Source organism: Natator depressus, chromosome 1 (assembly GCF_965152275.1).
Source record: "Natator depressus isolate rNatDep1 chromosome 1, rNatDep2.hap1, whole genome shotgun sequence".
NCBI classification, from domain to species: domain Eukaryota; kingdom Metazoa; phylum Chordata; order Testudines; family Cheloniidae; genus Natator; species Natator depressus.
Genome location: NC_134234.1, coordinates 236,984,700 through 237,128,311, shown reverse-complemented (window position 1 = coordinate 237,128,311; position 143,612 = coordinate 236,984,700). Strand labels below are relative to the sequence as shown.

The window sequence follows — 143,612 nt, the reverse complement described above, 5'->3', positions numbered from 1 at the left end:
GTTTCAGTTTCGGCAAGTTTCTAGGTCTCAAAATTCCATCACAGCTGGCACTAGTTGGTACCCATTTCTGCTGCAGCAACAGGAGCAGCTACCCAACATACTATTAGGCCTGGTCTACACTTAAAATATAGGTTGACCTAGCTACAGTGCTCAGGGGTGTAAAAAAAAAAAAAAAAAAGCCACACCCCTGTGCACCCTGACTATGCCAACCTAACCCTCAGTGTAGACACAGCTAGGTTGACAGAAGAATGCTTCCATCAATCTAACAGTTGCTCGGGGAGGTGGATTTCCTAGAGTGATAGACAGACCCCATCCGTCACTGTAGACTGCATCTACACTACAGGGTTATGCCAGCATCGCTACAGTGCCATATCTATATTATGCTAGTTTCCATAGTGTAGACATGGCCTTAGTCTGCTAGCTTAGTGGGTATTAACTGTTAACTAACAATATTGCCAGGGGATGTTCCTTTTGACCTCTTACATGGCATGTGCATAAACAAAGTAGTAAACCAAATGCTCTTGCTTAATAAGAGTTGCAAGGGCGAAGTTTATCTTTCACATTGGCAAAGACTAAGAAAATTATTTTCTAGTTTCTAAAATATACTACCAAAGAAATATGTAAAAACATGCAATTAAAACTTAAGATAGATGACATTTCCTCTAAGGGCTTATGTAGTTGCCAGTGTGAACTTTCTACTATCTTCCCATTAATAATTTTCTTTATTTTATTCTCCTTTTTTGAGCCCATGTAGAAGAATCTATGGGTGGGACTTAAGCACCTATTAAACCTAAGAATTCCCAAGTAATCCAGGAATTCTTGTCTCCACGGGGCTCCAGCACCTGGCTGGGGTATCCCTCCCTTATGGGACATCAGTATTTATAGTTGTATAAAGTCCTTTGGGTACAAGCTTCCCACAGAGTTTCCTCCTCAGTAACAACTACCACAAAGCTTTTAGAAAGAAAACAGGAAAAGAAAGCAACACACCTCTGTTAATAGCTGCCCAACTAGGAAGATGTGGATTGCGGGAGCCAATCTGATGTTACATCCTTGCTAATAGCAGACTGGTCAGGAGTGCTTGAGGAACCCAGGGATGAACACAGTGTTCCTCTTCAAATAGCTGCCCTGTCATGGGGTGCATTACTCACCAGCAGGCTGGTACCTCCTCCTGGCCACTCTGGAGATTAGCTGGAGGCCACCGCCCCCATCCATGGCTTGCACATCATCACTCTGTCTCTGCATCTGGCAGTGGCCCCTCTTGCAGCCTCAGGAACCGCAGCATCCTCTTTTGTGACTTGACCCTCCAGCTGTGTCACCATCTGGGTTCCTCCCTTTTAGGGGTTATGGTCTCAATCTACCCACTACTCCAGGTCCCAACCCAGGGACCTTACAGATAGCAGCCTCTTGCTGCGACTTTTTAATTTCTCCCAATGCTGTTATGTTTCCCTGGGCCACTTCCCCATGGCCCCAGCATCTTCTTCGCCCTAACCTCAGGATATCCAACTACCCAGCCCCAGCAGCCAATTAGGAGCTCCTTCTTGCTCCCCCATCCTGTGGAGTAGTTGCTCTGTCCAATATGCACTAGAGACACAGTCCTCACTCCTTGAACTCCCAGCAGCAGCTTAACTTGCTTTGCTTTTCTCTGCTCTGCCCTAAAGCTCCTTTTATGTGAGCTTGCTGGGCCCTGATTGGTTGTTCCTGCAACTCCTCCCTGATTGGCTGCACTCATGCAGTCTCTCTGGACCACTCAGAGGACTCACCTCCACTGCTTGCTGCTGAGGTTAACCCTTCCTAGTCTAGTGTGGGGCAGACACCCCATCACATGCTCCATCGAGAGAGTTTTTGGAACCCTGCAGCTCTTCTGTGCGGTCTTATTTTCCTTGCTTTAACCCTTTCATTTAACCACCTCTTGTCCTTGTATTCCAGCCTCTGTGTCCCGAAAGTTGTTGAACATATTAACAGTGCTGCGTAGAGCACTGGGATCCATGTCAAGCCACTTCTGTTCCAGTCCTTACAAAAAGACGCTCTTGGCTGCTCTCATAGTGTGCCTTGTTGTGGTGAGACTAGACCCAGGTATGTGATTAAGGCTTCTGAATGTTATTTGTTTTCTGTCTTATGGTTATGAACAAGAAACTGGGCATTGCTAGTGGTGGGCTTGGAAGAGGAACATTTATTCAAGCCTCTCTCCTTAGGAGTGACTGTGAGATAGGGTGCAGGAGTGGTGGGTGTGTGGGAGCTCACAGCTACTATATTTCCAGCTTTTTCCACTAAAAGTCACTGAAGGCAGATGTGTAGGACAGCTGGCTGTAAATAAACCTATAGCTACTGCATCCACAGCCTTTCCTAACGAAAGGTACTGTCGGAAACTGTTCTGAAGCACAGGCTATGGGCAGTTCGCAGCTATCCAGTGCCAGACTCTGCCTCTGTCAGAGAAAGATGCTGCAAGGGTGTTGGCTGTGGGAAGTACAAAGTGGTAAGAATGGTTGTGATTGGTGAACTTTAGCAAAGTAATTTAGCTCTAACCTTGACCTTGATCCACTTAAGCTACAAGCCAACCCAAAACTACCCTAAAAAGCACTCATTAGCATTCAGAAAGTGTGTGGATATAGATTTCCTCTTCTGTTTTGTAATGAGTGTCTCTGCTAGTCCTAAGAATCTTCATTACTGAGGCACATGTTAATTACCCCCCTGCAGAGGGGACTTTTGAGTCTTCAGTGTTGTTCTGTCAATCAGCCTTTGCAGGGTGAAGCATAGCTTACTGGGGATGAGAGCAACACCCTCTTCTCTATGCCCTGCAGCTTCTGCTAGGTGAGAGTCTGAGCACTCACCTGGGCAGGTATAAAGAGAAAGCAAAGCTGATGGCTTCCCTTGACCCGAGTGGAGATCAGCTCTTTCTAAGTCTGAGTTTATAAAGAGAAGGGTAGGAAACATTAATGAAATACTTTTGTTTTATTCTGCAGCTGCTCCCACGTCCCTACCCTTCCTTTACAGGCTGGTCCAGCTCTGCCATCAGGCATGGGTGGCTGTATTTTCTCTGCTCTGCAGGCCTCCACTTCAAGACTAAGTGGCTTTACAAAGTGTTACAAGTCTTTTGTCTCTGTTGCTGTGCAAGTGGCAGCTTGTCTTGAGGATTTTAATCAGGCTCTTCAAGGGCTCCTGAGACCAATGTACTAATTAAAATGACCACAGATGGGTCCCGTGCAGTGACATCTTCCTCTCTTGCCAGACTAAGAACCTGGCCTAGTGCTGTCTGGATTTTGAAACTGCCTCCGCTACTTGTCTCCCTGTGCTATGCAGCCCTGCGGCACAGTACTAACCCTGGAGGAATGTGCACGTACAGGGTTTTAGCCGTGCTCCTCTAATCCATGTCTTATTTAGATGCTCCTTAAAGTGGTTGCTTTTGGTGTGGATCCCAAGTGAGAGTCTGTAGCCAATGGCAAAGAACAATGACAGGCATTTTGAGAGATTGCACCATCCTTGCAAATGTTTTTGAAGTTGTCCAAGAAGTGGGAGTGGAATTTCAGAGGGTATGGTTAAGAAAGAACTGAGTACCAAGTCTACACTGAACACTAGGAGCCAAAAAACTGTCCTGCCTTGGGACCCTTTAAATGGCCAGTTTCTGCAGCATGGGATTTAAGCCAAATATGTGGAACACAATAAAATATTGCAGACTGAAATTGGAGCCCATTCTGTTCTGAAGGCCAGAGTTTCTCTTGTGACCCTGATGTGTCTTGGCATAGTCATTCTCACTTTGGATTTAACAATCGTGGCTAAGCAAGCATATCAAGGTGACGGGGTGCATTATAAAGATGGATCTGTCAGCCCATTCTGTCCCCTGTCTGGGTGTACTGCATCCAGCACAAGCAATTATAGACCTTTCTGTCTTTCAGATGATCATTAATATTAAATATTTGACACTGGATAAGTTAGAATAGGGGACAGCAGAAAAATGGAGATAGCGAGAGACAAGAGGCAACAGAGTTGCTCTTATTAATCTTAATATGCTCCATATTTATTAGTCTAACCTGCCCAATTACTTGAATTGTCATGTAGTTTCACTGCATACTTTGTAAGTGTCTCTGTATCTCCCCTTGCTGTACTTTCTATTTACCTATTTAGATTTAGTATACAAATAGACTCCTGGCCACATGCCTAGACATCCCAACAAGTATTTAGAATCATAATCCACAAAGAGTAATCATCCAGCAGCAAAACTGCACTCTTTCACACCAAGAGTAAATTAACAGGCCTCAAAATACATTTCCTCCAAAACCCTCCACCCCAGCACATAGTGTTCTGATGGTCAATAGATCAAAGCTACTTCAGACCAGTGGTTGGGGGAGCGACTTCCAGAGTCAAAGGGCCCTCCTGGAGAACACTGCCAGCAGTGCCTGCCCCCATACCAAGTTGGCTTCAGAGCCCAAGTGCCTCAGCTGATTGTAGCTTTAGCAGTATAAAACAGGGAGAGAAGGTGATTATTCAGGTAGATAAATCCCAGACCACACCCTGAACTCCCCACCTCCCTGATAACCAAGAGGCATCCAGTGCAGATCCTTGTGCAACGTCCTAAATCATCCCCCCACAGCCTTCTGCCTTTGCAGTAACCATACAGTGCGGTGGGGGCTATTTCTAGTCCTTCAAAAATGGCAGCAGCACACAGGTGTCACAACGGCTGGCTGCATGCACTACAATGGTTTGTTAGCGGTTCCTCCTCGTTTAAAAGAGTCCGAGGTTCCATCTTCACTGCAAAACAACACACCTGTTTTTCTGTGGCATAACTAACATGAACTATCCTGCTGTGAAATCCTACTGGAGACAAGGCTCTGTAGTTTTACTGAGAGGTAAACCAGGTAAGGTCAACAATGCAGTGGGCGGTGGTAATATTATTAACTTTGCCTACCTCTCGCTCAGAAGAAAGTACAGAAAGCTTGTCTCCACTAGGATATTACAGCGAGGTAACTATTGTCCATTTATCTTGCTGTGAAAAACATGTGTAGGCAGTTAAGACAAAACCTTGAAGACCTTACACATATAGGGCAGAGCTCCTTGGAGCTTCATGTTATTATTTACATGCATGTGTAATGCACTTATGGCCATCATATCTCCATGAGCTCAGTCACTGGATTCATCATTTCAAAGACTTTCAGCATAAAATAATCATATCAAGACTGTAAGGAGAAAGACTCTGGGCTTGTTCTTACGTTCTTGTCTACATGGTGTGGCAATGGGCCCTATGGGGGTGTGATTTCTAAAATGCGCTCATTTGCACATTAATTGGTCCATGTGTTCCCTCCTGGTATGCACTGAAAGCTCCCTACTGTGCTTTAACATAGTTCTGTTTCAAATAGTACTATGTTAAAGTGTACCAAGGAACTCCTGGTGCACACCAGCATGGTCTACATGCTCTGATAAGTGTGCAAACGAAGTGAACTTTAGAAATCACACCCCTGTAGAGTGCACTGCTGCACAACTTAGACAAGCCCTCTCTGTAACTCTTCTAAGAATGACTAGTTTGTACTTCCCAGTCTCCTATATTGCAGGATCTACCTATGTACATAGCTTTGTGACCTAGTCACTGTAGTATCTGAGTGAGTCAAATGCGCTTACTGATCATATGTAGTCTGTCTTCTGCTAACTAGGTGGTAGTTAACATTTCCTCTGGCTCATTGTTTCAAATTTCTGTTTGTAGCCATGCTTGTGATATTGGGATTGTGGTCTGGGAGGAGCATGCATGGTGATCTTGATTTCTGCTTAGAGGTTGCCTGATAATGTCTTAACTGTTCATTTCCATGGATCTTTTTAATATGTGTGAGTGATGCATAGATTAGCCACCTCAAATTTCTCCTAGTACTTTGTTTTTTAATTAGAATGTTTTTCATTGTGTTTAGCACATAATGAGACAAAGGATGGTGGAAACAGAAAAATAACACTTATGCAATTTTAATGGTTTTATTAATTTAATTTTAAATACTTAATTTTCAGAATAAAAATTACTATTTATGTAGTCCATTATATTGTGATGCTCCGTCTGGCTAGTCACAAAACAGTCTTTCACCACACTGGCATATATTGTTAAAAATATTTACATTTAGTGCATTGACACTTGGCAATTTCCAAATAATTCTTTGGAAATAGGTTTCACTGCAAACAGTGGCCTTGATTCTGCAAACACATGCTTTAATTAGGTGACTAGTACCATTCAGTTCTATGGGACTAACTACCCAATTAAAAAGAAAAGGAGGGCATGTGGCACCTTAGAGACTAACAAATTTATTTGAGCATAAGCTTTTGTGAGCTACAGCTCACTTCATCGGATGCATTCCGATGAAGTGAGCTGTAGCTCACAAAAGCTTATGCTCAAATAAATTTGTTAGTCTCTAAGGTGCCACATGCCCTCCTTTTTTTTTTGCGGATACAGACTAACATGGCTGCTACTCTGATACCCAGTTAAGTCTACTCATGTGCAATAGTGTTTGCAGGGTCACAGCTTGTATTTTCATATAATGGATCAGAGTATTGAATATTTTTTTGCATATCTTCCCAGATGCTTTCAATTAAAGATGCAACATATATTGTTCATATGTTAAACTTTTTAACTTGAAGCAGTATTTATCTATTCATGATTTATGTATGTTTGTATATAATTAAATGGCCAAAAATTTACAGAAACATGCAACAAAGAGTAAAGTATTGAATAATTCTTCATCTGTAGTTACATTATTTTCCCCTATCCCTTACCAGAGTCAAAGAGCTTGTTACCATGAAGGAAGATGCCAGTATACATACCTTCTGTAGATGTGATAATTCTGCCACCAAACCCTTGCTGTAGGGGGGAAGGGTGTTTACACTTTCTGCTGACTGTCTCCAGGAGTTTGAGATGATTCTACTGCTATCTGACCTCCTGTTGTAGGAGGCTGAAGGTTATATTGACACATATTCCCTACAGGGAATTGAAAAATGCCAGGGGAGAAGTACAGCAGCATCAACTGCTTCTAAGTGGAGCCTGTGGAGAGCAGGAGGAAGATGAAGCTTGGTGACTTTTTGTTGTGCACAGGTGATCAAATAATCTACCACTGAGATCTCTTGATACATTTCTCCTTCCCTTCACTGACACATTTCAATCAATAGAATTTACAACATGCTAAATAACTCAATCACCATCATTTCTCTCCAGTTACCTCTGATGTCACGTAGGCCCACATCCTCAAAGGTATTTAGGTACCTAACACTCGCTGAATATCTGGACCTAAGAGCTTGTCTACATTGGTGCTTTACAGTGCTGCAACTTGCTCGCTCAGGGGTGTGAAAGAATACCCCCCCGAGTGCTGCAAGTTTCAGCGCTGTAATGTACCAGTATAGACAGTGCATTAGTAGCTACGCCCTTCATGGAGGTGGGTTTTTTTACAGCGCTGGGAGAGCTCTCTCCCAGTGCTGGGCTGCGACTACACAAGCCATGTTAAAGTGCTGCCATGGCAGCACTTTAACGTTGCCAGTGAAGACGTGCCCTGAGACACAACATGAAAATGACCTCAGCTATTGACATTGCCCTGACTATAATTATAATAATTAGATCTAACAGTTAAAAATGTTGCTTAATTACAAACATTTCTTTATCTGCAGCATATTCACCACTTAATGAGTTTTAACTATATGGAAAGTTTAGTTAAATCGCAGTTAGCTCATGTGATTAACTCAAAAAAATTAATTGGGATTAATTGCACTGTTAAACAGTAGAATAACAATTGAAATGTATTAAATATTTTTGGATGTTTTTCTCTATTTTCAAATATATTGGTTTCTGTTACAACACAGAATACAAAGTGTACAATGCTTACTTTATTATTTTTTATTACAAATATTTGCACTGTAAAAATGATAAAAGAAATAGTATTTTTCAGTTCACTTCATACAAGTACTGTAGTGCAATTTCTTTATCGTGAAAATGCAGCTTACAAATGTAGATTTATTTATTTTTTTGTTACGTAGTTGCACTCAAAAACAAAACAAGGCAAAACTTTAGAGCCTGCAAGTCCACTCAGTCCTACTTCTTGTTCAGCCAATCGCAAAAACAAACAAGTTTGTTTACATTTACGGGAGATAATGCTGCCCACTTCTTATTAACAACGTCCCCAGAAAGTGAGAACAGGCATTCACATGGGACTTTTGTAGCCAGTATTGCAAGGTATTTACGTGCCAGATATGCTAAACATTCGTATGCCCCTTCATGCTTCGGCCACCTTTCCAGAGGACATGCTTTCATGCTGAATGACACTCGTTAAAAAAAAATGCATAAATTAAATTTGTGACTGAACTCCTTGGGGGAGAACTGTATGTCTTCGGCTCTGTTTTACCCATATTCTGCCATATATTTCATGTTACAACAGTCTCAGATGATGACTCAGCACATGTTCATTTTAAGAACACTTTCGCTGCAGATTTGACAAAATGCAAAGAAGGTACCAATGTGAGATTTCTAAAGCTAGCTACAGCACTCGACCCAAGGTTTAAGAATCTGCAGTGCCTTCCAAAATCTGAGAGGGATGAGGTGTGGAGCATGCTTTCAGAAGTCTTAAAAGAGCTACACTCCAATGTGGAAACTACAGAACCCGAACCACCAAAAAAGAAAATCAACCTTCTGCTGGTGGCATCTGACTCAGATTATAAAAATGAACATGTGTTGGTCCGCACTGCTTTTGGTTGTTATCGAGCAGAACCTGTCATCAGCATGGACACATGTCCTCTGAAATGTTGAATGAAGCATGAAGGGACATGTGAATCTTTAGCGCATCTGGCATGTAAATATCTTGCGATGCCGGCTGCAATAGTGCCATGCAAAATGCCTGTTCTCACTTTCAGGTGACATTGTGAACAAGAAGCGGGCAGCATTATCTCCCATAAATGTAAACAAACTTGTTTGTCTGAGCAATTGGCTGAACAAGAAATAGGACTGAGTGGACATGTAGGGTCGAAAGTTTTACATTGTTTTATTTTTGAATGCAGTTATTTTGTACATAATTCTACATTTGCAAATTGCACTTTGGTGATAAAGAGATTGCACTACAGTACTTGTATTAGGTGAATTGAAAAATATTTCTTTTGTTTTTTACAGTGCAAATACTTGTAAAAAATAAATATAAAGTGAGCACTGTATACTTTGTATTGTGTTGTAATTGAAATCAATATATTTGAAAATGTAGAAAATATCCAAAAATATTTAAATAAATGGTATTCTATTATATAACAGCGCAATTAATCGCGATTAATTTTTTTAATTGCGTGATTAATCGCGATTAATTTTTTAAATTGCTTGACAGCCCTAGTAACAAGCCATTTGTTAGCGATAGAAGTGTGAAAAAATTACAGTTTTTAAATGAACCATTTAAAAATAATTATTGCTCAAACTAATAGATTTAAAAATTTTAAAAACTCGTTATTTAATGTCTGGGGAGGATACACTAAATTATTCATACATAACTAAGAGGTTTATTCTCTGCTTTAAGTGTAAATCTCAAAGTAACTTAACTATGGAACCAGAAAGATATCTCCATAATTAAAACAGTATTAAATGGCATGTCTTCCACACAAAGATCCAACACTGCACTAAACCATTCAGATGCAATTACCTCTGAAGTGAAACCACCCCCCCACCTATTTAGTAGTGCACAGTAACAGTACAAGAGTTAAACACAGGAGTGAAAAATACATTAAATTGAAGGGAAACTAAGGGGGAAGTTTATGGGAAGAATATAGTTTCCCAGCTCACAATTTGACCAGAGGCCTGCTTTTTTTTGTAAGTGCTGACCACCCGGATTTCCAGCTGAAGTAAAGAAGAGCTGTGGGTGCTCAGCCCCTCTGACAATCATATCCCAAGATACCAAGGCTACTCTTCTGACAAGTGTCATGAAGTCTTTAAGAGCCTCATTTCTGTGTCTGTTTTTAATGCACTCTTTTCTAGCGCAATCCAAAGGTAACACTTGTAGTTTGCTATGAACGTAGCAGTGGCACAAGCTAAACTAATGCTCGGTGTTCACACCCAGGTGTGACAAAATTTACAAAATTACACAACTCACTTCATGGTTTGATACCTTTGCTTTTCACTTGATAAATTAATAATCACAATTGAGGGCAGTGGAAATAAACCAGAAAAAAAGTTCATGATGAATTTTGTAACATACAGTCTGCAAAGTGTAGATTTTTGTTGGTGCTTAGACTTATCAGCCATTTTCTTAAGTCCTGCAACACAAAAGCCAGAAAATATCTCAGTATCAATGAATCCTTTAAAAACAGAACATGTCTATAGAACAAAGGGTTTTAAGATCCAGTGCAGATGTCAATCAACCTATCTTTCCCTGAAAAAAAAGTAAAAAAAAGGACTGCTTCAATGCTTTTAGCTTCATGACTAAGCTAAGCTTAGTAGCACTGTATGTAAGGGAGCAGTATGACTGCTCAGAGCTCCGGTACGAAACTGTGGAAAAACCTGAGTGGCTCTGGATTAAGTTTAGAAGTGTGTGCAACAAGAGTGATGTAGTGGTGGGAGTCTGCTATAGACCACCGGACCAGGGGGATGAGGTGGATGAGGCTTTCTTCCGGCAACTCACGGAAGCTACTAGATCGCATGCCCTGATTCTCATGGGTGACTTTAATTTTCCTGATATCTGCTGGGAGAGCAATACAGCGGTGCATAGACAATCCAGGAAGTTTTTGGAAAGCGTAGGGGACAATTTCCTGGCGCAAGTGCTAGGGGAGCCAACTAGGGGGGACGCTTTTCTTGACCTGCTGCTCACAAACCGGGTAGAATTAGTGGGGGAAGCAAAAGTGGATGGGAATCTGGGAGGCAGTGACCATGAGTTGGTTGAGTTCAGGATCCTGACGCAGGGAAGAAAGGTAAGCAGCAGGATACGGACCCTGGACTTCAGGAAAGCAGACTTCGACTCCCTCAGGGAACGGATGGCCAGGATCCCCTGGGGGACTAACATGAAGGGGAAGGGAGTCCAGGAGAGCTGGCTGTATTTCAAGGAATCCCTGTTGAGGTTACAGGGACAAACCATCCCGATGAGTCGAAAGAATAGTAAATATGGCAGGCGACCAGCTTGGCTTAATGGTGAAATCCTAGCGGATCTTAAACATAAAAAAGAAGCTTACAAGAAGTGGAAGGTTGGACATATGACCAGGGAAGAGTATAAAAATATTGCTCGGGCATGTAGGAAAGATATCAGGAGGGCCAAATCGCACCTGGAGCTGTAGCTAGCAAGAGATGTCAAGAGTAACAAGAAGGGTTTCTTCAGGTATGTTGGCAACAAGAAGAAAGCCAAGGAAAGTGTGGGCCCCTTACTGAATGAGGGAGGCAACCTAGTGACAGAGGATGTGGAAAAAGCTAATGTACTCAATGCTTTTTTTGCCTCTGTTTTCACTAACAAGGTCAGCCCCCAGACTGCTGCGCTGGGCATCACAGAATGGGGAAGAGATGGCCAGCCCTCTGTGGAGATAGAGTTGGTTAGGGACTATTTAGAAAAGCTGGACGTGCACAAGTCCATGGGGCCGGACGAGTTGCATCCGAGAGTGCTGAAGGAATTGGCGACTGTGATTGCAGAGCCCTTGGCCATTATCTTTGAAAACTCGTGGCGAATGGGGGAAGTCCCGGATGACTGGAAAAAGGCTAATGTAGTGCCAATCTTTAAAAAAGGGAAGAAGGAGGATCCTGGGAACTACAGGCCAGTCAGCCTCACCTCAGTCCCTGGAAAAATCATGGAGCAGGTCCTCAAAGAATCAATCCTGAAGCACTTACATGAGAGGAAAGTGATCAGGAACAGTCAGCATGGATTCACCAAGGGAAGGTCATGCCTGACTAATCTAATCGCCTTTTATGATGAGATTACTGGTTCTGTGGATGAAGGGAAAGCAGTGGATGTATTGTTTCTTGACTTTAGCAAAGCTTTTGACATGGTCTCCCACAGTATTCTTGTCAGCAAGTTAAGGAAGTATGGGCTGGATGAATGCACTATAAGGTGGGTAGAAAGTTGGCTAGATTGTCGGGCTCAACGGGTAGTGATCAATGGCTCCATGTCTAGTTGGCAGCCGGTGTCAAGTGGAGTGCCCCAGGGGTCGGTCCTGGGGCCGGTTTTGTTCAATATCTTCATAAATGATCTGGAGGATGGTGTGGATTGCACTCTCAGCAAATTTGCGGATGATACTAAACTGGGAGGAGTGGTAGATATGCTGGAGGGGAGGGATAGGATACAGAAGGACCTAGACAAATTGGAGGATTGGGCCAAAAGAAATCTGATGAGGTTCAATAAGGACAAGTGCAGGGTCCTGCACTTAGGATGGAAGAATCCAATGCACCGCTACAGACTAGGGACCGAATGGCTAGGCAGCAGTTCTGCGGAAAAGGACCTAGGGGTGACAGTGGACGAGAAGCTGGATATGAGTCAGCAGTGTGCCCTTGTTGCCAAGAAGGCCAATGGCATTTTGGGATGTATAAGTAGGGGCATAGCGAGCAGATCGAGGGACGTGATCGTTCCCCTCTATTCGACACTGGTGAGGCCTCATCTGGAGTACTGTGTCCAGTTTTGGGCCCCACACTACAAGAAGGATGTGGATAAATTGGAGAGAGTCCAGCGAAGGGCAACAAAAATGATTAGGGGTCTAGAGCACATGACTTATGAGGAGAGGCTGAGGGAGCTGGGATTGTTTAGTCTGCAGAAGAGAAGAATGAGGGGGGATTTGATAGCTGCTTTCAACTACCTGAAAGGGGGTTCCAAAGAGGATGGCTCTAGACTGTTCTCAATGGTAGCAGATGACAGAACGAGGAGTAACGGTCTCAAGTTGCAATGGGGGAGGTTTAGATTGGATATTAGGAAAAACTTTTTCACTAAGAGGGTGGTGAAACACTGGAATGCGTTACCTAGGGAGGTGGTAGAATCTCCTTCCTTAGAGGTTTTTAAGGTCAGGCTTGACAAAGCCTTGGCTGGGATGATTTAACTGGGAATTGGTCCTGCTTCGAGCAGGGGGTTGGACTAGATGACCTTCTGGGGTCCCTTCCAACCCTGATATTCTATGATTCTATGATTCATATGATTTAGTCACAGCATTTTTAGTAAAAGTCATGGACAGATCACAGACAATAGACAAAAATTCACAGCCTGTGACCAGTCCATGATTTATACTATAAATACCCTTGGCTAAATCTTGGGGGGGCCACTCCCGGGCAGCTACTACTGCGGGTGGGGACAGTGGCACCAGCTGCTGGGGGCTGCCGGAGCACAGTCTGCTCCAGCCACCCCAGGGGCCACTGCTCGGGCTGTTCCTGGGGCTGTCTGATCAGCTGGCCCTGGAGGCAACTGCTTTGGCAGCCCTCAGGTCAGCCATACTGGCTGCTCCAGAAGTCACGGAAAGTTATGGAATCCATGAGTTCTGCAACCTCCATGACAGACACAGTGCCCTATTCATGACTGATTGGTATTCTAGAGCTCATGATCCTGAGTGCAGAACAGAGATTCTGGGTTTTCCAGGGATATTCAGCAAAAGCATGAAAACACCATTGGCCAGATTTTGATTTGGATTACACTGCTGCAAATCTGAATTACCTCCATTGCCTTTAGTGGAGTTGCTCTGGCTTTACAGTGGTGTGATTGAGATCAGAATCTGGCCCCAGTTGTCTGATGATGATTTTTAAACAAATCAACTCCAGTAAAGTAAGATCACTCCAGAAATAACATTTTAGTTTTCAACATAACTCAGAGAGGTTCTCACTTGATTACAGATTCTGCAGTAAAAGAAAACATCCCTGAAGGCGGGTTTCTTTCCAAATGTTCTAGCAAGGATAAAGTTGTACACGATGGAAAATTGAATATATGTATAGGCTTTACAAATAACTTGGTAATTCATAGGTGCTGAGAAGGAATTCCATACCTTTTGCCTATATCTTCTGTGTCTTTTTTTCAGCCATGCTTCTTGATGTATCAGCTTGACTTTTTGCCACCAACACAACCATTTTAGAGAACAAATCAATCAGGAACCAATTTACAAAAATGACTACTAATTTTGGGTGTCCACTTTGGATACTAAGTGCCTGATTTTCAGCGATACTGAGCACTCACAGCTGCCACTGACTTACTCCATTTGGCATTGTGGATGCTTAATATGTCTGAAAACAAATCCATCTGTTGCTCAAGTTGGGCACCCAACAGATCCAGATGAGTGGACACTTCTTTACTCATTTCAGCTCTGAGGAAGAGAAGCATTTCAATGAATGAAGATGAATTGAAAACACCACTCGAATAGCGCTTGGAGTCAGAATATTATTAAAGATACAGAATAAAGTGAAAATAATAGTATTTTATCTAATAGTTAAAGTTCAATGGTAATCATATTATTTTATGTTTATCTAGTTCCTTTAAAGCACTGTGGGATACATGGACTGTAGATTGGGCCACTCGCCATCAAAAAGGTATAAAGTAGAGAGGGCCGGAGAATGGCAAATCTGTCTTGCAAAAACTTTTGGGGTTTCAAAATTTGTTTTCATTCTTCATTGGAATGAGAACAAAAACCTTTCAAAAGTTTTCATGAAACAGAATTGTGTTGACACGTCCATTTTCATATTGAAAAGGTCAGGTTTCCAGTTCAGGTCTCTCTTTCTCCACTCTGGACCTCAGAATCCTTCCTGATGAAAAAATTGTTGAAATTGATACATTTCCATGAAATGGTTCAGTTTTGATTAAATGACATATTCGGATGAAGTATATTTAGTTGAAAATCTTCCAACCAGCTCTAGTATAAAGGATTCGTTGGAAGGAAATTTTTTGTCAAGAATGAATAGAGGGTACCGGGGTGGGGGGGGATAAGCGTGGGGGATTCCTGGAGGGAGAGAATGGCATTTGGGGTGTATCTGGTTACAGGGGGGTGGTCTTGTGTGTGTGTGTGTGAGGGGGTTAGTGATGCAAATAGGCAAGGGGTGGTGGAAAGTGAGGGTTGCCTTGGGGAGATTGTGACCTCCTCTCGGCACTGTGATGCTGTAGGGCACCAGCTGGTGTGGGATGCATGGCCTGGGCTCCCTCCCACCAAGCTGCTTAGAGTGATACAGCAGTGGAAACATCACTATCCAAAGCTGCTGCTTTTCATCCAAAAGGGAAGGCAGCACCACTAGAGGCACTATGGTAAGGACAAATGCAGCAACTCCCCATTCGAGGCGGGAACAAGGTATTCTGGGAATGTGAGGACATGAGACTGTAGTCTCTCTATTACCTGATCTGCTCTGGAGCTGCATGAGAGGGAGAGGATTGTGGTTGCTTTTTGCTTCAGTGTGTGGAATCTGGGATGGGGGGGCTGAATGGGACCAGAGATTGATGTCTTTGACTGACAGACTATAAGATCTGCAGAGACCTAATAATTCACCTAGTAATTCCTGCACTGAGCCCAATAATTTGCAACTGAACTTGAGTAAATTTTTTAGAAAGACACCCAGCCTTGTTTTAAAGACTTAGAGTGAGGGAGAATGTACTACACCCCTGGCTAAGGTGTTCCAATGTGTAATGACCGTCATTTAACAATTTATGCCTTATTTCCCGTATGACTTTTCCTAGCTTCAGGTTCCAGCAATTTTATCTTGTTACGCTTTTGACAGCTAGATTGAAGATTCCTCTGGTTAGTACCAGATACCTTCTTCCTGTGTAGGTACTCAGAGGCCATGATCAAGTTGCCACTGTAAGGTGTGTCCTACAGTCCTGGAATAATTCTTGCAGCTCTTTACTAAATCCCCTGCAACTCTTCAATAATTGGATCAAATCTGGCATGCACAGGGTTTGGATGCACAGACCCTGTGATGCACAAGGTGGGGGCTTTTTATTCTGCTCCATCTCATAACGGGGAACTGAAATGCTGGATTTGAGAAGCTAACTAACGCTCACACATTCAAAGGGGAAGAAGAGGCAGATATAATTTGGGGAGGGACTACTACTTCCTTTTCCATCCCCCTCTCCGTCCAACACACACACAAACACACACACACACACTCTTAAAAACATGCTGCATTTTTAACTGAGGTGTGAATTTTTTTTTTAACTTAATAAAATTTTTAAAGTACAATGTACCCTCAGTATATCCAGATGACACACGATGAAATGCCTATAATCTAGAAAATGACAATGTTAAGTACTTTTGGATTCTTACAGTGTATGTGTACGTCACTTCTTATTCAATCCATAACTTCAAGCAATACCAAGGTAATAAATACATCCAGATTAAAACTGACAAAATTACATCTGATTAAAGGGAAAAAACGATACTTCTAAATCATATTGTTATTTTTGACAACACAGCGGGAAATCCAGGAGCGTGGTGAAGTAGCGTGCAGAGAAATAGGTCATGGACATATACAGCCTACATTTTCAGAAGGGGCTAGTGACGTTGGGTCCCCAGTAGGAGACACCACCAAAGCCCGAGTCTCAGAAAGGGCTGAATACTCACCCACAGAAAAATCAGGCTCATTAAAGGGTCTCGGTTTGTAACCCCAACAGTAGAGGCATCCAAAATCATTAGCCACTTTTGAAAATTTAGATCGTATTAGAAGATCTGAGCACCCATTCATTGGTGCCCACAGTCCTAGTTATGACATCATACCCCTGCTGATCATCAATGGCTTGTGTCACAGACCCCTGACCTCACTGAGAGGACACTAAGTAAAGGGAGAGACTCTTGCTATTTATCACAGAGAGCACATGGGATTTATAGTGTGTCAAATACAGGCTGGGAAAAACAGTGAGGCAAATTCATCCTGGGTGGAACACCATTACATCAGTGGAATTACAAAGAGGATGAATTTGGTCTTCTGAACTATTTGGTGCCTGCTGTTTATGATTCTGTGTCTTTACTTTAGTAACATCGAATGGTTCTCATAATAGGAGATAAGATAGGAATCTAGAAACGACACAAAACTATGAGAAATGTAAAAGAGGTCATAATTTCAGGAACATAATTAACAAACTATTTTTTTCTGATTATTTTTAACTTAACTCCTCATTTATGTCCTATTCATCCTTCTGATTCTCATCTAAACTAAAATCCCTTTACACAGTGCTGGAAGTATAAAGTAGCCTTAAAGTGGGTGTAAACATAATTTATTTCCACTTTAAGGTCGTTTTACCCTGCCACAGAGGGGTAAAAGGGGTTTAGTATAAATGAGAATCAGGCCCTGTGTGGGTGTGAGAAGGGTAGCAACCCCTCCAAAACAGAAAGAGAAATGGTCAAAAGACCTGATTCAAAGCCTACTGAAATAAATGGAAGCACCCCCATTTCACTCCCACTTCAATAAGCACAATCGAATTAGCCATTATTCCATGGAAATTCTCATGCTTACAATTAGCAATAGCATATTCTGTCCATAGGCCTCCTGAAGAACTATGATGGGAAGAAAACATTCCCAATTAATTCCCTTTCATTTTAGTCCCTACAATTATATTTAAATTCTTTCCTAGTTCAGGGCTTTGCTCTGAATTTCCATCCCCCACCACACACACAGCTTCACCATCTACTTAGATGGATCTAACAACATGTGTGGACTCATGGTAGTGAGTACATATGAAAAACAACAAGGTAGCTGCTACCTTGAAGATAAGACTATACCTCAGTATGGATGAAGCCTAAATCAGACTGTGCTCTAAATGTTTGCAAACTGTATAGGGTCTGGTTTTCTAGTACTGCAGTGTGCATACAGTTAATAAGAACAAATGTGAACCCCAAACTGTTAGACTGGGAATTCAGTATACAAGTTTGGAGTAGGGTCAGGATTTAAATATCCTAGAGATCAGTTTACCATGCCTGGGACTCTGAGGAAGATCCACGCTCTTCATTGTTAAAGGAACAGCAACTTATTTTAAAGCCATTTACTTTGAAACCCCCTGTTTCAAATCTCTTGCTTCTCTTGGCATTTCTCCCTGTGTCAGTCAGAGCATTTCCAAATTGTAGCAAGTGTAGTGAAGAAAATGGTTTCGTGCGGATCTGCTCTGCCTTTGGGATTTATCACAGGGAGCTGATTCAAAAGGTAGAGTTAAGATATTCACTGGAAAGGAACAATATCTGATTAGGGGAAAAGGAGGCAGATCTGCAGCCTTTATGAGGCACAAGTCCTATTATGAAATGAATAACTCTCCAGAACAAGCTTCCCACTGTGTGAGAAGATATAGAAAGAAGGTTGATTACCAGAAAACAGCTCCTGTCTTCATCTGAACTGGGCAGAGGTTTTTCCTTTTTTGATGAATGAGCTGGCATATTCAACTTATTTACAGCACAGTGCTCGTTATAACAGCAGGAGAAGACATGGGCCAGAAACCAGAATGAAATCCAACCTCATCTGATTCTTACACTCACTAAAAACAAATAAAAATCTTATTTGTGTTTAAATAAAAATGGAACATGGCTTCACACCTAGCTTTGGGTTTGGTTCTTGAAAACCTGAGACATGGTCAACAGGGTTTTATAAAATCAAATCCACCCTTAGTTTTGGTATCTTTAACTATCAAGGAGGCTGAGATGGTACTTTAAAACTTTGAGAATACATAGCATGTTTTTGTTTTTGACTCCAGAAACACATTCCAAAGTATAATGGTCAAGATCTCTGTGCTGTGGAGAGGGATGAGAAAAAGAAACTCTTCTTGACGATCATTCAGCACATTTGTAATACACAATTCTTAGGAGAGCATGGTTGTGTTGATCCAGCCGTGTCTGATTCCTGAGCATGACTGAGCCAGGTCAGCATTCAGATAGGAAGGTTCCAAGAAAAATGGAGTCTGTGGAAGACATGCACATCTTTTGGGTATCAAATTGTTGCTTATAGACTACAACTAGATTACTGTACTAATGGGAGAAAACCAGAGTTTCTATTAACTCAGTAGGTAGCCTCACTTCTTTTCAGTTCAGAGGTCTGGGCTCCAGGTCTTGCTGGAATGGATTTCCTAGAAATAAGGATCATCTCTATTCTTTAATTCAATCTTTAATTTAAACACAAATCCTGAGCCCAGAATGTGCCACACTATTTGATGTGCAAGCCTCAGAAGCCTATAGCCAGCCTATCTTGGGGGAAAGATGACAATCTATAAATGGGGGTTGGAGGGTGCAGTATTACTCTTGCACATCATGGGAGCTGCCCTAGGTATATACTGAACATACCATGTATAGTCCTTTGTGAGTTGTCCCTCCATGCTGGAGCCATGAGTATGAAGATAGGAAGACACTTTCCTTGTGAGTAGGTTATTCCATAAGTGACTTCTGCAGGGTCTCAAGCACTTTGCTTTGAAGTAGCTAATAGTGGCCACTGCTAGACAAGAAGCTAAATGATGGTCCACTGGTCTGATCCAGTACGGCAATCCCTGTATTCCTATTCCTGCTACATGAAGAGGAAGGTAATTGAGAAAGAGGTAGCGATACAATTCTATACACCTCAGAATTCTTTGATCTCTATCAGTCTGGGGTCAGACCAGGTTATAGATCTGGAACTGGATTACTATTGATGGGAGACAATCTCCTTCTAGTAATGAACACGAGTGAGATGTCCATACAGATTCTATTAACTCTCTGTAAATAGATTCTGATGCCACTGATAAGGTACTGTTGGTTCAGTTCAGGTAGAACTGCGGGCTCTTAGCAAAATCGTTCTACAGTGGGTTTGCTCCTTCCTCTGATCCCAGAGAGTAATGCTGGGCTCTTAAGTGTGGCTCTGCTCCGAGAGTCACTCTAAAACTGGCAGCATGAGCGTCATGTTCGTTGTTTCATATCAAATTTGCTTAATTTACAAATAAAAAGATGTTTCTCCTAATTGCCAGCCCTGCAAACTCAATATGGAAATCAACAGACAAGCTGAATTCTATCTTTCCAGTGCAGCATTACAAGTAAGAAAAGATTCTTTAGACCAAATTATGCTTTCGCTGATACCCCAGTGAATTTAGTGGAATTGCACAGGTGTGTATAACGGCTTAATTTGAAGGCATGGCGTATAGCTGTCACAGCACAAGAAAACCAGCTTGATTATCAGATCTCAGGCTGAATTTCAGGGCTGGCAGTTAGGAAACCCATCCCAATCATTTCACTTGTAAGATGAGCAAATTTAAACAGACAACAACATGGAGCCGAGGATGACGTTTTTCCGGACTGAATTTCAGAGCAGGGCTGCATTGAGACCCGTTCCAGTCTGTTCAGGGCTTTTATCTTCAAAGAGTGCTTCTCAGCTTATATAATGTAAAGGCAGTTAATGGCTTGTCTTCACTGCAAAGTTAACTTGAGTTATAACTCGAGTGTGGTTGTACTTGTGGCTCAGGTTGGCTAGTCTGTCAGGGAGTATAGGCTAAAGCCTGAGTTAGCACAACTCATCCATGACTGCTCCGCTGTGTGGACCCAGGCTAGCGCCCCTTGAATGCTGCTAGTTTAGTCCTCCGGCTTTTTCCTGTGATTCCCCCCATGTGCCCAAGCAGGACAGAGAAGTTCTACCACAATTCACTGAGAAAGAAATCATACTGCATCACAGCTTGCAGCATTGTAAAGAACCATGCGATATGCCCTCAGAAGTTTCAGTGCCATACGAGTGAGTGGAGCAACAGCGTGGACACAGCAGATTGAGTGTTGTTTGGCAGTGTGACTGCTCTCATTTGAGCTAGTTTAACTCCAGAGGATTAATTCAAGTGTAGATAACACAAGTTCACGCTGCAGTGAAGACATACCCTAAGACTGACTAGGAAGCGCTTGCTAAAATATCTTATGTTTCACTATACCTCATCCAGCAGCAATGCTTACCCAAAGGGGTTTTTGTAATTCATACTCTTTGGTGGTCTATAGAGCAAACTTCGGGGCAAGAGACATTTATTTTGTTAAGCATTTAATTATTTTTGTTTTGTGTTTTAGTTTTATGTAATTATAGTGCTTAGCTGACGTGGCAATAACCACTTTGGAAATTGGTTAAATATATATACGTGCTTGCTCAAAATATGCTTCAATGACACTGACTGCTGCACAGCCATGTCGAAACGTGCAGGGTGCACACCTGCAAGTGTGTGAATATGAGCTCTCAGGAGATTAGTTTCACACGTTAAGGATCTTAAGTGCCAAGGGAATGAAGCTGAGTCAACAACTGCTTGAGCTGGGCACTGATGAAAGCAGGTTTTCCCATCCTCCAGTCCAGTCTCCCAGTTGAGGGCTAACAGCACAGAAGACACCTCACCCCTCTTGAGTTATATATAGTTAGAAAATGCTGCATACTGTGTCAGGTCCCAGCCAAGAATAAAAATAAATGGACCTTGCACGTGCTGTTCATTTGGGATCTGTCATAGCATTTACATGTTTGTGTGCATATGGGTATGCGAATACATGAGGTCATGTATTTGGTGTACACAGGTATGTGTGTGCATGCCTGAAAAGCTCCACGTTTCTTTGTGATTTGCTATTTATGTCCTTGTGTAGCTCTGCAGAAAAATACATTCACCATCCTATTTGTAAATAAGAGTTGGAACTTCTACTACAGGAAGAGAACAGAGGCTAGGCCCCAGTTCCATGGGTCCATGTGCACACCAGTTCCAGTTGGGTATGTGAGGTTGGAGACTCCAAACCAGTCAAGGTTAGAGGTTGAGATTTCTGAATGCAGCTATGACAAGCATATGTGACTATCAGGAGGAAGAAGGGTTGATGTGTATTAATTCTTCTGACCTGTGCTCCGTTCTCCCTACAGCGTGAGTGCATCTCTGTTCATGTTGGCCAGGCTGGAGTTCAGATTGGCAATGCATGCTGGGAACTTTTCTGTCTGGAACATGGCATTCAGCCAGATGGCACCTTCAAGAATCAGTCCAACAAGGTCAACGATGATGACTCCTTTGCCACATTTTTCAGAGAGACAGGCACAGGAAAACATGTGCCACGGGCTATTATGGTAGACTTGGAGCAAACTGTAGTAGGTCAGTATAGAATTAACAATGGAAAATGGAAAAGATTCTACTCTTATGTGGGTCAGGGTTGGGGTCTAGCTGTCTCCAGCATATTGGTGGGGCAGTCCCTTCTTTGCATTTCAGTATGATCCCATAACTGGGATAAAACTAACCTATTTCAGGCTTTTAATGCCAGGCAGTTATAAACACTCATCTCTCAAAGGAAATTAAGTCTACTGATGGGAGAAGGGGAGAACACTGACTACACTTTCCCATAAGTGCCCCACCTTGCTATCAGCTCAGTCAGAAGGTTATCATTGCTAAGTATGGCTAAGTGTACCTCTCCTCATAAGATCCTCTAACTCTGATCTTGTTTGGGATGATATTTTCCTTTGCCATTTGGGCGTTGTTCAGACTGGAGACAAGAGAAGCTGCTGCTGGTGGAAGGTGTTTCCTGAGAATTTCCCATCCCTTTTATCTGCAAGTCTCTTCTCTTGTCTGATGACTTGCCCTCTGGTCAGGTGATTTCATTCCTGGCCAAGCACAAGTCATTCCATAAATTGGCTAACTCTGCTAAGAGAAAGAGACTGGTTTATAAAGCAACATTCACTTCTCCCTTCAGAACTTAGAGAGCATCATCTCTGTGACACACCTTCATTTTTGTACAAACTCAAGGATATTTCTAACACCCTGCTCTCCCATGTCACGGGCCTGCCAACAAACAGCACTGCCAATTAACAACTGTTTGGGGTGTTCAACAAAAATCATCAAAATTGGAGTATGTCCATTCAAGGCTTCTTATGGTTTCTCTTTCTTGGACAGATGAAGTGCGGACTGGCACTTACCGGAAGCTTTTCCATCCAGAACAGCTGATCACTGGAAAGGAGGATGCAGCTAATAACTATGCCCGTGGTCACTATACCATTGGCAAAGACAGAATTGACTTGGCATTAGATCGTATCCGTAAACTGGTAAGTGATAGTACATCAGAAACAAAATTTGGGGTTGGTGGCAGAAGTAGGTGAATAGGACATATATGTCAATTGGAAGCTCCTGTTTTGCTCCCAATAGTGTCATTGGTTCGTAGTAGACACTGATTGTATTGTAGGTCAGATTGGATGGTAGGTCAGTTCCCAGAGGGACGGAAGATTCAGACAGAAGCCTAAAATGTAGGTTCCTGCAGCTTAAATACTTCACATTTGTCACTGTAACAGCAAACTAGTAGTGATACCTACGGAGCCTACACCATTATGTGAGAGGGTGTTACCGAGTCCTTTCCCACGAAAACCTGGTCTGATCTCTGTGCTGTGTTTTGGATACACACGTCCCAGCATCAATCTCAGGATGTGCTCAAAGAAGTCTCAGAGATTTAGACCGATTCCTTTTGTTCTCTGTTTGGCTTTTCAGACCGATGCCTGTTCTGGGCTACAGGGATTCCTGATTTTCCACAGCTTTGGTGGGGGCACTGGCTCTGGCTTCACCTCCTTGTTGATGGAACGCCTCTCCCTGGATTATGGCAAGAAGTCCAAACTGGAGTTTGCCGTCTACCCAGCCCCTCAAGTCTCCACTGCCGTAGTGGAGCCGTACAACTCCATCCTGACCACCCACACCACCCTGGAGCATTCAGACTGCGCCTTCATGGTGGACAACGAGGCCATCTATGACATCTGCCGTCGCAACTTGGACATTGAGCGCCCCACTTACACCAACCTTAACCGTCTCATCAGCCAGATAGTCTCATCAATCACTGCCTCTCTGCGCTTCGACGGTGCCCTCAATGTGGATCTGACAGAGTTTCAGACCAACCTGGTGCCCTACCCTCGCATCCACTTCCCCCTCATGACATATGCACCCATTATCTCCTCCGAGAGAGCCTACCACGAGCAGCTGTCAGTGGCAGAAATCACCAGTTCCTGCTTTGAACCCAACAACCAGATGGTGAAGTGTGATCCACGTCATGGAAAATACATGGCCTGCTGCATGCTGTACCGCGGTGACGTGGTCCCCAAAGATGTCAACGTAGCTATTGCTGCCATCAAGACCAAGAGAACTATCCAGTTTGTGGACTGGTGTCCAACAGGCTTCAAGGTGAGAGGGACAAAGACACACTGGTACTGTATCTTCAGTTAGTCCTCTGGAGAATGGACATGTCCTGTTTACACATGTCCTATTTACATATCCTACTTACACAGCCTCTTAAGCAGTCACGTAGCTGTCAGTCTGGCAAATATCAACTCTATGAGAGTTAAAGTGTTTAGCAGATGGGGAGATTGTTCTCTAGACTAGTATTATATTTTGTTAAAAACGAGAATAAATTATGGTAAATTAAACATTAGGAGCATTTCTCTGTGAAAATTCTTTGTTTTAAAGAGCCTCCAGTTTCACATAATTCTCCACACATTCTATGCTCCCCTTACTGCCTATGTAGCAGCACTGACCGGCTTGATTTCCAGAGCAAAGCTGTCAAAAGCAATAGATGGAAAATTTATCTATTTTTCTCATACATATTAATGGGCTCTAAATTTGAAGATTTGTAGATGGAAAATACTTACTGTATTAGTTCATACGGAATAGCTGTGAGTTCAGTAAGCAACAGCAGCAGTTAAAAAAAGCAAGTAATATGCTGGTGTTCATTAAAAGGAAAAAGATAAAGATGATTGTAATGATGATTACAATGTCTCTGTGCTCCCTGATCTCATGTCCAGTTTTGGTTGCTCTCCCTTGTTTTCTCATGGGTTATCACTGAGAAATGAATAGTCCAAAAAGGGCAACATGGATGACCTTTGCCATTATGGTAATTTAATACTGTGGTTTCAGCCCCCTAACCCCTCTCTTGCCAACAACGTCTTAGGCTACTCCAACTTTTCCACCATGTTTATTTGACTTTTGTTGTCTCTCTGGATCCTTCTTTTCTCCCTCACTTTTTCGTCCATCTTTCTTGTTCTTATTACCAGGTGGGAATCAATTACCAGCCTCCCACAATAACACCCGGAGGAGACCTGGCCCAAGTGGAACGTGCCGTCTGCATGCTAAGCAACACCACAGCCATCGCTGAGGCCTGGGCAAGGCTGGACCACAAGTTTGATCTGATGTATGCCAAGAGGGCATTTGTGCACTGGTATGTTGGTGAAGGCATGGAGGAAGGGGAGTTTGTAGAGGCCCGAGAGGACTTGTCTGCACTGGAGAAGGACTATGACGAAGTGGGAACAAACTCATTTGGAGAAGAAAATGACAGGGAGGAGTTTTGAAATACACGTTGCCCCTTGCTGCACGCAGGATTGTCTTTGTGTCTCTTTATTGCATGTGTCTGCATTTCTGTTTGTTTTATACACACAACAGTTCTCATAGACTGAATATTACGAGGTCTATGTTCCAAGAATGCTCTTTCCTACCCCTCAAATCACAGGACAATGATCATATGAGATATGTCCACCTGCTCCTAAATCATAATTCCTAGGAAGACAACAAACCTTAGATACTATGCCAATGCACCCTGGGAGAAAGTTTCTTTTTGAGCCGAGTCCCACTGTATTATAATATAATATTTACTATATTTTACTAATCTAAGGATTCACTCATGCATCTCCAATATAATTATTTGACAAGTTTTATTTGTAATATTTGCTTTAAAATGCTATATACAGTTGTGGCAGTGAGACTGTGAAAAGATAGAGGATTGCTATTGCAGGAACCAATGTTACTGAGCAGCAATGCTTATCCATAGGTTCAAATTAGTTGGAAGATAAGTCAATAAAGCCTTCCTAGTTTACAATGCTATGAGACCCCTCATACTATTTCCTGCTCTTTCAAACATTTGATGTAGGACTCCTTGTTGTAGCTTTCTGAAAACTTTGTAAATGCCTCGGATAGGGCTTTTGCAAATGACAAAAGGTCTGATTTCTCCTTTATATTAAGTGCCCTTTATACTGTTTTTGTGCTGTAAAGGGCCTTAAAGTCAGATTTATCCTCCCTTTTGGATCCCTTATTACACTAGAGCATATAAAGTAGCCTTAATGTAAAGAAGAATCATGCCCATGATTTTTAAATGTTCACATATTCATTATTATCAATGTTAAAAAAATATGTCTGACACTAGTCTTCATTCATGATCATTTACATGCAAAATAATAAAAGCGGTTTAACCTGATGGAGTCAAAGCAAGATGGCATTTACAAAGGGAAAGCCACACTTCTCTAACCTAAGCGGATTAACTGAAAAAGTTGGATAGTAAATAAACAACTATTAAAACAAATAAATAACGAGTTTTTAAACATGACATTGTCACTTCCCTCACGATCAACGGATAGAAAAGAGAGATGTAGAAAGAGATTAATAGTGAAAGGTTTCAGGATATATTTTTAGAAATCATGCACAAAAACATTAAAAACATTAAGGTTGCAAAGTTGACCACTCCAAAGTTAAGAAATGCCATAATTAAGATGGCCTGTGCTACCTGAATTCATCCCCCCTTGTCCATATGCATTATGATACTGTCTTTAATTACATGATCACATCCTATTTTTCCCACAGGGCCCCTGCCTCATTCAGTGCACAGGATGGACAGTGCTCACTTAATGAGCAGTGTGACAGGGTCAGGCCAGATGGCTACAGGAGAAGGCAGATATATTAGCCCCAGGTTAAGTAGGTCCCTTTTCCTTGGGTAAGGTAACAGGGAAGGTTCCAGAACAATCAGGAACTTTCTGGAAACAATTAAGGCAGACAGGCAGATTAGAACACCTGCAGCCAATCAAGAAGCTGCCAGAATCAATTAAGACAGGCAGGGTAATCAGGGCACGTAGGTTTAAAAAGGAGCTCACTTCAGTTTGTGGTGTGAGTGTGAGGAGCTGGGAGCAAGAGGTGCAAGAAGCTGAGAGTGAGCAGGCGTACTACTAGAAGACTGAGAAGTAGAAGCTTTATCAGACATCAGGAGGAAGGTCCTGTGGTGAGAATAAAGAAGATGTTGGGAGGAGACCATGGGGAAGTAGCCCAGGGAATTGTAGCTGTCATGTAGTTGTTACAGGAGTCGCTGTAGACAGCTGCAATCCACAGGGCCCTGGGCTGGAACCCGGAGTAGAGGGTGGGCCCGGGTTCCCCCCATTCCTCCATTCCCGCAACTCCCTACTTGATACCGGAGGAGTTGACCTGGACTGTGGCTTCCACCAGAGGGGAAGGTTTCTGGCCTGTTCCCCGATCCACTACGTGGATCAGCAGAGACTGCAGGGATTGTTCTTCTTCCTTTTCCCCATGCTGGCCAGTGATGAGGCTAACTGAGTGAATGGCAGATTTGAGCCATGGAAGTGGCCAAACTGAGGGCTGCCGTGAACCTCTGAGGTGAGAAAATCTGCCAATAAGCGCCGGACCCACCAAGGCAGAGGAGGAACTTTGTCACAGCAGCTATTCAATATTTTGTTTTCTCTTAATTTTCTAATGTGTGGTCCCTGGCCTTATTTACTTAACAATATTAAACCCTCTTCTGATGACAGAATCATTCATTTCTTCATGGGCTTTTCTCATGCACTTATCATTGTAGTATCAAAGTGCTTCACACATTAAATTATTTTCACAACAACTGTGTGAGTTGAAAGGATGGCATAATCCCTATTTTACAGATAGGAAACTGAGGCACAGAGTGATTAGGCCAAAAGTTTCCACTAATTTTGGGTGTCCAATTTGAGATGAACAGGACCTGATTCTTCAGAGGACTTATCATTATACAGACCTTTATATGTTCAAAGCACAGCTCCCACTACTTCAGTTGTAGCTCTGAATGCTCAGCACATCTGCAGATCAGACCTCAGGATATCAAGCTGGGCACCCTGAAAATGAGGAACACACAGTTAGTGGCCACCTGTGAAAAGTTTGGTTTAAGTGACTTGCCCAGAGTCACACAGGAACTTTGTGGCAGAGGCAAGGATAGAATCCAATTCTCCAGGGCAACATTCAACTACCTTAACCATGAGACTGTCCTTTCTCTTCCTGCAGTTCCTTGTCTCATTCACTACAGACCTTCCAACTCCTGATACAAATGAGGAAGGGTCCTATAGACAAAGTGTCCTTTACTACACAACCCTGATTCATCCCCAGAGCAGTTCTATCCTTCAGTGCACTGAATGAGGGAGAGGATTTTATGCCCTGGTTGGTAGGTCAAATATAAGCTGGAAAGCTGGATGTGGTCCCCGGGCCACCAGTTGCCCATCCCTGATTCAGGGCTTGTCTCCATTTACCGTGGATTGACGCTGTGGCGATCGATCCACCGGGGATCGATTTAGCAGGTCTAGTGAAGACCCACTAAATTGACTGGTGATCGCTCTCCCACCAATTACGATACTCAACCGGAACGAGAAACATAAGATAAGTTGAAGGGAGAGTTTCTCCCGTCTATCCAGCATGGTGTAGACACTGCAATAAGTCGACCTACGGTACGTTGACTCCAGCTACGTTATTCACGTAGCTGGAGTTGCGTAACTTAGGTCGACTTAACCCCGTAGTGTAGACCTGCCCTTAGATGATTGACCTACAAGAGAATAGCATGCATTTGGACAACAGAGAAGTTTGTCAGCCTTTCATGAGATAAATATGTAGTTTACCAGTGCCCTCATGCTAGCATATAATAATCCTGCAGCCAAAAGTAAAGTGAAAGTTCAGTAGGTTTAGGGGCTATACTGGGCCAAGATCAGGAGGACTTAAAAGGCTGTATATTATACAAGCAAAGTACTTTCAAATTCAGAGCGCTGACACTCCCAAACAGAGAAAAAGGTTTTAGCCGTTGTTTGGGTATGTGGACAAAAATGACACTTTGAGACTGAATTTGGTTTTATTACAGATAGTAAACCACTCAAGATTATATATCCACCAAAATCAAATCCTTTGCCAGAAGTCACAGATGGGAATTAAGGCTGTTGCAATATTGATTCAAAATTTTATCCCAACAGAGTATATGCATCAGTGCAGCTGATGCATTATCAAGGCTATCCCCTCTAGAGCAAATAAAATTTGTAATCCAGCAGCAGAATATGTCTATTTTATAATTTACACTGTTGTTCCCCACATTTTTCCTCCTTAAGGGGTAGAGGCAGCTTCTGAAAGAGATCCAGACATTAGCCACCTTAGACACATTAAGGAGTCATTAAAGTGAACTTGTATAGTGGTGCCCAAAGAGCTTTGCAAACAGACATTGAAAATTAGCACATGAAGAGCTACCAGTGTTGTGTGGATGAAACCACACTGGAGAATGTTGATGGCCAAGTGTAGACACACAAGCAGAACCCACATCTGCTGCATGTCCATCCTGTCAATTATTGGGCCTTTGGCCAAGGCAAAACTTATATCCAGTACACAAATATCATTAATACCCTGTTGCCATGGTGGGCCATTTGTTGGTTCTTGTTGATTATTGTTCACAGTGGCAGGAACAACAAGGAGTCCAGTGGCACCTTAAAGACTAACAGATTTATTTGAGCATAAGCTTTCGTGGGTAAAAACCCCACTTCTTCAGATGCATGGAGTGAAAATTACAGATGCAGACATAAATATACTGACACATAAAGAGAAGGGAGTTACCTCACAAGTGGAGAACCAGTGTTGACAGGGCCAGTTCGATCAGGGCCAATAATAGATGAGGAGGTGTCCATTCCAGTAGAGGCAAAGCTGCTTTTGTAATGAGCGAGTCACTCCCAGTCCCTATTCAAGCCCAAATTAATGGTGTTAAATTTGCAAATGAATTTTAGTTCTGCTGTTTCTCTTTGAAGTCTGTTTCTGAAGTTTTTTTGTTCAAGTATACTATCAAGGTTCCTTCCCCACTCTGAACTCTAGGGTACACATGTGGGGACCTGCATGAAAGACTCCCTAAACTTATTCTTACAAGCTTAGGTTAAAAGCCGCCACCACCAAAGTGTTACACAAAGAACAGGGGAAGCGCCCACTTGGAAACGTCTCCCCCCCAGCACTACACCCCCTTTCCTGGGGAAGGCTTGATAAAAATCCTCACCAATTTGCATAGGTGAACACAGACCCAAACCCTTGGATCTTAAGAACAATGAAAAAGCAATCAGGTTCTTAAAAGAGAATTTTAACTAAAGAAAAAGTAAAAGAATCATCTCTGTAAAATCAGGATGGTAAATACGTTACAGGGTAATCAGATTCAACACACAGAGAATCCCTCTAGGCTAAACCTTAAGTTACAAAAAGACACAAAAACAGGAATATACATTCCATTCAGCACAACTTATTTTATCAGCCATTTAAACAAAACAGAATCTAACTCATATCTAACTAGATTGCTTACTAACTCTTTACAAGAGTTCTGACTTGCATTCCTGCTCTGGTTCCGGCAAAAGCATCACACAGACAGAGAGATATCCTTTGTTTTCCCCCCACTCCAGCTTTGGTCATTTTGGTCAGGTGCCAGCGAGATTATCTTAGCTTCTTAACTCTTTACAGATGAAAGGGTTTTTCCTCTGGCCAGGAGGGATTTAAAGGTGTTTACCCTTCCCGTTATATTTATGACATATACGTTCAAATCTGTTATAGAATGTCCAGGAAGATTGAAGCGTTCTCCTACTGGCTTTTGTATGTTACCATTCCTGATGTCCGATTTGTGTCCATTTATTCTTTTACGTAGGGACTGTCCGGTTTGGCCAATATACATGGCAGAGGGACTTTAAGGTGCCACCGGACTCCTTGTTGGTTTGTGGATACAGACTAACACGGCTACCGCCTGATACTTGTCAGGGGCAGGAAGTGTCCATAGTGAAAAGGCTACAACCATCGCCATTCTTAATAGCCTTGAGAACATAGTGGAAAGATATGGGATATCTAAACTCTTTTTCAGTGATAATGATGCTTAATTTTTGTCCAAGGAATTTTGGTATTTGTTACTGGATAATAGTATTTTGCATGGTGTGACACCTCATTTGTCTCAAGCCAATGGGATGGGTGTCAAAATAGAACACTTTGCAAAGTACTTAGAATAGTGCTTAGAAAAGGATCCAAAAAATGAATACTCACATTTATTGGCATCTCATCATACATCCTATACAATCATTGGGAAAAACCCAGCAGAGCTACCCTTTGTTAGGAGATTCCATACCAAAATACCAGGAGTCTCAATTGGTTTAAACAGAACAGGACTGTATTGAACAAGAAAGAGACCACAAAACAAACAACAGTGGAAATTTTGAGACCAAGAATACATTAATCACAGATGACAAGTGTCATAGTACCTGGTATGTGACTGCAACTGAGAGAGCCAATCTCAGGTCAGACTGTCAGAAAAGAGGGCGGACACCCCAAACTGGTGGTATATTCTGTAATTAGATTTCATCAAACCAGTAATAAACGGGCACTCCTGGACTATGTATTAGTCTAACCATGGAGCCAGAGACAATCCCCTTAAGCTCTCCAGCCCCTTTTTGCCACCCAGACAAACTGGACTTTATGATGAAAGGTTATTAAAACTGAAATCACCACACATTAGGTTCTTCCAACCCCAAAGGATTGATCACTTACACCAGGTCAGTGGATGCTTTGGATCACACACCAAAAACAACACTGATAACCAATTTCTTTAGTAAACTAAAGATTTATTAGCTAAGAAAAAGAAATGAGAGTTATGTATATTACGTGCTTTTAACCTTTCAATAACAGGTGAGTCAAAGTTTGTAAGTCCATAAAGATAGCAGAGATGGGTTTCTGCTTAGTTCTCCATAAATGTCTCAGGACTGCCCAAAATGGCTTTGGGGACCTCTGCTCTGTATCTGGGATGCCCTCTGACAGCATCAAAATAGATCAGAGAGCTAAAGGATCATTTCCAGAATCCAGTATTTTATAGATCCTTCCCACAGAAGATAAGCCTAAAATAGTTTGGCAGGTGTTCCTAGCACAGCATAGGCTCTTGTTTTGTTGACTCAACACAGACAAAGTTTGCAGATCTCCCCTTGTCCTACACAATGACCCATGCTTTGAAGTTAACAACCATCTCATCTAAAGTTCCAAGGCTTCAGTCATGGTTGATGGGCCATCCAATTACAGAGACATACAAAGGGAGGAAGTGTTGCCTTATATATTAAAAATGTATACACTTGGACTGAGGTTGAGATAGAAATAAGAGACAGACTTGTTGAAAGTCTCTGGGTAAGGATAAAAGGGGTAAAAAACAAGGATGATGTCATGGTAAGGGTCTACTACAGACCACCAAACCAGGAAGAGGAGGTGGATGAGGCTTTTTTTAAACAACTAACACAATCATCCAAAGCACAGGATGTGGTGGTGATGAGGGACTTAAACTACCCAGACATCTGTTGGGAAAATAACACAGCAGGACACAGATTATCCAACAAGTTCTTGGAATGTATTGGAGACACTTTTTTATTTCAGAAGGTGGAGAAAGCTACTGGGGGTAGGCTGTTCTCGATTTGATTTTGACAAATAGGGAGGAACTGGTTGAGAATTTGGAAGTGGAACGCAACTTGGGTGAAAGTGATCATGAAATGGTAGAGTTCATGATTCTAAGGAATGGTAGGAGGGAGAACAGCACAATAAAGACACTGGATTTCAAGAAGGCAGACTTTAGCAAACTCAGGAAGCTGGTAGGTAAAATCCCTTGGGAAGCAAGTCTAAGGGGAAAAACAATTGAAGACAGTTGGCAGTTTTTCAGAGAGACATTACTAAGATTACAAGAGCAAACTATCCCACTGCATAGGAAAGATAGGAAGTATGGCAAGAGACCACCCTGGCTTAACCAGGAGATCTTCGATGATCTAAAACTCAAAAAGGAGTCCTACAAAAAGTGGAAACTTGGTCAAATTACAAAGGATGAATATAAACAAATAACACAAGTATGTAGGGACAAAATTAGAAAAGCCAAGGCACACAACGAGATCAAACTAGCTAGGGACATAAAAGGAAACAAGAAAACATTCTACAAATACATTAGAAGAAAGAGAAAGACCAAGGACAGAGTAAGCCCATTACTCAATGAGGAGGAAAAGACAATAACAGAAAATGTGGAAATGGAAGAGGCACTTAATGACTTTTCAGTTTTCACCAAGAAGGTTGGTGGTGACTGGGCGTCTAACATAGTGAATGCCAGTGAAAATGAGGTAGGATCAGGGTCTAAAATAGGGAAAGAACAAGTCAAGAATTACTTAGACAAGTTAGATGTCTTCAAATCACCAGGGCCTGATGAAATGCATCCTAGAATACTCAAGGAACTGACTGAGGAGATATCTGAGCCATTAGCAATTATCTTTGAAAAGTCATGGAAGACAGGAGACATTCCAGAAGACTGGAAAAGGGCAAATATAGTGCCCATCTATAAAAAGGGAAATAAGGACAACCCTGGGAATTACAGACCAGTCAGCTTAACTTCTGTACCCGGAAAGATAATGGAGCAAATAATTAAGCAATCAATTTGCAAACACCTAGAAGATAATAAGGTGATAAATAACAGTCAGCATGGATTTGTCAAGAAGAAATCATGTCAAACCAACCAGATAGCTTGCTTTGACAGGGTAAGAAGCTTTGTGGATCGGCGGGAAAGCGGTAGATATGGTATATTTTGACTTTAGTAAGGCTTTTGATACTGTCTCGCATGACCTTATCATAAACAAACTAGGGAAATACAACCTAGATGGAGCTACTACAAGGTGGGCGTATAACTGGTTGGAAAATCGTTACCAGAAAGTAGTTATCAGTGGTTCACAGTAATGTTGGAAGAGCATAACGAGTGGGGTCCCATAGGGATCGGTTCTGGATCCAGTTCTGTTCAATATCTTCATCAATGATTTAGATAAAGGCATAGAGAGTACACTTATAAAGTTTGCGGATGATACCAACCTGAAAGGGGTTGCAAGTGTTTTGGAGGATAGGATTAAAATTCAAAATGATTTGGACAAATTGGAGAAATGGTCTGAAGTAAATAGGATGAAATTCAATAAGGACAAATGCACAGTACTCCACTTAGGAAGGAACAATCAGTTGCACATATACAAAGTGGGAAATGACTGCCTAGGAAGGAGTACTATGGAAAGGGATCTGGGGGTCATAGTGGATCACAAGCTAAATATGAGTCAACAGTGTAATGCTGTTGCAAAAAAAGCAAACATAATTCTGGGATGTATTAGCAGGAGTGTTGTAAACAAGACATGAGGAGTAATTCTTCCGCTCTACCCTGCGCTGATTAAGCCTCAACTGGAGTATTGTGTCAAGTTCTGGGTGCCACATTTCAGGAAAGATATGGACAAATTGGAGGGATAGCTCAGTGGTTTGAGCATTGGCCTGCTAAACCCAGGGTTGTGAGTTCAATCCTTGAGGGGGCCATTTAGGATCTGGGGCAAAAAAAATTGGGGATTGTGCCTGCTTTGAGCAGGGGGTTGGACTAGATGATCTCCTGAGGTCCCTTCCAACTCTGATAGTCTATGAGTCTAACAGCAACAAAAATATTAAAGGTCTAGAAAACATAACGTATGAGGGAAGATTGAAAAAAGGGGGTTTGTTTAGTCTGGAGAAGAGAAGACTGAGAGGAGACATGATAACAGTTTTCATGTACATAAAAGGTTGTTACAAGGAGGAGGGAGAAAAATTGTTCTTCTTAACCTCTCAGGATAGGACAAGAAGCAATGGGCTTAAATTGCAGCAAGGGAGGTTTAGGTTGGACATCAGGAAAAACTTCCTGTCAAAGTGGTTAAGCACTGGAATAAATTGCCTAGGGAGGTTGTGGAATCTCCGTCATTGGGGATTTTTAAGAGCAGGTAGGACAAACACCTGCAGGGATGGTCTAGAGATAATACTTAATCCTGCCATGAGGGCAGGGGACTGGACTAGATGACCTCTCGAGGTCCCTTCCAGTCCTATGATTCTATAACACATTTAGTTACAGACATCCAGACAATTAGTTTTCCTGAACAATGTGACATCAAGTAAACTCTTATCCCAACACATATTAAGGTTAAGTAAGAACAAAGATAGCAATCACAGGAAATAGGTGAAGACAAAAACATTATCATTTCACTAGCTTTCATGCATTTAAAGCAATTGTAATTACTGGGCACATGCCAAGTACAGGTAATGTGATAAAATCCCCTTTTGTTCTGTTCTAACAAGTGACTTGGTACATTTAACACTTCCTTGAGGGTGTGACCTTAGCTGGCTAGCTGTCAGCGCCACAGCAAGTTAGATCTAGAATTCTTGAGACCAACCAAGTTGCATTGGAACAAGAACACCAGAACTAACTATTCTTTAGCCATTGCACTAAAGCCTTATTGTTTGCTGGAAAAACATGGGAATCAAGTAGCTTTAGAAAAACTGATAGAAAGAAAATCTCATATGGAATTCTTCCTTTGTAAAAACATTTATTGAACCAAAGATATAACTCTCCATAGTCAAACCAGGGGAAGGAGACTTGGACACTTACGTAGAGTTCCAAAACGTAGACTGTATGTACCAGAAACAAAAGGAAATTGATCAAAACAGATATGAAATCCCCTCAAATATCTAAAAAATTATGAGTGGAATTGAAGGAAGATATAGTTAGATGCTGGGTGCCAACACAGGCTCAATAATTTACTAACCGGTATTGGGTGAAGGTAGTCTACTCTTAACCTAAAGTTTAGGAATTATGTATTTAAATGGTTATTGTTTAAATGTCATGTTAAATGTAAACAGTATGGTTCTAAAGAAAGGAGGGAATGTAGAGTCTTCCGATCCTAAGGAGTTAACTGTGTTGTACTGCTTGTAACCTGAGCTCTGACACTGACAGGTGTCCTCTTTCCTATGCTCAGCCTGGAATAGAAACAGCAGACAGTAAAGCAGTAACTGGAAGCAAGACAAGTATCTTTGTATATCTGCCCATCCAGCCACTCCTTTGCTATAAACACTGCAATGAGAAGTGATTTCTCTCTCTGTTTGGGCAGATCAGTTGGACTGTGGCCCTCATGTTGCACGGCACTGCTGATGTTCCAGCTGCCTGCATATCCAGAGAGAAGCAGTAAAAGTAAATCAGAACATGAGAGGAGAGGCAGATGGGAGAAAGGACAGAAGGGAAGCCATAGAAAGGACTGGGCGACAGCTAAGACCACTCTGTGGTATAGCACTCTTAAAAAATGGTAAATGTATGTATTCTCTCCCTCTCTCTTTCTTGCTCTATTTTTCTGTCCCTCTCTTTCCCATTCATTTGTTCTCTCACACTTTTTTGTTCTCAGGCACTGGAGGGTAGGAATGATTCTCACATGCATGTAGCGGTTATTTGTGAGGGAATATTGAATTTGGATTGTAATTGAATACTGTGATGTAGGGTTTGAATTGTTAGAGTGTGTTTGTGTGTGGAATATGGGCTGATTCTGGGTACACTCAGATGTAGTGTATATGTAGGGATTTGTAGTGAAAGAATATGGTTACCGGGAGTAGGGATGGATTTTGTGTGTGTGTGTGTTAGTAAGGAGCTGGTGATGTAATAGCGCAGAGGTGGGAGGATTGTGACCTACTCCCTACCCTGCACTGTGACACTGAAGGATAGCAGCAGGTGTTTGGTGCATGGCCCAGGCCCCTTCCTACCTATCAGCTCAGAGTGATAAAACCGCAGAGAGAGCAGTATCAAAGGCTGTTACCGCTGACTGAGACGGGAAGCAAACACCACTGGCGACAGCATGGTAAGGAGGGGACTGCGGGAACTCCACACTCATCAAGGGAACAGGAGGATTCTGGGGGTGGGAAGAGTCAGGGAGATCTGCCATCTGCCCTATTGTGAAGCTTGATGAGGGGTGGAGGATTCAGATTGCTTTCTGCTTCAGTGTCTGGATTCGAGGTGGGGAGAGTGGGGGTGAGACCAGAGACGGACTTGGTCAGGACTTCCTTGTGCTACATTGGATGGGCAGGGTGAACCTGGCCCCACCCTTGCAATATGGCACCCTTTTTACTGCTGGGTGAGTTCTACATCTGGGCATTTTATTCTGCTCCATCCCTTAAGAGGCAGATTGAAACCCTTAAGCCTTGGAAATTGCCCTAATATTGTGCACCTCCCTCTGTTGTAGAAGGGCAGGTAGAAGAAGAGGAAATCTGAGGATGGATGAACCCTTCCTATTCAATCCATTTTCCTTACAAAAAGCCATGCTGGCAGACTAGGAAGACAAAAAGACTAGGAAATCCAGATAACATGAAAGTGACCATAACAAATAAAATGTTGGCTTCATTCATCTTCTGTGTATATGGACACAAACGCTACTTTTTCCACAATCCATCACTTCAACCATCACAAAGGCAATACAACCAGACTAAAAATACAGAAATTTACACCTGATTAGTCCAGAGAGCTGGCATTTGGACTCTACAGTCTTAAAATATGTGAGCATTCCCACGTCACCGTGGGTCCAAGGCAACTTCAAGGGTGCCCACAGCTCCAGTTATGGCATCAGACCTCTGGTGATCATCAATGGTTTGTGTCACAGAACACTGACCTCACTAAGTAAAGGGGGAGCATGTGAGGTTCAGAATGGGTCAGATACAGACTGGGAAAAACAGACTGAGGCAAATTCAGCTTCAGTGGAACTCCAGTTAAATCAGTGGAAGTACAATGAAGATTTTAATTTGCTTCTGTACCTCTTAACTATTCAGTGGCTTCTGCTTATGATCCTATGTCTTTATTTTAGTAGCATAGGGTGGTTCTCATATTGAACAGTATGAGATTTGTTAGTTGCATATCATTTGTAGAGTCCTCTAAACTCAAAAGAAATCATTTTAGAAATATACTTAACAAAATGCTTATTTTTGTGAGTGTTTTTAATTAACTTAGACCCCCCCACCCAACGACGATTTTCATCCCTCTAGACTTGTAGGTGTTTGAATGTTCCTTTTTAAATGGGAAATAAACAAGGCATTTAATCATTGGGAGTTTCTTGAAAATTCATTAAAATCTCTCAGGGCTTCTTATAAATTCACCTGCAAATCCCACCTCATCTTGCATACCAATCTACATCTGGAAGAGGGTTTTATTTTGGTCCTGAGAATTTTATTATTCTCCACTGGTACAGAGCTATGCTCTGGAGACCACTCCCACCACACATGGATACACACATGTGCAGGCGCCTCATCTACTTAGGTGGACCTAACCTTACAATTGGGCTTGCTGCAGCAAGTACATCTCAGAAATAACAGTACAGATCCAGCTAGAGGATTTAAATCTACCTCAGTACAGTTAAGACCTACACCAGATTGTTCTCCACATGACTGCAAACATGACAGGGTCTGATTTTATCAAAGAACAGTGTGGATAGAAGGCCAGATCCAAAACCTACTGAAGTCAATAAGAGAGTCTTTCCACTGACTTGGGCTTTGTATCAGATCCACAGTTAGTAAGAGCAAATGTGAGCCCCAGACTCTTAGAGAAGAGATCTGAAATATGAGTTGAGAACAGGGTCAGGATTTAAATATCCTATTGGGATCAGTTTACAATGTTAGGGACTCTGAGGAAGTACTATGCTCTTCATTGTTCAAGCTATACTGACCTATTTTAAAGCAGTTTACTTTCAAAAACGCTGGTTTCAAATCTCCTGTTTTTATTGACATTTTTGTCCTTGCATGTTAGAACATTTCCAAACTGTAGCTGGTCTGAGGTAGAACTGGGATTGGTGCAGATCACCTCTGACACCGGGAAGTCATCAGAGCAGGCTGGCTGAGACAAGGAGCTGAGATATTCAAAGGAAAATGGACAGGGTTTCAAATCAGAGGGACTGAAAACTCTGAATAGTGGGGAGGGGAGCGGATCTGTGGTCTCTATCAGGCATAAATTAAGCCATGAAACTACTAAGTCTCTCGGAGCAATCTCCCAGGTGTGTGAGTCTGTGAAGAAATGGAAAGGTTTAGAAGGTTGACTCACCTGTAGCTTCTTGAGAAGAGTGGCTCTGTGGTGGGTTTGCTGCTTTGTCTCAGAAAGGTTCCAGAGGGTTATGCTGGACAGGCTTTTAAATGTGGTTCTGATCTGCAAGTCACTCTGTAATAACCATATCAAGGGCTCAGCATGCTTTTTGTCTCTTTTGATTCAACAACATAATTGCTCAGTTTACAAGGAAAACTGTTTTTCTAACTCATAGCCCTGTAAACTCACACTGGGATCCAACAGACAAGCTAGGGTCTTTCTTTACGGTGCAATATCACCAGTAATTAAAATTCTCCAGGTCAAAATACACCTCCAGTGACACCTAAATATCCCCAGATTATACCTTCAACTACCCCAGTGTCTGTGCAACCCCATCATCTTCAAATAAAACCCTCAGAAACACTTGTGCAACTCCATGGAAGATAACATGGCTGTAAGGTGCTCCTGACAGCAGAATTTGGCCTGGGGAATCTATTACATATGATGGCACTTGTGAAAGATTGTCAGACATGTGGGTGAGTTTATGGCTTGGGGGTGGCATCTCTTATACGTATACTGAACAGATTTTATATGGAGACCACTGAGGTACATTAATCATGTATTCCCACAATGCAATTTTGTGAGTCACTTTTCAGTCTTCCTTTGCACTTCTGGGTTCAACTGAGGGTGATCGTGATGACTTCTGAAATGCAGTTCTCTTCTGAAAAAAATCTTCAGTTGGGTTTCACAGAGGTAACAGAGATCTCAGCTTGTGAAGACTGCTTCACAGATGTCACTGGAGGAATATTTAGCTTGGGGAATCTATTATTTGAGAAGATGTGTTTGAAGGAAAGAACAAAGCTTGACTGGCAGATCACAGGATGAGTTGGCAGGACTGACTGTTAGTAAAAATATCTTTTGACTTGTAAACTGAACAAATTTGACCGGAATCAGTGAGACAACAAAGACAGAGTCATATAATATTATGTTTCCAAAGTTACTTCAGAACAGAACTGCACTTAAAAGTCCTGAATGATCTAGAACTGCTTCCTTTTATTAGAAAGACTGCCTCCCACCTTACCCCATGTCATGGCAATCGAGACTGGCTCAGAAGTGTTGGCTACATGAACTTGTGTTTGCACATATTACATCTAAGGCTGTGAGTTTGTCACAGAGGTCACGGATTCCGTGACTTTCTGGAACCTCCGTGACTTCTGCAGCAGCTGGTGCAGCTGGCTGGGGGCCACCTGTGCAACTCAGGCAGCCCTGGGCCAGCCGCACCGCCCACTGCTGGGGCAGTCTCAGTGGGCCACCGCCCTCCTGCCCCCCCAGCAGCAGCAGGGGTTTGGGTGTGTGTGGGAGGTGGCTCAGGGCTGGGGTGCAAGAGGGGATGAGGGCTTCGGGTGGTGTTTACCTTGGGAGGCCCCCCAAAAGCAGCGACATGTCCACCCCTCAGCTCCTAGCTCCATGTGCTACCTCTGCCTGCAGGCACTGCCCCCCGCAGCTCCCATTGGTCACGGTTCGCGGCCAATGGGAGCCGCAAAGCTGGCACTTATGGGGTGGGAGCAGCGTGAGGAGGTAGGAGCTGAGGGAGGGATATGTTGCTGCTACGGGGGAGCAGCAAGGAGCCGGGTAGGGAGCCTGCCAGCCCCGGCAAACCCCTCCCTCCAGCACCCATGGAGGTCCCGGACCAGCCCCCACAAAAGCATCAGTGGCACACCCCAGGCTATTCCCCCCCTGCAAGATTTAGTCAGGGGTATATAGTACAAGTCATAGACTGGTCACAGGCCATGAATTTTTGTTTACTGCCTGTGACCTATCCATGACTTCTACTAAAAATACCTGTGACTAAAATGTAGCCTTAATTCTATCCAATAGCAGTGCTTTCCCAGATGGACCTTTGAAATACATACTCCTGTGCAGACTACTGGGCAAGAAATATTTGTTTTGTTTAGCATGTAATCACTATTTTTATTTTTTGTTTTACTGTTCTCTAATTAAAGTGTCTGTCTGCTATTGTAATAACTATGTTCATAATTAAATATTTAAGCACGTGTTCTCAATATGATGTGATGATGCCAATTGATAAGCCATATCTAAACATGCAGGGTATAAATCCATGGGTATCTAGGAATGCTCAGGAACATTTGTTTCACATTTGGAGAGTCACAACTCTTTTCTTGATGTCAGTTCTTCTCAGTCTCCAGCCCAGCCTGCCATAAGAGGGTTAAGGGATCAGAAGACACTGCACCCCTCTTGAGTTACATATGGCTGGAAAATGCCACACTGCTGTGTCAGGTCGCAGCTAGGAATAAAAATAAATGGATCTAGCACATGCTCCTCAGCTGGAATTTATCATAGTCTGGACAGGAGCAAGATAGCATGTGGTGTACATGCATGTATTTTTATGTTTGTATGTGTATACATGTACATGAGGGCATGTATCTGGTGTGCACAGGCATAAGTGCATGCCTGCACATTTCCAGTTTTCTTTGTGCTTTGCTGTTTATTTCCTTGCATAGCTCTGCAGCAAAACACTTTCACCTTCGTATTTGTAATCAACATTTGCAACTTTTACTGCAGACAGAGAACAGTGGCTAAGACGCAGTTCCATGGGCCCTTGCATATGCTGCTTCTTGTTGTATATATGGCGTTAGGGAATGCAAACCAACTCAGGTGGAGGTTGATTTCAGAGATCTGAATAACAATGCACCAGGTACTAATAACTGTTAAGAAGGAGGAGAAGAAATGATGTTCTTTGGTTCTCCTGATCTTTCCTCCCTCTCTCTACAGCGTGAGTGCATCTCCATTCATGTTGGCCAGGCTGGAGTTCAGATTGGCAATGCATGCTGGGAACTCTTCTGTCTGGAGCATGGCATTCAGCCAGATGGCACCTTCAAGAATCAGCCCAACAAAGTCAACAACGATGACTCCTTTAACACATTTTTCAGTGAAACAGCCACAGAAAAGCATGTGCCACGGGCTGTCATGGTGGACTTGGAACCGACTGTAGTAGGTCAGTATAGAATTAACACTGGAAAATGGAGAAGCGCCTTCTGTGTGTCAGTGTTGTGTTTCTCTAGTCCCCAGTGTATCATGGGAACAACTCAATCTTTGTATCTTGGTCTAACCACTAGGTTGGGATAAAATTAGTCAACCTAAGACTTTTAGTGTCAGATTCTATTCATGACAGGTTTCAGAGTAACAGCCGTGTTAGTCTGTATTCGCAAAAAGAAAAGGAGTACTTGTGGCACCTTAGAGACTAACCAATTTATTTGAGCATAAGCTTTTTGAGCATATGCTCAAATAAATTGGTTAGTCTCTAAGGTGCCACAAGTACTCCTTTTCTTAGAGACTAACCAATTTATCTGAGCATAAGCTTTCGTGAGCTACAGCTCACTTCATCCGATGAAGTGAGCTGTAGCTCACGAAAGCTTATGCTCAAATAAATTGGTTAGTCTCTAAGGTGCCACAAGTACTCCTTTTCTTTTTGCGAATACAGACTAACACGGCTGTTACTCTGAAACCTGTTAGTCTCTAAGGTGCCACAAGTACTCAGATTCTATTCATGACTCCATTATCTCAGTAAGGAGAAGACACCTACAGGATAGTTAGGGTAGAAACTTCAGCTAGACTAAACTTTGATAATGATGCTGCTATCTTTCAACATCCTGGATCAATAAGGTACCATGCTTAAATAGCTATCCGCTTAGTTTTGCATCTGCTCTTCGTAAAAGAGTGTCTAAGTCTCTGATTTTGTTTGTGATATTTTCCATTGCTGTCTAGGTGTTGCTTTCCCCCTACTCAGATCCAAGACAGGAGAATGAAGGGGTGGGTTTCCTCAGAATTTCCCACCCCTTTTTAGGGGGGAAACCATCATTTTACTCCTGCAAATCTCCCTCTTTTCTGATGGCTTGTCCTCAGAACAGACAGGTGATTTCTTCCCTGGCTGGGTACAACTTCCATGTTTGACTCTGGATTTCATTACTCAGGCTCCTTTATTTGGCAATACAGCAAAGCTATGCTGAGTTGATCAGACTTAAGCATCGGGGGGTGAGTTTAGGGCCTACCACACATCCAAAGTCACAGAGGCCAATGGTTCTCAACCAGGGGTATGCCTATGGGGTACACAAAGGTCTTCTAGGGCATAAGTTAACCCTTCTAAATATTTGCCTAGTTTTACAATAGGCTACATAATGCGCTAGTGAAAATTTCATACAGACAGACTTGTTATACTGCTCTATATACACTATACACTGAAATGTAAGTACAATATTTATACTCCAATTAATTTATTTTATAATTATATGGTAAAAATGAGAAAATAAGCATTTTTCAGTAAGTGTGCTCTGACACTTTTGTATTTTATGTCTGATTTTGTAAGCAAGTAGTTTTTAAGTCAGGTGAAACTTGGGGGTAACGAGACAAATCAGACTCCTGAAAGGGGTACGCTAGTCTAGAAAGGCTGAAAGCCACAGATACAGACAACCTCTTCCTTTACATATTACATTTCATTTGCTATACATCAAATCACACAGTTTTGAATTGGATTGGTTACTCTGCAGGAACCAAATCCTGTAGAGCATGCTCTGTCCTTGTGCTGTTCACCTGGAACCTGATCTTTACTTTCCAAGTTTATCTTGTCCATAGTCCCTAGCATCAAGGTGTTATTGCTTATCTTGGCAAGCAGAGACATCCTGACTCCAGCAAACTGTTTGTCAAGCCCCTATTTACAACTTAACCTTCCATTCACCTTCCCCCTTATGCCCATTAAGAAATGAGCCAAGTTACTTATGTCAAGCCAGACCTACCCTTTCTACCAGTGTCCTGAAACAGAAGAAGACCCAAGTTTGTTTCTAACCCTCAGGTCTTCCTTGCCTCACATCATACAACACAGCCAGTTAGCAACCCTATGAGTGTTCAACAGAACTCATCTACACTGGAGTGTGTCCATTCCAGGCCTCTCATAGTTTTTCTTTCTTGGACAGATGAAGTGCGGGCCGGTGCTTACCGGCAGCTTTTCCATCCAGAACAGCTGATCACTGGAAAGGAGGATGCAGCTAATAACTATGCTCGTGGTCACTACACCGTTGGTAAAGAAAGCATTGATCTGGTGCTTGATCGTATCCGTAAGCTGGTAAGTGCCAGTACTTTTGAAATAGGACTTGAGGTTGTTGTGAAAGAAGGGGAACAGATAGCTCCTTTTGCTCCCGATAGCGTACTTTGTTCAGAGCTGAGACCGTCAGATCCATGGGGATTCCATTGTTGGTCCAAGTGAGAAAAGGGTCTGTAGGTCTCTCAGTCAGACAGATGCTCTTGAAAGGTGGTTCTTGGGATTAAAACCTTTAACTTTATTGTGGTAATAGTAACCCAAGACTGATATATCTTGGTGCGAGAGGAGTTAGTTAAATATCTGTTCACTTTCTGTTTTAGTAAACCTAGATTCTAGAGGTATGAATTTCACCAAGATAAACTCTATAGACAGAGTCTGATTTATACTTCATTGATTGGGCTGTTGAAGGAGAGCATAGGAGAGAGCGTTAACAAGTCTTTTCCTAGGAAGACCTGGTCTGATCTCTGTGCTGTGTTTTGGATACACACGTCCCAGCATCAATCTCAGGATGTGCTCATGGAAGTCTCAGAGATTTAGACTGATTCCTTTTGTTCTCTGTTTGGCTTTTCAGACCGATGCCTGTTCTGGGCTACAGGGATTCCTGATTTTCCACAGCTTTGGTGGGGGCACTGGCTCTGGCTTCACCTCCTTGTTGATGGAACGCCTCTCCCTGGATTATGGCAAGAAGTCCAAACTGGAGTTTGCCATCTACCCAGCCCCTCAAGTCTCCACTGCCGTAGTGGAGCCGTACAACTCCATCCTGACCACCCACACCACCCTGGAGCATTCAGACTGCGCCTTCATGGTGGACAACGAGGCCATCTATGACATCTGCCGTCGCAACTTGGACATTGAGCGCCCCACTTACACCAACCTTAACCGTCTCATCAGCCAGATAGTCTCATCAATCACTGCCTCTCTGCGCTTCGACGGTGCCCTCAATGTGGATCTGACAGAGTTTCAGACCAACCTGGTGCCCTACCCTCGCATCCACTTCCCCCTCATGACATATGCACCCATTATCTCCTCCGAGAGAGCCTACCACGAGCAGCTGTCAGTGGCAGAAATCACCAGTTCCTGCTTTGAACCCAACAACCAGATGGTGAAGTGTGATCCACGTCATGGAAAATACATGGCCTGCTGCATGCTGTATCGCGGTGATGTGGTCCCCAAAGATGTCAACGTAGCTATTGCTGCCATCAAGACCAAGAGAACTATCCAGTTTGTGGACTGGTGTCCAACAGGCTTCAAGGTGAGAGGGACAAAGACACACTGGTACTGTATGTTAAGGGACATTGCCAAGTAGTCCAGCCCAAATTGTGATTTCAATTCTTGAACATTTTCCATTTGTGAGAAAAGGGAATGGTTAGAAGTGTGTGTGTGTATAACCTTCAGTTAGTCCTTTGGAGAATGGACATGTCCTGTTTACACATGTCCTATTTACATATCCTACTTACACAGCCTCTTAAGCAGTCCCATAGCTGGCAGTTTGGAAAAAGTCCAGATGGGGAGACTATCAATGTTTAATTAAAAGCAAAAACTCAGAGATATATAGTACTCATATTTCATTTCCAGATTTTTTTTTGAGAGACTCCAGTTTCACCAGTCATCACACAAGTATTTATGCTCCCCCTGCTGGCTAGACAGCAGCATGGACAGACCTAGTTTCCAGAGCAATGCTGACAACAGCAATAATTAAAAAAAAAATCTATTTTTCTCATACATATTAATGGGCTCTAAATTTGAAGATTTGTAGATGGAAAACACTTACTGTATTAGTTCATGTGGAATAGCTACGGGCTCAGTAAGCAGCAGCAGTTAAGAAAAGCAAGTAAGATGCTGGTTTGCATTAAAAAGGGAGAAAAACCAACACGGATGATTTTAATGAGATTTGGTTGAACGCCTTCATTTGGGGTCCAGTCTCCATTTTTGGTTGCTCTCCCTTGTTCTCATGTGCAATAGCTGAGAATGGGTTAGTCCAGAAAAAGGCAACATGGATGACATTTTCCATTTGGGTAATTTCAATACTGTGGTTTGAGATCCCCATCCGGTGTCGTCTCAACCCATTTATTTTATTTTTGTTGTCTCTCATGATCCCTCTTATCTCTTTCTCCTCCATCTTTAATCTTATTTCCAGGTTGGCATCAATTACCAGCCTCCTACTGTAGTTCCTGGGGGAGACCTGGCCCAGGTACAACGTGCCGTCTGCATGCTAAGCAACACCACAGCCATCGCTGAGGCCTGGGCCAGGCTGGACCACAAGTTTGATCTGATGTATGCCAAGAGGGCATTTGTGCACTGGTATGTTGGTGAAGGCATGGAGGAAGGGGAGTTTGCAGAGGCCCGAGAGGACTTGGCTGCACTGGAGAAGGACTATGAGGAAGTGGGAACTGACTCATTTGAAGAAGAAAATGATGGGGAGGAATTTTAAAATACACCTTGTTATTCAATAGCACCGAATTGTCTCTGTGTCTCTTTACTGCATGTGTCTGCATTCCTGTCTGGTACCTTCTCCATGTGTGTAATATATAGAGAATGAAGATCAGAAGGGCCCTTGAAACACAAGAAAGCTAACATGTTTAGTATGACCACTTAATCCTAATTATGCATGATCCTCACTCAATACAAGGGAGTGTAACAAGCATTAGATTCTCTGCCAGTCCACCTTGAGAGAATTTTCTTTTCCAATCCCAAATGTAATTAGCAATTTAACCCACTGCATACAAGCTAAAGTCACCATAACTGAGCATCTAATTCCAGTTTTACAAGCCTTCATAGGGCCACGGGAAAATAGCATAGACCTCACATTTGACCTACCTCTACCTTTTGCTCCTGGGGATATCAGAGAATAATGTAAGTGGATAACTGAGTCCTCCTTTGCTCTGTGGGACATGCTGTCTCATCAATCTCCACCTGAGGGATTCAAATGGGACGTGTCTGTTCTTTTGTCCTGTGAAACATCCATTTCTGATATGTATGTGGAATTTCCTTAGAAATGTTACAGCAATAGGAAACTTTGTGCATATTTTTAGTAAAAGTTTGTACTTCCTTGTGAAAGCAAGAATCAGTTGTTGCTGGGTACAAAAATCACTAATAAAACTGCAGCAGGCAAAAGGGGATTTTTTTTCCCTTCATGTTTATGTGAAATTGCTGAAAAGAGAAAATTTCCTGGCTGATGTAAAACTTTTCCCACCATCTCTGGTCTGCCCATGGTCCTTGCTCCACATGAAGAGCTCCTTCTCTCCAAGTGAGATCCTTGCTGCAACTAGAAGTCCTCTGTTCTGTTTGTGGCATCCTTGATCTTGTGGAGGATGGTGATATCTGAAAGTGGGTTTGCAACACAGGCATTAAGTGTACACCTAAAGATACTTTACAGTGGTGCATACAGATCACAATTTATCTGATTCACAATATGCCAGGCAGTGCCAGTAATTCCTGCCAAGGAAACCTCCTTTGCATACCTTTGTCTAGAGCAGGGGTGGCCAATGTGTGGCTCTGGAGCCACATGTGGCTCTTCAGAAGTTAATATGCGGCTCCTTGTATAGGCACCAACTCCAGGGCTGGAGATACTGGCACCAACTTTCCAATGTGCCGGGGGGTGCTCACTGCTCAACCCCTGGCTCTGCCACAGGCCTTGCCCCCACTCCAGTGTTTTCCCCAGGACTTGAAATGGGGGGGGGGCATAAAGATCAGGTTGAGCCACTAATGATGATAAAAAAAGAAGTTGAAGTCAAATCTTCATTCATTCGTTGTATGATATTACACTCTGTTCAAATTCTCTATTCTGTCCTGAGCACATGGCAGCCCCATTGCTGGTAGTGCCTCACTCCACTCAACTGTCAGTTTTTACAGATCCCTGTCTTATAAAACACTACACAGAGGTTGAGTAGAATCTAGAAGTTGCTGTTGTAGATTTTTAAGAATCAAGTCTGTGTACTTTTTCAGTTGTCTTAACACACACTTCTTGTCCTCTTCACTTAAGGATTCAATATAAAAGTCTTCATTAGTCAACTTCTGGACTGAAGTCTTTGCTTCTTCCCGTACTTTTTCAATGGATAGCTCTCTGATTGATCCAAATGTAGCTTCTATTGCTGGACAAAGATCTACTACTGTTGTAGCAGATGCCTGGATGGCATTGTTTAATGACCCAAGTGGTTTCAACAGTAGACTTACAAGAGAGAGAATGGCAATAGTCTTCTCTGAACATAGTAGCAAAAGTAATCCACCAGCCTCACTACTTAGATCCATCCCATCTTGGCAGACACTTTCCAAAGCCAGTAATAATGGCTGGAGTAACTTTAAGACAGCAGCCAAGGATCGCTCATGAGAAAGCCAGAAGGTTTTCCCAGGTTGGATTAATTTGAATTTCAGTCCCAGTGTATCTTCTATATTTTCCAAGATATTCAGTCTTTTTGGACTCTTGCTGAAAAAAGAATATAATGAAGACATTAAATTTATAGCTTTTTAAATGTCTTTTGAAGAGTCTGCAGCTCGTAATAGCGCTAGTTGGAGTAGATGGCCTCTGCAGTGTGTATAAGAGAGACTAGCGTTACACTTTTCTTTGAGCAAAGCTTGTGCTCTACCATGTCTTCCAGAGAAGTTTGCAGCTCCATCAAATGCACAAGCAGCCATCTATTTGGGGTCCAGTTGACAAGCATTTAACTCTTCTAAGATGTGGGTTGTCATAGATGCAGCCAATCTGTCTTCTATAACTTGAACATCTAGAAATGCATGTACTGGCCTATCACTGACATCAAGATAATGTACACAATGACTTAATACTTGATGATCATTTGCATTGGTGTATTCATCAGCCATGTATGCAAATTTTTTGAATGTGGTGAGAGAGGTCTTCACTTTTTCAACTGTTGAGTCTTTCACTGTTGTACCACATGCATCTAGCCAGTCAGCTGAGTTTCTTGCAGAAAGATAGTGAGCATTTGCTGGTCTTGTTCGGAACCAGTGTTCAACTTCAGAATGAACAAGTGACAGTGCACTTAACATTGGCCTCCAGTTTGTAGTGTGTGGTATCTCTTGCTTAAATAGAAAGTATGATGCCATGGCCATGTTTGTTCGCATGAACTGTGTTGTGTCTCCAGCATTCTTAACAGCCTCATTAACACTCACTGGTGTTGTCCTTGGTCAGTGGAGACTCAGAGTTCAGAAGTGCTTTCACATGGGTTCATCTCCCAGGTGGGGGGCAAGGCGGCACCTTGCTCGTTTCTCCAGCTGCTCACTGTTCACTATGGCCACTGTTGTTCGTTCACTCCATCGCCCTATGGCCAATGGCCCTGTGCCATCACCTTCTACTGCCACCGTGACCTCTGCAAGTTGGTCTCTTGAAATTCCACCCAGCTCTCAGGGATTTCAGCTGAGCTCTCAGTGGGGGAACCTCGCTGCTAGTGCAGACTGGGCCACAGAAACACTGTCCCACAGCTGGTCTAAGCACTTACACCTGATTATCAGTGATTTCAGCTGTCGTGGTCACTTAACAGAACAAAAGACTATCTATGGAGCCTAATCAGCTCTGTCTTTAAACAGTGGAGAGGGGCAGGTCAAATAGTACTTGTGACTCAGGCAGACCATCAAGCAAAACACCTGTCCCCACCCTCTCTCTCGATGCCCTCAATCAGCAGAGGCTAAGTACAGTTGTGCTGCCCTTTACTCATATAATAAGAAGAACAACATTTCTTTACCCCCTGCATTCAAGTGATTTGTAACCCAACCCCAGCCAAAATCTATCACTTGGGCAACACAGCTCTGTTTGCTGGATACCTAGGTAGGTTAGGTGTGAATGTAAATACAACTGGTCCTGAAGCCTTTCCCCCCAGCCCCCAGCTCATTACTAGCTGTCAGGGAGAGCTCATTTAGACTTTGCTTACAAATCATAATTTGAAATTATTAGGTTGGCCAACATCACCGAAATAAATGCACTGACATGGTCATAAAAACAACCTGTATAAGGAAGCTAGTCTCTGTTCATACTTTTCAAGATACATGTATTTTATGATACACTTTATATGCTTTTAAAGTGTGTATTAATGTTTCAAATTCAATTCAAATTTCCAAACAATCACTAAATTGGCAACACTGCATGTAACTAGTTCACAAAACTGCGGGGAGTGTTGGGGAAATTCAGGGGGGGTAAACACCACCATAGGGGGAATGTAGGGAAATTACTGCCCCACTCCACCCCTTCCTGCCCCCCTCCCCTGAGCCTGCCGTGCCCTCGCTCCTCCCGCCTACCCCCCAGAGCCTCCTGCACGCCATGAAACAGCTGATCGTGAGGTGTGGGGAGGGAGAGGGAGGCGCTGTTGCACATTATGTGTATTTTATCATACATACTTAATTACATAAACAGTAATATACTAAACAACGGTGGTCAGGATTAGCATTTCAGTTAAATAAAACATCCCTCTTCAGGAAACATTTGATCACATGCTTAACTTTAAGCACATGAATGAGAAACACTGAAGTAGATGGGACATAGGCACGTTGCTTGAGTGCTTTCCTGAACAGGGATGGATTTAAGCTTCAATACAGTCCTGAATTGAGGCCTAAAACAGGAATGTAAAATATTATGTTTGAAACACAGCTGAACTCATGTAGCTGTTGCAAATCTTAACTTGTTCCTCCTCTCCTGGCTTTTTGATTTTAATTATTAAACCTTTCCTTTGTATTTATGGAAACATATTGCATTTAATTTCCTAGCTTGGATTTTTGTTTTTTTAAAGAAGGGGGGGAGGGGAAATGAGATAGAGCAAGAAGAGAAGAAATGAAAAAAAAAATTGACAAAAATTCCCTTTGTTAGCCCAAATTTTGGCTCGGTTACTTGGCAAATTGTAAAAAGGTCTAATGGAGAAGCATAAGCTAGTGGCTTTTTACATATATGGAAAAGTGCAAAACGTAGGCAAAAAATCCATGAAAGTGCAATGAGTCTCTAGAAATGTGAAGGTGTAAACGGAGTAAAATCTCCAAAGCATGTGCAGCAGCATAGCACCCCTGCCGAGGCACTGGGGTCAACATTATTAACACTATTTATATAGAGCACAGTTAGGGGCCCAACTGCCATTTATTAGCAACTGAGTTGAGTGCCTAACTCCCTTCACTGCTTCTGAAAAAAATCCCATCCAAGCTAAGGGCCAGATTCTAAACCACTTACTTAGAGGCTATGTCTACACGACACACCACTTTTGATGGCGTGTAGGGGGAAGCATAGCTACACCTGGCTGTGAAAAGCAAGCTATGTCCATACTGTGGTAGGTAGCTACACATGTCAGGGAAAGGCACTAGCAGTTGGGAGGCAGCAGGGAGCTGCCACTGCCTTCCCATGCTGCTGGAGTCTTTTCCTGTGGTGGGGAAAGGCACCAGCAGCTGGGAGGCAGAGGGACACTACATGACTAAAAATAGCACTGTAGACATGGAGGCACAGCTTGGGTGAGTAGAGAGCAATGTAGGGCATGTACTCGGGTATATACACACATCTTTCAGGCGTGTCTGCACTCTGCTCACCTAAGCCAGGCTTTATGTCTACACTATGACAGGTTTCAGAGTAACAGCCGTGTTAGTCTGTATTCGCAAAAAGAAAAGGAGGACTTGTGGCACCTTAGAGACGAACCAATTTATTTGAGCATAAGCTTTCGTGAGCTACAGCTCACTTCATCGGATGCATAAAGTGGAAAATACAGTGAGGATGTTTTTATACACACAGACCATGCAAAAATGGGCGTTTATCACTACAAAAGGTTTTCTTTCCCCCCACCCCACTCTCCTGCTGGTAATAGCTTATCTAAAGTGATCACTCTCCATTACAATGTGTATGATAATCAAGGTGGGCCATTTCCAGCACAAATCCAGGGTTTAACAAGAACGTCTGAGGAATGGGGGGGGGGGGGGGGGGATAAACAAGGGGAAATAGGTTACTTTTTATAATGACTCAACCACTCCCAGTCTCTATTCAAGCCTAAGTTAATTGTATCCAATTTGCAAATTAATTCCAATTCAGCAGTCTCTCGTTGGAGTCTGTTTCTAAAGTTTTTCTGTTGTAATATCGCAACTTTCATGTCTGTAATCACGTGACGAGAGAGATTGAAGTGTTCTCCGACTGGTTTATGAATGTTATAATTCTTGACATCTGATTTGTGTCCATTTATTCTTTTATGTAGAGACTGTCCAGTTTGACCAATGTACATGGCAAAGGGGCATTGCTGGCACATGATGGCATATATCATATTGGTAGATGTGTAGGTGAACGAGCCTCTGATAGTGTGGCTGATGTTATTAGGCCCTGTGATGGTGTCCCCTGAATAGATATGTGGGCACAGTTGGCAACGGGCTTTATTACAAGGATAGGTTCCTGGGTTAGTGGTTCTGTTGTGTGGTATGTGGTTGCTGGTGAGTATTTGCTTCAGGTTGGGGGGCTGTCTGTAGGCAAGGACTGGCCTGTCTCCCAAGATTTGTGAGAGTGATGGGTCGTCCTTCAGGAGAGGTTGTAGATCCTTGATAATGCGTTGGAAGGGTTTTAGTTGGGGGCTGAAGGTGACGGCTAGTGGCGTTCTATTATTTTCTTTGTTAGGCCTGTCCTGTAGTAGGTGACTTCTGGGTACTCTTCTGGCTCTGTCAATCTGTTTCTTCACTTCAGCAGGTGGGTATTGTAGTTGTAAGAATGCTTGATAGAGATCTTGTAGGTGTTTGTCTCTGTCTGAGGGGTTGGAGCAAATGCGGTTGTATCGTAGAGCTTGGCTGTAGACAATGGATTGTGTGGTGTGGGCAGGGTGAAAGCTGGAGGCATGTAGGTAGGAATAGCGGTCAGTAGGTTTCCGGTATAGGGTGGTGTTTATGTGACCATCGCTTATTAGCACTGTAGTGTCCAGGAAGTGGATCTCTTGTGTGGCCTCGTCCAGGCTGAGGTTGATGGTGGGATGGAAACTGTTGAAATCATGGTGGAATTCCTCAAGGGCTTCTTTTCCATGGGTCCAGATGATGAAGATGTCATCAATATAGCGCAAGTAGAGTAGGGGCATTAGGGGACGAGAGCTGAGGAAGCGTTGTTCTAAGTCAGCCATAAAAATGTTGGCATACTGTGGGGCCATGCGGGTACCCATAGCAGTGCCACTGATTTGAAGGTATACACTATCCCTGATAATGTCACGGCTAACCTGGTGGCTGAACTTTGTGACTTTGTCCTCACCCATAACTATTTCACATTTGGGGACAGTGTTCCTGACGGCTTGTAGTCCATCTTTGTGTGGAATGTTGGTGTAGAGGGCTTCTACATCCATAGTGGCCAGGATGGTGTTTTCAGGAAGATCACCGATGGATTGTAGTTTCCTCAGGAAGTCAGTGGTGTCTCGAAGGTAGCTGGGAGTGCTGGTAGCGTAGGGCCTGAGGAGGGAGTCTACATAGCCAGATAATCCTGCTGTCAGGGTGCCAATGCCTGAGATGATGGGGCGCCCAGGATTTCCAGGTTTATGGATCTTGGGTAGTAGATAGAATATCCCAGGTCAGGGTTCCAGGGGTGTGTCTGTGCGGATTTGATCTTGTGCTCTTTCAGGGAGTTTCTTGAGCAGATGGTGTAGTTTCTTTTGGTAACCCTCAGTGGGATCAGAGGGTAATGGCTTGTAGAAAGTGGTGTTGGAGAGCTGCTGGAGATAGAGACTGCTTGAATAGAGACTGGGAGTGGTTGAGTCATTATAAAAAGTAACCTCCCCCCCCCCCATGTTAGGAGGGCTACCCAACTACATACTCTACGTGCCGCCGAAAGAAGTGTGCAGCATAGATGTAGACATAGAGTAGTACCTTATTCCGCAAGAAGAACTAATGATTTCAACAGAACTACTAGTGGATTAAGATACTTTTCAATGTAAAGGTATCAGAATCTGTCCCTGAATGAGGCAAACCCTGACTGAACTAGTCATAGAAGAGAAAGGAGGGGCAAGAGTTAAAACAAATAAAAATGTGCCAAATTACATAGTAAGCTAGTCACATAAGTTCTCATATTTATAAGTAGAAGTGGAGGTAGGTCCAGAGGGGAGTAGTAGACAGCACAAGAAGGATTCTAGCATATTAGCATAGTGGAATATAGCTCCAGGCTATAGAGAACAGCTTGAAAAACAAAGGTACAACACCAAGTTTACCAATTTTGAGGCCTTGTCTACACTACCGGGGTAAGTCGACCTAAGTTACGCTACTCCAGGTACATGAATAACGTAGCTGGAGTTGACGTAACTTACGTTGACTTACTGTGGTGTCCACACCATGCTGCATCAATGGGGAGATGCTCTCCTGTCGATTTGCCTTACTCCTCTTGTTCCGGTGGAGTACTGGAGTCAACTGGAGAGCACTCTTCACCCGCTAAATCGACCCCCACTGCATCGATCACAGCAGCGTCGATCCCCAGTAAGTGTAGACACGGCCTGAGTAATTGCTGCACTTATAAGTCATTTCTAAAAAAATAACAAAATAACATTTTACAGAAATAGAGAGAGAGAGAGAGAGAGAGAGAGAGAAATCCCACAACAGACAAGCCATACAACAGAATATAGGAACTACCATTCCATATCAGACCAATAGTCCATCTAATCTAGGAGCCTGTTTCTGACTGGCCAGTAACAAGTGCTCAAGATCATTGAGCTGGGCTTCCCTGACTCAGCTATAGTTCCCTCAGCTGGGCTCCACTTCTGGCAAGGGCCTGGGGGGTTATCTCCCTGGGATCATGTATGCTACCTTCAATTTAGCTAGCTACCAGTTAACCTTGTTCTACCTTTCTCAGATGATCCACTGGGTTGGGTGCAAGTACAACCCCTGGACTCTCCCGGACTCCTTAGTTGGGCTTTCTCTGGTGGGGTGTGTTTGGTTTCCCTCAGTATGAGCAGCCTGTGGGGTAGCTGTTCCTCTCAAGAAACTGAAAGGGCAGCTCCTGCAGCTGTTCTCCCTTCTGTCAGGCAGAACATCCCTATGGAAAAATCCTATAGAAGCTAATAGGAGACAGGAACCTTATAGCACTGGATCTAAACCACTGCTGGGTACAGAACTCCAGCACAGTTCTAGCCCTAATTTGGAGCCCCAAGAAGAGACAGGAGCTGTCACCTGTGGCTCAAAAGGCATGGCCTTCTGCTCACACCTGGAGGAGCCATTGCTGAAACCTGTGCCCATCTGCTGTTCCTCTGAAGCTCCAGGAAGTTCTCCATTGCCACTGCTGCTGCTTCCACTGAAGGGACTTGGCAGCTAGGCAACTGCATCCCTGCTAACAGAATCCTGTAACAGGAGAAGAATTCTATACACCTCTGTCAGAGGGAATGCAGTTGCCTAGCAGCTGGCTCTCTTCAGTGGAGGCAGCAAAAGTGATGGTGGCAGTGGAGAACTCGTCAATCCCTTTCAAAACCCCATAAATACTTCCATCTTTCTTACGCCTTCACTTAAATACCTATATGAGGATTTACATATATACTAGCTTTTGAAAATTTAGGCCTAAATTACTTGGCCAATGTCACAGAGGAAATCTTTTCTAGGAATAAAATCTATGTCTCCTGTTTCGTAGGTATGTACTGTGCCTAATCCACTACTAGAGCATTTTTTCTTCTACCTATAGTACATAACAAAGAGATTTCCTAATATAGGAAAACAGCCTTGCCCATTATTCATGATTAACATATACATCAAGTATTTTTTTCTCCACATGTCTAATGTGAGCAATTTAAAAGATTATTTCCCACTGAAGTACAAAACAAGCAAAAAAAATAATCTGACTCCTCAGCTGCATTTCCAAGCAGCTTGACACTCTCATTCAGCTGTTGCATCAACACATAGTGTTATGTAGCTGCTATGGCACTGTTACAGATTACACTCCTGTCTCCATACCTTACCCTTCTGTTAGCCGATGGCCAGGGATGTTTGGTGAGGTGCCAGCTATGCCCGTTTATACCATCCGTGACTTTAACCGCTAGGACGCACTGTCCCTTCGCAGCGGGCAGCCCGGGCTAGGCTGACGGATGCCCCAAGGTCCTAACCACCCGTGACTTTAACTGCTAGAGCTCAGAGCTCCTTCGCAGCGGGCAGTCAACACTGACTGACAGGTGCCCCAATGGCAGCACTAAGAGCCTCTCCACACCCGTGACTTTAACTGCTAGAGCTCAGAGCTCCTTCGCAGCGGGCAGTCAGGATTGACTGACAGGTGCCCCAAGAGTTTGCCCCGTGGAGGCGGCACAACTCAACGCTAGGCTCTTAGTACTCTCACCTAATGGCCAGGCTTTATAGCCAAAACGGCTGAGGTTCTTTTAATTGTGTTGGCTGCTTTACAGTAAACCAGAGAAACAAGTCAGGCTTATGCATAAATGGTTACCAAAATTTATTAAACTAGATTCTAATCATGTGGTTACAAAATTGCTAGTGCCTACTTATTTAAGTGTAGAGATGTTACACACACAAACAAGTTACAAAACTGAAGCTACAATCCCAAAGAAAGAAAACAAAGTATAGAGCTCTATTTCAAAATATGTGTACACTAAAGATAGGAGATCAGGTGTGGGTGCTTCTTACCCTCCTTGCATCTCTCGATTCCAGCGGTGCCAAGCCAGGATCGGTCACTCAATTCCGCGGAAAGACGAATAAGGGACAAGGCTTAGGGACCCTCTTAGCTGCAGAAGCCTTGGGAGGCTGTCACTTATCTGACCAGCAGATAGATAGTGAAAAGCACTCAAAAATCATGGTGCTGTAGGTCCCCTACTTATACCTCTGTACTCCTTTATTCTCTTTCTCCTTTCTATGCTAAATTGGGGCTGGTCTGTCGGGGTGACGCCAGCTCTCGCAAGAGTAGTTCACACTTGTAAGGGAGAAACAATAAGTTTCGACTACTGGACACTTCTTTTATCAGGGTAAATATTTTCCCACCTAGGATGTTGGTGTGTGTGCATCATGCTGTTTTAGTAGGGGCTAAGAGCCATGTCTGTCACAGCGCCTCTGCCTGCTGTGAGCCCAATTGTTGTATATGTTCCCAGAGGCACATTGTCGCAGCACACCTGTGCTTCTCACAGCTTCAAAGGCTGTGCTGGAGTGCCCTGGTGTTTTGGCTCCCGTGTGTTTCCAGCAATGCTGGTCTGAGGGGGGGGGCTGGCTGTCTGGCTACACCTACACACTATTGTAATAATCTTTGTACAAAGTATGCCTTGTGAGGTCTCATTTGAAAACTTATAATTTGCGGATCCGTATTGTCTTGGTAACATACATGTGGCAACATTGTATGTGAAGTTATAAGATTCTCCTATATGGTGTTATTAACACACGTTCCAAACCCCACCGACCTGTCCAAACAGAAGCTGGCAAATAACTCTGTCCTAAACAAAGGAATGTGTGTGCTGCTTAATTTGCGTTTAAGTAGTAAACAAAGTCATCAGGCAGGGAAGGAAACAAAGTAACCATCCTTCCACATAGACTCTTTGTCTCGTAGTGCCCAGCAAGAAATGTTTTTCAAGAGAGGAACTGAAACTATAAAAAGGAGGGAAACACCCTGAGGCACCCCCTCCCTCCCCCCGCCTATCACATTCACTGCACCTGAAGCACAAAGGAATAATTTGTTGGACTCCGGGAGAGGGATTCCTGACAGAGAGGGTTTGGTCAGTAGGACTGCTGAAAACATGTAGTGAGAGACTTTGCTTGCATCTGATATAGTTTGTTAAGTATTCGTAAACATCTTATATTTATTTTTCTTGTAACCATTTCTGATTTTTGTGGCTCATTTCTTGTACTCACATAAAATCTCTCTTTGTAGTTAATAAACTTGTTTTATCTAATCCAGTGTGTTTCAATTGAAGTGTCTGAATAACTATTTGAGATAACAAAATGCATATTATTCCCTTCAAGGAATAACAGACTTAAATTATTTTGTACTGTCTAGGAGGGGGCTGGGAAGTAGAGAACATACATTTCTGGGGGAAAAAATCAGGGACTGCGGTTGTGTTGAGGTTACCCTTCAGTATAACCAAGGCTGGTGAGAGCCGGAGTGTAACCCAAGTGCGACTGGCAGGCTGCAGTTACAGACAGACACTCAAAGTTTGACTTGCGTGCTGGAAGTCTGTTTCTGAGTAGCCCAGGGAGAAACTCCTTCAGCAAAGCATTGTAAGGCACCCAAAGTTGCAAGGTAGGTGTGACACAGCTGCTCATCAGTTTGGATTGTACCCTGGTATATCACAAGCACATCCTGCCAGTTTCCAAGTGGGTTTCTATAGCTGAACTTGAACTAGATGGTGTGAATTAACCTTTGAGTTCTCACAAAAGACTACTTGATGGCTTGTCTGCTTCAAATGCTTTCTAAATTATCTAGGGTCATTTTAGTTGCTCTGGTTCTACACATTCTGTCCTCACTGACAGATTCAGAGACTGAGGTGAGCAGTGGAGGATAAAGAAAAATAAAGATGCATTTCCTTGTCTGGAGGTCTTCTTACCTCCACTAGAGTTACCTCCACTGTGGTCTATAATCTCACACCTAAGTAGATATTTTAATAATCATGACACTGGAAAGAGAATTGCCTTGAAATGGAAGGCATTTTCAATACAGATCTTCCAAAAAGATTCTAATCCTAAAACTTCCACAATTTCCATACTATTAGGACATCATCACTTAAACATTCTGGACTGCCTGTGAGTACTATTAGGATACAGCCATAGCGATCTCTCATCCTAAAACATACTTATATGGATACTACATTGCAAAATGTATTGCTAAACTGTAACCACTAATGGGGAATGATTTCACTTTGTAAACGAGTGTAACCCCTTTGGGGTTTAGAGAGAATGGCCCCTTTAAATCTTTTTCTTGAGGGTGGGAGGGGGAGCAGTGAGAGAAAGGAGAAAAACTGCAGGGTGTGTGGCTCTGGAGCTCCAGAGAGAGAAGGGCTGCAGCCCGCAGGCCCTCACAAAGTGAAGCAGCGGAGAACCTGCCTGAAGACTGGGAGGGACGGAGCGGCCGATCGGGACATGCCAGGACGAGCACCGTGCCAGGGAGGAATTGCCCGAGAAGGACAGGCTGGAGCTCGACCCAGTATCACTGCTGCCCAGAGCTGCATGGGGCTGTGAGTACTGGGGCTTGTGACTCTGCATTGGGAATAAGGAGGGAGGCTGCTAGCTAGTTAAGTTGGGAGGTGGTCGCTCTGTGTGGCTTTGCAGAGAGCAGCAGAAGAGGGCCCCGGAGGGGTTTGATGGGGAAAGTTCACTGGTGCCGAAGACAACCACAGGCACCCAAAACTCACCACTGGACTGGAACTTTGCTCAGGACTCCTGCTCAGTATCTGCCCTTTCAGACTGGGCTACCATTGGGCCTGTGGGGCCTTGTGTTGAATGTAACCCTGTTTTACTGCTCCCCCTATATTTCCCCTTGTTTTTCTCCTCTCATCCCTCCATAAATAAATATTTCCCTTTCTTATATCCATTGTACTTTTCCGGTGCGTGTGTGTGTTCACTCTGGGGGCTTTGGAACAGGTGCATTCCTGTGCGCACTCTCTCTTGGCCAGAGCTGCTTGCAGAGCAGACTCCATCTTGGCTACGAGGGCGCTAAAGTTACACGGGCTATCACAATCCTTGCAAAAGTTTCTTTTCCAAAGGGCAGTAAAAGACAGTACGTCATAACACCTCATCTAATGAGTTCCTACTTCAAGATAGTACAGGACTGTTAATTCAGTACCTCCCAGCACTGAAACAGTAGCTCTAGGACTAGCCCACTGAGGTACTTATTAAAGGATTGAACTAGCTGGGGGCGGGGGGAAGGAAAGAGATCTTTTACAGAATTTAACCCCCCCACTCAATTTATGGGTCCTTTCAGACCTTGGTAGAAAGCCTAATCATTTCCCTAATGTGGAGGATAGGTCTGTGACATTCTATACCTTGGGAGAATGTCCTGTAACCCCCATATTCCTAATTGTCATATAATCGTGATCTTACATATAAAGCACGCCTTGTAAGGTAACAGGGGAAAGGTTATGATCTGCTGAAAGTCATTTCTCTATCCATATATGTGTATCATTAATGCATATGAAGTTATGAGACTTGTGTTGTATGGCTGTCATTAAAACATGCTGTAAACTGGGGAATCAGCCAGATATTAGCTCTGCAGAGGCAACAGCAAGGAAAGTAACGAACACCTGGATGGGGTATCAATCAACCCGTCAACAACCATTGTCCAGCAAGGGAGCTACAATGCAATGAAACTTCTGCATGAGGCCACACCAGGGGAATTGATCAGCCTTGCCTGGAGACTCAGAGCTTGTCTACACTTATATTTTATAGCACTCTAACTTGCTGGCTCAGGGGTGTGAAAAATCACCCCATTGAGTGCAGCAAGTTTGAGTGCTTTAAAGTGCTAGTGCAGACAGCTTCTGAGCACTGGGAGTTGTGCTCCCAGCGCTCCGAGCTATTTCTCTCATGGAGGTGGATTACCAGGAGCACTGGGAGAGCTCTCTTAGCACTCACGCATGACCACACTCACACTTCAAAGCACTGCCATGGGAGCACTCCCGCGGCAGCACTTTGAAGTTTCTAGTGTAGACGTAGCCTCAACAATGCCCCCCAACATGCCTGGACTTGTGTTCCCCAAGCACATGGGACTGAGGTTATAAAACAGACACAGTGGCTACATGCAGGGCCTTTTCTCCTTCACCTCCCTATAGTGAAAGCAACAAAGACACTGAGAAGAAGACTGAAGACTCCAACAGAGGAGACTGGCCCAGATTTAAGGGACAAATCTGTATATTAAGGACTGCAATATCCAGTGGGTGAGAAAAACTGCTTAATCTAGATGTTGCCCAGTCTAATAGGGTTGAGAGTTTAGTCTGTGTGCTTATATTCTATTTTTTTTTTGGGGGGGGGGTGGTAAAAACTGACTTTTTGCTTATCATTTAATATCACTTAAAAATCTCTTTTTTGTAGTCAGTAAATCTTTATAAGTGAGTTTGTATGAAGTGTGTGGCAAATCTGCTCAGATTTTGCAAAGGCTGGTGTATATCCACTTTCCATTGATGAAGTGGTGAACCAATTAATAAATCTGCATTGCTTGTCTTGAGCAGTGCAAGATGGTATATTCCCTGAGGTACAGTGCTGGGAATTGGGGGGATTTGGCTCTGGTGCCTCTCTGTGTGATTCATGAGTGGCTCTGGGAGCATTCATGCAATATAGCTGGGTGTGGGGCTCCACACGCAGCTGCGCTGAGTGATAACAGTGCCTGGAGGGGCTTGCTGCTTGTCACTAGCAAAGCACTATGAGACAGCGCATGCTGGAGAGAGCTAAGGGGGCCCAGTGGTCCCACAGTCCCAGGCTGCACCTTGGTGATCCCATCACAAGGTCCACCAATGGCTGTTAGCCAAGATGGTCAGGGACGCAACCCCATGCTCTGGGTGTCCCTAAATTCCAGCTGCAGAAGCTGGGAATGGACAATGGGATGGATCTTCAAAATTGCCCTGTTCTGTTCACTCCCTCTGAAGCATCTGGCCACGGTCATAAGACAGGATACTGGGCTAGATGGACCATTGGTCTGACCCCGTATGGCCATTCTTATTGATTGAAATGTCTGCAGCAACTGCTTCTTTGACAGAATTTGTTGTTGGAAGACTTGCAGTCTTGTTAGAGCAAATCCAGTGAGGGGATGGATTAGCAGGCAGAGGGCAGATGAGGTAAGTCAAAGATCATCAATTTTTTCACTTGCCTGTGCAATGCATTACACGTCTGTCACGTCTCTCAGATAAAAAAGTTAAATCAACCACCAAACAATGCTGATTGAGAAAGCGTGTCTCAAAAGCAGAAGACAGTTTAATGAATGCAGACAAACATCACTGGATGGAGACGTCCCTACCCCTCAAACTGTGGGTGGAGGAGAAGGTTGTGAAAGGATATCCTCAGAGGAGCAGAACTGCCGCACAGGAATCACGCCTTCTCTAGGAAACACCTTTTCCAATCTAAAATGTCAGGGAAATTTATCACAGACACCTTTGACAACACCCTCCTCTCAGTAATCCATCTTCCTGGAGCACGCCACTTTTCAACCCCTAATCTTCTTGGAGCAGCCATCTTTAAAAAAAAAAAAAAAAAAAAAAAAAAAAAGAGCTGGCCAGACAGAAGGATTCCCCGTTCCCCCACAAATGGCAGGCATCCTGTCCCCTTCCCATACCACTGCCTGAGAGTCTGCAGTGCGAGACAGCCCTAGTGGTCCCAGAGTACGGGCGAGACAGGACAGGTGAGGGTCTGTCTCACCCACCTGGTCTCGCCAATTGCCTTGGAGTCTTGTTTTTTTAATAGGTTTCAGAGTAGCAGCCGTGTTAGTCTGTATTCGCAAAAAGAAAAGGAGTACTTGTGGCACCTTAGAGACTAACCAATTTCTTTTTGTTTTTTAATCTAACTGCATTTCAAAGCGGAGGGATTTTCAGTCCCCCATGACTCTGTGCGAGTGCCTCAGCGTAGTTTAGAGGTTCCCTTTTCTGTATCCCCCCCTTTTGGGCTCCTGACTCCTTTCCGTCACCCCCGTACCTGTGCTGGGACTCTCCCCCGACGCAAGGGAGTGCCGTGTGGAACAGTGTTTGCAGCTAGCCTCGGAGCTGACTCGCTGCACCCTGCTAGCTTATGCGTCCTGGCTGAAAAGGGAGGAGCAGCCTCCTCCTGCCCATATAAGACCGTGGCAGCTCTTGAGTTTCACTTTCCATGCTCCTCACCGCGAATCAGTGGGAAATGAAAACTGAACCGAGGGCGGTGCGCAACGCCGCCCCCTGAGGCGGCCGCGGAGAACATCTCCCAGGCAGAGTCGGGGGAGCCGCGTTGAGGTCGGAGCTCTGTCGAGCTCGGGGGGCTGAAGAGACGCCGAAAGCAGACCAGGGGGGCTCTTTCTCCCCGCAGCTGCGGTAAGTACCTCCCTTTTCACTCATCCTTCATATAATCGATGTTGCTGCATGGCAGGACTTTTGTTTCTAGCGGCAATTTCTGGAGAAAAAGCATGGCTCACACGGAGGGTGACCAGATGGCCCGATTTTGGGGGCTTTTTCTTATATAGGCACCTATTACCTCCCATCCCCTGTCCCGATTTTTTACACTGGCTATCTGGTCACCCTACTCACACGGGGTGAAGCCTTCATCTCTAGGTGGTCAGCTCACGTCTAGTCCAGGTCAATAGAAATGGGCATAACTTGGTGGCAGTCTCAGAATAAAGACCAAGCACTTAAAGGATATGGAAACCTAGTTACCATCTCATCGCTGTAAGTGTTCTCTCCGAGTCAGGGCTTAGGCACCCTGGCAAGGGAGCCAGCAAAGTTTGTACTGCGGGTGGCTGTGTGGATGTTAGGAGCAACAACTAGGGATGTTAGGAGCAGCAATCCTGCAGGTTCCATCTCCCCTAAAGTAACTTTATTTAAAAAATAAACTTCAAATACAAACTACCAAACTGATATGTTAAAGCTTTTCAAGGGACACAGAATTATTAAGATCTGAGCGCTATATTTTTGTTTTTACTACAGCACTGGGGTGAATTACTTTGTACTGAGCAGAAAAGTTCTCTTTCAAATTCCTATATCGTTCTGTGACCATTATAAAAGTAGAATTTTCAGCACGCTCTTAATGAAGTTTCACTTGAGCCACAAACATTTTTGCCCTAGCAAACCGGGGTTCCCACTGAACCCAGAAAAGAATCTTTTTGTGGGGAATAGAGGTGGGTCCTCCTCCTTTTCTTTTTTCTTTTTACGAATACAGACTAACACGGCTGTTACTCTGAAAAGAGGTGGGTCAAGGATACTAGGAAAGACATTGAAAAAGTCTGTCACATAGGTGCTGGAATTAGGGATGCTGCAGTTTGGTTCAATGGCTCCCAGCACCCCCCACTATACAAATTGTTTCAGCGCACTTGTCATTCTTCAACGAATCAGATTAGGAGATGTCTCTTATGAAATTAAGAGAATAGCTTATTAAATGCAACCCCCCACAAAACTATATGCAACATTATAGGTTCACTTTCTTTTGAACTAGAGAAAGAAATTTGTAAATAATACAGAAGAACAATAAAACATTCTATATAGTGCAGCATAAACATTAAGTAAACAAACCTCACACAACGATTCAGTGAAGCTGATAATGTTCTCTCTCTTTTACAGATGAGACAGAAAAGTTAAATGACTTGTCCAAGATCACAGCCAATAAGTGACAACTGTGGTTAGAACTTTTGTATTCTGAACTCCTACACCTGAGTTCAGTTCTTAAATCCTGCTGCTTCTCTCACTGGACAATGGCAAATATATTTTTTCCCCTCAAACGCATGGTTATGTTTTGGTGTTGACAGAATTGTCATTTTCATTTAATACGTTTTAAGGTCTATGTAAAAATTAAGATGGATCTGAGAAATCTTGTGCCCTTTATCCATTTATGATTTAGAAAGAAAATAAGTAGCTCACGTTTCAGTGTTGTGACTATCACTTCTTTAAAAAGTTTCTAATTTGACTCAGTTAGGCACAGTTAACGTAGTTACATTTTGAAAGGAGACATTTAGCAACACTTGTGTTAACCATTTCTCCACCTCTTATAAAGCAGAACCAGGATTTCCTGTATTTAGGAAGGTAAAAGGTACTATAGAAATTCTGAGATTTCCTTGTATGAACATTGAAGACAAAATGTGAATATCAGATCACTGGGTATTTAGATGAATATGATTCTCAGGGCTAGGGTGACCAGTTGTCCTGTTTTTAAAGGGACAGTCCCATTTTTTTTTTAAAAGGGATAGTCCCACCCCCTGTCCCGTTTTCTCACAGCTGCTGTCTGGTCACCCTGCTCAGAGCAAATGTAAATTTAACTCACATTTAGTGCAATGTTTGTGAAATATTAACGAGGCATATGTGACTATTAAATTTCCCCTTAAAAATGTAGGCAGATTTATTCGGATGGATGTTGCTAACACATTGTGTACATGAATATGCATACTGTATGAACATCATCAATTGCTAAAAGCCTGGTCAAAATGATCCCTTTGAACCTCAGTTTGAACAGCTATTGAAGCCAGTAAACTATATTGTGATTTGGAAATGAAACTCTACACTGATTCATAGATTCCAAGGCCTGAAGGGACCATTGTGATCATCTAGTCTGATGCCCTGTACAACATAGGCCATAGAACTTGCCCCAAATAATTCCTAGATGATATCTCCTAGAAAAACATCTAATCTTGATTTAAAAATGGTTACTGATGAAGAATCCATTACAACCCTTGGTAAATTGTTTCAGTGGTTAATTACTCTCGCTATTAAAAGTATACGCTTTATTTCCAGCATGAATTTGTCTGGCTTCAGTTTCTAGCCATTGGATTGTGTTCTGCTAATCTCCGATAGATTGAAGAGCCCATTATTTGTTCCACATGTAGGCTATAATCAAGTCATCCCTTAACAGTCTCTTTGTTAAGCTAATAGATTCAAGGAGCTGAATCTATTCACTATAAAACATGTTTTCTAATCCTTTAATCATTCTCGTGGCTCTTTTCTGAACCCTCTCTGACTCCAATTTATAAACTTCCTTCTTGAACTGTGGTCACCAGAACTGGATATAGTACTCAAATAACAGAACGCAAAACAAAGCTTCCCCCCCCACCATTTGAAAGGGTATCTTCTTTCCTTCTGGTCAGGTGCCAACAAGGTTAATTGAACTGATTAACCCCTTACAGGTAAGGGAGGGATTTTAAGCTGTATGTTTATGACAAAGGCGAAAAACCCCCAAGGCCTCTGCCAATCTGCCCTGGAGGAAAATTCCTTCCCGACCCCAAATATGGCGATCAGTTAAACCCTGAGCATGTGGGCAAGACTCACTAGCCAGACACCCAGGAAAGAATTCTCTGTAGTAACTCAGATCCCACCCCATCTAACATCCCATCACAGGCCATTGGGCATATCTACTGCTAATAGTTGAAGATCAATTAATTGCCAAAATTAGGCTATCCCATCTTATCTGCTTCATAAACTTATCAAGCTTAGTCTTGAAGCCAGATATGTCTTTTGCCCCCACTGCTTCCCTTGGAAGGCTGTTCCAGAGCTTCACTCCTCTGATGGTTAGAAAAATGAAGGTGAAGATGACTGAGTTAGCTGCGGAAGCCAGTATTTTAAGTTTCTCATGTTGACTTGGCTGATGTAGGCGATTTTTTTTTTAATTTTCATTTAACTATTTTAGTTAAAAAAACCAAAAACAAACCTGATTTTAAAAAACTTGAATGTTTAACTAAGTTCAAAAATTCATATGCTTGTTTTGTTAAATTATATGTTTGCTGTTGAAGAAAAAAAAAAATCCAGAATACATGACATTGTTATGTTAAATAAAACAATTTATAATGTTTGTCTGGTGATGTTCTCCTCCTAATACAGCATGGCACAAAAATCCTCCAAATAGTAATGATTAGCCTGCTGAATTGGAGATAGTTCACCTCCCAATGACTTCATAAATATTTGCTTCAATTACCTTTGGTAAATGAAATAACCAAACATGCATTCATTTTCTGATATAGCTGTAAAACTAATCTGAAAATTTTTCAGAATAAATCACTTTAAAAATGTATAGTGTGTACCTTCTAAAAATGAAACCTACATCTGAGTTGTAAAGAATATGTATTAAGGTTATAACAACCAACAAGAATACACTTATGTAGAAATCCATGATTAAGTAGAGTCTTCTTGACTAGTGATTTAAATCAATTTGATTTAAATCAAATCCACCCTGATTAGCCATATTAAAATGCATATTGTTTGCTTGTGCTAAGTTTACCAAGCAATCCAGATTGCTCCAGTGACATGTCCTCTTCATTATTTACCAATTTCCCCAATTTGTGTGTCATCTGCAAACTTTCAGTGATTTTTTTTTCTTTCAGGTCATTAATAAAAAAAATGTTAAAATCGCATGAGGCCAAGAACCAATCCCTGGGGATGCCACTAGAAATACACCCACTCAATGAGGATTCCCTGTTTACAGTTACACTGAGGCTCATCAGTTAGCCAGCTTTTTATCCATGTAATGTGTAAATATTAATTTGATATCTTTCTAGTTTTTAAATCAAATATTCAGTACCAAGTAAAATGCCTTGCAGAAGTCTAAGTATGTTATATCAACACTATTGCCTTTATCAACCAAACTTGTAATCTCATCAAAAAAATACACCAAGTTAGTTTGACAGGATCTATTGCCTGTGAATGCATGTTGAATGGCATTCATTATATTACTTACCTTTAATTCTTTACTAAAGAAGTTCTGTATCAGCAGCTCCATTATCTTTTCCTGGATTGATATCAGTGTGACAGGCCTATAATTACATGAGTCATCTTGTTAACCCTTTTTAAATATTGACACAATATTACCTTTCTTCCAGTCTTCTGGAATTTCCCTTGTGTTCCAAGATTGTGAGGAGTGTTTTGAGCCTGATGAGTTATCCCTGAGCCTGAATGTTCTGAGCCTGATGAGTCCTCCACCAGCAAAGATCTAACCAGTGACCCTCAAGACAAATATATAGGCTCTGAATGAAAGGAGCCATCTCAGTCAGCTCAGCATCACTACCTTGTTGGGGATACTCCCAGATGCTAGGTAGTTCAGTCATACTATTCCAGCTCTAGCCTGTACCTGCTTCTTCTCCAGCCATGGCTGGCTGTCCTTACAAATACCTATTAAAAAAAAATCAAAATTAACAGTCCAAGGAACTCATAGGCCAGTTCTTTACAAAGTCTTGGATGCAAGTCATCTGAATCTTTTGATTTAAAAATGTAACTTTAGTAGCTTCTGTTTGTCACCCTCCTGAGATACAAGTGGTATGGAAACATCTATAATGTTGTTTTTTTCCCCCCCAATACAGAACAGAAATATTTATTGAACACTTCTGCCTTTTATGTATTATTGATAATTCTATCATTTCCATCTAATAATGGACCAACACCATTGTCAGGATTGTTTTTGCTCCTAATATACTTTTTAAAAAAATATTTTTATTGTCCTTAACTCTGCTGGCTATAGGTTTCTCTTGGAGGCTCTTTGCTTTCCTTATCAATTTTGTACAATTCCTAGCTTCTGATTTATATTCACTATTATCAGCTTCCCCTTTCTTGCATTTGTTATACATGTATATTTTATAGCGGCCTTCACTTCCCCTCTAAATCAGGTTGTTTTTTTAACCAGTACATGGATTGTGGCTTTTTGGGCATCTAGTAAAGAGTTCTTAAAGCACTTCCCAATTATTATTAATATTTCTGATTAAAATTCTTCCTTCTAGCTGATGTGGCTTAATTGCTTTCAGCTCTGTGAAACTGGCCCTTTTAAAGCACCAAGTATACATACATCACTGGTTTGGACATTATAAATGTGATCAAGTCTTGATCACTTGTTCTCAAGTTAATATTAATTTTTAGTTCTGTGATCAGCTCATCTTTATCAAGACAAGATCTAACATAGAATTGCTCCATGTTGGATACAACACTTTGAGTTAGGAACCTATCGTCCAACTCCATGTCAAACTGCCTTATTAACTCAGTCAGCTTCATGCATTTTTGGCTGTGCTCTGTCAAACACAACTCAAGTACCGAAGATAAAGATTAAGAATGGAAGATGATTGCTATTGTATTGCTAGCACAATGCGTCATTACATAGGTTATATTTCTAATTTTCTCTTATCTTTTGTTCTTCCACATCCCTTTTCCTTCTGCTTTTAATTTTCTTTTTTTGTTCTCTACACTGGTGGTTTATGAATTCTTCAAGTGTCTGTAATGGCCTCACTAATTTTTCCATGGTGTTTAACCCTTAATACATTGTCTGAGCATTCTTTTTTCTCTACTACGTTCTCTCCTCTGTCTAAGGGCATTTATTTTCTTTTCTGATTCTCCCTCTTCAGCTTCTAATGTTCATCTCATTCTCCCCTCTCTTCTCTATCCCTCCCGTCTCTGGCTTCTCTTCCCCTGCCCCTCTTCACTAGTGTCTCTCTCTGGTTTTCACCTCACATTATAAACAATTTTAATCCTTACCATTTTTCTTTCCCCTCCCTTTGTTAATCCCACTTTTCTAGCTCTGTGTCTTAAATCCTTCCTCTGTTAACTTTCTTGCTGTCTCCCTCTTCCTCATTCTTTCAAGCGCTGCCCTTTCCCCATCTTTCTTCTGTCTTCCCCTTACACAACCACGATTCCTCCTTTTTCTCCCTTTCAGCTATGGCCACTTCAGAGTTGTAACAGATTTAAAAATCTTCACCTGCTCTTCCCCCTGAATTGTGATTGGCCTAAAGTTCTCCCCTCTTAGCTGAGGCTGGTATAAAGACTTACATCTCTGGCTATGTGTCCAGTCCTTATGCCTACCCCAGCTAAAGCTCTTTCTCCTAGAGCTTTGAATTAGATATATTCAAAAAGGTATTTAGACACCTAAACACATTTAACAGTGAAGCTAGAGCCCCATGAAGGACCTTAAACGCCCTCTTTCTTGTGAGTGGGTAGGATTTAATGTTAGAGCTCATCTATAGTAATGAAATTTGCAGCAGTATGGTATAGCTATTCACATGCAAGTTTCCCTACTATAGATGAGCCTTAAGATTAAATCCTACTCATTCACAAGAAAGAAGGAGTTTAAGGTCCTTCATGGGGCTCTAGCTTCACTTAGGGCTAGGTTTCAAATAGGCTTGGGTATATAAATATCTTTGAAAATCTGGCCTTTAGCATCTTAGGCCCACTATTGATGGTATTCTCCCAGCCTAGCACTCAGACTCCAGCTATGCAACGAATCGTTTTGCTCCAGCGTTTGGTACTAGCCGGCTCCCATGGCTATGGTATCCTGGCTATTGTTATGTAGTTCTAGATGCCAGTTACTCTGGACACTCTGTTATATTAGTACCTGTTCTTGCCACCTCAGGCTACTGCAGTCAATTTCTGCTATTGGTGCTTTTTAAATTGCTCATTCCTATTAGGTTTAGCATTTTTACATTGTGACTGTTCAGAGATTGATGTTTGAGTTTGGCTATACAGATATGCTACTGGATGAACACTATAGGGCATCACATGGCTTTGCAGCTTTATTGTGGTGATTTTTTGAAAGCTCAGTGTATGCTAAGGGTCCCATTCGTCAAGGTCAGTATTTCCCCAAACTTGGACACTGCTTCTTCAGGGAAAGCCCCTGACAGGACGATTTGTTTACCTGCTGCATCTGCAGGTTCGGCCAATCGCGGCTCCCACTGACCGCAGTTTGCTGTACCCGGCCAATGGGGGCTGCGGGGAGTGGCACAGCCGAGGGACATACTGGCCGCCACTTCCCGCAGCCCCCATTGGGGGGGCACAGCGAACCGCGGCCAGTGGGAACTGCGATTACCTGCTGCATCTGCAGGTGCAGCTAAACAAACCGGCCCAGCCTGCCAGACATGGCCAGCCAGCCAGACTAAATGGATCCTGAACATCTCTCTCGGTTTTCCTTTGGGTCTAAAGAGACTTGGTGCTGATGAAAGATGCCTAGCAGACAGCCCTGCAGACCAGGGTCTTTAATTTAGCCACAAACCAGGTACAGACTGTGCAATGGCAGTGTGCTCTCCACTCATACTGCCCTGCAGATATATTTCTGGGGTTCCAACATGTAATGACATTAATCATGTTTATTTTACTAACATTCTTCATTGTGAAATCTGTTCTGTGTTTGTATAATAAATACAAAGATGAATCTCACTTTGCTGTATTCTGCCCATCTTTCCAGTCTCTCTAGGTCCTTTTGTGTTACTGAAGTCCGTGTGTTGCCTTGTGCTGTTGATGGGCCAGGGAATTGGCTGCCCAGAGAAAAGCAGAAAGTCAGAGCTGGCATTAAACCAGAGCATGAGGAAGGAGGAAGATGGAGAAGAGCACAGAGAGGAAGCTGTGGAGAGAGGTGCCCAGCAGCTAAGAGCTCTCCGTGGTGTGGCAGACTTAAACAATGGTAATTGTTTTTTACTCTCTTCCCCCCCCCCCCCCATCCCCTTTTTCTGTGTCATTCACTCCATGTTGTGTGCTCTCTCTCCCCCCGCCTTATTCTTTTTCCCTTTGCTAAAATTCACACATGGATGATTTGTACAAATCAGATATTAGAATTCACTCATTTGACTCTTCCAAGTGAAAGTTTTGTGCTTTAGGAAAAGGGCTACTTGAGGATCCCAAGTGTTTTCTTCCCTTCAAAACCCTAAACTGGGCAGATTTTCTTTCTAGTTGAGGATGGTTGGCTGTTGGTTGCATCTCCCTCCACAGTACATCCAAGTTGCTCCTGAGTTTGCTGAAGGGTCACTTCTAGGTCATGGACCCTAATTGACAAGTTATATCACTTGACTAGCCTCCCAAAAGCTCTCTTCTGTTTTAAATGCAGATACTGTTTTATCCCGTGCATTTACCCTTTCTCACCCACTATATTCACCTTTCCATTGTGGGCTTTTCTTCACTGCAGTGTGAACTCAAGTTACCAATACTCCAGTTACCTCCTCTCAAGTTGCTTAGCATGAGAGAGCGTGGTCACAGTGGAAAACATTCTGGCTGCACAGCGTTTGGATTAGCAACATGGTAGCTGAGTCCCAGCTGCAATAATAGCTTCAGCAGCAGCACCTGAGTTTTAACCCATGCTCTTTGATGGGCCTGCTAGGTCAAATTTTGAGCGCCACTCCACTCGAGCTAGAGATTTGTATGTGTGGATGGGAGTCCAGTTACAGGCAAGAGCTCAAGGTAATACTGCAGTGAAAACAAATTCTGAGTGTCTCTGCCTCTGGGGTGAGGAGATTACCTTGCTAGGGACAATACATCTCACCTCTATCCATTTTACCCCACTTCCCATGCAAACAGAAGCTTTTGTTTCTCATACACCTCTGAATGAAAATTACTTCTCTTTACCTCCTCCCCTTTAGCTTTGTCTCTTTCCTTGAAACTGTGCAAATTGGTTGAAATACTGGCGATAGATTGTCAGACCTGAACAGGAACCCTGAATCTATTTCCTTGAACTGATGTGACCAGAGAGCAAGTGTGAAAAATCAGGACAGGGGTGGGGGGGTAATAGGCACCTATATAAGAAAAAGCCCCAAATATGGGGACTGTCCCTATACATTTGGGACATCTGGTCACCCTAGGTGTGACAGGGCATTAAAATATGGACCCTAAGCCAGAGCTGAATGTTGTGATTAGGGCCTCGCTCCCTAGAAGTCTGAAGAAACTCCCTCATCCAGACAACCCTCACATTTTTGGGGGAGTGAGTTTCAAAGTCAGACTGACCTAGATCCAGATTTTGTAGCTTGAGCTCATTTTTGGAGACACCCTCCCAACTCTCCCCAGCTGTCAGAGGCAAACCAATGCTAAGATTTTAAAGGGGTGTAAGATAGGGTTGCCAACCCTCCAGGATTGGCCAGGAATTAGAGATTAATTTTTAAAGATTATGTCATGTGATGAAATCTCACGAATATGTCCAACCAAAGTTGGCAATCCTAATAAGAGTAGATTTGACCCTTCCTCCATCCTAGTGAAGATGCTGAGCCTATATGTTAAATAGGCTGAAAGTGCCAAAGGGAAATTTGCCATCATCTTCTCACCACCCCTTACTCTCCTTGCCTCCATGTGAGTTCTAAGCCCCACTTCCTCTTGTTCCTACAGGAGCCATTGGGCTATACAATATGGGACTGAGCTGCTGCCTGAATTCTCTGCTTCAGGTGTTCTTCATGAACACACACTTCACCATGATACTACGAAGGTAAGAGATGCACAGGAGCAGTACCCATTCCCTGAGCTCAGACTGCCAGCGATAAGTCTGTTTTCAAGTGGAATGTCCATCCAAAGGACTAGATTATGAGCAGGTGCCAGGTGCTTCCCAAACAAGAGTGAGCCCTGAATATGCCAAAGGCAGAAGACTAGGGCTCTGCAAAACACAGCCATTTTGATTCACAGGGGTTCATTAGAGACTGAAAATAGGCCATATTTGCACATTAATATAATTTAATCCCAGACTGGGATATTTGAGAGAATATGTATACTGATCTAAGGATTATATTTTTCCATAACTAGGGTGACCAGATAGCAGGTGTAAAAAATCAGGACTGGGGGTGAGGGGTAATAGGTGCCTATATAAGAAAAAGCCCCCAAAATCAGGACTGTCCCTATAAAATCAGGACATCTGGTCACCCTATCCATAACAGCACAGTTTTATTCTAGTTATATCCATGAAGAATAATCCCTGTGCAACAATATAAGCCATTCACTTTACAACTATAAACATTCCACAGCTATAGGCCCAAATTGCACAGCCTTATTCCTGCCTGGCTTAGATGTTTGTTTGGGTGGATGGACAGCATGTAGTGTCCCATTGCTTTGCCCCTTTATTGTGCTGCATTGACTTCAGGGGGTTGCATAGAACAGGGGAGACAGGGCAGATTTTGACCCTGTACCCTTCTGCTGCCCATACTGACAGCTATTTCAATTTGTTTCCAGTTTGTTCAGCTCACTACAGTGCATTTAAGTAGATAGTCTCTGTATATTCCCCACTACCTCCATATTTCCCAGAAGAATGGTACACTCACTGACATGCTGTAGAAGGTGCACAGCCACCAACAGTGCTAACCTGTGGCAGGTCATCTCCCCATTGACAACACAGTCCTGTCCTTCAACACCCCCACACCAGGGGTTTCCAGTCCTCCCCTTTCACACAGGGATTTTGGGGACTGGGCCCTTGAACAGGCAAGATCTTTTCCAGTTGGCTTCTCACCCTCAGTAAATGTTCCTCTTATGGCAAAATCCTCTCAGAATGGGTAGCAGGGCTCAGGCCTGCCTTCTCCACCAGCCTCCAGTCCAGGGCCCAATGGTAGGCAGCTACACTCAGCATCCCAAGGTGCTAAGCAGCCACCCCCAGACCACTTCCTACCCAACTCTCCTTTAGCTTGCAGGAGTAAGTCACTCCAATCCAGTCTCTGACCTGCATTCTCAGTCACCAGCCTCTTCTCTCTGCAGGTTTGCACAGGGCTGTGGAGTCAGGTCCCAGGCAGTGAGCTCCAGGACAGTACTTTCTCCTCCAAACAGCCATTTTCTCCCTTCTACAGCCTACTTCTGAGGCTCCACCACTGTTCCTTTTAAAGCCCTGCCTCCAGCTTGTGCAGGCATTGCAGGTGTGGCTGGGTGGGGCCACCAGAGCTGTTCTTTAACCCCTTACTCTCCAATGTGGGGGGTTTGTATTCCCCATCATACACACCCCGGGGGAAAGAGACAGGGTTGCAGTGCTGCAGAGATGTGGAGAGAGACTAGAACTGGCATAGAGATGTCACTGATATCTGCTTGCTAGGCTTGGTACGAGGAGTGGGAAAATGAGCAGTGGAGGGTAGAGAAGGAATCCTCCCCCCATAGCCACAGGGCAACTCCAGAGCCACTATGGAAGACCCCCAGGCAAAGAGATGGTGGGGGAGGGTCAGACCCATGTTTCAGCTGGTCCCATCCCCGCCCTGGTGTTAAAGTAGAATGAGCCAGAAGGGGGAGCTCTTACTGCATCAAGCAGGGAGGAGTTACCCAGCTAGGGGGAGTTGAAGGGGGGCTGGGTGGGTGTGGAGGGAGCTGCTTACCAGTCCAAGGAGAAGAAGGGGAGCTCCCCTCTGCTTTCAGAAGAGAAAAGGGATGTGTGCTCACTTTTAACCCCTGCTCATTCCCCACCTGCTGCCCAGGGCCGGATTTCCAGTTAGGCACAGTAGACACGGGCCTAGGGGTGCTGGTGTTCTAGGAGTGCCTAAAAGTTAAAAGTGGGTTAAAAGTTAATATATACAGCTCCCGTGCAGGCTCCTGGCATGGGTTGGTGACACTGGCAGAGCCAGAGCGCGGCTGCTGCACTGGGCTGCTGGAGGTACAGAAGGTACCTGGAGACCGCTTGCCGGGGGAAGAGTTACAGTGCCCCCCTTGCGCCTCACCTGGGGTGGGTGGGCTGCGCCTGGCTTGATCTGGGAGCCCCATGCATGGTGGAGGGTCTCGTGCCTTCCTGGGGTGGCTGTGTTTATATTTCTTTTGGTTTCATTTTTTACGGAAAACATAAAGGTCAACTGTAGGCAGGGAGAGCACTGAAGATGCTGTGGCTAGGGGCACATAAGGTGTAAATCCATCCCTCTTGCTGCCACAGAACTGAGTGCCACACAGGGTACACACCCTCCAGGAATCCCCTCAAACCCTTGCGCCATCTTGCACAGAGTAAGTAATTTGAGAGTAGATAACTTGAGCTAATGCTGCAATAAAGAAAAGCCCACAATGGAAGGTCTTAATACCAGAGGGACCATTGTGTGTCGGCCCAGTCTGCAAAATGCTGAGTGCCCTCAACTCCCCTTGAAGTAAGAGAAGGTAAGGGTGCTCAGTGCATCACAGGATTGAGCCCAAACATATCACTAGATGTGCATCTGGGTCTCCAGGGCTGAAATACAACCACAAAACTCCATTGCACTGCTTAGGTTCTGAAATGTGCTCCGGCCAGCCCCCTCCCTTCCTGGTGTCACCTTAATGGTAGTTTGTCCTTTGTTCCTTCACCCCATTCCCCCTCCCCCCGGCACCTATTTCTAACCAAGAGCAGGAACTGAACGTGTTGAAATTTGCTATTTCTACTACCCAATATGAGGCTGATTTTCAGTCATGTTAAGGCTCCTTTCCAAAGCTTTGGCAAAATAACTTCCTGGGCAGGGCACCTTTCCAGCTGGGGGAGAGTTGAAATAAGGGCTTTATACCAGCCCTGTTTGTAGCATGCAGCATGGGCAGGATTTTGGGTGTGTGGGGGCAGAAGGGAGTGGGTGAAGGGCAGGAAGAGGTACGTATGTCTGGAGCCCACTGTGCTACAGCTATTCTTTGTTTCCCAGGGTGACTTAAAGGGGCCTCTGGCCCAGCTATTCTGCCCCAAACTCAGGGATGAAGGAACTTAGAATCAAGGCCTATCTCTTAAAACATGCTACCTGCCCCATTGGTTGAGGTAGTGCAGCTGCCTCCTGCTGGCAAGTCTTCTTTCTTTACTCTTTTATCGTAGGCATATATGTAATGGTTGCCTCTTCAACTGCTGTCTGTGCTGTTTACTCTGCCCCTTTGATTACGATGCCTGGTACTCTGTACCTGTGATGCTTGTTCACTGCTCCTGTTGCGTTTTCTATTCACAGGATCAGAGTCCCGATAGGACATGCAGAACAAAAGGAGAGTATCCCATACCAAATGCTCTTGCTGTTGGAACAGATGCAGCATAGCAAACAGAGAGCCGTGTATCCCCAAGAACTTGTCCGCTGTCTCACTGTGCACAATTTGAAATGTAAGCGGTAACCAACCAGCCCCCGGATGCTGAACCGGGGAAGTCACCAAGCACTAATAAGCTCAGTGTGCCCTCTGACTCCCCTCCTCATGTGTTCTAGGAATGGGAGAAGTGGTGGTGCAGAGTCATGCTGGTTGCAGCAGCCCTCCCACAGGGGAAGGGCAGCTGGGCCTTATTTCCAGATCAGGGGAGAGACCGACAGCCCTGGAGAGTGACCTCACTTTTGGCCAGGGGATGCGATGGCTGCACATATTCTATAGGAGCAGAATGTTTTACTGTAGGTGAAGGGAGGCACTTTGGTTCTAGACAGAGGTGTGAAATCCTTTGGGAGTAGAGGGAGTCAGATTACTGCTTGACGTATTGTGTTATATTGGCATGATCACATCGGGGAAGCTGCACTCACTCTCTCTCTCTCTCTCTCTCTCTCTCTCATTAGAAAGTAAGGCCATGTCTACACTAGCATGTATGTTGGCAAAACTTTTCTCTCTGAGGGGTATGAAAAAAACCACCCCCGGAGTTACAGAATTTTTGTCAGCATCAGTGCTTGAGTGCAGAGCGCTATGCTGATGGGAGACGCTCTCCTGCCAACATAGCTACAGCCACGCATTGAGCTGGTTTTAATATTTTGCCGGGAGAGCTCTCTCCCATCGGCATAATTTGGTTACATAAGTGCTCTTACAGCAGCACAGCTGTATTGGTGCAGCTGTGCTGCTGTAAGCTTGTAAGTGTAGACATGGCCTAAGTGTCAGCTGGAAGAAAGAGCAGGAAGTTAAGTGGATGATTGGACTCATCCCTGAGCTTATAAGACATATCCAACTTTTTAGTTCTGTCATAAATGCTGAGAGAAGACCTGATCAGATCAACCGTCCAGCTGAGCACTTGTCAAAAGCAGATCTATTATTGTACATATGCGATCAGTAGTGATTAGTGGTGTGTGTGTGTGTGTGTGTGTGCGCACACATACATGTGCAAAATGTTGCATATATATTGGACTAACCTTTATCATGTAAAATGCAGAACAAGACACTGTGAAGAGAGCTATAGTAGAGATATACCAGCAAATTCAGACATGGTATAGGCAGGAGGGTAAGCACTTGAGTGTGCCTACTTACATCAGAGCTAAATCTGTCCCTTTGAGATTGAGTTGCCTACATTTAGCCTTCTCTGTTCCAATGTGAGATTTATTTGGCCATCTCTCTTCCAGAGTTCTACAATGTGGCCCACATTCTCTCCTGTCTTTAATATGGAGGAATGGCGCATAGGCACAATAGATCCTAGCCTACAATGCTCTGTCTGGATTGGGATGGACTACTAAATCCTGGGACCTGTAAACTCTATCGGCTGTACCTCCATATTAAAGGCATGGATGGCTGTAATCTGCTCAGTGGTATGCAAATTAAGGAGCAGATCCCTATGCAAGAACGCAGCTTAAGTATCTGCACTGGGCATTGGGCAGACTTGCAGGGAGATTGAAGGCAAAAACACTGTGCCCCAGGCTGTGGAGCCATTCCACAAAGGTAGTTTCAGCTGCCCCTAGTGCACAGGTAGCTTCCATGGAACAGGGCTCTGTGCTGCACAGTATGTGTGCACTCTCTGCCTGATTCCTAAATCCCGCCCCCACTCCAGCTTGAGCAGTGTAGACTGGTTCTGCTCCGTGGAGGAGGGCACAGGATTTTTCCTTAAGTGTGGTTCTCAGGCATCTTCTCAACAGGGCTCTTTAAACAAGCCCTACAGAAAACTATCTTCCATGCATCTAGGTTTGTAAATGTGCCATTTGGGCCCAGTGAGAAATCCAAGTGTAAGATTCCTGCATAGTACTTGACTCCTTGAGCTGGCAGGGAGTGCTGCAGTAGCATTGTGTTCAGCCCCTGGGTTGGAAGGAGGTGCCTCATATTGTTCTGTAATAAGACAGAGAGATTGTTCCAGAGTGACATTGACTGGACTCCAGGGGAAACTCCACCCTTTCCTCATAGGTCAGGCAGATGTTTGGCATGGTATGGGGGGGTTAAGACTGGGGAGGACTGCGGATGAGAAAGTGGATGGAAACCTTAGGTCTCTGAGAGGGGCTCCAAGGAATGAAATGTGCTGTTTGCAATGCTAGCGTTGGTTGTAATGTCTCTGTTTGTCCAGTGTTTGTCCAGTATGACGCTGCTCACCTCTTCCTGAGCCTCTGGAACCTCATTAAGAATCAGATCACAGACCGGGAGCTGGTAAGTGCTCTGATGGAAAAAAGGAATGTGACACCTGCACCCTAGAGATTCCACAGCTTTCCCTGTTCACTAACCGTGGTTCTCTGTGAGCCTCCATGAGTCACCTCCACCTCATCTGGCATCCTGTTACCAAGCAATCCTGCCTCTCACTTCCCAGCCACAAGGAATTGGCAATTTAAGTCTCAATTAAAATGTATCCGTACATCTTTCAGACCTCACCAAGGCTGTAATTCCCTTTGTGGGGGAGACTGCTTGTTAATAAGAAAAAACACGTTCCTTTTGCACAATTGGGTTTGGTTAACTCATGTTTCTTCCTACCTCAAATGTACATAAATATTGTTCAGTATTATCGTTAAACTTCCCCGCTTGCATTAATGTCTGTCAGCTGCCTCTAGTATTCAGTCATGGTTTACATGTTATCTGGATGGTAGTTCCTCCCATCAGAGGCTCCTAAGCTAACAGTAAACAGTAATGCTGACTTTCCTCCACACCAGTAGCAGAGTTTGTTCATGCAAGTTCAATACAAAACTATACATATAAGTGTCTCACAGTTATGCCCCTATTGCTACCGTAGCCTGATTATGTAATCTCCCATGGTGTTTATATCAATGGTTCTCAACCTTTCCAGACTACTGTACCCCTTTCTGGAGTCTGATTTGTCTTGCGTACCCCCAAGTTTTTAAGTGAGGTGAAACTTGGGGGTATGCAAGACAAATCAGACTCCAGAAAGGGGTACAGTAAGACAAGACAAGACCACTTGCTTACAAAATCAGACAAAATACAAAAGTATCACAGCATACTATTACTGAAAAATTGCTTACTGTCTCCTTTTTACCATATAATTATAAAATAAATCAATTGGAATATAAATATTGTACTTACATTTCAGTGTATAGTATATAGAGAAGTATAACCAAGTCATTGTATGAAATGTTAGTTTGTACTGACTTCACTAGTGCTTTTTATGTAGCCTATTGTAAAACTAAGCAAATATCTAGATGATTTGATATACCCCTTGGAAGACCCCTAAGTATCCCCAGGGGTACATGTACCCCTGGTTGAGATCCACTTATTTATATTGTCCTCATTTAGATGCTGTGAGGTACTCTCTGTCTAGGCAGATGAAAGATCTGGTTTCAAGTCCTAAAGAAGTGACGCTGCATTAAGTGTCTAATACAGTCACTGTCACACCTGCAGAGGGAAGAGCATCAGCTGTGTTGTTCATATCCATTTCTTGTTCTTTTCTACTCTTTAGGCTGACAGGTTGACCACGCTGTACACTATCTGGGTGCAGGAGTATCTGGTTTGTCAGAAGTGCTCCTTTGAAACCAGGAGGGACAGCAACATGGTAACCCTCCCACTCCCAATGTTTAATGCCCGTTCTCAGCGACTGAAGACACTGGTACGTTCAGCACTCCAAAATTCCGCACTTAATGGGGAGGAAGAGTCCACTCCGCTGAGGCACAGGCATCCACTTCAGGTGCCTCTCCTCAGAGGGGCTATCGCCAGTGTCTGTGCAAGGGATACTGGTCTTTCAGATGGATGTAAAACTCTGTTTATCCCAGGTGGATTTACAGGCGGAAGATTAAGCTCTTGAGGCTCCTTTCTGAAAAACTGAGGGGAAAATTCTGGTGTCCTGGCTAGGATTCCCCTCTCTTGGTAAAACACCTCCTTTAAAAGCTCTGTGTGCTTATCAGAGCTTAGATATCACAATAATATATGCCTTAGAAATATCTAAGGTAGCTAGATAACATGAGCTATTGCTGAATACAGAAATACTGCATTTACCTACAGAGTCCTGGTACTATTAATGCTGCAGTACTGTGTTTAGTGATGCTCCGATACTGCAGTGACGCGGGGGTCATATAAATGTTTAGCTAGATAGATGCTATGGTGTTCAATGATATTTGGATTCAAAGGGCCTGATTCTTATTTACACTATGGCCCCACTGCACTGCTGTAGCAGTGGACATTTAAGGGATCTTAAAGAGGTTGTAAATTACAGTTACACTTCAACACCTTTTCCCTGAATCAACAGTTCTCCTTATCTCCAACTAGTGCAGTTGTCTCAGGGACCAAAGAAAGAGGGGACACCAGTTGAGATCAATCCAAAGATTTGTTTCTTAAAACAGGAATTATGGTAGGAGTTCTGATCCAGCAGAATCAGAATATGCTTGTGTGTGTGCACAGCCACTTGTGGGCTAGGAGGGCTAGTAGCAGGGCTTGAGTTGTGCCGGAATGCTCCAGAATGCAATTCCAGCATGCCAGAAGGGCGTTCCCGTACTTCTTTTTTAAAGACTCCAACACTGTATAATAGGTAAAGTGGGGATTATGAGCATTTTGCCACTGACTTCAAATGGGAACATGATCAAGCCCTGGGGCGAAGGGGAAGATTTAGAAGGCCAAGATTTTCAAAAGTGACTAGTGATTTTATGCCCCTCAGTTTCTGGGAACCCAACTTGAGAGACCTTAAAGGCACCTGATTTTCAGAGGATGAGTGCTCAGCACTTCCCAAAAATCAGTCCCCTTTGAGGCTTCTCCAACCGGGCCCACAACAATGAAGGCATCCAAAAGCACTAATCATTTTTGAAAATGTAGGCCAAAATGTCCACAAATGTAGTTTCATGCTCTCGGTGTAGGGTTGCACATTCCATTGTGCTTGATCCATAGCCTTTCTAACAGAACACTCCTTAATGTGTTGGTGTCAGTAAGAACAAACAATGTTTTGCTTAAGTTACTCCTTTCCTGTGCTGGAAAAGGAAATGAAATCAGGTTGTTGGGGTTTGAACTAAGCAGAAAACATAACTGGAGCTCTGTCTGGGCCTGTGTAAACTAGGAGACATTGTGTTTTTTAAAAATGGAGTAAGGTAACTTGATGTGGCTAACATGACTTGAAACACCACCTAACACATAGTGTACACACAGTTTAACTCTTTAAAATTGTGTTAGCTTGTAACCTAAGAGGGAGCCTAAACTACAGTACAACAATATGACAAATAGAGGGAAACAGGAGAGGCAAAAATTAAACTTTTAATGTGAAAAAGAAGCAAAGGGGAAAAAAGACTTTAAAACCAGCCAACATGTCTTTTTGGATCTCTTTTGTTCACAATAAAGCCGCAACAAAACCAATTTATTTTCCTTTGCTAGACACTTTGAAATACAATACCTTCTGAAGGTTTGCCTTGAAATTGCAGCCTTTGAAATGAAGCAGAAATAGAAATGTAACTTCTCAGAGGAGTTCTATTTGGCTGCTAGAATCCCTCACTGTGTTTCTAGGAGGATTCCTTGCATTGCTTTTTCCAGCCCGAGCAGCTGACTGACAACAACATGTGTCTCTGTGAACAGTGTGAAAGGAAAACACCAAGTCTGCAGGTAAGTGACTGTTTCCCCTAATTCTGCCTACACATGGAATTGCCATCAGAGTTTGGGTGCTGCCACTGCAGACGTATAGCAGTGCAGTGAGTCTTAATTGGCAAGACAAGCTATATTAATGTTGCCAAAACGAAAGAGAAAGACCTGTCAGGCTGAGTACAACCCACCCAAGGTAGGATAGTACTGCTCAAAGTCTCCTTTTCAGGCCATTGCCCAACAGGGACATTCCCTATTAGCATATCTCTCACCCATCCTGCATTTTGTAGGAAAGCCCCACTATTTTTGCCAGCATCCCACCGTGCAACTCCCATGCCTGCCTGTGCCTGCTGTGATCCCTCTAACAGGTGCTCTCTTCCATCCCCTCCTGTGTCCTTGTGTAATAGGCAGAGGGAGCAGTATAGTACATGGGTAAGGATAGTAGACAGAGTGTGAAGTAATGCACAAAATGGACACCTTAAGGCTGAGCCTCTGAATCACACCAAAGATGGGAAACTTGGTGATCATGGCTCCATTATATGTATGCGTTATCCTGTGAGTGTGTGTGTGTGTTTAGCACCTTCATTCCAGGATCCCCCAAACAACTGTGCTTGTATTTCTGACCTACAGCTCTTCATGCTATTCCAGTTCTAGGAATAAAATGTGAACAAGTGCCTTTTACATATGCCTGAAACTGAACTGTGGTCTTCTAAAGTGACAGGTTGGGGGAATTAATTACCCCTGTACCTGTACCACTAACCACTTTTCACCCTAATTGCACTCACACTGATCTCAGCATCTTCATCCATTCTTGATTCTTTAGTTTTCAGTTCAAGTGTTTATTGCTTTGCAGGGCATGAGGCTAACATGTCTGCCACAGACCCTCACCCTTCACCTAAAGCGCTTCTGCTACAGGAAATCTTCCTGGACTCAGAAGATCAGCTACTCTCTGCCTTTTCCACAAAGCCTTGATTTCAACCAGATCCTGACACAAGAGCAATTTCACCCAGATGCCAAAGAGAAGGTGAGACATTCTCATCTGTTGCACTTGGGGGAAGCAGATTTCCTTCTCTCCTATTCACTCAGCTCTCACAAGAAGAGACTCGCAGGTCAGACAGACATTACCCTCAATGTTCTCCATCTTTCTAATAGAGTCATGCCCTGGGCTTTAGCTGTACCTAATGGTGTTCTACATCCTGTGATTTTAACCCTTTCAGGCACTATGCAACTTTTTGTGCTTAGACTCTGCTAAACCGGCAAACCAAGACTGTTGCTACCAGGGCCATCTACCACGCTAACCTGACTCAAAAACTTATACCTTCCTTCTTCTGAGACCAGGTAGCATGACTGTCCCAGCACTGCCTTGTTTCCAGCTTGCTACAGAAAAGATCAAGGCACACTCCCCTTATGTCTTATTTAATCACAGTGGTGTCTGACAGACAAATCCTGCCTTGGCCTGCATCCCATCTCCCAACTTTCTCAGTATTGAAGCCTCAGTGAGCAGCAGAGCTGGTGTTTCACTGTGTGGGAGGCCAGGGTTTGGGGCATCCACTATCAGCAATCAACACAATGGTGCATGCCATGGAAATGTGTTTAGCAGGGATCCCATCTATGCCACTGCAGGAGGGTTTCATCTCAACAGGACAGGGACACAGCTGGTGGATATGTGTCTATGTGGAGCTGCTGGTCAAACTTCCTGCACCCCTCAAGTCATGAGGGAGCAGTAAGGCCTTGAGGTTGCAGTGCTGGCTGCAGATTGGTTTTGTTGCTGTTCCATACTTTGGTTTGGAAAGGAACTTTTCCCTTCTCCCCTCCACCAAGTCTCCATGAAACTTCCCTGCTCAAAACCGGTTTCTTCGCATTGTGTGGAGGAACCAGGATTTAGCTATAAGAACAACAGGAAAATCTAATCCAATTGGTGATATTTATGAAGCATTTAGCGCCTTGGTATCCAGGCACCTGTTTAGGAGAACTGAATAGTTAGGAAGAATTCCCGTTAAACTGAAGAAAATGATCTTCATCTTCCAGACAGGGCCATCATTGTCCTGTCACTTCACTTGACTGGGGAGGATGTTTCACCTTCTCCTGTAGGAAATGGACTTCTATTAGGGGTGTCTGTCTCTGCTCATCAGCCAGAATTTGGTCTCTGCTGCATTGACAGTATCTCTTTGTGGCTCTTTTTAGGCAGATTGGCAGTATGATCTCTTTGGTGTTGTTGCTCACTCGGGATTAGCAAGCTTTGGTCACTATTGTGCCTACATTCGGAGTCTCACGGAAGGCAGATGGTACTGCTTCAATGATTCCAGTGTCTGTCAGGTGAGAAAACCAGACCCACAACTCTTCTGTCTTCTCTGCTGTGCATTCTTTTGATCTTTAGCTATGCCCACAAAAAAAAAGCACCTCTAACTCAAATTGATGTGTGTGGCTAGACTGGTGCTGAGCTCATTTCTCCATCCCATTCCCTTATGCTACATATGTCTGTGGGTGATTTAATGCCAACCAAGCCACCAGAAGTGTCATGCTTTCCTTACACAAAGAGTAAACAGATACTTTCAGTCTGAGTGACTTTAATTTTAGATTAGGAGAACAAAAAGAGGAAATAACTAAAATGGTCTCCCTGAGAGAGCACACCATGCGTTTCTCTTCTTTTAACAACATGCACTGAACTGAACACAGAATGGCTGCCAGTTTCTGCAGACAGTATAGTCCTTAGGCGTTAAGGTATAGTTCACAGACACAGTCGTCCAGCATTCATATAGTTATTCAATATACCCTTTAGGAAAGTGGTAGATCGAGAGAATGGAGCTGCCTTTCACAGAAGATTATCGGGTACACCCTGCTTACTAGTGGACCTGCAATTATTGGAAGGGGAGGAGTAGAATCTTTCTGGGGAATTGCTGTGCAGTTATCATTATCAATAATTAAATTTGCAGCTGACACCAAGTTGGGGGGTATTGCCAATACAGAGGAGGACTGGAGTATCATTCAAGAAGATTTGGATGGTCTTGGAAACTGGAGTAGTAGAAATGGGATGAAACTTAGTAGTGCAAGCGCAAGGTCATGTACTTAGGGACTAACAATAAGATTTTTTGCTATAAGCTGGGGACATGTCAGTTGGAAGTGACAGAGGAGGAGAAAGACCTGGGTGCACTGGTCATTTTTTGTATGACCACGAGCCACCAATGTGATGCAACGGTGAAAAAGGCTAATGCAGTCCTAGGAAGCATTAGGTGAGGTATTTCCAGTAGAGATAGGGAAGTGTTATTACCAATATATACAAGGCACTGGTGAGACTTCTTTGCACCTGTTCCAGTCTGAATTCATCTTTCTTAAACATGGGAGACCAGAACAGCACACAGTACTACAGATGAACGGCTACTAAGATGATTAGAGGAGTGGAAGACCTGCCTTATGAGAGAGACTTAAGGAGCTTGGCTTGTTTAACCTAATCAAACAAAGGCTTTATAAATACATCAGAGGGATAAACACCAGGGAGGGAGAGGAGTTATTTAAGTTAATAGCTAAGGTTGACACAAGAACAAATGGATACAAATTGTCCATCAACAAGTTCAGGCTTGAAATTAGGTGAAGGTTTCTAATCATCACAGGAATGAAATTCTGGAGCAGCCTCCCAAGGGGAGCAGTGGGGGCAAAAAAACCTAACTGGCTTCAAGACTGAGTTTGATAAGTTTATGGAGGAGATGGTATGATGATACTACCTACAATAGCATGTGGCCCATCTGTCACTGCCAGTAACAGATATAATCAATGGCTGGAGATGGGACACTAGATGGGGAGGGCTCCGAGTTATTACAGAGTATTCTTTCCCAGGTGTCTGGTTGTTGGATCTTGCCCACATGCTCAGGGTCTGACTGATCTCCATATTTGGGGTTAGGAAGGAATTTCCCCCCAGATCAGATTGGCAGAGCCCCTGGGGTTTTTTTCTCCTTCCTCTGCAGCATGGGGCACAGGTCACTGGCTGGTCTGAATTAGAGTAAATGATGGATTCTCTGTAACTTGAAATCTTTAAATCATGATTTGAGGATGTCAGTAACTCAGCCAGCGGTTATGGGCAGTGGTGAGCTGGAGCCGGTTCACACCGGTTCGCCCAAACCGGTTGTTAAATTTTTAAGCAGTTTTAGAACCGGTTGTTAACCCGCTTCCCTGCAGGGGACGCTGAGGCTTTGATGGGCTCTGGCCGGGAAATGATGTAAATCCTCCTCCAGCCACCAGGGGCGCTGCGCTGCGGGAGCCATGTGAGCTGCTGCCTGGCCCTGGGCATGAGCCCTGGCGCTGCTGCTGCTCCCCTGGCCCTGGGGCTCCCAATGCCGCCTGATGGGTCCCCTGCTGCTTTGCTGGGCCTGGGCTGCGTCCAGCTGCTCTCCCCATGAGTACCCACCATCCTGCCTGCAGCCAGCCCCTGCCGCACCCCCTGCCCTGCCTCCAGCCACCCCCCGTCTCCTGCCTCCAGCCAGCCCCCGTCTCCAGCCACCCCCTGCCCTGCCTCCAGCCACCCTCGCACCCCCTGCCTGCAGCCAGCCCCCGTCTCCAGCCACCCCCTGCCCTGCCTGCAGCCAGCCCCAGCCGCACCCCCTGCCCTGCCCGCAGCCGGCCCTTGTCTCCAGCCACCCCCGCACCCCCTGCCTGCAGCCAGCCCCTGCCGCACCCCCTGCCCTGCCCGCAGCCGGCCCTTGTCTCCAGCCACCCCCGCACCCCCTTCCCGCAGCCAGCCCCTGCCGCACACACCCCCTGCCCTTCCCGCAGCCAGCCCCTGTCTCCAGCCACCCCCGCACCCCCTGCCCGCAGCCAGCCCTTGTCTCCAGCCACCCCCGCACCCCCTGCCTGCAGCCAGCCCCTGCTGCACCCCCTGCCCTGCCCGCAGCCAGCCCTTGTCTCCAGCCACCCCCGCACCCTCTGCCCTGCCTCCAGCCACCCCCGCACCCCCTGCCTCCAGCCAGCCCCTGCCGCACCCCCTGCCCTGCCTGCAGCCGGCCCTTGTCTCCAGCCACCCCCGCACCCCCTGCCTGCAGCCAGCCCCTGCTGCACCCCCTGCCCTTCCAGCAGCTGGCCCCTGTCTCGAGCCACCCCCGCACCCCCTGTCCGCAGCCAGCCCCTGCTGCACACACCCCCTGCCCTGCCTGCAGCCAGCCCCTGCTGCACCCCCTGCCTGCAGCCAGCCCCTGGCGCACCCCCCTGCCCTGCCCGCACCAGCCCCTGCCGCACCCCATGCCCTGCCCGCAGCCAGCCCCTGCCGCACGCACCCCCTGCCCTGCCCGCAGCCAGCCCCTGTATCCAGCCAACCCTGCACCCTCTACCCTGTCCGCAGCCAGCCCCTGCCACACCCCTTGCCCAGCCCGCAGCCAGCCCCTGTCTCCAGCCACCCCAACCCCCAGCCAGCCTCTGCTGCACCCCCTGCCCTGCCCGCAGCCAACCCCTGTCTCCAGCCAGCCCTGCACCCCTCTGCCCTGCCTGCAGCCAGCCCCACACCTCCACTCAGACCCTGCCCTGTCTCCAGCCAGCCGCACACCCCCTTGCCTCCAGCCAACCCTGCTCCCTCCTGTCTCCAGCCAGCTCCGCACCCCCTGCCCTGCCCGCAGCCAGCCCTGCATCCCCTTGCCTCCAGCTAGCCCTGCCTCATGCCCCTATCTGCAGCTGGCCCCACGTCCACTGGTGCCCTGCAGTTCCCAGGGCAGTAACTCTGCACACCTGCTTCAATGAGGGGGGCAGGGAGCAGCTGGGACCCACACATGTGCACACCCTAGGGTGACCAGACAGCAAGTGTGGAAAATCAGGACAGGGGGTGGGGGGTAATAGGAGCCTATATAAGAAAAAGACCCCAAAACCAGGACTGTCCCTATAAAATCGGGACATCTGGTCACCCTAGCACACCCTCAGGGAGTGGCGGAGACCCACACGTGAAAGGGACCTCATTTCTCATTCAGGCCTATCTTTTTAAAAAAGAACTTTAGGCAGGGTTAACATACATCCCTATTTTCCCGGACAGGTCAGGCTTTTTGGTTCTTAAATCAGCACCCGGGAGGAATTTTTAAAATTTAAAAATTCCTCCCGGGAAGATACAGACGTATGGTAACCCTGTTGGTACAAAAAATACATACTGGGGCACATCCCTTAAATCAGAACTTTTTATAGGAAACCGGTTGTTAAGATTTTGGCAGCTCATCACTGGTTATGGGTCTATTACAGGAGTGGGAGGGTGAGATTCTGTGACCTCTGACCCTAACTCTGCAGGAGGTCAGTCTAGATGATCACAATGGTCCTGTCTGACCTTAAAGTCTGAGAGTCTATACTGTGTCTAACCACCACTCAAAAGAGTTCTTACCAGTGCTCTCTTGTTTGATTCACTGCAGGTATCGTGGGATGATGTCAAATGTACCTATGGAAATTCACATTTCCACTGGTAAGGGGGTGTATTTTCATTTATCTGATGGTGGTCTGGGGTAAGGAATGGGGTTAGTGGTGGTACAAAAACAATTCCAATTGTGTTTGTCTGGAATAAACCTGGGGGAAGGAGACAACTTCTCACATGGCCATGGTAATTCACTATTACCTGGCTGTAGCAATACTGTACAGTCACAAGTGTGTGAGCAAAAGCGATCTTTCATTGTTCAACCCCCATTGCTTCCCAGTCTCTAGAGAGAGCGAGGTGCTAAACACTTGAGGGTGTTATAGTCAGGGTCTCTCTCGCTCCTCCCTCTGCACTGATAAATCATAAGAGAGTGAAAGGTAGAAAGAATCCATGCTGCCAATATAGCACCTTTACTCAGTCACAATTACAGTGCTATCTGGAGTCCAAAAGGAAGGATGAGGTCACCTGACCCTGTGGTAGGACAACTGAAAAAAAGCTAACTTTGGGGAGCGTGTCTAACTACAGCCTGCCTCATGCATACATTTGTTTTGCTCTTTTCTTCTGCTAGGGGTGAAACTGCCTATCTCCTGGTGTACATGAGAAAGAATCCCCAGTAGCCTCATCCAGGCCTGCTTCAGGTACTTGGGGGCTCTACGCAGGCCCCATCCTATTTATGGAATCTGACAGCCCTGCTCCAAGAAGAACATCTACAAATCCATCAGTACGGCAGAGTGGGAGACCTGAACTCAGCTCAGCGGCGACACATCACTGCGTATAGTGTGTGTATGGGGAAATGGGAAGGTTCTGTGGGGGCACGAGACCACCCCCGTGCTGCCTCTGCCTCCACCTCCTGGAACTTGATATGTATGTAGACAACAGAGAAGAGCAACCACCTTCCTCCTCCTGCTCTCTGCCCAGTGCTGCCCACAGAACTTGCAGGCATCCCTCCCTGCCTGAACAATCCTCAATCAATTTAGTAAGTCTTCAAATAAAGACCAACAAAAGGAGCAACGCAGTTGGGATGCACAGTCCCCCATGCGCCATCAGGGTGGGTGGTGTCACGGTGGGATGGTGGTTAGGGCTGGATCACCTCACTTAACAAGAAGTTGGAGAATTATTGGTCACTTTGTTGGGGGTGGGAGAAATAATGACACCCCCAAATCGCCTTCCCATTGATATGCACCTTGGAGGCTGCTGCTGCTTCAGTGCACCCCCAGCAGCAGCAAGCTGCTGTTGCGGATGCATTGAAGCAGCAGCAAGGTCTGCTCCCTCTTTCCCACTCTCCACTGGGGTTCTCGGGCTGGAGGGAGCTCCATCTTAGCTGCCTGGTGCTGAGCACCACATCACCACCATGTTGCAGCTCCTCTTCCTGATCTCGAAGATGCCCCTGACTCACCTCAGTGGGTGGTCTGCAAAGCAGGCAGCGGGAAGCACTGGGTCTCCAGCAGCAGGGAAGGAGAAGCAGTCCCATGTAGCGGGGCAGGTGTGTGTGGGTGGGAAGGGGAGAGCTCAGCCAGATGCCCTGATGCATCCTCCCTTTCCACACTGCACAGACACACAGCCAGGGGGAGCTACTGCCTCTTGCTGCTGGGTGTCCCAGTGAGAGAGGGTCCAAGAAATATGGGGGGGCTGTGTGCTGCCCCCCCCCCCAAAGCGTTGCCTCTGCCCGCCCCCACCAATTGCCATTGTCTTTTTCTGGTGGCTGCTGCACAGAAATTGTCATTCTCACTCATGCCTGCTGCTGCCCATCACTGTGCTCTGCAGACTGCCTCTCAACCACGCTTCCTCCTGCCTTCTAGGCTGCACAAGAGGGAGTGGGTCTATGAAGAAAATGAAAATCATCTTAATCAGCAGAAAAAAATCTTTATACTATGCCACATATTCATGACCTCCTTGTGCCCTTGGTTCAGCTTGCACATTGGCTCCAATGTCAGCGTCATGCAGTTAGAGGGAGGGCTTGGGAATTAGGAAGGAAGCGGATTGGACATCAGTGACAAGTAAAAATCAGAAGTACACATATTTATAAAGTCTCATCATCAGGTACACGAGCTTTCACATTTTATCGGTAGAGAAAGATATAATTATTGATTAGGACCACATTTTAAAGTGCTCGTGTGCAGCTAGTCCTGGGAATGAGACAGTGACATTGGGCAGTGCTGCAGAGACTGCTTTCTGTACCTAGACTAGATCATCCTGGAATATCTGCACTGGCGTTCACGTCATATCTGATAAGAATAAGTGTAGTGCTGACTGAATAGCGACACAAGCTGTGTGTGTTCTGTCTTTATTGTTATCATGATGAAATTCCCAAGATCATGCCCATAAGTCATAGATTTTTTTTTCTTATGTAGATTTTAAGTGGGCTTTCAGGACGGGGAAAGGGGAGGTGAAAGAGCGAGAGTGTAACTGAGAGACTGATTATAGTTAATTAGCAGGTAATTACACCATTGTATGGGCAATCTATTTTATTCTGTTCTACTGCATTTTATTTGAAACTTGTATTATATTAATATTATAGTAATATACTAATATTAATAACAGTTGACAACTTACTGCTTGGATTCTGTTAAAGGGTATTCTCTGCTGTGATGGACTATGAATCAGAGGCAGGTCAAGCGTAACTTGGGCCTGGTTTAACTAAATGTTTGCCCTTCTCCCCAACTTCCTTTACACCCCGCCCCCGCCTCTCACTGACAACCGTTTCTTCGCTTCTGGCCACCTGCCCCGAGACACACTTCCACCTGAATCAAGCAGTCTCTTCTCCACTCCCAGAGCAACTGAGCTGCCCTCATTTCCTTCCATGGCCTGGTATTTGGGGATATATCTAGATCACTTAACAAAACTCTGCTGTTAACTCCCCCCCAATTTACCACCACCAGTTTCATATGTGTATGGAACACACACAGCTGTGGTCAATTCACTGTGGAATTAGAATGTTAAGATACTGGGCCCAATTCCTTTCACTTACATGATTTTCACACCAGCACAACTCCTTTGGCTTCAGTGGAGTTACCCCTTTCTTACACTGCTGTGAGTAAATGGAGAATGAAGCCCAGTATTTTTTCTGTGTGGAGGGCAATTACCCACAAAGCCATGTTAATGGTGCAACTGAAACTGGGCAGAAGTTTAGAAATTCAGTATTTTCCCCACAGCAGTAAGGTTTTCTTTACATTCTTATGCTGAGCACTTGGATGTACTATGGGGTACATAATGCAGTGCAAAGCCAGTGCCACTGTCCATCACTGTGGATGCACAGATTTAGTATTTTGTGTTACTGGACTGCAAATATATTGTGTTGTTATATATTGAAAGGCCATATTATGATGCATAGGCTAAGAAGCCTGGAATTGTGGTGGCATCTCTGACTATAAAACATTTGACTTGTGATTAAAATCCCATCCTGAATGCTGCATTAACACATGAATACATCAGTCTCACAAAACATAGTTCTACAGAATTAGGAACAAAATCAAAGAAACTCCTCTCATTAAAGACATAAAGCGTGTAAGACCTCAGGGATTTCATCTCTTCACAGCAAAACTAATTTCCATCTTAACAGGGCAGAAGTCTGTATGTAGAGGACAGGTGCCTGTCCCTCACTTTACTTCTTATCTTTTAAGTCCACTTTCCTATGTCAGCAAAAACAAGGAGTCGTCCTTGTGGCACCTTAGAGACTAACAAATTTATTTGGGCATAAACTTTTGTGGACTAAAACCCACTTCATCAGATGCATGGAGTGGAAAATACAGTAGCAGGTATATATACACAGTACATACATCCACCAATGTGATATATGCCATCATGTGCCAGCAATGCCCCTCTGTCATGTACATTGGCCAAACCGGACAGTCTCTATGCAAAAGAAAAAATGGACACAAATCTGACATCAGGAATTATAACGTTCAAAAACCAGTAGGAGAACACTTCAATTTCCCTGGTCACTCAATAAGAGACTTAAAAGTGGCAATTCTTCAACAAAAAAACTTCAAAAACAGACCCCAGCCAGAAACTGCAGAACTGGAATTAATTTGCAAACTGGACACCATCAAATTAGGCCGGAATAAAGACTGGGAGTGGATGGGTCATTACAAAAACCAATGTCCCCAAACTAATTTCCTCCTACTGTTACTCACACCTTCTTGTCTACTGTTTGAAATGGGCCACCCTCATTACCACTACAAAAGTGATTTTTTCTCCCTTGGTATTCTAATATTGAGAATAGCCTACTTCCACTTTAATTGAATTGTCTCATTATCACTGACCCCTCACTTGGAAAGGCAACTCCCATCTTTTCATGTACTGTGTATATATACCTGCTACTGTATTTTCCACTCCATGCATCTGATGAAGTGGGTTTTAGCCCACGAAAGCTTATGCCCAAATAGTTTTGTTAGTCTCTAAGGTGCCACAAGGACTCCTCATTGTTTTTGCTGATGCAGACTAACACGGCTACCACTCTGAAACCTGTTTCCTATGTCAGACTTTCCTGGTAGCCACCAGCGGGCAGCAGAGCCAGCCAGCTGCTTCCCTGAGAACTGCAGATTGCTATAAACGCAGTGTGACCACACCCCTTCTTGTCAGCATATAAAAGAAATGGAGGAAAAGCAAAAGAAATGGGTGTAGTGAGAGCTTTTATTACTATGATGGAGTCAAATGAAATATGCTAAACATGTCTCTAAATGGAGCTCAGAGCTTCTATTTCCTCTTCATTTAGTTTGACAGATACTGGGACATCTTTGTTGTGAGGGCAGAGGATTGTGTTAAGTGAAAATTTGTGCCTGATGAGTTCAGTGAGATGCTAGCTGACACCAAACCTGAGCATCCTCCACTCCCATGGGAGTGCTCCAGGACTGAGCCACAAATGAGTACCTGATGTTTGAGAGACAAGGGGGGTGAGGTAATATCTTTTATAGGGCCAACTTCTGTTGGTGAAAGAGACAAGCTTTTGAGCTTACACAGAGCTCTCCTTCAGGTTGCATAGGCTATGTGTAACTCAAAAGCTTGTCTCATTGACTTACAGAAACTGATCCAATAAAAGATAATACCTCACCCACCTTGTCTACTTAAAATCCTGGAATTAACAAGGCTATACCACCACCTAATATTTGGTTAGTCACTAAGTTTTTACATACTAGCTTGGCTGAGATTTTCAGGAGGCACGGTTCATTCCAAGGGATTAAGTTCTAGCAGCTCAGAATGAAGACAAAATATTTATGAAAGATCAGGGGCAGGAACTGATAACTATATTCAAAATACCCCTTTTCCCGCTCAGCATTATCAAAAGCAAGAAGGCAAGTCTTTGTAAGGATGAGATTTATCTCCTTACCGTGTAGGTTAAATTACACAGTAGAGAAGGTGATGGCAACAGTGTTATAAATGGTATTTTCCCTCTAGAATTGGCCCTAAGTATAGAGCATTATTACTAGTTGCTAACAACACAGGAATTGCAAATGGATCCTCTTTAATAGTCATCAGCAAATGGATACTCAGGATGGTCCAAAAATCTAAAAAACAAAATGCAGATAACAGCTGTTTAATTTCCATGAAATATCCCCATGCAAACTGCAAGCAGCTAAGATGTGGCATCCATATTTGCATTATGCAAACTATGCAACACTTATGATAATCATCAAAGATTATTTAATATCTGTATAAGAGGATATAACCGGAATTAATAGGATGATGAAGACAGGTCTGACTGTCAGGAAGAGCTTCCTGCCAGTGAGATCTTTTCAGCGTCCGACCACAGCAATTACTGAAAGCCACTCCAAGAACTTTCTAGTCTGTGCTGTCTAGGGAGCAAAGAACGGATGGTGAGTCTTAGATTCCAAATTTCCACTGCCTGCTGCATTGCAGGACCTGCAGGAAGGTATCAAACCTGACAGTGCTGCGAGACTAACACAATCTGTCTTTTGTCCAGCTGTATGGCCCACAGTTGATTTCTACACACTTAAAAATTCTTAAAACCCAAGTACTGCAACTCACTGTGGACACAGGTCATAGCGAAGGTTTTGGTTCAGGCTATCAATGGCTTTCATGTCCTCCTCTGTCAACTGGAAGTCAAACACCTATCAGAGAAAAAAACGCTAATCATCAGATTTGCCTATGGGATGGACCAAATTGGCCCTTCATAAAGCAGGAAGGGATTTCATTCGTTCTAACATGCTCGTCATTGAGAGTGTCAGTCACTGAAATAATAATAATAATAAATAATAATAATAATACCTATTTCTTATATAGTAGATTTCAAAGCACTTCCCAATCTTTATTGTGTTTATACTCACAACACCACTAGGAGGTAGGGAAGCATCTCAATCATCATCCCCATTTGTAATGGAAAACAACACTCAGGCAGAGAGAGAGAGAGAGTAACTGACTTGCCGAAGGTCACACAGGAAGTCCATGGCAGAGTAGGGAATGGAACCTACAACTTCCACAGCCTAGTCCAGTGCCCCAGCTACTGGACCAACTCCCTCTCCCAAATGCAACCTAGTAGAGGATGATTTCAATCCACTAACCCGGGGTCGGCAACCTTTTAGAAGTGGTGTGCCGAGTCTTCATTTATTCACTTTCATTTAAGGTTTTGTGTGCCAGTAATACATCTGAACGTTTTTTAGAAGGTCTCTCTCTATAAGTCTATATATTATATAGCTAAACTGTTGTCATATGTAAACAAGGTTTTCAAAATGTTTAAGAAGCTTCATTTAAAATTAAATTAAAATACTGATCTTACTCCCCTGGCCTGCTCAGCCCACTGCCGGCTTTGGGTTCTGTTCACCTAGGCCGGCAGCGGGCTGAGCGGGGCCAGTGGCCGGGACCCTGGCTGGCAAGGGGCTGGCAGCCAGAACCCCAGACCGGCAGTGGGATGAGTGGGGCCGGCTGCCAGGACCCCAGACCAGCAATGGGCTGAGCAGCTCAGCCTGCTGCCGCTCAGCCCAATGCCAGTCTGGGGTTCTGTCTGCGGCTCCTGCCAGCCAGGTCCCGGCTGCCGGCCCCTCTCAGCCCGCTGCTGGTCTGGGGTCCCGGCCCTGTCCACATAGAGTAGGTACGTACCTACCTTCTCCCTGGTTCTAGCCCATTCTCTTCTTCTCTCTCTGCACTGAGCTGAGGGTGGGAGTGCACTGAGCACAGGGCTGGGGGTGAAGGAGCAGGCTGGGGGTTGGGGTGCAGGGTCTGGCCAGGAGCTAGAATGAGGGAGGGGGCTCAGGGTTGGGGCAGGAGGTTTGGGTGTGGAGTGCTTACCTGGGCAGCTTCCATTTGGTGTGAGGGGTGCAGGTGGGAATGTGGGGTGTGTGTGTGTGTGTGTGTGCAGGAGCTCCCGTTTGGTGCTCAGAGTGGGGATGGGGATGTGGGGGGTGCAAGAGTCAGGGTGTGGGGGGGCTGGGTATGTGTCGGGGGTGCCGGAGTCAGGGCTGGGATTGTGGGGGGGGTTCAGGGGTCAGGACACGGAGCTGGGGTGTGGGGGGGTTCAGGGGTCAGGGCAGAGGGCTGGGGTGTGTGGGGGGTGCAGGGGTCAGGACAGAGGGCTGGGGTGTGTGGGGGTGCTCCCAGCCCCCTGCCGCTAAAAATTGGCTCGCGTGCTGTCTTTGGCACGCGTGCCATAGGTTGCCGACCCCTGCACTATCCTCTGGGTTATGGGCCCAGCACACTGCTGCTAGAAGAGTCTCTGCATGTGCATCAAAGGCCAGATACTGAAGTTCTCACCCAATCGTTACTTACTGAGGACGATGTGAGTTTTGCCCAAGTCAGGATTGAGTAACAATTGAACTGAACAACTGAACAGAAACTAAGTAAAGACCTCAGAATTTGGCTCTAGATTAGCAGAGAAATTCCAGACAAAACCTCTTTGCATGAATTAATTTGTGTTGCCTGAGTTGCTTATAGCTTCACTTGGGGATGAGAAACATGTACAGGATAACACTTTGGCCTTTGTCCAACAAATCTCTCTCTGAAATGTCCCTTTATAACTATGCAACCTTTATATTGCAGTAGCACCCAGTGGCCTTAACCAACCTGGCCTTGAATTGTGTGAGGGACTGTACAAACACAGGGCAAATGACAGTCCCTGTCCTAAGGAGTTTGGCTATATGCATGGAGGTGCCGTCAGTCCTCAACTTGAGAGGCCATGTCCATGTAGGGCAGGAACTAAAAGTGGTATTTTACATCCACTATTTTCAAACTTGCGAGTGTTTCTAATGGTATTTCTCCTTTCCACCGCTTTACCTTGAAATTGTCTTCAATACGCTTTCTGGTGAAGCTCTTGGCAAGGACCACGACACCACGCTGCAGCTGGTAGCGCAGGGCTACTAGAGCTGGGCTTCGGCTGTATTTTTTGGCCAGAGCGTTCAGTACTGGATCCTCTAGCAGAAGTGGAGTGCTTTGATCCACCCTGCAAGGGAATACAGACACGGAGTGAGTGTTTCTGATCTCGGGATCAGTGAGAGCTGAGCCTGTTGGAAGCAATACTTATTTATCATCAGATATTTAGCAAACATATTAGGCCAAATTCTCCACTGCCTGTCTCCTTGTGTGGTCATTTATATCTGTGCCAAATGGGTGCAAAACACAGCCATGCCAATTTGTTAGCATGCTATGCCCACTTTCCACCCATGTAAATGACCACACAAGATCAAGGTAGTGGAAAATCAGATACATTCTTTTAGTAATGAGACTCAACAGTCAGCTTCTTTCCTTACCATCTCTCCTCTCTGTGAGATCCCAAGGCACTAAAAGCCACCAGCACAATATTTTTGGATTTGCAGAACTCCAGCAATTTTCTTTGGTTGAGGTAAGGATGACATTCAACCTGAAGCATTAGAAAAATGGAGATTTCCGATTGTACAAACAGTGACAGTCACACAACCCGCCCCATTATCTCTATCCTACATGTCCAAAATGGCCTCCAGTGAGGTGACTGTAGTTAAAGGCAGGCATATTTATTGGTGCCTGTAACTGCATGTCCTGAGAAATCTAAATACCTGACTGCACCTGCAAATCAGCTCGATATTTAAAAGGGTACTGTTGTAGGCGAAAAGAAACGTGCCAGCAGTTAAGCAGCTGAAATATAATTGCACACTTAATATTGGAAGCCTCATTGAAGCTTGGCTAAAAACAAGAGTTTTTTCCAGAGAAGAAAGCCCCCAAGACAGGAGTAGATTTTCTCATACTTTCCCTTAAAATACAGTCTGATTTCTATGGAATTTCATTACTATCTGAATCAGTGTTTCCAGGAGAAAGGAGAAGCACAGCAAAGTGCAGAGTGACCTGGCTTTGCCCCACTTGGCTTGGGTTGTCCTCTAGCCCTTCTCTCTCTCCCAGGCTCTGCTGCATGACTCTTGTTTTCCAGTTCTCTTTATGGAGTCACAACGAACCCTTCTGGGCCTTCATTTTAGCTGAAGCTCAGAGTGTTACCTGGTTGCAGACAGGTTTGTACTTGAGTCCAGGTTTGTTCAGGATCATCTCCAGCTGTCTGTGGTTGAAGTTGGACACTCCAATGGACTTCACCAAGCCTGCATCTTTACATGCCTCCATGGCCTGGGAAAGAAAATATGGTCAGGTCCATTGTCACTGCTGCCTATAGCATGAGTGTCTGCACAATGCAGCTTGCGGGACTGGCGCCTACTAGCACAGACTAGAGACTGCTTTATTTTTTCACTGTCATTGCATTACTTCCCTACAGAGATCTGTTAGTACACTCAGTATTGCCAACCCCAAGTGTTCAAAAAGCATGAATCAGGCCCTAAAATATCATGAGACTGGTTAAAAAACCATGAGACTTAAAAAAGGAGGGGCTCTTTTTATTTACCTTTTGGTTTTTGAAACTTTAGGGTTTACCTGAGTCATGTTTAGAAGCTTCTCTCCAAACTCATGGGGGTCTAGAAAGATACTTGTTTTGTTTAAGTGAAAGCTGAGATTTGCACACAACAGCAGCATTCCAGGAGTTGTGTTTTAAGAAAAATAGCAAATATCATGAGACTCACAATAAACCTGTGAGAGTTGGGAAACCTGGGCATTTCAGTTCTGACCTAGAACCCTCCTGCGTCATCAGTCCTGGACACAGCTGGGAGGCATTTTTCAGACAAATAGTTTACTTGACAAAAAAAGTAATTTCAATTAACCCAAAACTATCCAAGAATTGGACATGAATAGTTTTGGCAATTCACAAAATGGCCAGATGAGGAGAGGGAATTGTGATGATGGTGGTGCGGCCATTAGGGTTACCATCTTAGAAATGAAAAAACCCCAGCACACACACCCCACAAGGCAGCTCCGCAACTCCCCCTGACAGCCACTCATCCTATCTAGAGAGATAACACATATAGATGAGACTGATAACATTGTACGTCTCCTCACGCTCGCTTGACTGAAACCCTCTCTCGCTCATATGCGCGGTGCACTTGTGTGTTGGTGGGCACTGGGCAGGCAGCTGTTGTACTTTCAACAGTTTTGATCTGTTATCGCTTAAACTGTGCAAGTGGGAACACTGAAGCATCTTTAGCTGGACACAGAAACTTTTAACATCAGATATCCCAGTGTATTGTGATGATAATGCAAATCTTTAGACCCACATAAAAAAACCCGGCGGATTAAATGATTTTTCTGGCAACTGGCAAACCCATAAAAAAACCTGGCCAGGTTGGCCAAATACCAGCCAGGTGTTAACTCTAGCAGCCACCCCCTTTAGAACATTTAGCCCAGTGGTTAGGGAACTCACCTGGGTTGTGGGAGGCCAAGGGAGAATACCTGCTCTGGAACAGATCAAAATGGACTTTTTCAATTCACAGAAAACTCTGGAAAGCTTCAGTTCAACCTGAGCCATTTTTTCCCCTTTTTTTGGAATTTTCCAAATGGCAAGATCTGTCATTTACCTAGCTCTAGTTCCAGGCCTCTCATGTGAAGACAACGTGAGTTTTGATGAACTATGGTTTGCCTGGTGGTTTGCCGGAGCAGTGCAAAGTAGCTGGAAAAGGGCCTGAGGATTGAACTCCCTAATGTATAGGTGGTGTACATCCCCCTTTTACAGCAACAAAACAGATACAATGAAATAGTAAAGAAAAAAGTTAAGAAAATCAAGGTTAATTCTTCCTCCATTTTCTTTCTTGCCCCTCCCCCTCTTTCCTCCAGGAGGTTTCCATGGCAGCCTGAGACCATGTAATTTTTAGGCCTGGTCTACACATGGTTTTTGTACCAGGTATAACTATCTCAGTTAAGGGTTTGGGGTTTTTTTTAACCAAAACATTTGTACTAGTAAACCCCCTGGTGTGGATGCTGTTATACTGATATAAGGGTGCTTAATATTGGCATAGCTTCTTTCCCCCAGAAGGGAGATAAGCAGTAACATTTGTGTTTAGAGAAGCTCTTTGTTTCTTTTAGAAAAACAGCATCAGGAGGGACCCCTTCAGCACACCTTAGTCATCATTACTGGACTAATAAAAGAACTGCCTTGTATCTTAACATAGCCTTACAAAAGGGGTGGTCTATTATTTTTTTGTCAAGGTTAAAATTTCTTGGTCAAGGTACAGTCAAGGTCCAGACTCCAGTGAAACATTTTTCACTCTGCAATGTTAACAATGATAGTAAGTAAATAAAATGATTCCAGGGTCTGTTCAAAAGCATCTAGCGGCCCAGTTTTGGCCCACGGCCCGCCTACTGACTGCCCCTGCTTTACAATATTCCATGCTTCCATTCTCCCAGGTGAGTAACATTTTTCTGCAGGTGAGTAGGATCATAGGAACTACCATACTGGAGCAAACCAGTGGCCCATTTTGTCCCGTTCCAAGAGTGACCTCTACCAGCTGCTTTAGAGGAAGATAAAAGAAATCCACAATGGACAGCTATGAAATAACCCACCTCCAGGAAAAGTTTCTTCCTAAACCCCTCTTAGAATTTAGCTTATGCCCTGAAATAGAGATCTGATTTTTTGTTTTCTCATACACTCATGGGTAAGTACATTTTGTGCCTGGCCTGGTAAGTTTTCATGACAGTTTTGCACAGGTGTTTTCATGTTATACTAGTACATGATACCCACCTCCCATGTGGCACAAAGGTCTACGTTATCAAAAATCAATTTTCCATTTCCATCCTCTGGGAGTAAATCATCTCCAGGCTTAAAAACAAAAGAAACAATATAATCAGATAAACCTCCCCTTCGGTATGACACTTGATGTGAATTGCTTTCTGGAGAAATTCTGGAAATATATTAAGCTATTGTGGCATGTCAGTAACTCAATATTCACAGCACATTTAACCTTTATTATTAAGTGCAAAGTTCTTTCTGAAACCTGATGGATGTTCAGTCCATCAGTTTCCTTGATTACCTCTGCATCCCTAATATAAATGAAAGCCCATTTTACATCTGATCTGGAAGAAATATACATAGGGAAATTGTTTGGTATTGTAAAGCCCTTTGTTCCTTACAGCAATGTCTCTGAATCAAGCAGTTAACATTTGGTCTGTCTTAAAGCAAAAGGGGAACTGTGGGGACGAGATTCTCCTGTGTTCAGACAGAACTTTTTTTTTTACCTTTAAAGATAGGGGTGTATGAATAATATAGAGATCAATGTAGTCAAACTGCAGGCTCTTCAGTGACTTTTTCAGGGCTGATTGGACCATCACAGGAGCGTTAAAGGTGCTCCAAAGCTGTAAAGAGTGAAAAGAGAATAAGTGCCATCAGAATCGTATGTTCACAAGGCTGATTCCCCAAATAACTTTATTCTGCTATATCTCAGGCATGAAATGTCATGGTATATACAGTATATTATGCATTATTTTATCCAAATTTTAATTTTAATAATATACAAAGTCTATGCGTGCCCGACATTTAATTAATGTTGCATCATCATACCCTGCAGCATGAAAAAGTGAACATTCATACAGGAACTCTGTCCTCTACGGGCACCATGAGGGTAGAAATTGGAAACAACTAATGTGTCTTTCAAAATCAATTTAATCCAGTCTCAGACCACAAATAACGCACCAATCCTAATTATACGGCTATTGCACGCATAGTTACAGTTATCAGAGTTAAGATCGTTTAGGTGCCTAACCTGTGTACTTCCATAGCTTAACATATTTGGATTTCTTTCAAGTGTAACTTTAAATCTCTGTCACCTGGTCTGTAATGATTGGCTTGGGGATAATTACAGCATCCCTTCTAATGCTTTTACCCTTAGGTTACTAACACGTACTCTCCCTTAACTTCAGTAAAATGTAGTTTTTATCTGGTAACTGTATATAGGCACCACACCTGCTAAAGCTCCAGCTGGCACTAAATGCATTTAACACTTTTCCCACGGGATTAGCACCTGGTAACAAGAGGGGTGTTTCAGGCAAATCCTGTCAGCCTGCTACAACTTGTACTAACCCCTTCACTAAAGTCACTGCTTTCTTGCTGCCGAAAGGCAGCATAAAAAGAAGCAGAGAACAAGTGATGGGATTTAGAACAAAATTACCTTTCCTGTGTAAAATATGTCCTCTCTTTTGACTGTTCCATCTGCAATCTTCTCTCGAATGGCTCGCCCAACCTCTTCCTCATTCTCATAGAAATAGGCTCCATCTATATGGCGGTAGCCAACTTCAATGGCCACCTTTACAGCCTCCTCACACTTACTTTTTGGAACCTATGAATTAAAAACAGAAAGACAAAAAGCCTCAAACATGTCTGGCTCAGGGACGATATTTTAAAGTGTGGATCCAGTATGAAAAGTGACCGTGTAAAAATGTCACCTTCTTACTCAGACGCTTTCTCTGTGTGTATTCACACTCACCTCTGCTTACGTTAGTGAAAAAAGTAAATTTTCCATTATGGAAAAGTCCTATAGAATTTAATAGACAATGACCATAGTTCTACAGAATTTTTAAACCAGTCCACACATTCTATAGAACAGATGTAATTCTCTAATAAAGTCTCACATTGGTTTAAAAATGTTTCAGAAAAGTGATACATTTCTATTACATTCAATAAGCTTTTAAACACCATTTAAAGAACTCTATTTAATTGCTAAAAAATCTTATTACTTTCATCCCTACTAAATTCTATAGGCCAATCTATTAAAGATAATGGGATGGCACAGGTGTCACTGAGACCAGAATTTGGCCTTCACGACCCTTTTACTGATGATGAAACATAAGAAGAAAACAACACAGCTTGCCTCTCATGTTGAATGTCAATTTCACAGCCCTAGCAGTCAGAAAATACATTTTTTAGTTGTAAATTGACCACATTTAATCCTGAAATCACTTGAAAGACAATAATATGGAACCACCCTGTAATTTTTACAGAGCCCCTTTTCAAACTAGAACTACACTTTTAGTCCCTAATCACCTAAAAGTGAGGGGGCAAGTTCTGGCCTCATTTACACCAGTACAACCTCCATTGATTTCAGTAACCTTTGATTCATCAGAGAGTATCACAAGTTAAACCATTGGAATGCTGATAATCTGCACAATGAATCAATGTCTCAGGTCCTTATTTATCTGAGTCAATGAAAGTTTTTCCTGAAGGACTGAATAACAATCGAGTAAGGAGCAAAAGGTTTGACCCACGCAGCCCCCTGACTAGGTGGACTTTTCAAATAAGATAAAATGTCCAGGATTTTTGTGGAGCAGGTGTTGCAAGCTCAGAAAGAGCTGTCTCTGTTCCCTGATTGGTCCCTCCTCTGCAGCTGCATCTGCCAGATTCTGCCCACGTAGGCCCCCACTCCCAGACCTGGGAAGGAGGAGAAGCAGGGAGGCGCTGACTGATTGCTGGCACCACATCCTGGACCTATGCCAGCTGCCCTGCCACCGTGACAGGGAGCAACAATGCCCCCCACCTCAAGGTGAGGCCACAGGTGCCCCCTTGAGCCCCACCCAAATACCCCCTCCAGTACACACACCACCTCCAGCACCCCTCAAATACCACTCCCAATACACAGACCCCTCTGCCACCCACAAAAAGCCTCCTCCCACACACCCCAAGTACCCCCTCCCAGACAGGGGTACTGGAACAATTTGTATAGAGGGGGTGCTGGGAGCCATTGAACCAAACTGTAACCCTGTATATGATGGAAACCACTTCAAGCCAGTACCCCTAGTTCCAGCACCTATGCTCCCAGTACACACACCCCTCCAGCACCCCCCCAAATATCCCACCACAGTACACACATATCCCTCCAGCACCCCCCAGCTGTACCCCCCTGCAGCTCCCCCACTCCCGAGGCAGTGTCCTCTTTTTGGGAAACTGAAAGATGGTAACCTGTACATGAGTGAGTGTGACATCAAAGGGATTTTGCATGGGCTCAAGAGCCTGCCCATGCTGATTTGATTTCAAGATTTCGGTCTTGACGGTGATCTTGGGCAAGTTCTTTTCTTCAGTTTCCCCATGTATAGAATTAGGATAGTGATACTTACCTTCCATTGCAAAGTGCTTGGGATCTATGGGTGAGAGAGCCGTAAGTACAATATCGTGATTTTTAGTCACTAATAATTTGGGTGGACTCTGAACCCGGGAGTTACAAAGAGATAAAAGGCTTTGTATCCCATTACCTAAGTCCCCTATTCTTTTCATGGTCAGTCTTTGTTTGCTTACCCCATGAAGCAAATACAGTTTTGAATGGCGTCAGCACATTTATTGTTTATCTGGCACAGAACATGTATTTACATGTAGCTACACAATCAGAGAGTGAGAGAGAAGAAAAATAACAGATGCTGCTGGCAGACTCTGAGCAGTAATTAAGTTACAAATAAGATCACCAAATTCTTCTCCCTCCTCACTCAAAAGGGACACTCACCTGTCATCAGCTTAGTATTATCGTTGGAGGGATGTTCCTGAAATACAGGGTAGTGCTGAGGGCACATGTCCTGATTGAGGTGTATAACATTTTGAATGGCCCAGAGAGGATGACACAAAATTACTCAAGAGAGTAAGCGGGTGAAAAACAATGGAGCATAAATTAAAGCTCTGAAAGTCGTGTAGACATGCCTTTAAGCACAGCATGTGGAATTCAGGTGTGGAATGGACCCCCCAAAACAGCAATAGGAGCTGCAGTTGTGAACTTACAGGCACTTAGAAGATACAACACATTAGAGAACAAATAGCTGGATTCCAAATATCGCAGTATAGAAATCCTTAGCAAGTGTATAAAAACTACCCGGTATAGAACAATTGACAGTTAAATGAGGAAAGAACTGGAATAGCAAAGCAAGCAGCAGGTCAGGACTGATGTGTGTTGCAGAGAGGCTGTGGGCCCATGAATGGAACAGCTAACCTGATGGCAAGTCAGAGATGAAGTGCACTGCAGAACTGCATGGGGCCCATTGTTGGAACTGCAGAAAGTGCTGCATGCCGGGATGGAGAGCTCTGTGGAGGAAACTGTACAGTGCCTACCCTCACTATCTAGATCTTAGTGCTGTCAGTTGCTCGTTTTCATGCACAGCACCAAACTTCATACAACAAACACAAACTTCCTACTCTGGAATACTCTATAAAAGGTTTACTCACTGTATCGGGGGCATAGGTACCAAATCCGACCACAGGAATTCTGTGCCCATCATTCATTTTCACAGATGTATCTTTGCAGAGCTCCATTGTCCTCCACTGAACAGTTTATGCTGGTTCTTTTGTGAAGCTTGAAATGTTGCTATACTTCTGCATAAGCCAGTGAGCAAATGCAGCCCCTGACTGAATATTACTTTTATTTACTGAGGCATGGAGACTGAGAGAGTAACCAAGCCTATAACTGCAGTCTCCAAAGGGGTCAAAAATGCAACACAAACCAAGCTGGGAGATATTCTGCATTGCTTAATACAAGGCTCAAAGATTAGTCAGTTTTTGTAATGCACACGCTCGTGGGGGGCGGGGGGGGGGAGGAGCTAATATTTAATCTGATCACTGCTGGAAAAACAGCTGCAAAGAGGAATTAAGGTCTCCTCTTTCCTAAAGCTGGAAAGGGGACAAAAAACTCTTTGAAATTCATTCTCTCTTTGGCACTGAAGTTGTTTATCACATCACTGGGAAAATATGACCCCAGGCTGGGACATTAACACACACATTCCCCTATCTATTCTCCTTATAGTTTTCATGGATAAAGAAAGGAATTCCAGGATAGTATTCCATGCATGGAAGAGAAGAATGAGACCCTCACCCCCACTCCAACCCCTTTGTGCTGGATTAAAGACCCAGAGTGGTGTAAAGTGGCCTAAAAACCGGGATTGTTTCTGGGTGAGGATTCCCCTGGCACAGGCTCTGTAAAAGATAGCCCTAAGCTGTGCTCTGAGCATGGTCATAGAGGTGCTGTAAGAGCATGCTGGGAGGGGGAGAGGTGTGTAAGGGGTAGGGCTTTAGTCCATGGCGCTGTGGCTCACAGAACAGCCCAAGGAGGCTGCTGTAACTTAGTGAGGCCTCTAGGGCTGCCGAATATACATGAGTGACCTGTCCAGCCCCCAGGACAGCCTAGGATTAAGAGGATGCAAAAGGCGTTTAAAACCACTTTAGCCTCCTCCTTTACCCTGAGCTTCTGCAGCACAGAATCCTACTTAAGGTACATAAAGGTGTTTTAGGGCAACAAAGAAACAGAATTGCTATAAGCTTACCAATATGTTCAATGCTACCTTTCTGAAAAGCTCTCCTTCTCCAGGGTATTTCAATAGAGGGTTTTTTGCTTTATAGAATTACAGAAATGTCGTGCTGGAAGGGACCTCAAGAAGCCATTTAATTTGTCCCTGCACTCTGAGGCAGGATTAAATACACCTAGACCATCAGTGACACACTCAGTATTTCAGTGGAGTTAAAAGTTAATTTTCTCCCCCAAACGTCATACATCTGGCTTTCAAATGTTGTCTGTATGAACATCAGCCTTCACATTGCCTCTGCTGAGTAGGAGCATGAGACAATAGGCTGTGAGAAGAGAATGACTATTAGTGTCTTCCAAGAATAATTGCCCCAGCCAGAAATTTTTGTTGTTTGCTGAAATGTTTGCACATTTAAATCATTGCCTCCAGAGAACAAAATGCTGTGTGCTTTCAGTAGATCAGTGCAGGAATTATCTGAGAAAACATCCCGGATTATTCCCAAGTGTAAGAGTCATGGCCTTTTCCTCCCCGTTTACAGCATTTTCCTTAGTGCGCTTTGTTTCACATTAATATAAAAGTAACAAGAAGCACAAAATTACACACTGTGGGTTTCTGCTATCTCAGAAAAGGAACCGAGGAAGAAGAAAAATAAGCCCTTTAACTTTGTCTCATGCCCATCTTTGTCTTGCTCAGCTACCGTCTTCTATGAATCACAGACAGAAAAGATCTGCTACATTATCCCCATGATGATGCCTGGTAGAGGGCTGAGGACATTAGTAGTAGTTCAACAATAATAATCCAGCCCATTTCCCAGCAAATGCAGGATTATTCCGTACAAAGTGTCCGTCTGGGAGAATTCAGATAACTCCCAATTTATCTTCTTAATGCAGAGATAAGAAGATAAGAAGAATGGGGAGCTGCATTGTAAGAGAAAGTTCCACTCTGTCATGTTAGGGGCTTTCCCTTCACCCTCTCCCCTGGTTCTTGTCATGCAGACAGAAAGCAGAAGACCAGAAGTCCGAAGTGCAGGCAATGCAATGTTTATTGGGGTTCGTTTCAAGCAAGCATGTCCATAGCTCTGATGCCGCAGAGCCTTTACCCATGTCCCCATTCCCACCTCCTCCTAACAGGCCCAAATATACCTGCAGTGTACACCCCTGGTCTCACCCCTTACAATTTATGATCATGTTCCATTTTGGAGGGTCTTGAGTCTGGGGGCTTGGTACCACGTCTTTTGTATCCCCTGGGAGGGGTAAGGAGTGAGGTTGTGTCCTGTCCAAGGCCAGGCCTTTCTTTGGCTTTTAGTGTGTCTTATGCCTCCCCCACTGTCCCCCTTGTCCCTCCTAACTGGTTGCTTGACCTTGGCTTGAGAGAGGAGCCAGGCAGCCTTCCAGTGTACGCCCATATATTACACTCCCACCATACCCAGTAACATTTTAGAGCTGTTCCTTATCTTTCTCATTGTACTAACAAACCCATCCAGCTGGGCAGAAGCAACGCACAGTGTCTTTGTTCATTGTTCACACATATTAGTAAGGATATAAGGGTATCAAAAATCAAACCCAAAATTTTATCTCAGGCTAACAAACAGGCCTATATACTAACACTTCTCTCCCGCAGCCCAGGTGTAGTGCATCACAGGTAGCTGGGTTTCTTGGCAGTTATGGGCCAGATCTATAGCTGGGGTACATTAGTACAGCTCCATTTGAGCAGAGAAGTGACTCTCAACATGCTTGAGGCAATAGCGGAGCAATGTAACATACCCTATCATGGCTCATTGCTGTATTCCATGGATCTCTATTGGCCACATTGTCTGTACTACCTCAAAATATTCTGGGCCAGTTCATGAACTGGTTTAAATTAGTGTATGCCAGTGAGTCAGATTCCTTTCTCAGCTGCACAGGTGTGACTCAGTGGTTTACTAAGAAGGTGGAAGTAAAAGGAGCATCACATCCCTTGACCTCAGTGGAGCTGTGCTGATTTACTTGCTGCAGAGCTGGAATTCTGCATTTAAAGCTAAAGTCTTGACCCTCCTTTGCAGTGGAAGAGAAAACTGGAGGATTCCTAGCTTTTCTGTGTAGGCTGCTCTGCGCCGCCTACATGTCGGCTGATGGCTTGGCCAAGATCAGAGAAGGGGTGGTGCTGTTGGATCAGCCACTCCACAGATCCACCAGCTGTTTCCTCTTTCACCCCAAGGGGTCAGAGAGCAGCAGTAGCAGACACTACTGCAGACTGAAGAGGTTGTTAACAGCCTTCAGTGGCTTTGCTGCCATTCCCAATTGGTGATAGAATGCTGGGGACAGCTGGCTGTGGTGTTGCCAGTAGTGCATGCTGGGAATTGTAGTCCTTGAGTTTAGAAAATCTAAGAGGAAACGGGACATGTGAGTGGGTTTGTGTCAAGACTGGGTCAAAGGCTGCTGCTGCAAGTGTTTCTGCAGCTGTGGGATTGATGTCTTCATAAAAAGAATCTTGTTGGATTTTACTCTTTTGGTCTTGGCCTCCAAAACTGCACACTGGCCTACATAGTGCTCGGGGTGGATTTGGCCCTGAGTAATATTTAAATAGCACGTTGCTTGGTGAACAGAGACTGCGTTATGTCTAATTTTTATGAAGCATTGCCTGTTTTTAAGATCTGTGTGAGCTAAGGAATCCACTTTGTGGGATTTTTAGTCTATAGTTTCTGTTATATTCAGGGTCAAATCCTGCAAGCTGCTGAATGAAGTCAACACCTGCCAAAGCGGACAGACCCCCCTCATTTTTCAAGCCAGCTCAGCCAACCACACTTTGGGGACCTATAACACCTCACACAGAGCACTTCTAAGGGGCCTGGGTCTGCTGGCTCTGAGAATGAAACCCCACCTAATTATCAAAGAATAGAGACTAGACTCCATTAGTGCATTACACAGATACTTTTATTTTTTCCCACTAGTAATCAAGTACCATTCCATTCAGAGACTGAGTTGTTTAGAATTTCTGTTTAAATGTACAGTGTAGTTCTCTTGACATCACCAGCAGAAGCTGGGCTTCCAGAACAAGGTGCTTCTCTAGGACTAATCACAGGAATGGGGCAAGGAGATGAAATGTATGTCTGGTTTTCCTTATGCATGAAATAAAATCAGGAACAGTGAAAAGATCCTTTCCATTATTCATCTATAAATGGAAACTGAGGCTGGCCCACAAATCTAAAAAGAAAAGGTAACATTTATGAACTAGCCACCTGTAACTACATTACTAGGACATCTGCGTGCAAAATGCAGGAATCTCAAAGAGTAGAGATGTTATATTTTCTACCTATCGTAGGGTTTTCTATAGGCCCATCACTCCACTATTTCAGCAGGTGAGTACTCTAATGTACAGTAGGTATTGAGATGACATTACATTACAGCAGAGTTTATACCTAATACCCGTGTTTATTTGGAAGTTAATGGAGGTCGGAGAAAACATTGGGTCATAACTGTCTGTGACTGCCTATGGCAGAATGCTGTTACAAGAGATAATTATTCTCAGTAAACTGTGAGACTAGAACAAGTAATAGTGGGCTTTGATGAAGATGGAAAAATTGTCTTTAAGATGCAGACAGGCCCAAAATGTAAAGTTGAGATCCTGATCTGGATCCAAAATGTGGGTGTGTTTTGGTTTAGCGCATTGCAGACGTAAAGATCAAACAATGTTTCATCTAGACCCAAACTTCTGCAAAGATCAGGATTATTAAGGTACGAGTTCAGTTCTCAGCTGCACCCAGTGGTACTGTGCAGATATGGAGGGGGGGTATCCACAAAGGCGAAGTTTGCAACTCTCTGAGCCTTGGGCTAATCCCCAAGGTGCTCTCTGCTAGCTGGGGATTGCTGGAGCACAGCAGCACTCTGGCCAAACCCTCTCCCCAGAAATGCCTTCAGTGTATCCCTTATGCCAAGGTCCTGGAGGGTATGGCAAAGGACCTGGCTCCATCGGGCTCTCCTCTGCTGGGGATATTCCTATGCGGATACCACTGGAACAGAACAGAGGCTCCAGAGAGGGGCTCTGGACTGATCCCAGAGTTTTAGTTCAGGTCCATCTCTAGTTTAAAACCTTGGAAATCTTTATAACCATCAGGATGATAAGACAATGACATGGGCATCTAAGGGAAGTTGTGGTTTTCCCTTCAAACTGGGAAAACTCAAGGCTAAATGAGGTAACCCACCACTAGGAATGTGTTGGGATAACAGGCCAAATCCAGGGTTCAGTATATCCAGAGGAACTCAGGCCCAGTCATTTCCTGTGGATTTTTACCAGAGTAACGAAGAGCAGAATTTGAGCCAATGAAATCACTCCTGCCTAACTGTGGGGGTTTGAATAAATGACCCTCCAGGTCCATTTCGCTGTCATTGTGAGGGCCGGAGGCACGGGTGTACTGAGTCCTTCCTATTCTCTGTGTGTGGCACATAAGTGTCTAGTCTCCTGTAGGTTTTAATGCTTTGGTCTGGTTTTGGTTGTTGGGTTCAGTGTGCAGGTGCTGGGCGGTGGTGGTAGCCCGTGATATACAGGAGATCCGACTTAATGATCTGGTTGTCCCTTCTGGCCTTAAACTGCATGACTCCATTCCAGTCCTAATAGCTATGATGCTAAGTACATCCTTTGTCATCACTAAGCTCAGTATATCACAAAACCTTATTTCTTCGTGGGGTGACCACTGCTGCCTTCTTTCTGCCTCTCCACAGAGTTCTAAAATACTGCAAAGTATTATGATTTACTGTTTTAAATGCACATAGGGACGGTTTTTGTTCATCCCATCAATGGTTTTCATGTCCTCCTCAGAGAGCTGGAGGTCAAAAACCTGACCCTGAAGACAGGATCAAACATTGGGTTATTCCTGCAGGATGCATGTGCATTTACAGAACCATAAGCCTCATGCTGAGCCAAAAGAAATGAAAAAAGGTATAATAATCCTGGCCTGCTCTTTCCACTGTATTTTAGATATTTCAGAGGTGAAGACAGAGGCAGATTAAGATATATTGGGGACCCAGGCACAAAGAACATTTGCCCCCCCCCCGGCTCCTGCGATGGGGCCCCACCCCCTGCTCCTCCCCTTCCCCCAAGGCCCCTCCCCCTGGCCTGGCCAGAAGCTGGGCCATGGTAAGAGCTCCCCAGGGAGCCTGGGCAACTGTGGAGAGCCCTGGACCCTCCACCTGCCCTGGGAAGCGCGCCCTGGGGGGCAGGGACAAGGGCTGGTCTTGGGCCCCCTGCCCAAGGCAGGTGAAAGGTCCTGGGGTCCCCACAGCTGCCTGGGCTCTGTGGGAAGCTCTTACCACAGCCTAGGGCAGTAGTCTCCAAATTGTGGGGCATGTCACCCTAGGGGGTATGGAGAAATGTTGGGGGGCATGGCAGGGCCCAGCCCTACCCCCCAGCTATGCTCAGGCTGCACCCAGCCCCAGCTGTGGCTCTCCTCCTGGCTGCACCCCCACTCACAGCCCCCGAGAGCAGACCCAGTCCCACTCCTGGCCCTGGGGAGGGGGCACAGACTACGTAAGGAGGGGCGTGACAGAAAAAGTTTGGGGATCCCTGGCCTAGGGTGACCATATGTCCCATTTTGGCTTGAGACATCCCAACTTTTTGAGCAAAACGGGGCATTTTTGCTCTGGCCAACTGATCGGTTGGCAAGAGAAAATGGGACAAATGCCCAGTTTTGCCAAAAAGGAGCGGGGGAGGGGCGTTGAGTGGCAGGACTTGGGCCAACCCACATGGGGGAGGGGAGAGGGCCAGCTCTGCACAGGGGAAGAGGTGCTCGTGGGAGCTCAGTGCCTCATGGGGAAGGTGAAAAGGGAGAGGGGCTTGGTCGAGCACTGTGCCGGGTGGGGGTGGGGGAAGGCCTTCAGTGGGCTTGGGCTCGCTGTGCGTGGGGCTTGGGTGAGCAGTGCTCAGCCAACTCTGCCTGAGGATGTGGGGGACTATGCATTGTTCACCAGACACCACCTCCACGGGCTTTTGGCTGGGGTGGAGGCGGGACCTCAGGGGGAAGAGGAGGAGCAGAGGGCTCTGCTAGAGTTCCGGCCGCTCCTGTGGGCCCCCCAAATTGGCCAGGGCCCCTGTTTACGGGCCCTGTTGGCCCATACGGTAATCCAACCTTGGGTAAAGGGTATGTAGCTATGTAACTGTTGTGATTTTCTTTTCTGTGCATTTCACCTTTAAACTTCTAGGAATCTGCTGTCTGCAGAGGCAGCTGCCATTTTGGGAAATAAAGGGCATCTTACAGAGGATACACACACTGTGCTCTCTCATGTAGATGTTCTTCCTTGTTCTTTCCCTTATTGTAGAATAAATCAATCAGTCTGATACTGTATGGTTTGCTCCTTGGGTATGGAAAATAGAACGAGGGATGCCTTACGCTGATTTACCTGGGAAAGAAGTTTAAGATCCTCGACTAAAGTGGACAGACGAGGGCAGAGAAGAGTTTGGAGAGGACCCATGGTCTAGGCAAGAGGCTGAGGGCGGGAAAGGGGCACACGCCTATTGGAAGATCGTTTGTCTTTCCAAAGCTCAGAGGGGCCTATATTCCCATCTGATGTCAAGAGTAGCGTTAGTCATTTTGGGAAAGGGCTCCACAAATTAGTTGTTCCCTCAGAATTTTGCCTTTGGGAGACACAAGGAGGACTCCATGGTTCCCCTCCCCCCATATTATTATTTGTTCTCTAGTGGATGCCAAGTTACACAGTTCAAATATTAAAGTGGCAAAAGCCTTCTCTAAGAATAGAGAACCTGTCTGAGAACTGCACTACACAATGTCTGATAGTTCTCTGGCAGAATCCTACAGTGCCATACTGTACAAGGGCACAAAAGTTCTCAGCCTTCTACAGTGTCCCATCAAAATCTGCACAGAGGGAGGTGTCCCCCTCATAGTCTTCTCTCTCCCCGCCTACCTTACCTGGAAGTTTTCTTCAATACACTTTCTGGTGAAGCTCTTGAAGAGGACCACGACACCACACTGTAGCTGGTAGCGCAGGGCTACTAGAGCGGGGCTTCGGTTATATTTTTTGGCAATTGCACCCAATACTGGGTCCTCGAGCAGAACTGGGGTGCTTTGGTTTATCCTACAAGGGAAACAGAGAAACAGGGAGCATTTTGGGGATCAGGAATGCAGTCATCTCAGCTTATTGAGAACAATGCCTGTGCAATCTGAAGATAACCTACTAGGTCTTTTCCAGCTCTCATTTTTATTCTATAACTCTATAAATACCAGATATTTTGAAGACAGACGGTACCTTCCTCTCCCTCCAACCCATTTTTGATGTTCTAAACCTAGGAGCACAGTTCAGTTTCTTTCTGTACCAGTTTTTGTCTCTCTTTGAGCCCAGAGCACAATAAGCTTCGAGGAGGATATCTTTGGATTTGCAGAAGGCCAGCAGTTTGCTTTGGTGAGGTAAGGGTGACACTCAACCTGCAGAATCAGCCCCCAACCCAAAATTGAGATTTTAGGTCATATAAGCAGCAGCAGTCAGACAAAAGAAACAGCAGATGTTATGTCAAGGGGATACAGAATGTTAAAATATCGAAGTAAATTTCAATAAAATATCCTTCAATTAAAATACAGCCTGGCAGTGCAAGTGACCATGGGGTGCAGTTTAGATGATAACAAATCCCAAGAAACAGTTTATCTAGTAAAGGACAGTGAAGCCAATACACGCTGTATGGGGACGGGCTTAATAAAGACTTATAAACTGAGGGCCAAATCCTGCTTGCCTTACACGTGCGTGTAGTCCCACTGACACCTCATTAAGTCTTCTACAAGCAAGTTTTGACCCATTGTGTATTGTTACACAGCTAGGATAGGGATCAAAATCATGTCCTGGACCAACACTGCCATTAAAGCCATGCCTATTAGTTGTAGTGAGATAATTACTAATAGATGTTCTATGGATCTGTACTGGGACCAGTTGTAACTGTCGATATGGACGAGATGGCACACTCATTCTAAGCCCGTATTTTCAGGGGCTGATAACTTCCTCTAAAGTGGTCTCTTGGTCTAAAATGTCTCATGCTTGGTCTCAACTCACAAATGAATTTTTTGGCAGGGAGGGAAGAAATTGAATCAAAATCAGTTCAGTCATTTTTGAGTTGTCTAACTGTGAAACAATAGATTTTTTCTCAAGATAAGACATTTTACTCTTACCTATTTTAATACTGAAATTTAAGCATTTAGATTTACAACTTCAAAATTACCTTCTACCTATATATAATCCTCCGTGTAGAAATTGTGCTATACTAAGTTTAAAAAAATATTACTTGAGAGGTAAAATTACTTTCAACTACTGACTATGGGATGCTGTGCATATCCTGTGTCATTTTGCTTATTATATGTAACTCAATTCTTTCCCTTTATCCAGCATGTATAGAATACATCTAGGTAACTATGTGAAAGGTAGGCAAATCAATTAGAAAGTCACATTTCTGAGTATGAGTTTGGATAACCTGGTAATAAATCATCCTCACATTCGAAGTAGAGAGAGGCTGGTGCTCTGAAAGTCCATTCCCATAGCAGGGGAATGAGTAGCAGGAGAGGATCTCTGGATGTTCAGGGAAGCAGCTGCGTCTCTCTTTCTCCTGCCACTCTCAAACACTGTTTCCTTTAAGGGTATTTTCTACTTTATTCTTTCTTGATTTGCATAAGTTTTTCCATGAATTTAGTGATGGGCACAAACAAAGCCCTTGTTCCAAGCTCCATAGCATTATGGGGTTTTTTCAGAACTTGAACCTGAATCTGTATATGCTAATGGCCCCCGTCTTTAACGTCAGCTGGTCTCAACACCCACAAATTCTGAAGAGTTCAATATCAGGGTCTAACTGTTGTGGCTTGTGTCTACTTGAAGTGGAGCAATAAGGAAGTTTCCTTTTTGATTTAAAAGAAGCGCTGGACATTAGCTCCTGCTGAGAAAGACATTCTGGAGTTTCTGCTTCCTTTAAGGATTGAGGTTCTTCCCCCATAAATGAAACTCTTCACTGACTACAAGTTCTGAATTTCTTCTAACTCAGTATTTTTAGGTCTGCATTCAAAGGCCAGAGTTTTACCTGGTTTAGAACAGTTTTTTACTTGAGCCCTGGTTTTTTTTCAGGATCATTTCCAGCTGTCTGATGTTGAAGCTGGACACTCCAATGGACTTCACCAAGCCTGTGTCTTTACATGCATCCATGGCCTGGGAAAAACAACAATGGCCAGTTCCATTATCACTGCTGGGAGTATAATTTCCATGAGACTAGAAAAATTATGCTCAACTCGGCTCACTCCATATAAAATTATTCCACCAAAATATCATTACACATACAGTAGGGGAAGTTTGATTTGTTCTAGAAGAAAACTCTGATTTAGAGACAGTCATTTTCCAACCATTCATTAAGGCATCAGATCTCCATCCAATCCAGTGAAATATAGTCATCTTTTCCCCCCAGTAGAAAGTAGACAATCTGGCTACTGCCTCTCTGAGTCGCTTTCTCTCTAATTTGTCCCTTACACATACAGAACCTCAAAGACATAGCGATACCCAATCATTGCTAGTGAACAATACAGAAATAAGGATACCACATAAGTATGGGACTATGAACACCACTTTAAGAGTTTTATAGTGAAAAAATAATTGAGTATGAAAATTAAAGGGAAAACACAAGAAATACTGAAGGAGATGGACAGGTACAGTGATCACTGTTAGAATGTCTGTACTTACTGACAGTAGCCATTCTGTGGTGTCCGAGATACGCCAGTGTTTCCCTGCTCTGATAATAGGAAATGACTGCAGAGTCTCAGATCACAAGAGTGCTATGATAACAATGATACTGTAGCCAAATCCTGTTTACTTTTTACATTTAATAAAAAAAGCTTGCTAGAGTCCACTGAAGGGAAGGCACATGTCACAGGGGAAGTTTTAGCTCTTTCCTTTTAAATGAGGGAGTTTAGTTAATGCTCCTGAAAATGAGGAACCAAACAGCAGCAATTAGAACCAGGGATAATGTGAACAGACACTGTGCTAACTTCCCCAAAGCTCTGTCAATGCACCTTGATTCTGACCTGATGCCCCTTTAGATTTCATTTCTGGCCTCTCTTGATATAGAAGCGCCAATTATATTAAACTGACTGATGGATTTTGTAATGTGGGTAAGCAGGGCTGGCTCTAGGCACTAGCTAACGAAGCACGTGCCTGGGATGGCCCCCGTGAAGGGGTGGCATTTCGGCCAATCTTGGGGCAGCGCTTTGCATCTGATGGAGTCCTCATCTTGGCTGACTCTAGGGCAGAATATTTCATTCCTCCTCTGTGGAAAATATCACCTGTAAAGCCGAGACTGTCCCTGACAATGGCTTTGGCAATACACCTGTCCTAAGAACAGGGAAGTCCAAAGCATCTCAAAGTGTGGTTCTGCTCTACAAAGTGATTCTGTAAAAAAAAAAAAAGGGCATGTGAGATTTCATGTTTGTTATCTCTCAGTGATTTCCTCCTCAAATCTGCTCAGTTCACACATAAAAAAATATACTTCACTTAACTAGCTGCCCTGAACACTCATTGAGGGTCTGGATTATGCACTGTTGTTGTACTACTTTAATTCTATCAATCAGTCTGACACTGATGTAGTAGACCTCTCCTAGTATGATGGGTCTGCTCCCACAGCAGTCAAGAAAGGGTTAAAGAGCTTCTCTGAGCACAGCCCACCGCACCTATGAGGCTTGTCAAGCCTGGCGAAGGGCACGTGATTAGAAAGGAGAATGCTGGCTCAGTCTGGGTGGGACTCTGGAGCTCCCATGATATAGGGGTTGTCCCCTCAGGAAACTGTTTGAGTGCACTTGCCTTCTGGGCCCCCTGAGGAATTAGAGGACTGGCTTTTCTGTACTTTAGTTTTTGGAGCCCTGGGACTTTGCCTTGGCTGCTTCGGCTCATAGGGGATAAGGAGCCCAGATCTGCACCCAAGTATCGATCTTCACTCTGTGTGAGACTTCAGGGACCTAGTCTTTTTTGTGGGCTGCAGAAGTATTTTGTTTTTTTTCTTCACTTGGATGTCTGAGATGAGAGAGATGCCCTTTCTTGCTCCAGGGTGGTGCCAGAGAGGTATCACTTATCCCAGTGGATACAGTTGTGCTGGTATAAAAGTTCTTATAGCAGTGTAGTTTATTCCCAAAAATTAGGGGAATAAAACACACCAGTATAAGGCACCACTGTACTGGTATAACTGCCTTCACTCTACGGGTTGCACTAATTCAACTATTTTGTTAAAGAAATCACACCCTTAACTGACATAGTTAAAGTGGGACCAAAACTGTATGCAGACCTGGCTGAAGTCTGACAGTTGAGCTGGACTCAGGGCTGGATTAAGACCTTTAGACCTAAGCACTGAAAAGATTATGGTGCCCCCCCCCATATGTAATTCAAAATAAAAACAATACTATACTGTAAAATAAAATTTTATTTTTCGAAATGATACAAAACTTACATGTATGCTGAAATTAAAATAGCTTCTTTCTAGATTTTCTGATTGCAAAATTATGGATAAGTTCATTGAAACTGACTCGACGAAGCATGTCCGCTTCCATACACAATAGGGAAAGTGAATCAAGTCTGTCCTGACACATTGTTGTTCTCTGAGGGTTTTTTATTCTTTTCAGCTGAGAAAAAAAGAGCGTACTGTGGAGCAGTTAGTAAATCATCAATGTTAGAAAAATACGTAGTGCGATCTCTACATTTGGAAATACACATTGTATTCCATCTTTCAATATTGTGTCATGAAGATCAATGTGATTGAATTTCATTTTTCCTGTTTCATTAAACTTTGCATGCTGTGATGGGGCAAGGCCAGAGGGCTATAGAAAAGTAGTGGGAGATAGATATATCAGCTCCAGGCTAAACAAATCCCTGGTACCAGGATAAGTTAAATGGCAGCTGCTTCAGGTCAATTAAGACACCTGGGGCCAATTAAGAACTTTCCAGAAGGCAGGGAGAATGCTAGGTTGATTGAGACACCTGAAGCCAATCAGGGACTGGCTGTAACTAGTTAAAAGTCTCCCAGTCAGTCAGGTGGGGGCAGATGTCAGGAGCTGTGGGAGGAAGTTGTGCTGTTGGAGAGACTGAGCAGTACATACCATATCATGCACAAGGAAGGAGGCCCTGAGGTAAGGGTGAAGTGGAGCTTGAGGAAGTGAGGGCTGCTGTGGGGAAGTAGCCCAGGGAATTGTACATGTTGTAGGATTCATAAAGGTTTATGCGCTTGGCAACATTCAGGGCACACCCGGAGTGTTGTGTAGGAGTAGTGCACACACAGCTCCTTTCAAGGGCATCAACCTTGGAATCTCGCCAAGATGATATGAACCATGGGAAGCCTCCCAGGACTGGGCTCAAGGCCCGAGAGCAAGGAATGCGGTAGATAGAAATTGGTAAATAAGAATGTTAAACAAAGCCAGTGTATTCCTTTTATCTGTTGGAGAATGTAATGCGCGGGGGGAGAGAGAGAGAATAAAGGGGAAGGTGGAAAGCTGACAGGCAGAAGCCCGTTAGAGACCAGCCTGCTTGCTTGCTAAAAGCTGTGTTCTGTCTTGTCATTGAACCGCCACAACTGGCGCCCAAACGTGGGGCCCTCAGCACTCACCTCGCCCGGCAAGGGTTTCAGACGCGTCACTCATCCGCTTCGTGGATCCCAGTGAGTATTTTTCGTTGTGGTAAGTATGGGAAGCTCCCTCTCTGCTTTGCAAGTGCAACACCGCAATGAGCTACAGTATTTGCTGCGTAAGGCTCAGCATGACTGCCCCACTCGAGAACTCACTCTCCTGCTACAGGAGGTGAGTGCCCAATGCCCGTGGTACCCTGAAGCCAGAACCCTTAAGCTAGCGGACTGGGAGTGGTTGGGCCAGACATTGCACAAAGAGCCTCGGGCGCCCGTGCAGGCTTTACATGCCTGGCACCTCTGCCGCGACGCGATACAGCGTGTCGCCTCGGACAGGCCCTCCCTCGCGAGGCTGGTGATCTCGCCACGCCCGTCCGCTCCTGCAGCCATCCCCCCTCCTGACGATGCAACACAGTGTGTCACCTCGGAAGAACCCTCTCCTGTGCCAACAGAGGGGCTGCCGATTTCACCCCCCCCGTCCGCTCCTGCAACCATCCCTCCCCCTGCTTCGCCCCCAGTGCCTCTATTACCACCGCCTCCCTGGCCTTCCCCACCGGAGCCGGTGTGTGATCGCCCTCCGCCCGTGGGGCCCCATGCTCCGGGGCCCCCCGGGGGGTCGTCTGCGTCTGCTCAGAGGCTTTCGCTGGTGCAACAAATGGTTCACGCAGCGAAGACTCGCTCAGATATTACAGCAGAGGAGCTGGCTGATCTGGTCTCAGTTTGTCCGGTGACCTGGCAGGACGATGGCCAGGGCAACCAGGTTGCAGACTGGGTCAGTTTGCCTTACTCGGTGATCAGAGAGGTAAAGAAAGCAATTCGCGAGTTCGGCCTGACTAGCACGTATGTGCGTGGTCTCATTGAAGGGCTCGGTACTGGGTACACCCTGATCCCTGAAGATTGGAAGGCGCTGTTGCGCATGATGCTGACACCCAGTCAGTATGTTATTTGGCTTAGTGAGTATCGGCAGATGACGGAACGCCAAGCCCATGTATATAGAGAGCAAGGTATCATTTATGAGCAGTTGGCAGGGGAGGGCCAGTTTGCTACCGTTCAGCTGCAGTCTCAACTCCCTCAGGCCGTCTTCCCCATTATTTCCGCCTGCGCCCAGCATGCTTTCCGGAAGGTCCCGGATTCGGCCAAGCCTACCAAAAGCTTTGCCAGTATCCGTCAGGGTGCATCAGAGTCCTTTATGGATTTTACCAACAGATTGCAGGAGGCTATCCTCCGACAGGTGGATAACCCTGTGGCAGCTCAGGAGATCCTGTTAAAAATGGCGGTTGAAAATGCGAACGAGGATTGCCGCCGTGCTCTCCAGGCTGCACAAGCCTCTGGAATTCTAGAGCTGTCGGACATGCTGCGGGCATGCCAAAACATCGGAACCCAAGCACATAAAGCTGGGGTTCTGGCCGCCGCCCTGCGGAAAAGCGGGAAGGAGGGGAAGCGTTGTTACCGCTGTGGTAAGGAGGGTCATTTTCAGCGGGAGTGCCGCTCATCGACGGCGCCCGCCCGCCCCTCAAAGAAGTGCCCCAAGTGTCGGAAGGGCTATCACTGGGCTAATCAGTGTCGTAGCGGGTCGGGAAACCGCACGACGGGTCCCCCCCGAACCCAGGGCCAAACGGGGGTGTTTCCCACTCAGACAACTGTTCCTCTGCCTTACAATCCATAGATTCCATGAGGGCGGCGACTGCCGGAAGTGCAGGGCTTGATTCGATTATGCAGGAGGACGCTGATTTTCAGTTGCCAGGGGAGGTTTGCGCCATACCTACACAGGTGACGGGACCTCTCCCTGTCGGATTTGTGGGTCTGGTTCTCCCTCGCTCACACGCTGGGAAACAGGGTTTTTTTGTCATCCCAGGAGTCATCGATGCTGATTACACTGGTGTTATTAAGGTTCAGGTGTGGACCCATCTTCCGCAATCGCTCCCGCGTGGACGGTCAATTGCACAATTGATTTTAGTCCCCTATCAGGTGCCAGCCGCAGAGGATCGAACCCGGGGCAGGAACGGCTTTGGATCAACGCTGTCTCAGTCACCGTCTCACAATACGTCCTCTCCACTTGTTGCTCTGACAATGTCAGTCCGCCCCTCAAAACCTCAGTTAACACTTCTCTTAAATAATGTTCCTTTTACAGGGTTGGTGGACACTGGAGCTGACGTTACGGTGATTCGTGATCCGGAGTGGCCAGTCGGTTGGCCAACAGTTCCTTCTAAAGAGTTGTGGGGGATCGGGGGTAGCAAACCCGGGCGCCAAAGTTTGTCTTGGGTCACGGTCTCTAAACCAGGAGGCTGTGCCCTTGCTACAATCCGCCCTTTTGTACTCCCTGTCCACCTCAATATTTGGGGCCGTGATTTACTTACAAAGCTGGACACCACCCTCGATATTAATATATAATGGCCCAAAATCCTCCCTCACCCACCTTGCCATCCGCATTACCATTGGTATGGCAATCCTTAGAGCCCATATGGATTGACCAGTGGCCCCTCCCTCTAGAAAAGCTGAAAGCGCTTCATTCACTTGTACAACAATATTTGCATGCACAGCACTTGGAGAGCTTTACTAGTCCTTGGAATTAGCTGCTGTTATTTTGGCCTTTCAATTTTTTGCTGATTGTCCCTTTAATTTGATTGTGGACACGCATTATGTTTATCAGGTAATTGATCATTTACCCCTTGCCCTCATTACCCCTCAGGTCGATGCGGACCTCCTTCGCCTGTTTTTGTCTTTACAGTATCTCCTCACCACTCGTAATTTCCCTTATTTTGTTGCTCATATTCGCAGTCATACCCCTCTGCTTGGGCTACTCATTGAAGGCAATGCGCGCGCCGATCGCGCGTTACGTGGTCAGGTAAATTCCCTTTTTTCTGACCCCACTGAAAGCCATTCCTTTTTTCATCAGTCTGCCTCTGTTTTGGCCCGACAGTTTCATATTCCTGCTGATCATGCACGTTCTATTGTTCATTCCTGCCCCCACTGTGCCGCTGCTGCACCTACCTTTTCTTATGCCGTTAACCCCAGAGGTACCGCAGCGAATCAGCTGTGGCAAATGGATGTCACTCACGTGCCACAATTCTGCCCCTATTCGTTTTTACATGTTTTCATTGATACCTATTTGGGATTCCTTTGGGCGACCCCACAGCATGGGGAAGCCACTCCCAAAGTTATTCACCATTTGCTAGCCTGTTTTGCTGTTATGGGTCACCCGAGCCAGATAAAAATGGATAATGCCCCAGCCTATTGCTCCACAGCACTTTTCATCTTTTGTGCCCAATGGGACGTCCGTCTCAAACACGGGATCCCTTATAATTCCACAGGCCAAGCCATTGTTGAACGTGCAAATCGCATGCTAAAAACCTTGCTTGACAAACAATTAAAACAAGGGGAGCTGCGTCTCCGAATTTTAGGAGACATTCAGCAACAACTGCATATCCTTTTGTTTACTTTAAATAATTTAACGCTGAACGCAGATCAGCAGACCCCCGCGGATCGGCATTTTCACAAATGGAAAGACCGCGTGTCTATTACTGTCAGCTGCCCGATCCGCAGTGGCTGGGCCCAGTACCTTTAATCACTTGGGGTCGGGGATATGCTGCTGTGTTTCTTCCTGCAGGACCGTTGTGGGTTCCAGCCCGGTGTGTGCGACCGGCACTGAAACAGCATGGCGTGGCACCAGGGGCTGTCGAACCCCATACCGGAGTTTCAGCTGACCTTGGAGGAGAACGCGGTGCCTCCCGGGTCAACAACGGCAAGACGGAGACGGAGGAGACGTAGCATCCCAAGCTAGGCCGTGACAAGCCAGCCCGTGACATGGGGAGCAGTAAAAGCATTGGTCGCCGCGGCTCAACGAAGACTGGCAGCAAACCAACAGCCAGAGACTCTTGAGACTTTGTTTGTGGCAATTCTCGCCCAAATTACTGCTAATTCTGTACTGATTGTATGCCTTTTGTACCTGCTATTTCCTGGAGGGGTTGATTCGGGAGCGCTTTCTCCGTTACAGGCCCGAATGACATAAAACCTATGGGAAAGATTGGCTTCAATAGCAAATGTTACCCACTTTTGTTTATTTGATTTTGTAGCAGCTGAAGAATTGTTAGGTACGTGCCTTATTTCAGTATGTCATCACCCTGAGGAAATTGGGAATGAGATGATGCTCGCCGCTTACTCGAACCTCTCTTCCCAGTACTCTAGTATGGCTAATTGGGGCCCGGCCAATCACACTTTACCTTCTTAAGCTTATTTTTTGCTGCTGCTGTGTACAATGTATTCCTTTTTGTTAAGGCTTTGTCGAGACCCGCCCTGGCAGGCTCCACGAGTTATGACCTTGTCTGTCCGGGAGTTAATTGGCTTGCAAATGCAAATTGATGGCTACCATGAGATGGCCGAGCACAAATAAACAAAAAAGGAGGGGATGTAGGATTCATAAAGGTTTATGCGCTTGGCAACATTCAGGGCACACCCGGAGTGTTGTGTAGGAGTAGTGCACACACAGCTCCTTTCAAGGGCATCAACCTTGGAATCTCGCCAAGATGATATGAACCATGGGAAGCCTCCCAGGACTGGGCTCAAGGCCCGAGAGCAAGGAATGCGGTAGATAGAAATTGGTAAATAAGAATGTTAAACAAAGCCAGTGTATTCCTTTTATCTGTTGGAGAATGTAATGCGCGGGGGGAGAGAGAGAGAATAAAGGGGAAGGTGGAAAGCTGACAGGCAGAAGCCCGTTAGAGACCAGCCTGCTTGCTTGCTAAAAGCTGTGTTCTGTCTTGTCATTGAACCACCACAACATGTCATGTCTCTAAAAGGTCAGCTACCATAGCTGATACTATTAGGGTCCCTGGGCTGGAGCCCAGAGTAGAGGGCAGGCCCGGGCTCCACCCTTTTTTCTTCCTCCTCCTCCCCCCCCCCGATTAATCACTGAGACTGGGAGACAACAGAGACTGTGCAAGGGAGGATAGCTTCTCCTAACCTCTCTCACTGGCTTATGATGAAAATGGCTCAGTAGACTGTGACCCTTGTCTCCAGAGAGAGAAGGGTTATGTGGAGGGTCACAGTGAGCCTCTGAGGCTAGGAAAAATCCGCCAGGAAACGCAGGACCCATGGAGACAAGGACAGAGCTTTGTCACAGCACATATAACAGTGGAACTGCTGTACTTCTCCACAGAAGTCAACAGGGTATGAGTCAACTAGCTTTTGGGAACCTCGTGAATACTGTTCATCAGATAAATCCATATAATTTAGAAAAGAAAATCTACTTGAAACTTCTCTGTACACTTCACCTCTCCTCTTCATATGAGCTTCAAGTGTATCGATTATAGCATAGTAAGTAGATATGTGAAATTTGTCTCTAGGATTCTATGCTGTTTCTGTTGCACTGCTATCATTTGCTTGTTTTTTCCTGATTCGCTTGTGGGACTGGGCTTCTTTGTAGTTAGTATCAGGCAAGATATCTTTTGATATGTCTTCAAATCTTTCAAAATCATTCCTCAAAGTGTGTAAGTGGTCTGCTAATGATTGACAGAGGTCTGCACGTGTTTTCAAATCCAATTCTTTTTCTTGGAGAGCTTGAATTGTGTGGTAAAAGTGTTGTAAAATTTCATTCCACATGGTCAACATGAATACAGACTCTAGTACTTGCATCTTGTTTGCAATGTTTTCCGCCTCTTGTATAGTTTCTCCCTTTTGTGATTGGTCTTCAGCTATATGCATCCACAATCTAATCACATTCTAATGCATCCACAATCTTTGAGTTGGACTCCAGAATTGCACTTGTTGCCACTGCATGTGCCTCCCAGCGAGGATTAGAAAGAGATTTCAACACACGATCATTGCCCAAATATGTTTTAAGAACTGCCCATTGGTGTGTTGAGGCAGAGAAAAATGTATAAAGTAACTGGACTGTTGCGAAAAATCTTACTGCCACCGGACAACAATCAACAGCACTGCGGCCAACAAGATTGGGAGAGTGTGCAGCACATAGTATGAATATGGCATATTTGTTCTGTTCTAAAAGCTACTTCTGCATTCCTTGATAACGCCCTGACACATTGGCAGCGTTGTCATAAGACTGACCTCTGCACTTTGAGAAATCTATTTTGCAGACTTGGCACAGATAATGCACTACTTGATTTGCCATTTCTTCACCAGTGAAGGAAGTGACGAATGTTGAGGAATGTTATAAATTGTTCAACTGGTTTTCCATCTGTGGGAGACACATATCTTAGTACAATACTCAATTGATCAATATGTGAAAGATCAGGTGTAGAGTCGACAGATAAACTGAAGTACCAAGCAGTACTTATTTCATCCACAATAGCTGAACGAACTTTGTCACTCATTAGACCAACGAGTTCACATATTGTCTTGGATAAGTATGATGGGTTACCTTTGCCAGCATTCCCATATTTTGAGATATGGCCTGCTAAAAATGGGTCAAACTGAGCCACAAGCTCCAACAATCTCAAGAAATTTCCATTCTGCAATGATCCAAATGTGTCATTGGATCCCTGGAAAGGCAGACCACATTCAGCTAATGTTTGAATAACAGCTATAACACGCTGCAAGACATATTGCCAGTATTCATGCTCCCCTTTAATTTGTTCTTCCAATTTTTGTGTCAATGCAAAGCCCTGTCTTCAATTTAAATATATCAACATTGAATCTCTGTGAGCAATGCTATTTTCATGTTGTTCAATTAAAACAGTATTCCGCCAGTCACTAAATCCATCTGCAGCAAACTGGGATGTTGAAGGTTTATATGCAAAAAGTTTGCAAACAAAACAGTACGTAGACCCTGTTGATGGGGAATACAGTAGCCATTCTTAAGTGTATTTCTCACCATTCGCTTTCATGCCGAAAAATATTTTTTGTGGACATTTGTTTGTTTGCCATTGGTAAAAGTCCAACGTGATTTCTCAAATGGCCCAGTGTGGTGTTGACAGTCATTTGGTCCATGATCTATCCAATAAGCTACATCATTGGTACTGAAATCAACCCACATACCAGGATCTTTTTTCCTATTCTTTACAGCATGAGCAGGTTCAGTCTCTGAGACATCCACACCTTCTAGAACAATGTCTGTTTTACCACCAGGAGTAGGATGATCAGTTACAGTCTCTGACACATCCACATGTTCTGGAATGGTGTTTGTTTCACCAATAGAAGAAGGGTCAGTCTCTGAAACACCTACAGGTTTTGGAACAATGTCTGTGCTACTGAGAGAAGATGTTGCTTCTGATGGATTCGCTTTGAAAAATGTCAGCTTTGGAAGATTTTGGAAAATTTCACGAGTTTATTGTTTCTTTTCTTCTGCAAGTTTACGTTTCTGTGCTCTACTCAGTTGGTTACGTTTCATCCTGCCCCTTATCTCAGTTATCTGAACTTAAAAAACCCAACAAATTACACAATGTACACTATTTTTATGTATATATATATATATATATAAAAGAAAGAAAAAAATGAATCATGTACGTATAACTCAGAAGAATATATCAATAATAAAACATAAATTTATTGCAATACATGACTGGATCTGATTTCCTCGCATTATTTCGATCTATGTTAGTAGGACGCCCCCCTGGTTTAGGTGGGGATAAGTAATAAAAAGAACAGAAAAACGGGGGAAGAATGTGTAGTGGAGTGTAAGGAAGTCTAACAAAGTTCTGATTTTTCCCATGATGACTACTTTGATGCTTTTTTTGAAATATCAAATTTTTCAAAAAAATCTCATTTTTTTGGTGCCCCCTCCTTTGCTTGTGCCCTAAGCACGTGCTTAGTCTGCCTATTGGGTAATCCAGCCCTGGCTGGACTCTTTCCAACTTGTGCATCATCACTAATAAGAACAGTTCAATTACACCTCTGCAGCCTCAACGTCTTCAGATTATATGAACACTGAATTAAAGAGTGTGCTTCATGCATTAGTTTTTCTTTTGTCTTTTGCCTTCCCCTCGAACACCCATCTAAGGCTACTTCTGCAGATGTACGACAAGATGGACTATGGGTCTTTTTTTCAGAATGGCTCTGCTCTGGCCCGTGGATATACTACTAAACATTTGTTTTCCTGTGTATATTTTTAAAAGAAATGTTTACCTTTAGAGACACAGGGGTATGGAAAATGAAAAGATCAAGATAGTCAAACTTAAGTTTCTTCAGTGATTGTTCCAGGCAGCTTCTGACAAGTTCAGGATGGTGAAAGGTACTCTAAAGCTGTAATGATTCAAAAACAACTGTTCTTTCTAAAGAAGTTCTCTCTTTTCTCTTATTTCTCAAAGGCTGACTCTGTAAAAACCACTTTTCTAAAATGCCTCATTCATGGCATACCACTGGCTTTACTTTTTTGGCAGAAGGGTTGTGTTATGGGGTGGCTGTGTGCAAAGATGCACATGAGAGCAAGAAGTGAATGTTTCCTGAAGAAGCAGGGCGAGGGGCCGAAATGCAGCCAGGATGTGAGAAATGCACTTGCTCAGTACAGGAACCCTATGTGAGGCCACTTTCAACGTTAAAATCTTTCTGGCTAAATTTGTTCTCCTTGGTTATTAGGAGTCATTCTGTTGTCTGACTTAACTAGTTGGCCATTGGAAGAATGGAATGGAAGATGTCCCTTGGTATGTGACTGAGTTCTGTACACAATTCTGGTCTGTCTCTGGGATCCAGGAGATGGGAGTTCATACAAATGCCATTTCTAACAGGACATCAGTTCTAATGTGGAAAGAATCCCGCCCAAGAACACCCTTCTTCTTTTGCCATCAGTTCTCCATTTAAAGTGTGGTTCTGCTCTGAAAAGTGACTCTGTAAAAATGAGAACTTGGTGTTCGATATTGACTGTCAGAGATTCAATACAAATGTGCCCCATTGACAAATAAAAGGATGCTTTTCTAACTGATAGCTCCACAAACTCAATCTGGATCAAGCTGGGTTCTTTGTTTCTTGTCCATCACCTCCAGCAATAAAGATGCTAGAGAACAAATTATGCTCTTTGACACCTTTCCATCCCACTCTCTTAAAATCTTGCTCTCAGTGATAATCCCTTGCTTTTAATGGGTTTGTAGTACAAGTGTAATTGATTGGAAATTAGTAAACAATTTTGTCGATGAGACCCCAGGAGGAATAAAATCCACTTCACTCTCCCTTAGCTGTGTTCTCTCTGTAGGGCTGAAAGGAGTGATAATTTTTTCCCCACTGAAGTAGATAGGACTGTGAATGCACACAGGGAACAGGTTGGTTGAATAAGAAGGTGCCATTTTTACACAATCACTTTTTAAAATAAATCTACACTTTTAAGCAGAGTCACCATTGAGCACAGGAAGCTTAAAAAGGGTCATTGTGGCTAAATAAAACTCTGCAGGACCCCATTTGATAAGCCCTTCCAGCTTGATTGTAAGCCATTTGTAAGGGACTGCAGAAGACTTTGTTAACGGCTTAGCTAGGGAACTTCCGCTTTCTCGAAGCCGCCCAGTCACTGTAAAACATGAAGAACCAACTGTAACCGGTTTTAGGCCGGTTTTGTCTGCCTTGCATGGCCTGTTGCCAGGTAGCGGAAAGCCCCTTTAAAAAAGTACCTAATTATATATTCATGAGCTGTTTCTGTGTACTGCTTATTAGGGCTTGCTGTTTACCCCTTCGTTGGACTCCATCCCAGGCAAAGCTCCGGTGTGCTGGGTTCTTCGCCTCCGTGACAGCAACGCTTGGAGTCCCCATTGCGGGTGTGTCACTAACCTTCAATAAAGCCAATAACTCGCTGCTTAGCTGCGTGTGGGTCTCGTTTTCTCAGAGTACCTCTGCCGGCCTGTGGTGCTTCAAACACCTTGGCCCAGAACACCATTGATATCTACTACGAGTATGGTTTTCCAACCATTTGTGCTCCTACCTTATAGTAAGTTCATCTAGGCTACTGACCTCTTGTTTGCTTAAGAGGTTATGTGAGACACTATCAAAAGACTTTCTAAAGTCGAGATATATGACATCTACGGCTTTCCCCATCCACAAGGCTTGTTAACTATTAGGTTGGTTTGACATGGTTTCTTGTTGACTGTTACTTATTAACTTATCATCTTCTAGGTACTTACAGATTGCTTGCTTGATCATTTGCTCCATTATCTTTCTGGATACCAAAGTTAAGATGAATGGTCTATAATTCCATGGATTGTCCTTATTCATCTTTATAGATTGGTAACATAAATCTGTCACAATAGTACCTATCTGTCTGGGGCGTCAGGTGATCAGGCTGAATCCGCAGAATCTTTAGGGAGATGATGACGGAGCACACCACGTAACTGAGTTTTAAAGCTTTATTGATAAAATAATAAAATAACAGCATAGAGTGCTGGGGGCAGGGTTTCCCACGTCACTCAGAGGAAGGAAGAAAGCATTAGTGCCCCAAGCCCTAACCCACTTGCATACTCACACACGCATTACCTGAAGCTGGCCAGGCCTGGGTGTAATGTAAGAAGAAGAGGGGGAGGGGTGGACGGGAGTTCTGTCCTGTGCGCACAGGTCGTCCAGCATCCACTATTGATCTCTGATTTGCCTCAGCTCTCAGAAAGGTTTTTAAGTCTTGGGTTCTTTTGGGGACGTTTTGTTCAGTGACCTCTGTTCCCCGTGCTCTTTGTAGCAGTCCAAACTGGGTCTCTGTGGCCTCCTCAGCTTTCCCAAAACACATCGGCTCCAGGAACGTGAAACTTCGTTCCCCACCCCTTCTGTTGGCCTTCACTGTCTCGTTCGTTTTTGCAATCTCTGCAATCTGCTCAGCTTAGTTCTCCTTTTCTTATGGCTGGCTGGGGTTGGCTAAGATATGAATACAGCTGTAGACTTCTCATCGGGCTCCGTGACCTTGGGCTGGGGGCCAGCGTCTTATCTTCTGACTGAGCTAGCTGAAGTATTGAGTTCTCTGCTCTCTTCCTCCCTCCCCCTTTGGCATCTCACAGCCTGCAAAGGAATCTTCCACTCCACACTCACACCTTTGACCCTCCCCAAAATGCTTTGCGATGCTTGCAACAGTGTTAGCAACATGCAGTGCTGATCTGCCTTCCCAGGGAACCCCTGAGGGGGGGACAGTGCGGGTGTGACACTATAGTTGCCCTTTTCCAGTCCTTCCCTCCACCAGTTCTCAAAGCTAAATTGCTAATGGCTCAGAGATCTCTTCACCCAGTTCCTTAAGTATTCTGGGATGTATTTCATCAGGCCCAGCTGAACTGAAGACATCTAACTTGTCTAAGTCATTCTTAACTTGATATTTTCCTACTTTAGCCTCAGAGCCTACCCCATTTACATTGTTGTTCGCTAGGATGGTTGTCTGACCATTGCTATCTTTTTGGTGAAAACTGAAACAAAAAGGGTATTTAACACTTCGGACATTGCAGTGTTTTCTGTTTTTGTGTTTCCCTTGTCATTTAGAAATGGGCCTCCCCTGTCCCTGGCCTTTCTCTTGCTTCCCATGTATTTGTAAAATGCTTGCTTGATACCCTTTATATCCCTAGCTACTTTAATCTCGTTTTGGGCCTTGACCTTTCTGATTTTGTCCCTACATGCTTGTGGTTTTCTTTATATTCATCCTATGTAATTTGACTGAGTTCCCACTTCTTGTATGACTCAGACACCTGAAGATCTCTTGGTTAAGCCAGGGTGGCCTCTTACCATACTTTCTGTCTTTCCTCTGCACTGGTATAATTTGCTCCCATGCCCTTAATAATGTCTCTTTAAAAAACTGATACCCCCTGAACTCTTTTTCCTTGAGACTTGCTTCCCACGGGATCTTTGTTGGATCATATTAAAGAAGTTCTGTATTAAAATCATAAATGAGTTTGATTCCCCATAGTTTAAATTCCAGGGTATTACTAATTAAGAGGTCTCTTGGGTTTTGGTACTGTTTCTCTCCCTCTATGTGTGAAACTTGCAAGCTGCTAATTGTGTTAGTACATTCTAAGACAGAATCTGTTCTCAAAGCAATTCACAAAGACTCAAAGCAATACTCTAACAACAGAAACAGCACCCAGAGACTCCCCGCCCTTTTGTTGTATTAACAATTGTGATTAAAATAGAGATAGAGGATGTATGTGGACGGATGCTTGGTGTGGATAACAACTGAATGATCAGGGAGGTGCCAGCCTAAGAATCCAGTGTCCATCGGCTGAAGAAGGCGTCAAGTGGAAATAACCAGAGGACCCCCGGAGGGCAGACTGGAATCCACCCAACAGCCTCAAGAATGGGAGAACCAAAGAACAAGATAACTTCTTGGAGCCGTCAGGAATGTGCTATCTGCTGATTGATTCAGCAACAGCATGATGAAGCAATTCCCATAGACTGGCATAGGAAGAAATTCCTATAAAAATAGACTCTTAAAAAGTGAGAACTTTGGGGTCTGATTCTGCAAACCAACTTCCAGGAGCATCAGATGAGCATCTGACAAGGCCCTGCTCCCTCCTCATGTCCAGGCCACCTGGCCAGTGGCTTGGCATGAGCAACTCTAAGGCTGGTAACTATGATGACAACCTTGCAGAACCTCTGTGTGTGTGTGTGTGTGTGTGTGTGAATGTGTGAATAAATATGAGATTGAATGGAATGTTATAGCTATAACTAACTGCTTACTATGATAACAACCTTGCAGAACCTGTGTGTGTGAGTATGAATGAATGAGTGAATAAAGATGAGATTGAATGGAATGTTACAGCTGTAACTAACTGCTTACTATGATTCTTTCTGTATTCACAATAAATGTGGTATTTTGCCTTTTTCCCTTTAATAAGATCCTGCTGGTTTTTAATTTATTGGTATAACATTTTGGTGGAGAATTGCGAAAGGGGGAATATTGGTAAAAAACCTCAGTTATTGTAAATATTGGTGTGCACACCGCCAGCTCTAGTGAGCTAGGCATTTCTATTAGGTTAACCAGACCTGCTGGCCTCCGAGAAGGTAGCAGGGGACCTGCTGGCCTCCGAGAAGGTAGCAGGAAAAACAGATTAAACCAGACCTGCTGGCCTCCGAGAAGGTAGCAGGGGACCTGCTGGCCTCCGAGAAGGTAGCAGGGAAGAACAGATTAAACTAGACCTGCTGGCCTCCGAGAAGGTAGCAGGGAAAACAGATTAAACCAGACCTGCTGGCCTCCGAGAAGGTAGCAGGGGACCTGCTGGCCTCCGAGAAGGTAGCAGGGAAGAACAGGTTAACCGGACCGGCTGGCCTCCGAGAAGGTAGCAGGGAGAAATAGGTTAACCAGACCTGCTGGCCTCCGGGAAGGTAGCAGGGGACCTGCTGGCCTCCGGGAAGGTAGCAGGGGAAAAACGCATAGATTAAGCTATGATTTCAGAATCTAGGCTGTGTCACTTGCTAAGTAATACCAGCAGTGACAAAGAGATTGAAATATCCATGTTAAGATGTTTAAAAGAAAACAGGGTAAGCCAGTACCAGAGGGAGGAATGGAGTCAGAAGGAACTCCAACCTCACCTTTTGTTAAAGAAATTACACCTTTTAAACAAAACCTTCAAAAATTTGGGCACAGTCCTTGGACTAAACAAGCCCTAGCTGATCTCTGCACTATTTCGGACCTAGAGGATAGATTGGCTCAGTATATCCTCATATACAAACCTTCTAGTGCTGCCAAAAGAGATGCAGCAGCAATTTGGTTGTTGTGGGAGGCATGTAAGGATTCTTCCCTCCGCTTGTCTTCATGTAAAGAGGAAAAGGCACAAACGGAAAAGGGAGCAGACAATTGGAAGGTGCTGGCTACAAATACCCAAAGCCAGCTGAAAATAGTGAAAGAGGCACTCCAGGAATACAAAAAGAGTGAAAAACTCAACTCTGCAGAGGCTGGAGGGAGGCAGGTAAAGGGGGAGAAGGTCCTATGTATGGCACCCCCAGGCATAATTACAAAGATAAAGAGTTAAAAAAAAAAAAAAAAAAAAAGTTAACTCTGCAGAGGCTGGAGGGAATTAAGCAGCTAAACTTTGTGAAAATGTTAAAAAGGAAAAGTGTTAGAGAAAGAGCATTCTTGGTTTCTTTGCAGCCATTCTGAGGGAAAAATGGGCCCTTTTCCAAAGGAATGTCTGTAAATTAGCCAGGCAAAAGAAACTGATTAAATTCATTTGACTGGACAATTTAGTCAAATTTGCTAAAAGAACATAAGGGGGTTCTATTGGAACTTAACTGCCTCAAATGTATAAAGGGAATGTAAGATGTAAAAAAACCAGAGCAGTGTGGAAGGGATGTTAAAGAAAATGTGTATGTATCTATCTCTGTGTGTGTAAATATGTAAAGTTCTAAGGACCAGTTGGTTTTGTTTTAAATAATGCCACTAAAAATCCATTTGACTCTTTAATTCAAAGTTGCAAAACTGACAGACCTTTTTGCTAGACACAGGTAATTAGTGTTGTTTGGCTTTGGGATTTGGCATTTAACCCTTAAAAGGTAACTCAATGCTTTACAAAATTTAAAATGTTTTTAAGTTGTGGCTGCAGCAGTGCAGTCAAAATCAGGAGAATATAAAAAAAAAAATTCTGGATTCTTTTTGTTTGTTTGTTTTTGTAACAAAATAGCAGATGAGAGTTGTAGTACAAAAAAAAAAAATTAAAAAAACAGTGCCTCTCTGAAGCAACAGCAGGGGTGAGGTGCACAAAACAAAAAGAAGCAATGTGAGAAACACTGAGTCTTAAAATGGCTCTGAGTAATCAGACTGTCACTTTGATAAAGGTACATGAAACCTCTGTAAGCAAAAAAAGAAATAGTGACACCTTATGTAAAAATGGATCTGGATAATGTTATAGAAGTTAAACTATGGAAGGAATGTGCATTTGCCCCAGAACATGTGCAGGGTATATTGTAGAAGGGGCAAAAGAAATGCAAACATACCATGCTACTTAATTAAAATGCTATTAGGGCTCCAAAGGGAGCCACAATAGGTTGGGTTTTCTTTTTCAGATTGCTGTGTGTTTTGGAAGCAGAAGTTAAAAGTAATCAAAACTCTGGTGAAAGTTGATGGTGTCCCTTTTAGTGAGCTGCTGATGGCTTTAAATCCAAAAGCAGGAAGCTTCTGTGAAAATGCAAATTACCTAAATGATAAAGGAAGGAAAGAATTAGCAGCACAAAGGAGCTGCAGATAAAGGACATACCTGGTCAGCAAACAAATTGTCTAAATAAAAGGCATGGGATAACAAGATAATTTTAATAAATTTAATGATAATAAGTACCCCTGCAACAATGTATAGTCTGTATGATTTTTGGAAAAACCCTTTAAGGTTGTATGGTAATGATGCTTCTCAGCTATTACCTGTAAATAAACTTAAAGCTTAACACAGCAGGAAAAACATTATAAACTTGGTCTGCTGTATAAGAAGGGAAACTGAGGTACCCCACCTCAGGGATTTAATGACTAAATAGTGGAATAATTTCCCCATAACCCTTAAAAGATAAAAGCCATTGAAACCTGGCCTGCCTATAGAACAAAAACAGGAAAATGTGGGGGCAATTCCTCTGTTTTGCCTGCAATCAGCAAGGGTATTTGTAAAAGAAATATTTTAAGCAATAATCTGCCACCCCAAAAGGGGTAGAAACATGCTCTTTTTGTCTTTCAGAAAATCAGGAAAAGCTGATGCCAGCTGAAGAGCAACCCAATACTATGAATCTACTAGAAACTGTGTTTTGTGTTCTATGTGTTGTCTTGTGTTTTGTCTTGTTGCTAGCACCGTTGTGTGTTTTAAAAACAAAAACAAAAAAAAAACTAAAGACCTGCAGGTAATTAAAAATAAATTAAGCTCTCTGTCCCAGCTACAGGACAGCCTGACACAAAAACAAGTACATGCCAACGTAGACTTGGTCCAAATTGGTCTGGGTAACCTAAAAGCCCGATGGAATCTTTGGCAATGGCTTAATACTACCACATGGCTTATGCATAAAAAAAAAAAAAAAAATTAGAAATAGGAAACTACACAGCCATAGCTATGGGATGCACTGAAATGCAGATACTTGCACTAGCTACTTTGGAACACAAATGTCCTGGGTCATATTGGGAAATATTAAGGGTTTGATGCATTTGTTAAAAAAAGAAAGAGATCATTGTTTGACACTTATCAATATGAATGGATGCAATATGTTTCCAGTATTGTGAAACCAGACTTGTTAATGGGAGAAATTGTTGTCAAAATTGCACACCAACAGTCCCTGGAGGCAAAGGTATTGAAGGTTAGCCCACTCCCCATATTACACATGGGATCCTTCTGGCTACCCTGGACCTCGAGCCAGTGGGCTGGGGAGGGAGGGAAGCTATTGGACACTAGAGGTTGTACCGAATGGACTCCTCAAAAGTGGGTGTGCCTCACCTTGCCTGTTGCCCCAGAACCTTGTAGTAAAGATACATCACTAGGATCGTGTATGTGGCATGAATTGGAATCACAAACTCAAATTGCCTCACAGTACCTTCTCTTGAATAGGCTACATAGAAAGTGACACTGACGATTATAAATCTTAGTGTCAAAAGGGGGATTATGTTGGATCATATTAAAGAAGTTCTGTATTAAAATCATAAATGAGTTTGATTCCCCATAGTTTAAATTCCAGGGTATTACTAATTAAGAGGTCTCTTGGGTTTTGGTACTGTTTCTCTCCCTCTATGTGTGAAACTTGCAAGCTGCTAATTGTGTTAGTACATTCTAAGACAGAATCTGTTCTCAAAGCAATTCACAAAGACTCAAAGCAATACTCTAACAACAGAAACAGCACCCAGAGACTCCCCACCCTTTTGTTGTATTAACAATTGTGATTAAAATAGAGATAGAGGATGTATGTGGACGGATGCTTGGTGTGGATAACAACTGAATGATCAGGGAGGTGCCAGCCTAAGAATCCAGTGTCCATCGGCTGAAGAAGGCGTCAAGTGGAAATAACCAGAGGACCCCCGGAGGGCAGACTGGAATCCACCCAACAGCCTCAAGAATGGGAGAACCAAAGAACAAGATAACTTCTTGGAGCCGTCAGGAATGTGCTATCTGCTGATTGATTCAGCAACAGCATGATGAAGCAATTCCCATAGACTGGCATAGGAAGAAATTCCTATAAAAATAGACTCTTAAAAAGTGAGAACTTTGGGGTCTGATTCTGCAAACCAACTTCCAGGAGCATCAGATGAGCATCTGACAAGGCCCTGCTCCCTCCTCATGTCCAGGCCACCTGGCCAGTGGCTTGGCATGAGCAACTCTAAGGCTGGTAACTATGATGACAACCTTGCAGAACCTCTGTGTGTGTGTGTGTGTGTGTGTGTGAATGTGTGAATAAATATGAGATTGAATGGAATGTTATAGCTATAACTAACTGCTTACTATGATAACAACCTTGCAGAACCTGTGTGTGTGAGTATGAATGAATGAGTGAATAAAGATGAGATTGAATGGAATGTTACAGCTGTAACTAACTGCTTACTATGATTCTTTCTGTATTCACAATAAATGTGGTATTTTGCCTTTTTCCCTTTAATAAGATCCTGCTGGTTTTTAATTTATTGGTATAACATCTTAGCAAACACAGAGAATTGGTAGGTAAGTCTGCTTTCTTGAAGTCCTTTGTCTTTATTCTGCTGTTTTCCCTCCTACTATTCCTTAGAATGATAAACTCTACCATTCCATGCTCCCTTTCACCCAAACTGCCTTCCACCTTCGGATTCTCAACTACTTCCTCCCTCTTTATCAGAATCAAATCCAGAATAGCCTCTCCCCTATTCACTTTCTCCTCTGTCTGTAATAATGAGTTGTCTCCAGTGCATTCCAAGAACTTGCTGAATAATCAGTGCCCTGCTGTATTATTTTCCCAGCTGATGTCTGGTTAGTTGAGGTCCCCCATCACTACCAATTCCTGCATTTTGGATGATTTTGTTAGTTGTTTTAAAAAAGTCTCATCCATCCCTTCTTCCTGGTTAGGTGACCTGTAACAGACCCCTACCATTAAATCACCCTGGTTTTTTATCCCTTTTATTCTTACAGTCTAGAAACTGGTCTGACTTCCACTTCTGTCTCAACCTCAGTGGAAGTGTATGCATCTTTGATATAGAAGGCAACACATCCTCCCTTTGTTCAGGCCTGTCCTTCCTGAACAAGCGGTACCCTTCTATACCAATATTCCAGTCATGTGAATTATCTCACTAAATTTCCATGATGACAATTATATCGTATTTGTGATTATTCACTCATATTTCTAGTTCCTCCTGTTTATTCCCCATACTTCTTGCATTAGAATACAGACATCTAAGATGTTTATTAGGTAGTGCAGGGCTACTAGAGCTGGGCTTCAGTTGTATTTTTTGGCCAGAGTGTTCAGTACTGGATCCTCCAGCAGAAGTGGAGAGCTTTCCACCCTGCAAGGGAATACAGATGTGGAGTGAGCGTATCTGATCTCGGGATCAGTGAGAGCTGAGCCTCTTGGAGGCGATACTCATTTATCATTAGATATTTAGCAAACATATAAGGCCAAATTCTCCACTTCCTGTCTCCTTGTGTGGTCATTTATATCTGTGCCAAATGGGTGCAAAACACAGCCATGCCAATTTGGTAGCATGCTATGCCCACTTTCCACCCGCATAAATGGCCACACAAGATCAAGGCAGTGGAGAATCAGATGCATTCTTTTATTGATGAGACTCTTTTTCCCTGTGTGATGCAGTCAGCTTCTTTCCTTACCATCTCTCATCTCTGTGTAATCCCAAGGCACTATAAGCCATCAGGACAATATTTTTGGATTTGCAGAACTCCAGCAATTTCCTTTGGTTGAGGTAAGGATGACATTCAACCTAAAGCATTAGAAAAATGGAGATTTCAGTTTGTACAAACAGTGACAGTCACACAACTCCCCCACAAATATCTATTATCTGTTGCATTTATTTAGGTATTTATAATATGCCTTTCAGCAGAGCACCTAAATGCATTTCTACTTTAAGAAGATAAATTATATTAAAATATCAAATAACTTCCTTTGAAATAAAATACAATCCTTTAGGTAACCTGGCAAACTTTAAATATTAATGTTACAAGGACATACAGGACTCCTTATCTGAAGGCCAATCACATATATCAGAGCCAGAAGGGTAAAAATTCAAATAACTATGATTTCCTTACTACTGTGATGTCCCGGGTCTTGAACCCAGGCTTTGGAGTTCCCAGTCAACTGCCAGTTACCAGAGCCAGGAGACAAGTCAGAACCAGGAATTGAAGCTGCGGGTCAGAGCCAAGGTCAGATGCCAAATGCCAGAGACAAGGGTCAAGATGGAGTCAGGGTCAGAAATAATGAGGCCAGGGTCAGAGTCAAGACTGGTCACTGGGGATTGGAGATGAGGCATAAGGGCAGGAAAGGATCAATCATGGAGCAGGTGCGTGGCAGGAGTAGGCGCGAAGGCTAGGATAAAGCAGGAGCTGAGCAGGAATCATTAACAGGGTTGAGTGCAGGAGGCAGACTCAAGCAGGGTCCAATGCAGCCACAATAGGAAACCATCTTGTTGCTCAGACAAACTACCTGTTGCTCCTGCTGGCAATCGGTGAAGCTGGGCAATCCTCCAATCAGAGCTCGTGGGTGGTGCATTGGCTGGTGCTATAGCCCTAGTAGTTTCTCAGCCCACCTAGGTTCAGTAACCATTGGGTGGAGGCCCGAATATGGCCGCTGAGTGGGGAGTTCTGGGTCTGGATTCAAGACCTGCAACATCATTATCTCTACATTACATGTCCAAAATGGCCTCCAGGTCCATGCCTGTAGTTAAAGGCAGGCACATTTATTGGTGCCTATAACTGCATGTATTGAGAAATTGAAATACCTGACTGCACCTGCGAATCAGATATAGGTTATTTCCCCCAGAGGGAAATAAGCAGTACAACATTTGTGTTTAGAGAAGTTCTTTGTTTCTTGAAGAAAAACAGCATCAGGAAGGACTCTTGCAACACACCTTAGCCATCATTACTGGACGAATAAAGCACTGCCTTGTATCTTAATATAGCCTTACAATATTCCATGCTCCCATTCTCCCAGGTGAGTAACATTTTTCTGTGGGTTAGTGGGATCATAGGAACTGCCAAACTGGAGAAAACTAGTGGCCCAATTAGTCCTCTTTCCAAGAGTGACCTCTACCATCTGCTTCAGAGGAAGATACAAGAAACCCACAGTGGACAGCTATGAAATAACCTACCTCCAGGAAAAGTTTCTTCCTAAACCCCTATTAGAGTTTAGTTTATGCCCTGAAATATAGATCTCATTATTGTTTTCTCATACACTCATGGGTAAGTAGATTTTGTGCCTGGTCTGGTAAGTTTTCATGACAGTTTTGCAAATGTTATACTCGTACATGATACCCACCTTTCCAGAGGCACACAGGTCTACATTGTAAAAAAATCTATTTTCCATTCCATCCTCTGGGAGTAAATCATCTCGACTTAAAAACAAAAAAAATTTGTTAGATAAACTTCCCTTCAGTTTGATGTTTTACATGAGTTGCTTTCTGGAGAAATTCTAGAAATATTAAGCTATTGTGACATGTCAGTAACTCAATATTCACAGCACATTTAACCTTTATTATTAAGTGCAAAGTTCTTTCTGAAACCTGATGGATGTTCAGTCCATTAGTTCTCTTGATTATCTCCACATCCCTAATATAAGTGAAAGCCCATTTTACATCTGATCTGGAAGAAACATACGTAGGAAAATTGTTTAGTATTGTAGAGCTCCTTGTTTCTTACAGCAGTGTCTCTGAATCAAGCAGTTAACAAACGGTCTTGTCTTAAAGCAAAAGGGGAACTGTGGGGACGAGATTTTGCAGTGTTAAGACAGAACTCTTTTTTACCTTTAAAGATAGAGGTGTATGAATAATACAGAGGTCAATGTAGTCAAACTGCAGGCTCTTCAGTGACTTTTCCAGGGCTGAGCAGATCATCTCAGGAGCATTAAATGTGCTCCAAAGCTGTGAAGAGAGAACAATTGCCATCAGATTTGTATGTTGAGAAGGCTGATTCCCTAAATAACTTTATTCTACTATACCTCAGGCATGAAATGTCACTGGATATACAGCATAGTATGCATTATTTTATTTAAATTTAAATAATAAAAATGACACCTATATACAAAGTCTATAGATTCCCTGACAATTAATGTTGCATCATCATACCCCGCAGCATTGAAAAGTGAACATTCATACCATGAGGGTTGTCATAAATATAAAGGGAAGGGTAAACACCTTTAAAATCCCTCCTGGCCAGAGGAAAAACCCTTTCACCTGTAAAGGGTTAAGAAGCTAGGATAACCTCACTGGCACCTGACCAAAATGACCAATGAGGAGACAAGATACTTTCAAAAGCTGGGGGGAGGGAGAAACAAAGCCTCTCCCTCTCTCTGTGTGATGCTTTTGCCGGGTACAGAACAGGAATGGAGTCTTAGAATTTAGTAAGTAATCTAGCTAGATATGCGTTAGATTCTGATTCCTTTAAATGGCTGAGAAAAGAAGCTGTGCTAAATGGAATGTGGATTCCTGTTTTTGTGTCTTTTTGTAACTTAAGGTTTTGCCTAGAGGGATTCTCTATGTTTTGAATCTGATTACCCTGTAAGGTATTTACCATCCTGATTTTACAGAGGTGATTCTTTTTACTTCTATTAAAATTCTTCTTTTAAGAACCTGATTGCTTTTTCATTGTTCTTAAGATCCAAGGGTTTGGGTTTGTGGTCACCTATGCAAATTGGTGAGGATTTTTATCAAGCCTTACCCAGGAAAGGGGGTGTAAGGGTTGGGAGGATTTTGGGGGGAAAGACGTTTCCAAACGGACTCTTTCCTAGTAATATACCGGTTAGACGTTTGGTGGTGGCAGCGAAAGTCCAAGGGCAAAAGGTAAAATAGTTTGTACCTTGTGGAAGTTTTAACCTAAGCTGGTAAAAGTAAGCTTAGGAGGTTTTCATGCAGGTCCCCACATCTGTACCCTAGAGTTCAGAGTGGGGAAGGAACCTTGACAAGGGTAGAAAATGGAAACATCTAATGTGTCTTTCAAAATCAAATTAGTGCAGTCTGGGACCACAAACAATGAACTAAACCTAATTCTATGGCTATTCCGTACATAATTACGGGTGGAGGAATTAAGATTGTTTAGCTGCCTAACCTGTGCATTTACATAGCCTAACATATCTGGATTTCTTTGAGGTGTAACCTTAAATCTCTAATTCCTGGTCTGTAATGCTTAATTTTGGGATAATCACAGCATATCTGTAATGCTTTTACCCTTAGGTTACTAACACCTACTCTCGCTTAACTTCAGTTCAATGTAGTTTTTATCTGGTAACTGTATCTAGGCACCATGCCTGCTAAAGCTCCAGCTGGCACTAAATGCATATAACACTTTCCCCACAGGATTAGCACCTGGTAACAAGAGGGGTGTTTCAGGCAAATCCTGTCAGCCTGCTACAACTTGTACTAACCCCTTCACTAAAGTCACTGCTTTCTTGCTGCTGAAAAGCAGCACAGAAAGAAGCAGAGAACAGCAGCAGATCGAGGGACGTGATCGTTCCCCTCTATTCAACATTGGTGAGGCCTCATCTGGAGTACTGTGTCCAGTTTTGGGCCCCACACTACAAGAAGGATGTGGAAAATTTGGAGAGAGTCCAGTGGAGGACAACAAAAATGATTAGGGGACTGGAACACATGACTTATGAGGAGAGGCTGAGGGAACTGGGATTGTTTAGTCTACAGAAGAGAAGAATGAGGGGGGATTTGATAGATGCTTTCAACTACTTGAAAGGTGGTTTCAAAGAGGATGGATCTAGACTATTCTCAGTTGTAGCGGATGACAGGACAAGGAGTAATGGTCTCAAGTTGCAGTGGGGGAGGTTTAGGTTGGATATTAGGAAAAACTTTTTCACTAGGAGGGTGGTGAAACACTGGAATGCGTTACCTAGGGAGGTGGTGGAATCTCCTTCCTTAGAAGTTTTTAAGGTCAGGCTTGACAAAGCCCTGGCTGGGATGATTTAATTGGGGATCGGTCCTGCTTTGAGCAGGGGGTTGGACTAGATGACCTCTTGAGGTCCCTTCCAACCCTGATATTCTATGATTCTATGAACAAGTGATGGTATTTAGAACAAAACCAACTTACCTTTCCTGTGTAAAATATTTCTTCGCTCTTGACCATTCCATCTGCAATCTTCTCTCGAATGGCTCGCCCAACCTCCTCCTCATTCTCATAGAAATAGGCTCCATCTATATGGCGGTAGCCAACTTCAATAGCCACCTTTACAGCCTCCTCACACTTACATTTTAGAACCCATGAATTAAAAACAGAAAGACAAAAAGCCTCAAACATGTCTGGCTCAGGGACGATATTTTAAAGTGTGGTTCCAGTATGAAAAGTGACCGTGTAAAAATGTCACCTTCTTACTCAGACGCTTTCTCTGTGTGTATTCACACTCACCTCTGCTTACGTTAGTGAAAAAAGTAAATTTTCCATCATGGAAAAGTCCAAAAAATTTAATAGACAATGACCATAGTTCTACAGAATTTTTAAACCAATCTAAAAGGAGTCTATAGAATGGATGTAATTCTCTAATAAGGTCTCAGGTTGGTTTAAAAATGCTTCAGAAAAGTGATCATTCAAAAAGCTTTTAGAGACCGTATAGAGAACTCTGTTGAATTTCTATAGAATTGTGTTACTTTAATCCCTATCAAATTCTATAGGCCAATCTCTGTCAGCCCATTAAAGATAATGGGATGGCACAGGTGTCACTGAGAGCAGAACTTGGCTTTCACAACGCTTTTACTGACGATGATACCCAAGAAGAAAAGAACACAGCTTGCCTCTTAGGTTGCAGGTCAATTTTGCAGGGCTAGCAGTCAGTAAATACATCTTTTCAGTTGTAAACTGAACACATTTATTCTTGAAATCTCTTGAAAGACAAATATGGAACCACATAGGGACTCTGTAAAAGTTACTAAATCAGCAATTATCCAAAAGTGGGGGGTTTGTGTGTGAGGGGGGGGCAAGTTCTGTCCTCATTTACACCAGTGCAACCTCCCTTGATTTCAGCAGCCCTTGATGTACAGCAGAGAGTATCACAAGTTGAACCATTGGAGCACTGATAATCTGCATAATGAGTCAAGGCCTCAGGTCCTTATTTATTTGAGTCAATGAGAGTTCTGTAATTCAGTCCTTCAAGCAATCGAGTAAGGAGCTCAAGGTTTGACCCATACTGATTGACTGCAATGCATTTGAAAATGAAGGGCCTGTTCTTGCAAACCTGATTCACACAAGAAATATTACTGAAGTCCATGAGGCTAGTTGAGCGAGTAAGGGCTGCTTGAAAAAGTAAAGGGAGCAGTCGCTAATTCTGCAGCCAAATGTACATGAGTGAGTGTGACATCAAAGGGATTTTGCATGGGCTCAAGATCCTGCCCATGCTGATCTGATTTCAAGATTTGGGTCTTGATGGGTGACCGTGGGCAAGTTCTTTACTGCAGTTTCCCCATGTATAACATTAGGATGGTGATACTTACCTTCCATTGCAAAGTGCTTGGGATCTATGGGTGAGAGAGCCATAAATACAACACAATGATTCTTAGTCACTACTAATTTGGGTGGACTCTGAACCCGGGAGTGACAAAGAGATAAAAGGCTTTGTATCCCATTACCTAAGTCCCCTATTCTTTTCAAGGTCAGTCTTTGTTTGCTCACCCCATGAAGCAAATACAGTTTTGAATGGTGTCAGCACATTTATTGTTTATCTGGCACAGAACATATACTACACAATCAGAGAGTGAGTGAGCTAGCGAAAAAAGGCTGCTGCTGGCAGACTGTAAGTAGTTATTAAGTTACAAATGAGATCACCTAGTTCTTCTGCCTGCTTATAAAAAGTGACACTCACCTATCATCAGCTTACTGTTATCGTTGGAGGGTTTTTCCAGAAATACAGGGTAGTGCTGAGGGCACATCTCCTGATTGAGTGTATAACATTTTGAACGGCCCAGAGAAAGCAGATGCCACAAAATTGCTCAAGATAAATAGGGTGAAAAACAATGGGACATGAACTAAAGCTCCGAAAGGATCTGAAAGTCGTGTAGACATGCCTTTAAGCACAGCATGTGGAATTCAGGTGTGGAATAGACTCCCAAAAACAGCAATAGAAGCTGCAGTTGTAAACATATTCTTATAGTCAGACAGGAACTTAGACGATATAACGCAATAGAGAACAAGCTGTGAACAAATAGCTGAATGAACAAAAATAAGCTGTGTTGCCTCCTTTTCTTTCCAAATATCGCAGTATAGAAATCCTTAGCAAGTGTATAAAAACTACCCGGTATAGAACAATTGACAGTTAAATGAGGAAAGAACTGGAATAGCAAAGCAAGCAGCAGGTCAGGACTGATGTGTGTTGCAGAGAGGCTGTGGGCCCATGAATGGAACAGCTAACCTGATGGCAAGTCAGAGATGAAGTGCACTGCAGAACTGCATGGGACCCATTGCTGGAA

The 143,612-nt window shown here is 44.0% G+C and overlaps 5 protein-coding genes and 1 pseudogene across 7 annotated transcripts in view; 4 read left to right on the top strand and 2 right to left on the bottom strand.

The window, feature by feature from the left end:
- PEX26 (peroxisomal biogenesis factor 26) overlaps positions 1-21,828 on the top strand; it is a 29,718-nt gene extending 7,890 nt beyond the window's left edge. For 2 of the 3 annotated variants that reach the window (XM_074938626.1, XM_074938643.1), the window contains exons 4-5: positions 1,927-2,073; positions 2,961-6,240. In XM_074938626.1, the coding sequence (XP_074794727.1) occupies positions 1,927-2,073; positions 2,961-3,064 (251 nt within the window). In that variant the 3' untranslated portion in view covers positions 3,065-6,240. Of the gene's footprint in view, positions 1-1,926; positions 2,074-2,960; positions 6,241-21,706 lie in introns of those variants that run through there. The other variant, XM_074938636.1, reaches the window with a different exon arrangement.
- Positions 21,707-25,352, top strand: LOC141977259 (tubulin alpha-8 chain-like). The gene is made up of 4 exons (XM_074938652.1): positions 21,707-21,929; positions 22,722-22,870; positions 23,307-23,987; positions 24,854-25,352. Exons 1-4 carry the CDS (start codon positions 21,902-21,904, stop codon positions 25,145-25,147), a joined length of 1,152 nt encoding a protein of 383 aa, XP_074794753.1. The 5' UTR covers positions 21,707-21,901; the 3' UTR covers positions 25,148-25,352.
- Positions 25,353-43,823: 18,471 nt separating this feature from the next.
- Positions 43,824-46,289, top strand: LOC141985393 (tubulin alpha-4 chain). The gene is made up of 3 exons (XM_074949457.1): positions 43,824-43,882; positions 44,430-45,110; positions 45,996-46,289. Exons 2-3 carry the CDS (start codon positions 44,514-44,516, stop codon positions 46,287-46,289), a joined length of 891 nt encoding a protein of 296 aa, XP_074805558.1. The 5' UTR covers positions 43,824-43,882; positions 44,430-44,513.
- A 16,085-nt stretch (positions 46,290-62,374) lies between these two features.
- On the top strand, positions 62,375-89,660 carry USP18 (ubiquitin specific peptidase 18). Its single transcript, XM_074938614.1, has 11 exons — positions 62,375-62,730; positions 70,544-70,759; positions 72,445-72,541; positions 75,951-76,096; positions 78,227-78,306; positions 79,562-79,708; positions 81,583-81,678; positions 82,508-82,678; positions 83,839-83,970; positions 88,023-88,072; positions 88,590-89,660. The coding sequence occupies exons 2-11, from the start codon at positions 70,597-70,599 to the stop codon at positions 88,636-88,638; spliced, it is 1,131 nt and encodes a 376-aa protein (XP_074794715.1). The 5' UTR covers positions 62,375-62,730; positions 70,544-70,596; the 3' UTR covers positions 88,639-89,660.
- Positions 89,661-92,635: 2,975 nt separating this feature from the next.
- On the bottom strand, positions 92,636-104,802 carry LOC141977222 (prostaglandin-E(2) 9-reductase-like). The gene is made up of 10 exons (XM_074938603.1): positions 104,502-104,802; positions 101,473-101,640; positions 100,544-100,660; positions 100,050-100,127; positions 97,433-97,555; positions 96,718-96,827; positions 96,245-96,410; positions 94,007-94,089; positions 93,508-93,525; positions 92,636-92,755 (listed from the first exon to the last, which is right to left on the bottom strand). Exons 1-10 carry the CDS (start codon positions 104,586-104,588, stop codon positions 92,728-92,730), a joined length of 978 nt encoding a protein of 325 aa, XP_074794704.1. The 5' UTR covers positions 104,589-104,802; the 3' UTR covers positions 92,636-92,727.
- A 3,911-nt stretch (positions 104,803-108,713) lies between these two features.
- Positions 108,714-141,453, bottom strand: LOC141987503 (prostaglandin-E(2) 9-reductase-like; annotated as a pseudogene).
- Positions 141,454-143,612: the final 2,159 nt, after the last annotated feature.

What these genes read in the sequence shown, in the direction of transcription:
- LOC141977259 (XM_074938652.1), top strand. Translation starts at nt 21,902, where the DNA reads ATGGTAGACTTGGAGCAAACTGTAGTAG. An exon ending in CTTGGAGCAAACTGTAGTAG is followed by an intron (nt 21,930 to 22,721) that starts GTCAGTATAGAA and finishes TTTCTTGGACAG; the next exon opens with ATGAAGTGCGGACTGGCACT. An exon ending in GGTGTCCAACAGGCTTCAAG is followed by an intron (nt 23,988 to 24,853) that starts GTGAGAGGGACA and finishes TCTTATTACCAG; the next exon opens with GTGGGAATCAATTACCAGCC.
- LOC141985393 (XM_074949457.1), top strand. Translation starts at nt 44,514, where the DNA reads ATGGAACGCCTCTCCCTGGATTATGGCAAGAAGTCCAAACTGGAGTTT. An exon ending in GGTGTCCAACAGGCTTCAAG is followed by an intron (nt 45,111 to 45,995) that starts GTGAGAGGGACA and finishes TCTTATTTCCAG; the next exon opens with GTTGGCATCAATTACCAGCC.
- USP18 (XM_074938614.1), top strand. Translation starts at nt 70,597, where the DNA reads ATGGGCCAGGGAATTGGCTGCCCAGAGAAAAGCAGAAAGTCAGAGCTG. An exon ending in CTCAGCGACTGAAGACACTG is followed by an intron (nt 79,709 to 81,582) that starts GTACGTTCAGCA and finishes CTGTGTTTCTAG; the next exon opens with GAGGATTCCTTGCATTGCTT. An exon ending in ACCCAGATGCCAAAGAGAAG is followed by an intron (nt 82,679 to 83,838) that starts GTGAGACATTCT and finishes GGCTCTTTTTAG; the next exon opens with GCAGATTGGCAGTATGATCT.
- LOC141977222 (XM_074938603.1), bottom strand. Translation starts at nt 104,588, where the DNA reads ATGGAGCTCTGCAAAGATACATCTGTGAAAATGAATGATGGGCACAGA. An exon ending in GTACCTATGCCCCCGATACA is followed by an intron (nt 101,641 to 104,501) that starts GTGAGTAAACCT and finishes TTTAATTCATAG; the next exon opens with GTTCCAAAAAGTAAGTGTGA. An exon ending in TCTCACAGAGAGGAGAGATG is followed by an intron (nt 96,411 to 96,717) that starts GTAAGGAAAGAA and finishes ATTCCCTTGCAG; the next exon opens with GGTGGATCAAAGCACTCCAC.